At 38.1% G+C, this 130,558-nt stretch overlaps 32 protein-coding genes, 2 long non-coding RNA genes and 1 pseudogene across 56 annotated transcripts; 20 read left to right on the top strand and 15 right to left on the bottom strand.

The window, feature by feature from the left end:
- Positions 1-7,951: 7,951 nt before the first annotated feature.
- On the bottom strand, positions 7,952-11,001 carry LOC127245722 (uncharacterized). The gene is made up of 3 exons (XR_007837473.1): positions 10,892-11,001; positions 10,215-10,314; positions 7,952-8,030 (listed from the first exon to the last, which is right to left on the bottom strand). It is a non-coding gene; the product is annotated as an uncharacterized LOC127245722 (long non-coding RNA).
- A 1,878-nt stretch (positions 11,002-12,879) lies between these two features.
- LOC127246126 (F-box protein At4g00755-like) lies at positions 12,880-16,239 on the top strand. 3 transcript variants are annotated; one of them, XM_051267368.1, is made up of 6 exons: positions 12,880-12,945; positions 13,513-13,651; positions 14,388-14,813; positions 14,889-15,055; positions 15,239-15,357; positions 15,430-16,239. In XM_051267368.1, the coding sequence occupies exons 2-6, from the start codon at positions 13,525-13,527 to the stop codon at positions 15,674-15,676; spliced, it is 1,086 nt and encodes a 361-aa protein (XP_051123325.1). In that variant the 5' UTR covers positions 12,880-12,945; positions 13,513-13,524; the 3' UTR covers positions 15,677-16,239. The 3 variants fall into 3 exon arrangements, with proteins under 3 accessions (XP_051123325.1, XP_051123318.1, XP_051123334.1); XM_051267361.1 differs by having other exon boundaries at positions 12,907-13,051; XM_051267377.1 differs by lacking the exon at positions 12,880-12,945 and adding an exon at positions 13,086-13,369.
- LOC127246144 (peroxisomal membrane protein 11C-like) lies at positions 15,667-17,054 on the bottom strand. Its single transcript, XM_051267389.1, has 7 exons — positions 16,863-17,054; positions 16,714-16,788; positions 16,548-16,622; positions 16,388-16,468; positions 16,217-16,291; positions 15,956-16,129; positions 15,667-15,881 (listed from the first exon to the last, which is right to left on the bottom strand). Exons 1-7 carry the CDS (start codon positions 17,052-17,054, stop codon positions 15,846-15,848), a joined length of 708 nt encoding a protein of 235 aa, XP_051123346.1. The 3' UTR covers positions 15,667-15,845.
- A 766-nt stretch (positions 17,055-17,820) lies between these two features.
- LOC127246087 (protein CELLULOSE SYNTHASE INTERACTIVE 3-like) lies at positions 17,821-21,563 on the bottom strand. Of its 7 annotated transcripts, none has more exons than XM_051267314.1 (4): positions 21,387-21,563; positions 21,194-21,255; positions 20,660-20,742; positions 17,821-19,699 (listed from the first exon to the last, which is right to left on the bottom strand). In XM_051267314.1, the coding sequence occupies exon 4, from the start codon at positions 19,668-19,670 to the stop codon at positions 17,982-17,984; it is 1,689 nt and encodes a 562-aa protein (XP_051123271.1). In that variant the 5' UTR covers positions 19,671-19,699; positions 20,660-20,742; positions 21,194-21,255; positions 21,387-21,563; the 3' UTR covers positions 17,821-17,981. The 7 variants fall into 7 exon arrangements, with proteins under 7 accessions (XP_051123271.1, XP_051123279.1, XP_051123254.1 ...); XM_051267322.1 differs by having other exon boundaries at positions 20,660-20,735; XM_051267297.1 differs by having other exon boundaries at positions 21,194-21,563.
- Positions 21,564-21,923: 360 nt separating this feature from the next.
- Positions 21,924-24,927, bottom strand: LOC127246141 (serine/arginine-rich splicing factor RS41-like). Of its 4 annotated transcripts, XM_051267380.1 has the most exons (7): positions 24,824-24,842; positions 24,267-24,386; positions 23,392-23,627; positions 23,088-23,200; positions 22,721-22,956; positions 22,250-22,513; positions 21,924-22,168 (listed from the first exon to the last, which is right to left on the bottom strand). In XM_051267380.1, exons 3-7 carry the CDS (start codon positions 23,513-23,515, stop codon positions 22,132-22,134), a joined length of 774 nt encoding a protein of 257 aa, XP_051123337.1. In that variant the 5' UTR covers positions 23,516-23,627; positions 24,267-24,386; positions 24,824-24,842; the 3' UTR covers positions 21,924-22,131. The 4 variants fall into 4 exon arrangements, with proteins under 4 accessions (XP_051123337.1, XP_051123338.1, XP_051123339.1 ...); XM_051267381.1 differs by lacking the exon at positions 23,392-23,627 and having other exon boundaries at positions 24,824-24,927; XM_051267382.1 differs by lacking the exon at positions 23,392-23,627 and having other exon boundaries at positions 24,785-24,883.
- A 1,906-nt stretch (positions 24,928-26,833) lies between these two features.
- LOC127245253 (ethylene-responsive transcription factor RAP2-10-like) lies at positions 26,834-28,331 on the bottom strand. The gene has a single exon (XM_051266016.1). It carries the CDS (start codon positions 27,689-27,691, stop codon positions 26,846-26,848), a length of 846 nt encoding a protein of 281 aa, XP_051121973.1. The 5' UTR covers positions 27,692-28,331; the 3' UTR covers positions 26,834-26,845.
- A 1,865-nt stretch (positions 28,332-30,196) lies between these two features.
- LOC127245693 (RING-H2 finger protein ATL66-like) lies at positions 30,197-32,311 on the top strand. The gene is made up of 3 exons (XM_051266709.1): positions 30,197-31,182; positions 31,413-31,510; positions 31,718-32,311. The coding sequence occupies exons 1-3, from the start codon at positions 31,027-31,029 to the stop codon at positions 32,064-32,066; spliced, it is 603 nt and encodes a 200-aa protein (XP_051122666.1). The 5' UTR covers positions 30,197-31,026; the 3' UTR covers positions 32,067-32,311.
- A 137-nt stretch (positions 32,312-32,448) lies between these two features.
- Positions 32,449-34,872, top strand: LOC127245678 (protein-ribulosamine 3-kinase, chloroplastic). 3 transcript variants are annotated; one of them, XM_051266696.1, is made up of 9 exons: positions 32,451-32,637; positions 32,855-33,008; positions 33,095-33,185; positions 33,277-33,351; positions 33,741-33,829; positions 33,905-34,023; positions 34,102-34,242; positions 34,364-34,440; positions 34,533-34,872. In XM_051266696.1, exons 1-9 carry the CDS (start codon positions 32,532-32,534, stop codon positions 34,677-34,679), a joined length of 999 nt encoding a protein of 332 aa, XP_051122653.1. In that variant the 5' UTR covers positions 32,451-32,531; the 3' UTR covers positions 34,680-34,872. The 3 variants fall into 3 exon arrangements, with proteins under 3 accessions (XP_051122656.1, XP_051122653.1, XP_051122660.1); XM_051266703.1 differs by having other exon boundaries at positions 32,484-32,637; positions 32,765-33,008; XM_051266699.1 differs by lacking the exon at positions 33,277-33,351 and having other exon boundaries at positions 32,449-32,637.
- Positions 34,873-35,715: 843 nt separating this feature from the next.
- LOC127246884 (uncharacterized) lies at positions 35,716-36,261 on the top strand. Its single transcript, XM_051268514.1, has one exon. It carries the CDS (start codon positions 35,716-35,718, stop codon positions 36,259-36,261), a length of 546 nt encoding a protein of 181 aa, XP_051124471.1.
- A 66-nt stretch (positions 36,262-36,327) lies between these two features.
- LOC127244390 (two-component response regulator ARR1-like) lies at positions 36,328-38,306 on the bottom strand. Its single transcript, XM_051264939.1, has 5 exons — positions 38,159-38,306; positions 37,908-38,060; positions 37,415-37,768; positions 37,192-37,268; positions 36,328-36,985 (listed from the first exon to the last, which is right to left on the bottom strand). The coding sequence occupies exons 1-5, from the start codon at positions 38,304-38,306 to the stop codon at positions 36,440-36,442; spliced, it is 1,278 nt and encodes a 425-aa protein (XP_051120896.1). The 3' UTR covers positions 36,328-36,439.
- Positions 38,169-42,517, bottom strand: LOC127244263 (flap endonuclease GEN-like 1). Of its 2 annotated transcripts, none has more exons than XM_051264826.1 (9): positions 42,216-42,517; positions 41,658-41,834; positions 40,911-41,081; positions 40,620-40,801; positions 40,274-40,511; positions 40,071-40,200; positions 39,389-39,858; positions 39,005-39,286; positions 38,169-38,291 (listed from the first exon to the last, which is right to left on the bottom strand). In XM_051264826.1, the coding sequence occupies exons 1-8, from the start codon at positions 42,408-42,410 to the stop codon at positions 39,041-39,043; spliced, it is 1,809 nt and encodes a 602-aa protein (XP_051120783.1). In that variant the 5' UTR covers positions 42,411-42,517; the 3' UTR covers positions 38,169-38,291; positions 39,005-39,040. The 2 variants fall into 2 exon arrangements, with proteins under 2 accessions (XP_051120783.1, XP_051120716.1); XM_051264759.1 differs by having other exon boundaries at positions 38,225-38,333.
- A 1,485-nt stretch (positions 42,518-44,002) lies between these two features.
- On the top strand, positions 44,003-45,832 carry LOC127253424 (uncharacterized). Its single transcript, XM_051278056.1, has 3 exons — positions 44,003-44,719; positions 44,821-44,947; positions 45,058-45,832. Exons 1-3 carry the CDS (start codon positions 44,204-44,206, stop codon positions 45,441-45,443), a joined length of 1,029 nt encoding a protein of 342 aa, XP_051134013.1. The 5' UTR covers positions 44,003-44,203; the 3' UTR covers positions 45,444-45,832.
- Positions 45,833-46,162: 330 nt separating this feature from the next.
- LOC127246670 (UDP-galactose/UDP-glucose transporter 4-like) lies at positions 46,163-48,389 on the top strand. Its single transcript, XM_051268176.1, has 7 exons — positions 46,163-46,828; positions 46,966-46,994; positions 47,071-47,272; positions 47,369-47,611; positions 47,679-47,780; positions 47,862-47,969; positions 48,064-48,389. Exons 1-7 carry the CDS (start codon positions 46,703-46,705, stop codon positions 48,319-48,321), a joined length of 1,068 nt encoding a protein of 355 aa, XP_051124133.1. The 5' UTR covers positions 46,163-46,702; the 3' UTR covers positions 48,322-48,389.
- A 110-nt stretch (positions 48,390-48,499) lies between these two features.
- Positions 48,500-49,744, top strand: LOC127246678 (uncharacterized). 2 transcript variants are annotated; one of them, XM_051268187.1, is made up of 3 exons: positions 48,500-48,834; positions 48,921-49,132; positions 49,206-49,744. In XM_051268187.1, exons 1-3 carry the CDS (start codon positions 48,639-48,641, stop codon positions 49,593-49,595), a joined length of 798 nt encoding a protein of 265 aa, XP_051124144.1. In that variant the 5' UTR covers positions 48,500-48,638; the 3' UTR covers positions 49,596-49,744. The 2 variants fall into 2 exon arrangements, with proteins under 2 accessions (XP_051124144.1, XP_051124153.1); XM_051268196.1 differs by having other exon boundaries at positions 48,916-49,132.
- Positions 49,745-49,965: 221 nt separating this feature from the next.
- LOC127246875 (serine/threonine-protein kinase BLUS1-like) lies at positions 49,966-50,925 on the top strand. Its single transcript, XM_051268502.1, has one exon. It carries the CDS (start codon positions 49,966-49,968, stop codon positions 50,923-50,925), a length of 960 nt encoding a protein of 319 aa, XP_051124459.1.
- Positions 50,926-56,711: 5,786 nt separating this feature from the next.
- Positions 56,712-57,269, top strand: LOC127246867 (serine/threonine-protein kinase BLUS1-like). Its single transcript, XM_051268489.1, has one exon. It carries the CDS (start codon positions 56,712-56,714, stop codon positions 57,267-57,269), a length of 558 nt encoding a protein of 185 aa, XP_051124446.1.
- Positions 57,270-59,244: 1,975 nt separating this feature from the next.
- On the bottom strand, positions 59,245-60,270 carry LOC127246861 (serine/threonine-protein kinase BLUS1-like). The gene has a single exon (XM_051268476.1). It carries the CDS (start codon positions 60,268-60,270, stop codon positions 59,245-59,247), a length of 1,026 nt encoding a protein of 341 aa, XP_051124433.1.
- A 361-nt stretch (positions 60,271-60,631) lies between these two features.
- LOC127245324 (zinc finger CCCH domain-containing protein 17-like) lies at positions 60,632-63,646 on the top strand. The gene is made up of 9 exons (XM_051266154.1): positions 60,632-61,852; positions 61,995-62,090; positions 62,178-62,267; positions 62,373-62,474; positions 62,614-62,769; positions 62,879-62,998; positions 63,139-63,198; positions 63,275-63,372; positions 63,461-63,646. The coding sequence occupies exons 1-9, from the start codon at positions 61,298-61,300 to the stop codon at positions 63,585-63,587; spliced, it is 1,404 nt and encodes a 467-aa protein (XP_051122111.1). The 5' UTR covers positions 60,632-61,297; the 3' UTR covers positions 63,588-63,646.
- A 47-nt stretch (positions 63,647-63,693) lies between these two features.
- LOC127246971 (uncharacterized) lies at positions 63,694-68,508 on the bottom strand. Its single transcript, XR_007837787.1, has 3 exons — positions 68,299-68,508; positions 64,585-64,628; positions 63,694-64,102 (listed from the first exon to the last, which is right to left on the bottom strand). It is a non-coding gene; the product is annotated as an uncharacterized LOC127246971 (long non-coding RNA).
- Positions 68,313-73,393, top strand: LOC127246958 (SPX domain-containing membrane protein At4g22990-like). Of its 2 annotated transcripts, none has more exons than XM_051268645.1 (11): positions 68,313-68,420; positions 69,883-69,958; positions 70,221-70,341; positions 70,489-70,800; positions 70,921-71,025; positions 71,229-71,680; positions 71,854-72,155; positions 72,235-72,434; positions 72,552-72,742; positions 72,834-72,967; positions 73,049-73,393. In XM_051268645.1, the coding sequence occupies exons 2-11, from the start codon at positions 69,906-69,908 to the stop codon at positions 73,285-73,287; spliced, it is 2,109 nt and encodes a 702-aa protein (XP_051124602.1). In that variant the 5' UTR covers positions 68,313-68,420; positions 69,883-69,905; the 3' UTR covers positions 73,288-73,393. The 2 variants fall into 2 exon arrangements, with proteins under 2 accessions (XP_051124602.1, XP_051124593.1); XM_051268636.1 differs by lacking the exon at positions 68,313-68,420 and adding an exon at positions 69,250-69,578.
- Positions 73,394-73,599: 206 nt separating this feature from the next.
- LOC127240903 (ATPase GET3A) lies at positions 73,600-77,384 on the top strand. The gene is made up of 7 exons (XM_051259789.1): positions 73,600-74,081; positions 74,689-74,810; positions 75,237-75,387; positions 75,674-75,784; positions 76,493-76,631; positions 76,722-76,837; positions 76,973-77,384. The coding sequence occupies exons 1-7, from the start codon at positions 73,821-73,823 to the stop codon at positions 77,147-77,149; spliced, it is 1,077 nt and encodes a 358-aa protein (XP_051115746.1). The 5' UTR covers positions 73,600-73,820; the 3' UTR covers positions 77,150-77,384.
- A 137-nt stretch (positions 77,385-77,521) lies between these two features.
- LOC127240732 (peroxisome biogenesis protein 16) lies at positions 77,522-80,814 on the top strand. Of its 3 annotated transcripts, none has more exons than XM_051259641.1 (8): positions 77,522-77,975; positions 78,767-78,824; positions 79,170-79,389; positions 79,477-79,781; positions 79,871-80,139; positions 80,267-80,334; positions 80,430-80,491; positions 80,572-80,814. In XM_051259641.1, the coding sequence occupies exons 1-8, from the start codon at positions 77,907-77,909 to the stop codon at positions 80,631-80,633; spliced, it is 1,113 nt and encodes a 370-aa protein (XP_051115598.1). In that variant the 5' UTR covers positions 77,522-77,906; the 3' UTR covers positions 80,634-80,814. The 3 variants fall into 3 exon arrangements, with proteins under 3 accessions (XP_051115598.1, XP_051115670.1, XP_051115554.1); XM_051259713.1 differs by having other exon boundaries at positions 77,525-77,985; positions 79,868-80,139; XM_051259597.1 differs by having other exon boundaries at positions 77,535-77,975; positions 79,868-80,139.
- Positions 80,815-81,927: 1,113 nt separating this feature from the next.
- On the top strand, positions 81,928-83,790 carry LOC127256952 (transcription factor TCP9-like). The gene has a single exon (XM_051283225.1). It carries the CDS (start codon positions 82,023-82,025, stop codon positions 83,055-83,057), a length of 1,035 nt encoding a protein of 344 aa, XP_051139182.1. The 5' UTR covers positions 81,928-82,022; the 3' UTR covers positions 83,058-83,790.
- Positions 83,791-84,079: 289 nt separating this feature from the next.
- Positions 84,080-86,188, top strand: LOC127256879 (CRS2-associated factor 1, mitochondrial-like; annotated as a pseudogene).
- A 403-nt stretch (positions 86,189-86,591) lies between these two features.
- Positions 86,592-91,410, top strand: LOC127256796 (lysophospholipid acyltransferase LPEAT2). The gene is made up of 15 exons (XM_051283031.1): positions 86,592-86,611; positions 86,696-87,174; positions 88,022-88,202; positions 88,389-88,448; positions 88,611-88,774; positions 88,900-88,963; positions 89,117-89,185; positions 89,652-89,747; positions 89,879-89,923; positions 90,164-90,234; positions 90,319-90,385; positions 90,498-90,548; positions 90,750-90,860; positions 90,937-90,984; positions 91,071-91,410. The coding sequence occupies exons 2-15, from the start codon at positions 86,714-86,716 to the stop codon at positions 91,209-91,211; spliced, it is 1,629 nt and encodes a 542-aa protein (XP_051138988.1). The 5' UTR covers positions 86,592-86,611; positions 86,696-86,713; the 3' UTR covers positions 91,212-91,410.
- A 3,057-nt stretch (positions 91,411-94,467) lies between these two features.
- On the top strand, positions 94,468-97,802 carry LOC127245113 (MADS-box protein SOC1-like). 2 transcript variants are annotated; one of them, XM_051265792.1, is made up of 8 exons: positions 94,468-94,870; positions 95,036-95,321; positions 96,576-96,657; positions 96,724-96,785; positions 96,896-96,995; positions 97,101-97,142; positions 97,228-97,269; positions 97,348-97,802. In XM_051265792.1, exons 2-8 carry the CDS (start codon positions 95,140-95,142, stop codon positions 97,498-97,500), a joined length of 663 nt encoding a protein of 220 aa, XP_051121749.1. In that variant the 5' UTR covers positions 94,468-94,870; positions 95,036-95,139; the 3' UTR covers positions 97,501-97,802. The 2 variants fall into 2 exon arrangements, with proteins under 2 accessions (XP_051121749.1, XP_051121738.1); XM_051265781.1 differs by having other exon boundaries at positions 94,468-95,321.
- A 56-nt stretch (positions 97,803-97,858) lies between these two features.
- Positions 97,859-99,764, bottom strand: LOC127245099 (probable fructokinase-7). Its single transcript, XM_051265754.1, has 7 exons — positions 99,570-99,764; positions 99,262-99,479; positions 98,960-99,172; positions 98,662-98,859; positions 98,435-98,575; positions 98,235-98,351; positions 97,859-98,142 (listed from the first exon to the last, which is right to left on the bottom strand). Exons 1-7 carry the CDS (start codon positions 99,697-99,699, stop codon positions 98,008-98,010), a joined length of 1,152 nt encoding a protein of 383 aa, XP_051121711.1. The 5' UTR covers positions 99,700-99,764; the 3' UTR covers positions 97,859-98,007.
- Positions 99,765-100,313: 549 nt separating this feature from the next.
- Positions 100,314-103,677, bottom strand: LOC127245108 (agamous-like MADS-box protein MADS3). Its single transcript, XM_051265766.1, has 8 exons — positions 103,439-103,677; positions 101,639-101,717; positions 101,491-101,552; positions 101,309-101,408; positions 101,197-101,238; positions 101,012-101,074; positions 100,717-100,892; positions 100,314-100,583 (listed from the first exon to the last, which is right to left on the bottom strand). The coding sequence occupies exons 1-8, from the start codon at positions 103,618-103,620 to the stop codon at positions 100,490-100,492; spliced, it is 798 nt and encodes a 265-aa protein (XP_051121723.1). The 5' UTR covers positions 103,621-103,677; the 3' UTR covers positions 100,314-100,489.
- A 3,259-nt stretch (positions 103,678-106,936) lies between these two features.
- On the top strand, positions 106,937-108,180 carry LOC127246055 (glyoxylate/hydroxypyruvate reductase HPR3-like). Its single transcript, XM_051267248.1, has 2 exons — positions 106,937-107,456; positions 107,546-108,180. The coding sequence occupies exons 1-2, from the start codon at positions 106,983-106,985 to the stop codon at positions 108,077-108,079; spliced, it is 1,008 nt and encodes a 335-aa protein (XP_051123205.1). The 5' UTR covers positions 106,937-106,982; the 3' UTR covers positions 108,080-108,180.
- A 4,409-nt stretch (positions 108,181-112,589) lies between these two features.
- On the top strand, positions 112,590-113,768 carry LOC127257294 (glyoxylate/hydroxypyruvate reductase HPR3-like). The gene is made up of 2 exons (XM_051283705.1): positions 112,590-113,075; positions 113,165-113,768. Exons 1-2 carry the CDS (start codon positions 112,596-112,598, stop codon positions 113,693-113,695), a joined length of 1,011 nt encoding a protein of 336 aa, XP_051139662.1. The 5' UTR covers positions 112,590-112,595; the 3' UTR covers positions 113,696-113,768.
- A 133-nt stretch (positions 113,769-113,901) lies between these two features.
- On the bottom strand, positions 113,902-114,864 carry LOC127257382 (probable carboxylesterase 9). The gene has a single exon (XM_051283808.1). It carries the CDS (start codon positions 114,862-114,864, stop codon positions 113,902-113,904), a length of 963 nt encoding a protein of 320 aa, XP_051139765.1.
- Positions 114,865-115,409: 545 nt separating this feature from the next.
- On the bottom strand, positions 115,410-118,875 carry LOC127257036 (receptor-like serine/threonine-protein kinase At2g45590). Of its 3 annotated transcripts, none has more exons than XM_051283340.1 (2): positions 116,660-118,875; positions 115,410-115,833 (listed from the first exon to the last, which is right to left on the bottom strand). In XM_051283340.1, exons 1-2 carry the CDS (start codon positions 118,636-118,638, stop codon positions 115,815-115,817), a joined length of 1,998 nt encoding a protein of 665 aa, XP_051139297.1. In that variant the 5' UTR covers positions 118,639-118,875; the 3' UTR covers positions 115,410-115,814. The 3 variants fall into 3 exon arrangements, with proteins under 3 accessions (XP_051139297.1, XP_051139379.1, XP_051139464.1); XM_051283422.1 differs by having other exon boundaries at positions 115,410-115,830; XM_051283507.1 differs by having other exon boundaries at positions 115,410-115,827.
- Positions 118,876-120,204: 1,329 nt separating this feature from the next.
- Positions 120,205-124,938, bottom strand: LOC127257207 (calcium-dependent lipid-binding protein-like). The gene is made up of 11 exons (XM_051283621.1): positions 124,493-124,938; positions 124,108-124,209; positions 123,830-123,880; positions 123,347-123,467; positions 122,628-122,749; positions 122,435-122,533; positions 121,590-121,670; positions 121,422-121,507; positions 121,095-121,320; positions 120,843-121,007; positions 120,205-120,760 (listed from the first exon to the last, which is right to left on the bottom strand). The coding sequence occupies exons 1-11, from the start codon at positions 124,595-124,597 to the stop codon at positions 120,428-120,430; spliced, it is 1,491 nt and encodes a 496-aa protein (XP_051139578.1). The 5' UTR covers positions 124,598-124,938; the 3' UTR covers positions 120,205-120,427.
- An 818-nt stretch (positions 124,939-125,756) lies between these two features.
- Positions 125,757-127,390, top strand: LOC127245981 (WAT1-related protein At3g30340-like). Of its 2 annotated transcripts, none has more exons than XM_051267149.1 (6): positions 125,757-126,006; positions 126,101-126,157; positions 126,229-126,345; positions 126,473-126,851; positions 126,932-127,083; positions 127,165-127,390. In XM_051267149.1, the coding sequence occupies exons 1-6, from the start codon at positions 125,822-125,824 to the stop codon at positions 127,313-127,315; spliced, it is 1,041 nt and encodes a 346-aa protein (XP_051123106.1). In that variant the 5' UTR covers positions 125,757-125,821; the 3' UTR covers positions 127,316-127,390. The 2 variants fall into 2 exon arrangements, with proteins under 2 accessions (XP_051123106.1, XP_051123105.1); XM_051267148.1 differs by having other exon boundaries at positions 126,095-126,157.
- Positions 127,391-127,417: 27 nt separating this feature from the next.
- Positions 127,418-129,087, bottom strand: LOC127245972 (cytochrome P450 76T24-like). Its single transcript, XM_051267145.1, has 2 exons — positions 128,183-129,087; positions 127,418-128,103 (listed from the first exon to the last, which is right to left on the bottom strand). The coding sequence occupies exons 1-2, from the start codon at positions 129,050-129,052 to the stop codon at positions 127,489-127,491; spliced, it is 1,485 nt and encodes a 494-aa protein (XP_051123102.1). The 5' UTR covers positions 129,053-129,087; the 3' UTR covers positions 127,418-127,488.
- Between the last annotated feature and the right edge of the window lie 1,471 nt (positions 129,088-130,558).

The following is a 130,558-nucleotide window of genomic DNA, read 5'->3' as shown; positions in this document are numbered from 1 at the left end:
TCCAAAAATAGGCTAAGGGCATCATGTTGATGGTGAATTGTGCTTGGAACCAACAAGGGAAGAAATAAAAAGTTCTATATACTCCATATGCATTTAAAGAATAACGAAAACGGACACATGGAATCTTAAATATTAAATACATTGATCATTACAAAAAAATCTAAAATCTAGCGCTTTCATTGCACGAGAGGATGTAAGCAGACAGAAAAGCTTAATACAACAATCAAAACAATCTCTGAAGAATGTGCAATTCACAATCCCGGATAGGAAAACAAATTTTAAGCCAAATAGCGAATCTTACCAACATTCTACCGAATGTGCAATATCATAGTTACAGGACAGATCAACTGAATCGTCCCAGCATCTATCTCAAGGCAAACATACATATCTAAGCCCCACTGCATTGAAAATATATATACATATAAATATATATACATCAAATGTCCAAAGTTTAACTTACAGTTACAACAAGATAAAGATCGAAATTCTAAAAAATGCAAGACATAATTTGAGGGGTTCACCCACATTCCAAAACATGAGTATGAACTAATAATGAAAAGCTGATCAAAACTGTATGATAAAATATGGTTTGATGTTCAAATAAATCATGTACGCCAAAAAAAAAAACAAACAAACAAACAACTCATTCCATCTTTCTATTGACAAACCCTACCTCTCAACTCCCTCTCACTCTCTAAAATTGTGAAACACATCCGTGGTTGAAAGTAGAAATTTTTACACAAATAAAGTGGTTAAAATACATCGATTATCCATTAACCCATGGAAGTCTATGCCTAGTAAACTAGCATTTCAAAAACCCCAAATTCAATCTTCATCCTTCGATCTAAACGTATGTATAGAAACAGAAACAATTCAATCAAACATGTGTCATTGCCCAACACCAGCGTTGATTCATAAAAGAAAAAACAGAACTCTCGAAATTACAGAAGAAAATTCACAAATTACCAGCATTCTCTCCTCCTCCAGGAAGACAAAATGCGAAGGTACGGGTGAACTGTAGCGAACGCTCGAAAGCGGGGGCAAATGGTGGCAGGCGGCGTCAGGTGCAAAATCTCATGCTTCTCTGCGTGGACAAGTGTCTCAGGTTTTTCCATTGTACTTTTTACGTGTTTTTTCTTTCCCATTTCTTCTTTCGTTTTTAATAAAACTGTCTTGTAAGAAAATTTGAATTTGGAGTCGAGTATTTTAACGGTCGTGTTTTTATCTGTCTTATTAATTATCGAATATTTGAGTTTAACATAAACATTTCCTTAGAAATTATATCTATTTAATTTTATTTAAAATATTATCTTTAAATTATTTTTATTAAATTATTATGTTTAATATATTGTTTTTATTAAATCGGTGGCACATGCCACCGGTCTTTCGTAACTAAATCCGCTCCTGTTCGAAAGAATCTGTTACATTTTAGGGTTTTGAAAAATCAGGCATCATGTTATCCTGCTGATAGATGGTGATTCTTCTAGAGGGATACATGCTTTAAGCAATAAAAATCGATGACCAATTCCATGACCACAAATAATGATTGTGTGCATTAACAACACCTAGTCGTCGTAAAATCTGAAAAACGATGTAGATGCAGAAATGCCCGTGCTCATAAGTTTGAAGTTACTCTGGAGCACTTTCATCGTATTCTGTGAATATAAATTATACATTCAGTTGCATCGAGAGAAAGTAGCAGTACGGCAACAACAGATATTACTTGTATGATGAGATAAAAGGCTTTCACATCTTAATATTCAAAATTAAAATTTACAAACATTTTCAACAAAATTGAGGATCGAGTGCTTCTCTAAAAATAATACATGTTTTTCTCTTACAAAATATCAAATCACATCTTATTTAAATACGAAACTGAAACAAATATCATAGTTTAGGTGATGCATTCTTTCATAAAAGTAAGATCCTAATTGTGGGGAGATTTCAGCAGCATCCTCCCAATCATCTGACTCCACCTTACCACAGCTCGATGCTCTCCACAGGGATTGAAGACTCTTTCTTTTCCTCAGGGCCTTTGTATGCCATGTAAAGATCAGAACTGGTAGCAGAAGTTTCTGCGTTCCTGTATAGCTCCTTCTTTTTCTTCTACCCCTGCAAACAACAGTTTTTGTCACATGTACATCTAATAAAACATTATATTTTATACTCAATGAAGGAATATATGCAGTTTTATAAGTTATTTGTTATAACAAGCATTATCTATTGTTTTAAGATAAAAGATTCTCGTCAGATTATATGATAAGCACATAAGCTTGAGTTTATAGAACAAACCCTAAAGATCGGCAACTGGTCAGTTTTGTTAATTTTTAACTTGAAAGATACATCAATGTAGGAGATGTATCAATCAGTGTTTCCTCACAAATTAAATTATGCAGGAAGTCAATATATTTGACACTATATTTAAGCCTTTTTCATTGATACCTGATAATGGATATGGCACCATTTATATATTGCGAGCACACACCGTGTGTTCCAACAATGTCCTGATTTCATCGCCCTGGGTTGAGTCGTCTTCTAGGAGTCGCAGGTGTAAATTGTCTTCAAGACTCGGATGGAATGATGCAAACTGCATTTGCCTCAAGATATCATCAAATTTTGATAAATCGCAGGTAAATTGCAACCCCGATTCTCCCAACTTAAAGTCAACGGCAGGTCTAAGAGTATGTCCATTGATGCTCACACGCCCAACACTGTCAAAATTCAATAATAGCACAAATTTTAAAATTAACAGTATAAGGATAGGAAGTATTCTGGTGTTTCATGTTTAATTTTTGTTTATTCCTTGTTATATAACAATTTTTCTAGTGCAATTTCCTTACTTTAGAGTAATGAAAGAAATTATATAAAAAATTAAAGATTAGATTAGTGAATTACCGATGATAGTATAGGTCATCAATTGGGTCCCTCTCCATCATTCCTATAAATTCGATCTTGAAGAAACATCCAATGCATAGGATTGGCTCCGGCAGTGTGAATTTCTGCAAAGCATAGATCTATACATAAAATTATATTAGTATATGTTTTGATGGAAGCAAAGATACAACAAATAAAATATATTAATCACATACCAAATTAATTGTGCAAATATTTTTACCAATGAATAAGCATAGCTATGTATACATCTTAACTATTAGTAATTCACATAAATATAATCTACAATAAAAAAGCCAAACTCAATATTAGATGTTTTCTTATTTGCAAGAATAATTGAAGTAACAAGAATTTAAATGAAATTTTATTTATAGAATAATTATAATTACCTGCTCCATGGAATATTCATCAGATGTATAACCCCAGGTGAAGTGTTCGTCCGCTAAATAGAGCAACGGCAACCTGTTTGCATCCATTTTGTAATAGGCGGGATGTCTGGCGTATCCCATACTAAATCTAACTGATCTAGCTGAAAATAGAAAATCGCCTTGAGGCAAGCATGCTGCAATATAAACAAAAGGGTAGCCAAGTTAAGACACTTATTAATGCATGAAAGAATTATACCAAAATAAATAAAGATCTAATGGAAACAAAATGTTAATTGTACCTAAATACGGTCGGATATCAATATCCGTAAGGATGCACATGCCGCCATTTAATTTAAATATTATACTCTCGCACATATCGGCATGAGTGCAGCCGGAACTTGACCAATATGATGGCTCAGAGTTGTAGGAGTCCAATGGGAGCAACACATTAACAATACTCTCCATCATATAAAGCCGCGTGGACGATGCTCCAATGACATACTCGACCACTGATTTGGGATTCATCCTTGCATTGGCCAAGACTTGAAGTATTTTAGTGAATACTTCGTGTTCATTTTCAACATTGAAGATGGTGGGGATGTATTGTTGGTTCCTGTGGTTCAACATGGGAGCACTCTCCAAGCATCGATTTCTGGCAAAGTTGGTTTGAATCACTTCAAAATAAAATATAATGTTAGTTAATAGAATAGTGGATAAATGGAGCTATCATGATTTATATTTACCTAGCCTAATTTCTATCAAAATGATTTTTTCATAGAATTTTAAAAATAATAATAAAAGTGTAGATATATACTTACAGAAATTATACAACCTATCTGACACTTGAGATAGGTTGATAATGTCCAGTGGATTATCCATCATTGAAAAGATGAGTAGAACAATCTCAAATGGGAAATGATCGAATATGTCTGCCATTTCAGTCTTCTTACGCTGCAATCAAACACAAAACATGTCTATCAAATTAAGTCAATAATTTTGCATCAATATATTAGGTTATCACGTATTTATTACAAGATTTTCTTTTTAAAAAATAAATAAATACTAACTATGGTTGAAGAATTAGAAAATATACAGGATTTTTTGGAAATTAACATTTAACAAGTGATAGAAATAGAATAAAACATTTAGCGCACAAGTAATTCTTAAAAGTGAGAAAGAAAAGAAGTTGGTAAAAATAAATACCCATAAAATATAAAGTAAATATTAGGGGTATTAAAAAAAAAAAAAAAAAAAATAAAAAAGAAGCAACGGACGACGACTTATAATGTTACGAAAAAATCTTCTACGAAAAAACAAATTATTTAAGATATTGAATTTTTTTTTTTTGTAACTAAAGTATATTTACATAAAAACAATTATTTATTTTCACACAATTTAAAGGTTTATATATCTTGAAATTGAAATATATAAATATGATGGAATATTTTTCTTGTATGACTTTTATAATTAAGTGTTTTTAACTATTTATTAAAGGATTAGTTAAATGTTAGATTATAAATAATTAATTAGCTTTTATTCATATAATTAAATAAATTTTAATAAATATTGTACCAAATTCATTGAATTTTAACATTATTAAAACATGATAGACTTGAAAAAACAAAATCAATGAACAAAAAATAGAAGACAACAAAAAAAAATAATCAGATTTGATTTTTTAAAAACTAGATCTGATCGTTAATCTCATTGAGTCTAAATCTTTTAATTAAAAAATCTTTTAAAAAGTCCATCAATCAAGAAATCAAAACCCTTAATGTTTACTTTGGTTGAAAAAGACCCCAAATTGATGAAAAGATAATAATAATACATCATTTAAAAATCCACAAACTTAGATATCAAAACCCTAGTTTTGATTTTCATAAAAAAATGTCCGGATGTTGAAAATAGAAATGATAGAATAGAGAAGGAGGTGGATCGAGATCACATCCAACAGGAGGAGATGGAACCATATATTACTTTCCGATTGACAGATTAAAGAGCTGGACAATTAAAGTCGCAACTCAAGGATCTAGAAAAACAACAATAGTGTGGTGACACAAACAGCTTTACAGAAAGAAAAAAACTCCAAATCACTTCTTCACGTATATATCGTCAAGGAGAAGCTTTCGTATATAAAGATAGATAGATATAGATATAAGTTGTGGAAGATTTATTACCTGCAGCAACGGTTGCAATGGCGATACAAACAAAGCAAATATGTTTAGAGTGTGAGAAGAGTGGTAATGGAGGCAGGAGTTTTATAGAGAGGGCCAACGTCAAAGTGACGTGTATGCGTTCGTCATATGGTGGATATTTGTAATAATTATGCCGCCGCCTGTTTCCCTTTCTGCCTCTCCTCAACTGCATTTCGTACACAAATTAGGGTTCCAATTGGGCTTTTAGTTCTCCTAATTTCTTTTTTTTTTTTTTTTTTGGACAGTTCTTGCAAGAAAAAAGAAACACCGTTTCAATTTTTAATTTTTTTCTCTCTATTTTTATAGAGATTGGAACGAGAATACAGGTTCAAATCATAGTTGTATGGTTCCATATATATATATATATATATTATTAATGCCTTTGTACGTGATGACAGCAAAATCGTGGAGCGAGCTAGAAAGATTCAGATATCATTCTACAGTGCTGAGAAGATTAACGAAGGATTTAATGAAACCTACAAATTAACCTTCCGATGAACGGCCTGTGAAAGTTAGGGTTTTCATAAACCAGCTTCAATTCATGGGGTATTATATATAATTAATACTGCCTGTTGATGTGCATTCTTCAGAAGAAATCTTCATCCATCTTGCATTTGGCGGAATACAAACAACCAGTTTGATCTTTGTGCGAATTCAGGCATCCGTTAGTGTAATGCTGAGCGAAACTTGATGAAAAGGTCCAACTCAACAACACTGACCTAGCTAGATAACATTTGACATCTCACTCTGAATCAAGAATGCAAGCATACATATATAGGACGCAGTAATTAATCTGAATTGAATTACTTCTAATGCGACATTGCATTATAGTATTAGAGGCCACGGTATTCCATGACAACGAGCAAGGCATCACAACCTGGTCACCGAAATCTGAAAGATACAATTGAAAAGGTGCATAGTAGTATATTATTCAATTAGATATATTTCCATAACCACCTGGTAGGAACTGGAATACATTTTGGCATTGGTAACTAAACAGCATTTACCTCATTTAAGATCTTCGTGGAGGGCTTAAGGCAGCATACTTCAGCAGTTTAATTCAGGCTGGAGTGTTCATTAAGAGTGACGACAGAATATGTTTGTATCATAAAGTAAGTATACGTGTACAAGACTTGTTGAATATTGGAGCCTGCAACTCTCTTCCAACCATTGGGAAGAATCATTCATCGGTCTCTCACAACAATTATGGAACTCACCTATTTTATACATATAGCATCTGATAGAAAACATTTTCAGCCTCAGTTAATCCAGCAGTCGACTTGCAAAAATCCACCGGCACAAGACATTCCTACAAACACAAGGGGAAAAGTGAGAGAATATGGTACTTCTTAGAATCACCTCAAATATTCATTAGTTCTTCTTGATACATTTAAAACAGCAGCGCTACGGTGCTAATTAGAATTAACCAGCGCCATATTGATTAATCATAATTAGTATATAGTAAAAACACACAAAGCACGTGATCTAATTGCTCGCAACACAAAAATATATGTTAACACAATATAAATTGACAACACATGCCATTGTTGACTTACCATATATCACATACTAACATAGCTCGATACATGGCATTGACCGACAACACATGATAATGGTATTAATTCTAGCATGTGTTATGTATATTTGTACTATGTTAATCAGCACTTTAACCATCCTAGAATAATTCTAAGCTCTAGAAAGTAAAGATAAGAGAATATATATATATATATATGCTAAATCGAAGTGTTGGTACATAAAGGGGAACTTTATAAGAACACATTACATTGACACATTGCATATACATATATACACCTAAATTATACCAAAAATAATTTATCAATGTTTAATAATAGATATTTTAAAGTTTATTTTGACTTTATTGAAATTTAGAGTAATTAATTAAGTATGGACACGGTCGTTATTTCAGTTGGTACTTTTCTACAATTAAGCTATTTTTTTCAATTAAATAAGTCTCATTTTATTGGTAAAACGCAAAACAAGTTGGTTATATTTGCAATTGCAATAAATAGCATGCTCATTGTTGTATGTCAAACAATGAAGTGCAACGTGTAAGAAATGACAAATTTTCGCAATCATTCATGTCCTTGCAGATATTTGGAAAACCTAAAAGTCGGGGCCGCGGATGTACTCTTAAGTCACCAATGATTTTACTAAGGAAATTTATATAATATAATAACTATGCTACCATTGAAATATTGTCGTAATTAAAATTTGAAGTGCCACTATTATCCATTTAATTATAAAAGATAAATTGTTCGTATGTTTATTATTAAAATTAAACTATTTAGTTAGTTTTAATTTGATGTTTATATATTGTGATATCAATGAAAATATTTATAGATCCGCCCCTCCTAAAAGCATAGAAGAACATAAATACAATCTTGTACATAAAGCATATCATGTGAATGACAAGGTGGGAACATAAAATACATAGACGTCTTTTTTATATTACGACGTAGTCAGAGGATTACCTGCGGCAAAAAAAAAAATCTAGGGAATGTGTACTTATATAGGCAGCAGCACTTTCTGTCTAGCAAATGCAGTATAGCAGCTTCTACAAAGTTAACAAGTTGAATGATCAATTCATATTTCCAGACATAGTTAAAAGAAAAATTTAGAATGATTTGAATCACGATTGATTAACCAACAAAAACATAATTAAGCAAAACAATCTGATTAGGAAAAATGAAAATGATTCAAGGAGAAAATAGGGAAAGAAAACCAAATTGAAATATAATTACATTGAGCGGGGTTTGTAATAATTTTCAGATCACAACACAAACGAAAATAGAACACACTCAGATGCATTAGAGATACTGTGCTTCCCTCCGCAAAAATTAGCAAAAGTAGTCGTAGCACTAATATTGCCTTAGGCTCATAAGCAGTAGTGTACTTCTATTTCGATCTTTTCCCGAAAAATTGAACCATAACCCTTGTCAATTAATCAAGTGGCATGTTCAATCACCTACACAACTCATTCTAAGTACATATAGGGTGTGTTTGTTTGGGGGTTTGGATTTTGAGTTAGGATTTGAATAGTAAAAATTTTGAATTTGAATAGTTGTATGATGCGATATAAATAGGTATTGATATGATGTTTTGAATGTATAATTGATTTTTACTATAATATATAAAATAAAAAATAAGTGTTTGATTTGATGTTTTTAAAAAAAAAAATGGGATGAATAGTATATTTAAAATTCAATCCCCAAACAAACATACATATTTTCAAAGAAATAATATAACATAAATATCAACTGAGAGAAGAAAAAAAAAATTCTTGAGGACCCATAAAAAATATTGATGGGATAGAGTGTATTTAGTACCGAGAATGAATTTGATAAAGACAAAGAGAATTAGTGTGATAAATAGAAATTGATTCTTTTGTTTGATATAACAAAAAATTCAATAAGAGTAATATAATATACAATCAATTGTCATTTATTTAAAATATATATACAAAAAATACTAATAATTTTAAAATATGATGATCAATAAAAGATAAAAGTCTACTAATGAAACTCTACCATCAAATCCTCCAATCAAGGCAGACGGCGTCGTGATGACAAAAATGAAGATAGGTGAGAAAATTCGGGTGAAGAAATTTTCGAAGAGATCTTTTATTTATTTATTTTTTGCAGAATGAAAACAAAATAGAAAGATAAATATCTTCTAACTCTCACAACTTCAATTCTCTCTAATTCTCCAATATACAATAGAGAATGAAAAATAATTTCTTGAATTCTCAGGTCTAAACAAGCTAGAGAAACTTATTTTTATTTCTCTACTTTTGATTTCAATTCTTTGTACTGACAACAACTTTATGTCATAGTTATCTAAATCAACTAAAATGAAATTTTCAATTGATCGAAACAAAAACAAATACTTTGAAGTTTATAACATTGACCAACTGTGGGTGTTATATATAGTTAGTACTAAGTGGAAAGTTCCGATAATGACATCACTAAAATGGCCCTGGTATCCAGGTTTCTGAAACTGAAAGTTTTTTTACTGGAATTTGAAGAAAACCCAAAATGTTTTATTAATACAGGGGACCAAGACAAAGCACCATTGAAAACTACACTACACCCACAACGGACAATGGTTGCATCCAAATGAAGCTTTTAGGACAGGATGACCCAGCCGCGAAGAACATGGGATGGTCTGATGAATCATTTAAATGATAGTATGGAAGCTTTTCATGGGCTGACTAATTTTTAATACAGTTGGTAAGGAGGAATGAACGAGAAAAAGACAAGTGTCAGCTAAGGATACATTTAATCTAAGTTTGTACATTCAGATAAATTTCCAAAACAAATATAATAATCACTACGTCACCTATTAAATCCAAAAGAAACTTAAGGGCAACATGTCCGATGATGAACTGCGCTCGGAACCAACAAGGGAAGAAGTAAAAAAAAAATATGATATACCACATATACATTAAAACTAATACTACAACTGACACATAGAATCGTAAATACATTGATCAATGACCTGGCATTGCTTTAACATAATATGTGAACAGTAGTCACGCCCATATTCATGAAAAGAAGAGGAAAGAAACAAGAATACAGGCATACTTTGCTAAAGCAATTGGAAATCTAGAGCGTTTATTGCCCGGGAGTAATATAACCAGACAAAAGATAATATACAACAATCAACACAATCTCTGAAGAATGTGTTGTCTGCAATCCCTGATAGGGAAACAACTTTTAAGACAAATAACGAATCTTACCAACATTCTTCCGAGTGTGCGGTATAATGGTTACAAGACAGATCAATTGAATCTAATTCCGAGCATCTATCTCAAGACACACATACAAATCTAAGCCGCCCTGCATTGGATAAAAAAAAAATAGGCTGTGCATCAGAAAGTTCACACTTCTACTTACAGTTATATAAAGATAAAGATCGAAATTCTAAGCAATGTAAGACAAACTGGAGAGGTTCATCAACAACCCAAAACATGAGTATGAACTAATGATGAAAGCAGAACAAAACTGTATGATAAATTGTGGCTTGATCTTCACAAAAATCATATACACCAAAAATTTAAAAAAAAAAAAAACGAATAACCCTAACAACAAATAAACCCCAACTCTTATCTCAACTCCCTCTCGCTCTCTAGAATTGTGAAACACATCCGAGGTTGAAAGTAAAATTTTTACGCAAATAAAGTTGTTAAAATGCATCGATAATCTATTAACCCATGGAAGTCTAAGCCTTGTCGCCTCGAAACTCTACCATTTCAAAAACCCCAAATTCGATCTTCATCCTTTAATCTAAATGTATAGAGGCAGAAATAATTCAATCAAACATGTGCCATCGCCCGACACCAGCGTTGATTCGTAAAAGAAAAAACAAGAACAGAAGTTACTGAAGAGAAAAATCACAAATTACCAGCATTCTCACCTCCAGGAAGACAAAAAATGAGAACAGATACGAGTGAAGTTTATCAAACGCTCGGAAGCAGCGGCAAATGGCGGCAGGCGGTAACATCGTCAGGTGTAAACTCTCATGCTTCTCTGCGTGGACAAGTGTCTCAGGTTTTTCCATTTCAATTTTTATGTGTTTTTTATTTCCCATTTTTTAATACAACTTTCCTGTAAGAAAATTTGAATTGGATTCAAATATTTTAATGGTCGTGTTTTTATCCCTACTAATCATTGAGCTAATATTAACATTTCTTTAATATTATAGATATATTTAAATTTTATTCTTTTATTAAATATATTATGGCTTTGTTTGCACATAGTTATACAATTTTTAATATATATTTTATTATTTTATAAAATTTAATATTTAATATAAAATATTATTTTTTATATTATATTTTTTAAAAAAATTCAAATTAAAACATTAAACATAGATTCTAGGAGTATATTTTTTTATTTAAAATATTACTATATATTTCTTTAGTTTTATTGTAAAAAATGTTTGTTGGTACGAGTAGTCGACTAATAATCTTGAAATTATGGGACTTTGGATTCAAACTGTCGATGCTTCCAAATCCAATAAAAATATCCTAACTTTTATATTATTACAATATAAATAAATAAAAAATCAATATTTGCAATATTATATAAAAAATTATTTTAAATTAAAATACTAACCAATCACAACCATAAAATACAATATCAATATTTTTTAAGGAGTAAGGAAAATTGGAAAATGAATCACATAAACTTGCATGTATAAACATTTAGCAAGAGTCTAGAAAGAAAATATTCATGAGCTAGCATTTTTTTTATATTATCTATAAAAATCTTAGGTTGTTTTTTATTTTTTGAATTTTACGTAGATTTTTACTATTTAGATTTTTTTTTTTTTTCAAAAATATCACATCAAAGAATTATTGTTTTTTTTTTTTCTATATTATACTACAAATTTATTTTGCATTCAAAATATCACATCAACCTTAATTTATATCACATCAAACAACTATTCAAATTCAACCTTTTACGATTCAAAAATCCAAACCCAAAACCTAAAATTCACAAACAAACATAAATTTATATAATTTGTTTGAGAGTGTGGATTAAAATTGATTCTTAATATAATTTTTAAAAAATAATAATAAAAATATATATATATATATATTTAATTTGATCTTTTAAAAAAAAATGATAAATAGTTTTCATCTTAAATGGGATCGAGCAAATTAAGAGTAAGCATTTGTGGGATTCTTTCAACAATTAAAAAAGATATGAGTAGATTTTCCGGATAAAATCAGCAAACCTGAAGAGGAAGGAAGGTGGCTGGCCTTAGAATCCAAAAGCTTGAGGATGTCTTCAAACACAAATTGTGGTGGAAAGTTCGGAAACAACAATATGTTCTCTCTAATAATGCAGATTACATTTTATAAAGGTCACTTCTCCATGACATTCTTGTCTCTTTCTGGCATGATCACAGATACACAAGTGATTAGTGATAGGCATCCTATTCCTACCTCATATATGTCTTTCTTGTCAACCAATTCTGGTTCCATAGAGATATATTGAAGCATTAATTAATAAATTTCATGAAAACCATTTAGTGGATATCATCAATCTTCATTTCAAATGTTAACTGCTATCTGCTGCAGTATTAGCTGATGAGGGTTGGGCTTTGAGAATTTTTTTTTACTGCAATTTGGGCCTCAGTGATCTATTGGGCTGCTTTTTGGTTTTGTCTTGATTCTTTGGGTCTTAACTTGCTGGCTCTTTGCTTGCATTTCAGATTAGGGCTGAATTTGGGCCGGATTTCCTTGGGCTTTTTATGTGGGCCTTCGGAACTTGTTTCTTATCTATAAATTTATATATGGAAAAAAAGGCCCATAATCCAAATCCATATTCATATTCGGATCCGACCCTTACCTTACCTCGGTGCCTTCGCTTTTGTCCTTTCCTTCTCCTTTTTTATTTTCCTTTTTCCTTTCTCGCTCAGTCTTCACATTTTGTGCGCATTGGTCTATCTTCTAAGAACGGGTACGCCCTGCTACTCCAAAATATTCTGTATTTTAATTCGTTTTTGTGTTGATTCGGTGGATTGATGACTGAAAGTGGAGATTTTGTTTTGCAGATATTTTCCCTGGTGCGTTTTTTATAGAAATTCTGATCTTTTCAATTATTTGAATTTTGCGGCGTTTTTGAGAATCCGAAAGTTGTAAGATTAATTCTTCTAGAATGAATTTGATGGTGCTGCTTATGCTCTTTCCTTGCGTGCAATGGAAAATATTCGAGAATAAATGGCGTGAGAATTGATGCTTTATAAGATAATAATAGTTATAATAACGATAAATGATCAAAATCCTATCTTTATCGCGTCTCTTTACACCGTGATTTCCTGATTTAATTTGGTGAAGTTGAAGTTTTTTGATGGACTGCAATTGTGTTGTACGGATGAAGAGTTGTGAGATCAACACCTATTTCTGAAAATTGTTTCAGCTCTGTCACTTTATTTAGATTATCTGAAGAAATCTTAATTGTGTTCTATTTTCTGTTTTGAGAGGGATGTATTGTAATACTTTTGTTCTGCTTTTGTTAATGAATCAGAGCTTATTCTAAATGGAGACTGGTATTGATTTTGTGGATTACTTGGAGGCCGATGTGACATCAAATGTCCTGGCATTCTTGAATGACCCTCTTGATCTTCTGCGTGCAAGTTCTGTCTCCCGCAATTGGCGCCGGTCTGGTGAGCTTAAGTTAGCTGAATATATCATAGATGCTAGGATGTCTTGATTACTTGTTACAGTTTTGGTATATTTAATCATTTATTGGGTAGAACATCCTTTGGTAACTTTGAGATCACTATTGGGGCTGTGTCGTCTACTTCACATCATACTGGTCCAGTTTTCCATGGATGATTAAAATTTTCGTTTAGTCAAGGGACTTATCAGACTGTTGTCATGGGGAGAATTTCCATGTAAGATCAACTCACTTTCACCCCTATATCTAAAGATTATTGAATTTGTGGGTTTAACCTCTTAAATTATTGACAACTTGTGAATATCAGACAATAGAATCTGTGTCAAACCCACAAATTGGTTTATAAATTAAACTCTTAAATTTTCTGGATTTGTTAGCTGTGATCCATTTTTTTGATGATTTATGTATAGTATATTCCTTTGAAATGGAGAAAATGTATGTCTTAGTGTTATTAATAGCACGTAACTTGATCTGCATTGTCATGTTGTTTAGGCTTTAATGACTTACTCTGCAAGTGTGTCCTGTCCTTCATCCCTATCGATTACAATCATGTCACTTAAACATAGAGATATTATTACTGAAGTTTTCAGGACATGGTTTCATCTGTAAACTTATTTCTATCAAAGCCCATTCATGTTTGTATTTCAGATATTTGCCGTGAGAGAAATAAAATACAATGACTGAGCAGATAGTAAATATCTTTGTTCCTTCATCTTTTGCAGTTGTTGCAAATGGATTTTGCAAAAATCTATGGGTGAGAAAGGTTCCACAGGTTGCAAATATTGCCTATGCGGTTGAAGAGAGTAATGGAGTAATGAGGCTTAAGCCCTCGGATGTTCTATCTGTTCATCCTCCGGCTTGGGAGACTCTCGAGAAGGAACACAAGATCTACACTTCTCTACTTCAGGCTCTTACGAAGCCAATAATTTATCCCAAGGACTGCATTTCATTTCCAATTGGAGCTTCTAGCACAGATCGTGAGGTCGAAAATGTCACAAATACTCTGATACCAGTTGACAGATATCCATGGGGTGCTTCGTATTGGTCTAGTAAAGGACACAGTGACCCTAATGCTCCTGAGAGTATATTGTACAGACTAAATTCTAACATATGCATTGTGTCTGAAATTGATATTCGGCCCTACAAAGGTACCGTAATAAACAGTAATCACATCCCATTCTTTGCGGCATTCAGTGTTGCAATTGACCTGACTATTGTTTCAGTGTTTTGGGAGCCTGGTAAGCCCGTCTACTCTGCAAAGTCAGTGAGATTTCGGATGGGTCATCCGAAATGCTTAAAAGATTGGGAGATCAAGGTTGGTCCAGTGCCACAGCCTTCAGCTGACGAGTATGTATGGACATATACCTCTCCGGAGTTTCCTATGTCACAGGTACTTCCTATTTGATGCCGTAGCCTTCTGGTGTTGGCTTGTGTTAAATTTTTCATTTTTCAGTCGTGAGGTTTGCACTTGAGCTTACTGCAGCTGCTTTTAACTGCTAGCGTTATTTGTTTCAGTTGCTTCGGAAATAGGTTATGTATTATAGCTCAGTCTCATTTATCCTTCCTGCCACAGGAATATTGCTTGCAACCATTTAAGCTACCAGAGCCTGTTGTCTGCGTCGGTGGTGTTGTGCAGGTTGAGCTGTTCGGGAGGGCGCTGAGGAATGAAATAGACGGATTGTTCTATATATGGTGAAACTCTCAATACTCCATCTTCGCATCTTTATTTTTATTTAATCTGCTCTGCGTGCGCTTAAATTGCAGTTTGGCGTACATAAGAGTTTTGGGGCATCCTCTGGAGCCGGCGTACAACCTGGAGATGCTTCCATCAGGCGAGCTCCAGCTGCGACATTATCCCCACGCTATGGACCATGTTCTGCGCGGCTTTTCTGGCGAAGGCTCAGAGACCACGGACAATCCACATGATGAAATGGAGATGATGATCAGGGATTTTTTACCAGCGCAGATGATTGAGGAGGTGCTCGAATGGGATGAATTAGATGATTTTTAAAGGCGACGGCACTATATATATCCTGTGCATAATACACAATCACAAATTGCATACTGTTGTGCTCGTAACCTTAAACAGGACAAGCATAAGCAGAGGATGATTATAGGTTTCATACAGCAAGCTTTACTAAGTATAAATGTTGTCTCATTGCATCGAGGCTTGGCCGATTTCATGGAGTCTTGGCCTTTGCTGGAGATGGCAGCAACTGCAGAAACAGATTGGATTTTATCGACGAACATGGATGAACTAGAAATGGAAAACATGGGATAGGATTATTACCTGGTAGCAGGAGATGAGGGAGGTGGCAAATCCGAAGGCGCCGGTGACTCGAGGACTGACTTTCTTGGGCGCCAGCTGAAGCAACCCGACTGCGACAACAATATCCATGGCTGCTTTGACGAGGGCTAGAGACCTCTCCTTCGACATCTTAACCTTGGTTCGGTATTGTTCATTCTAGTACGATAAATCCGCAAAGCAAGCAATATGAACTGTAAGATCAATGGCATTGTACAGAAATTATTCGATATGATTTTCTCAAACCTCATGTTTGTTGGTGTTCTTCAGCTCCTTCTCCAACTTGTTCATCGATGCCGAAAGCCTTCCTATCTCCCCAATCTTGAGCGACATCGAAGCCCAATAAACAATCAGAGCTTAAACAACTCGAAACAAGAAAAGCCCGGTGAATCCATGGGAGAGAGATAACGAAAATACCTCAACCAGGGTGCCGCAGATCGACGAACCCATCCAGGCGAAAAAGGAGATCCTTGCGATCATCTCTGTTCGCGCCTTGTTCTGCATCGGAACGCCTTTTATAGTAAGAAAAATATTAAAACTAGACTCGCAAAGAACAGAGTCCTAGCTTCATACAGACCTTGTATATCCCGGCCCTTCCCAGCCACACAATTTGATCCATAAACAAGAAAGTCGAGAGGAGAGCATTTCTCGACTGCAATATGAGCAACAGCTTAACGGTTTATACAGCGACAAAGATTTGGTCGAAAAGCATATTGAAAGAAGCTAAAGCTAAAGCCAAAGACCTTTCCCAACAAAATCAGAGGAAGAGGAGTTCCCGGAGCACTTGGGCTAATGAGAGCATGAAGATCATTGATAAACTGAGAGACACAAGCAGAAAATAAATTAGTCGAATGGCGACTAGAATCAACAAGGGAGATGGTGATAACCTGACCTTGAACAAGCGAAAAACTTTTCGCGCCAAGCTAGTTGATTTTTCGACATTTTGAGCAGTACCAGGCTCGCCATTGCTCAAAAATCTTGATCCATATTGTATCGCCCTGCATATCTTGTCCCTCGCCTCGGCCTTGTTCAGATAAAGAACAGCGAGTCCAAGCTCAACTCTTGCGACGTCTAGCGAACTCATGATTGTCTAAATTTACCTGAAAGCCAAGGATCGACAAACTCAATCCACAATAATCAGTTCAGATCAATCTGTTAGGTGAGATGGTCGGATGAACAGAAAGCTCCAAGGCCATCAAGATTATTGAGTATCAGGGTATTAAGGATGTAGTAAGAAGGATAATTTTCAGCCATACATTATCTTCGTGACTAATCCATTTATTATCTATCCATAGGAATGGCATTCCTGACAAATGAAGGAAAGATCTATTTGCCCTAATGAAGAAGAAACACAATAAAGATAACTATAGCTGCTTCACAAATATCAAACAACAAACCTAAGCTTAATCGACCAGAAATTCGAAATTGAAAAACGATTAAGAATACTTAAATAATCGCAAACCAGAAGCTTACGAAAAAGAAATCGATGGATTCATGAAATATAAAAATAATATATATTATGGGTGTGGGATTGATTATTAGTTATACTCTAGCTTGTGCTCGATACCTTTTTCGTCTCGAATTTCGGAATATTAGTAGAACCAGCACGCCATAATTTATTTTCAAGATGATCAGATACTGATATACAGATACATACAAAGACAGATAAAAGGCGTGTTTGGTCCTCCATTTTTTTGTGTTTTCTGACATTTTCCTCAATATTTTCTTCTTCAAAATAAAAACAAAAAATTAGAAAATAATATATACACAATAGCAACCCCACATTACATAAAAACCCAAAAAAAATCAAAATAATAAACATCACAATGATTGAATGTAACTCTTAGCACTGCATTAATGTTGTTGTATTGATTGAGGCAGAATTCGAAGAACATTCATTATTCATTTTTATACAGACATAGCTGAGTATTGTTTGAACCTGTTTTCCATGATGTTAAGAAGCTACTACTTTCTTACATTATAGCACCCACAAAACAAAGATCCTCACATCCTACGACTTCCTCGCAAACAGACTCTTGATCTTGCTACGTTCCATCCTTTCGAGCAGCTTTTTCGCGCCCGGAACGTCCATTTCAGCCAGCTTCTTCAGATACCCGATCGCCCCGTAAGAAACCATCAGCTTCTTGCACTTCTTGCTCGAGGAAAGCAACATCAGGCACGAAACCGCGTATTTCTTGGCAGTGTTCTGAGGGTTCGGGTCGAGCAATGCCACCAAGTTTGGCACGCTTTTGTTATCCTTCTTCACTTCTCGGCAGTTGCTGGATACGGTAATCAGCGCAGCTATCGCCTGTGCCGCAACTTCCTTCGCGGCATTTGCCTTCGCCTCGAGCATTTTCACCAATAACGGAATGCATCCAGCTTCACCTACCGATCTTTTCATCTCTGACGAAGTGGAAATCCGGCAGATGGCCGATGCCGCAGATTGCTGCGCGCTCGGAGATCCCGATTTCAGCACATGAGCCAACCTCGGGATGACGCCGGCGCACATCAGAGCTTCGGCAGACACTGATCCGACCAGATTACGCAATGCGCCGACTGTGGATTCTTGAGGCAACGGACCGTCTAGATAAGCAAGAAGGCTCGTTAGCCCACCTTCAGCTACGACGTCTTTCTTGAGATCGTTATTGCTCGACGTTAAGTTCTGCAAGCATTCGGCCGCGTACTCCTTCGATCCCAAGAGAATTCCGGAATCGAGAAGACTTATCATCACCTTCACTATCCCTTCCTTGGCAAGGGCTTGGCGAGCCTCCGGCACAGCAGATATATTCTTTAGCGTACACGCTGCAGCGGCCTGCGACACTGAATCGCCGGATTGACAAATCTCGACCAACGGCCGCACCCCGCCGTGACCGACGATAGAACGCGCCGTTTCGGATGACATCGAAAGCCTTTGAAGAGCAATTATCGCCTTCTCTTTCCCCACAGCGCTGCCCGATTCTGCAAGCCTGATGAGCGGAGGGAGCACGCCTTCTGAAACGAGCCAATTCTCACAGCTGCGCGACTCGGCAAGCGAGCAGATGATCGTAACTGTCTTTTCTCTGATACGAGGCGAAGTAGCAGTGAGCAGCTGGACTAATGCCGCAATGTTACTTCGCCCGATCACCGCCAGAACATTCTTTTCGTCCTCTTTCATAACTTCCACAAGACTGTTGAGAGCTTTATGTTTAGCCTCCAAATGGCCAATCTGCAGCCGGGCGAGTAATTCCCTCAAGTTTCCATATCCGGCAGCCTCCGGCTCAGCTGAAGTGCTCGCCACAGCCGGCAGAACAGAGACCTCGCCAAGAACACCTGTCTTGATCAACAGCCCGCAATCACGCAGATTCAAATCCAGTTTTCCGGCGAGTGCGTCGAGATCACTCTGCATCTTGAGCTTCCCCTCATACTTCTCTTTCGTGCAGGCTTCCGCCAATTCAATTGCCTCATTCAGTGTTCTTGAAACAGCCTGCAGCTGCTCCTTGCAAAGTGCATTCTTGGAGAAGCAAGGATGGCTGGATAAATCCGACAGCCGTGCCGGAATCTGCTCCAACTTGGAAATGATCATCTTCCATCGGACAGGGAAGCCTTTAACCTCCCTGGCCTTCTCCAGCGCCGTCGGGACGAGACCTTGTGCGCACGTTAGCCATTCTTCCGTAGACAGGCTATCATCCACCACGGATTCCTTACCGCAGCCTTCGGACATGGTTTAAGTCAGTCAAACAATCACCAGACCTGAGCAGAATCGAAATATAGAAAAGAAATCAAATTCCAGCGACCCAGATTGAAAAAAATCTTAGGCCATACACAGGCACAAGCAGCGGAATTTGGAAAAAAAACTGCAGAGATCCCGTAAAAAGACAGGAAAGATTCGAGCTTCAGAGGAAGACGAAGCTTCCTCTGCCATGGTGGCTTTCTGAGATAAGCAAAATGTTGGAAATAAAAAAGACAGAGTGGTTGCAATCATCGCATATAATATTTATTATAACTGTACACAAAGCATCAAGATAACAACATTTAATAAACGAATGAATGAATAAAGTGGATCTATAGATTAGAGACTTCGAGAATCTTGCATGATCACAAAATGCTCGCTCAAAGAAAATGAAAGCCCACATGTAATTTGATAAAATACCTAATCAAACCCCACAAGGTCTACTCAAAAGACGTACAGATCCATATGTATATATACCAAATAATCATCATTTATTTGATGGGATTTGCTATAAAATAAAAGGAAAGACAAGAAATGATAGTGAAACTTTCCAGCAGCCGTCTAATAAAAGCTGAAGTCAATTCTTGTATAACTACAACTATACCCTTCGGCAGATGAGTTGATTTGGACAAATGCAGCAGCACAAGGAAGAAAATAGGCAAATTGTATAAGGGTAGAATGGGACAGTCTCTCAGAATGGAAAGAAGGTAGCTTTACTTTACAACCAGTGACAGTGAGCTGCATCCTTCCTGAAGATAATTATTGCATTTCTTCACAGGATTTAATTTACAGTGAAATGTTTCGTAAATTAATAAATTTCCATGATGTGTATGTAGTAGACATTTGATCAAGAAAAGACTTGGCTTTGAAGAGAGGACTAGGCTGGAAATATTTATGAAGAATATTTAATATTAGGAAAAGGGACCGACAGATAAAACTCAAAAGAAAATGGTGCAATAAATATATCCAAATGTCTCTACCTCAAATTAATCTTGTCTTTTCCCTAACATTCAAGGCATCGGACACCTTTTCCAGCCACCAAACCTGCCTCTCCACCTTTACTCTAAGCAAAAATCACTATCAGAAAATAATTTCATATAGCAATCGATGATTCTGCAGTAAGATCTAGATTATTCCAAGTCAGTAAAATTATTCAAGACTCTACGGTTTGTAAATAATGAGAGAATAAAAACACCCCCAAAAAAAATCTTTTCTGAAAGATGACTTGATGTTAAGTATGAAACCCAATTTAAGAAACCAACAATTCTGCAGAGTATCATATCCATAGAATGTTTCCAGAAGGAAAATAAAAAAATCTCATCTAGAAACACATAGCTAACTCGCTATCTTGATCTTGGCATTGCTCAAAATCCTTTGAAGAAAATAATTTTGGAAAAATGTTACTGAACCAAAAGTAAGAGAAAATATACCTAAAGACCTCGGAAGAAACTTTAAAATCTCCATTAAAGGTCAAGAAGAAAGAAAAATAAAGAAAGAGGTGAAAAACCCATTACCTTTTTGCCTCCAGGGCACGAGAGCAGAAGAGTTTTTTAGCCACGACTAGAACAGCAATTTCCTGATGCCGAAAGGAAAGAGAAAGATTTGAATATAAAGAACCTTGAATCAGTTCATTTCTTTTTTATTTTATTTCCGAAGTGACGACGAAAAGAGTAGTCCCCCGACAGATTCAATTTGAAAGTAGCATACCATTTATTTGAAAGAAGAAATGAGAGAGAGAAGACAATTGAAATTTCAAATTTCAGAACGATTTTCAAGAAGACATCGTAGCATGTTTCTCTCTCCCCGCATCTGATAGTAGAAGAAGAAGAACAACAAACTGTCAGACCTGTCTACCTGATTCTCTCTCTACTGTATTCAGTAAGAAATACTATGGCGTAAAATATAGCAAGGTGGTGGGTGGGGTGGGGTGGGGTGGAACAACAAGTACCTGAGCTGGATGGGAATCCGACGGCGAAGATGGAAGCCTGGAACAGTGAATCTAACCGTTGAAATTTGAACTGCTTCGGGGACTCCTAAGGTGGGGCCCACCTACAAAGGTTGAAATGACTTTACTGCCCCTCAAGCGTGCCTCGGTTCCTTTGTCCTATGCATTTGTATTTACGCATCGCACAGCTCAAACCAATTTCTTTTTCCTGCTCACGCTTATGCAGCAAATCTCATGGAATATTTGACTTCAAGAAATATATTATAGCTATAAATTAAACACTGCAAGAACAAAACATCTACGAGGCACACCCAAACATGTGAAGTTCCATTAACAAGAGAAAATGGCATTCTACACGAACAAGATGATGATGGTGGTGGTACGATGATAAAGTGCAATTTCTACTACAGTAACAAATGGCATCATCTTCCAAGACATTAAAATCCACATACAAACTATGGTTTCACTCAGCTCTAACCACACCCAACTCTCTCTTCCTCGACATTCTCAGGATCTGGATCTTTCACGCATAGGTGGTGATCGGCTGCAATACAATTATATATTAAGTTAAAAAGCTTGAAACGAACGAGCTGTGGAAATTTGACAAGAACGGAGGAATATGCACCTAGGATATCTGTCATGGTCGGGGCTTCCAGCTCTCCCATATTCGGGACTATCCCTTCGATCAGACCTAGAGTTTGGAATAGAGCCATGTCCATAATCAGGACTACCCCTATCCCTGTGATATGGGCTTGGAGAACGATCACGGCCATAGCTTCTTCCATCAGGTGATGCGTCCCGACCCCTTCTATCAGGGCTGTACCCATTTCTCTTGTCATCATCATCACGTATCGCGTACTCCACTGAGATAACTCGGTCCATGAACTTACTGTGACAATGAAATATGATGCAAGTGAGATATTACTCCAAAAATCAACTTCTACCTCAAAAATTAAACTAATTTTCTTTTCAAATTATCTACAGTGCAATAATTCATAATATTAACAGATATGTTCAGTGTTTTTGTATCCCACAACTAATTGGGCGCCTAAAACCATACTAAGAGATAATAAAGGAATTACTTGCGGTGACAAACCTCATATGTGTTGCTTCTAGAGCTCTGGTGGCATCCTCCTGCAAATCATACTGCACAAATGCAAAATTCCTTCTGATCCTGACATTCGATATTCTTCCATACTGTTCAAAGTGCTTTTCAATGTCCCTAGTCCTCGTGTTGATAGGGTCGAAGTTGATAACAAACAAGGTCTTTGAAGGCCTTGAGTTGGTTGTTGATCTCCTCGAACTATCAGACCTACGTCCACCTCGTTCTTGCTGTAGAATAAGCTCAATTGTGTTAATTTACAATTAAATAGATCAAACCAGTGTCCAACTGATGGTGTACCATTCTAATGCCCAAACCATGTAAAACATAGTAATGAAAATTTCAAGAACGTTCAGAATACCTTAGTCCACTCGACTCGAAGTCTGCGTCCTTTTCGACCAAACTCTATCCTGTCGAGTTTGCGGATAGCATCCTCTGCATCACGCTCATCTTCCATATATACAAAAGCAAAGCCTACAAAGACACAATGTTAAGAAAACCAAGCCGGCAGGCTAACTTTGGCAGACAGATGTAAACAATATGTCAAGATGCCTCCAGTGAAGACCTTAATTACCACATCACATCGACTAAACAATTGCAACTACCCAAAACCCTGCAAATCAGACCAGAGAAAGGGAAAAAAACTGTACGAAGAAACACAACACCTGACAGTGGATCCGGAATGAACATGATATCTATGTTGAAACATGTCGGAAATTGAAGACTGGGCAAAGTCATGAGGAATGCAAAAGGCAATGGTCTCAGGAAAGTGTGGGATTGTGTGACCATGGCAGATCATATTGTTCTTTCGAAGAAACACAATAACATGTATCTTGGGCACAATCGAGAAAATAAGGAGAGAACCATCCATCGAGGAAGATCATGGAATATCCAAGTAATCCTGCGCCAAAAAAACTATTGAGCTTGGGGGCTTCACTATAGCAAAATCGTGCTTTTTTTTTCTGGGAAAATAACATGCATAAACATCTTGTAATTATTTATCATATGAAAATATCATTTTTCTTCATATTATGCAAAGCCAGCAGAAAGTTCACTTGACGGCCAACAGTTATACGAATCATAAGAAGCATCCGTTCGTAACACCACATCCCCTTTGCCATTTGACCTCTTGAATGTACTCTCCCGCATTCCACAAACAACAGACACAAATCCATGCTGACGAACAAGAGGAACCCTCGAGTCCAAAATACTTTACTCTCTAAACAATCCATCATTCTTTCCACAAATTATGCAGTGGCACCATAAGCCAGGTTCGGCAACAGTATATGAGATCTTCTCAAAAGGACAGCCAGAACAATCACTACCAGGCCCCGGTTTAGCACTCCCACTACAATAAGCTAACCAAGCACGGCAACCAACAATCCCAACTGTCACTTCTCATTACTTAACTTCCGACACGTAAAAATTAAGTACAAATCATGACATTGAACGTTAATGAAAGATTCTTTCTCATGGTTCATACTAGAAATACAAAAATAAAATGTAATGGAAGAAATGAAGAATACAAATTGAGTTTTACCAGCTTTCATATCCACCCTGTCAACCCTCCCATATTTCCTGAAAAGGCGCTCAACGTCAGATTGGCGAGCATCAAACTCCAGATTTCCACAGAATATAGACCTCATGATCCTTAACCTTCCTGCAAAAATCAGATCTTAATTATCCAATAATCAACCGAATTAAACAAACACTAGTGGGAAACACGGTAGTGAAAACATCTCAACCGCAAGCGACTATAGACAAAACAATCAATGAATGCACACCAAAAACAGCGCAGGGTGAAAAAAAATAGAACATTTACGGTTAATGCCTCAATTTCATATGATCCAGTGTCTAATAACCGAATTGACAAGTCTAGGTCCAGCGAATCCGTAGATCTACTCAATATAACAAACAGAGACTCGAGAACAAACCTAAAAACCAACGACTCCGGAAACGTAAACAGAAAACGACGAGCACGAGAAGTGATTCAGATCTACAAAACCACAACTTCAACAGACACAAATACACTCATAAAAATAAGATAAAACAACATACAGATAATCACAGAGAGGAAGACGAACAGTACGGCGCTACCTTTCGAACCTCTTCTGCAGCGCGTCGATGTGCGAAAAACCCTTGAAAGTTGAATCTGTGAAGTCACTCAGGGATTTTGACGGTCGATTCTTGACGTCATCTGAGTCACGGGCCTTTATTGGGCCAACAGAACCAACAAATTGGGCCTGAAAAATAGGCCCAAATTCAATAATCCAAGAATTGCAAGAGTTGAACGGTATTATAATCTCAATTTCAAAACAGGTTGTTGAAAGAAAAGACGAAACTTTGATCAGTTCGGTAGGTGCAAGAAAGGGACTGATAGCCATTTTTAAAAGCTTTCTGTTACAGTTCTTGATGGAAAGAAATCATGCAAGCAATCCCATCCCATGTGTATTTATTTCTGTAAGAACTTCACAAATCACAATCAAACCAACCGTGTGCTTAAAATACGTATACGGGCATGGCAAGAAACACCAAAATTTATGAACTAATAAATAAAAATGATGCGAAGAAAACAAATTTAGCTGTAATAATATATGTCGTCTGAAAGCTCCTTCAAACTTATTATAAGCAGCAGCTGCTGATGGTAATATTGATTGAGTTATCTGAAATAGGAGAGTTCCTTGTAACGATTGTCTTTTTATTTTTATTACAGAGATAAACTCTGGCTGTCGTTTTCTATTTTCAAACTGTACATGTGGTGAGATATTACAGTGAGCAGTGGAAATTGAAAATGGATGCTTTTGCACCATGGTTTTGTAGGAACACGCCGGTGAGGGCTGTTCATTCCCACGGATCGTTGTTGGATGCCAACGCGTACATACATGGTATAAAACGATCCTAAGCATGCTCCTATAAGAATGAACTAGAGATGTACCCTTTTTGGAACCACCAACAGCAATCACGAACAGGTTGATTCCGCTAGAGACCTTCCAGACTGTTCCCGAACCCCGCTCGAACACCGGATGGGCGGCGATCTATCAAACGGAGGGAGACGAATTTTGCTCTTCGTGAAACCCTAGAGCTGACGGCTTGCACCTGTGGTTTTCGCCTCCTTTTGAAAAACCGTCCCTAGGGTTTGACAAAGACCGCATATTAATAAGTCTCCCAACAGGTAATTGGGCCAGACCGGGGATCTTTAGAAGGTGTTGGGCTCGGGCTCCCTTATAGATCCAAATCTCTATATTCAGCCCTGAATATAATTCGAATCATAAAATATTAATTCATTCCATTAAAGAATTAATATTGCACTCCCAGCCCAACCCAAATTGAATCTGGGCTTCTATTAAACTTAATTAATTCCCCATGTTTAAGATGTTCCACATCCATTAATTAATTAAATCTTCTGACAATTTAATTAATTAATATCTTTTAATTCCTTAAGTAATACCACTCAAAACTTATTATTGTACGGATTAAATCCACCTGCAGGGTTTATACAATAATCCTTATTGAGTTCCTTAAGGGGATGTCATCAACCTGGATGTCCAGGACATGGTGCCTTAATGATAATAAATTAATTACTATGCGAATAATGTAGTTGCCCAAAATACGAAGCATATTGAATCACTAAGGATTCTCACTTATGGTAAATTAAAGCAACGAACATTTATTCCATATATTTAATTTATTTCATCTAAGGTTAAGAATTAACAGAGTTACCGAGATCTTGGTTCTTCAATGTCAGAATAGAAGAACATATCTCAACTGTGATCCTTTCAATGTGACGCAGCACATTAGTGTAAACTAATAGTCAAGACAAACTAATTCCAAGTTTACACTACAACTTAAACCGATGGTTTTGTCCATAACCATCTCAGTTGTGAAACCCATTTATATTTAATAAAGAACTGACAACAAGATCTTCTGTGTGATCTCCACACACCATGTTGTCTACAATATTAAATAAGTGGACATGCTAATATATATAAAACATAAATAAAAGCAACACAATGTGAAATAACAATTTATTTATTCCAGTTAATAAGGAAATTGAATGATACAAAAGCGTACTAAAAGTTTGCTTTACAGTATAATCCAACAGGTTTGTCTGTAACAGAACTAGTGATGAGCGTGGCGTGGAGATTCACTAAACGTTCGAGGAACCACAACAGAGGAGGATACTTTGAATCTCTTGCTCCTCGATCCTTCGCCAGTGTCGACGGCTGTGATCGTTGCATCCGGGCTGCTAATCCACCCTATTGTGGCTGTTGTCTGATCGCCGCATCCGTGATAATCGCTAATCCCCGATCCATCGGAGTCGAGGTTGCAATGGTGCTGGAGACTAGCAGTCCATTCGCTGCTGTAGTCGGAAAGGCTTGAGTTTTCCCAAGAAGTCGAGTCGTCGAATATATGAGGCACAATGACACTCGGCTGCACGGCTTTTTCCATTCGTTTCATGTCGAAGGGGCTGTCGCGGTAGTGATGATTGCCTCTAAAGTTGAAGATGCTGGCGAAGGTGAAGTGATCGCTAACTCTGCTCTTCGAAGGCTTATTCTCCGAGTTCTTGGCCATGATGCTCTGCAGATTCTTGCTTAGCTTAGCTTTCAAGGAAGAAAAGCTGAGGCCATGCCTGGCCTCGGATTCGGATCCATTTAATCCATTTGAGCTTGAAGAGTCGGGGATGGTGTTTTCAGCAGCGAAGTTTGTGCGCGCATTCTCTCCACGCAGTGCGCGGGCTGCCTCGTCGTATGCACGTGCAGCTTCTTCTGGCGTGTCGTAAGTTCCTAGCCATAGCCTAACCCGTTGAGACGAGTCTTTGATCTCAGCAACCCATCTTCCGGAAGGCCTTTGTCTTACGCCAACAAATCTGCGCGCTGATGATGATGTTGATTTCAGCTGCGGTTGGAGTAGTTTGTTCGTGTTCTTAGTGGAAATGTTTGTCTTTGAGCTCATGAATTCATCCATGAGATAATTATGCAGGTGATCAGCTTGTGCATCGCTTAAAAAGGCTCGTGTTTCGCATGTGGATTGCACGTGAGATTCATCGATGAATCCATTTGCAATTTATATATGGACATTGGAAGGGTGAGGACTGTATACAATTCCTGCAAAATTCCTCTCAATTATTTGTGCTTTGTTTGCATCTTAATATAATACTTTCTGTGATTAGTTTATTCCCAAGATCAGGTTGTTTTGGAGTGATCCGCAAATGCGTAACGACTGGAAACTCTGATTTTTTTATAGAGCAGCAGCAACAGCAACAGCAACTTGATCTCATCATCATCTGCACAACAAAACAAGGATGAATTTTTGAATAAAAAACAGCACCCTTTTGTTGGAAGTTGGCTGCCAACTGACATGGCTAAACTACTGCTGCAAATGACATCTTTTACTGCAAGATTTTCGCAAGTCGAATATGGTTTTAGACTCTATGCGCCATGCAGCTAAAGTGAAACTTATTTAAGCCAACAAGCTAAAGTGAAACTGAGCCAAACGGCGCAAACAAAGGATGGAACCAGTGAGATGGCGACAAGCATCAAGGCGCCTTATTTTAGTGATTTATGCGAATGAAGAGGCGGTTTTGGAGCGTTAGTCCAGCAGAAATTTATGAGGAGAGAGGTTCCCCAACTGGACTTTTGCTATTGTAGATGGAATGATCTGTGGGGCTTTGAAGCAATGCGTAGCGTGTCGTTTCTGATGTCTTCTTCTGTTTGATCTAAAACATCTCTCTCATTAATAATTCTCTGGTTAATGATTAAAAAAAGCTCGTTCGATGGAAGCTTGTGCAAGTGCAATCAGAAGGAGAGTTTTGTCTGTTTTCTCCAACTGCATGGCCTCAGATTACGACGCAGAACATTCAAATGCAACCTTGGATTCCTTACATTTGTTTCTTAGCAATGCATTATTATATAATCTGTGAAAAAGAAGTACACATGTCTGGATTTGGCAGATTCATATATATGTTTAGTGTTTAGATTAGCCTCCTCTTGATTGGAAAAGCCAAGTTAATGAGAGTTTGTCTGCAAACCAATGTTTTCTTACAGGCGAAAGCTTCTGCGCTTTGATGGTATCGTAGGTTCAAACAGACGGCTCGGCATCTGTCAAAGGTCACAAGTACTCAAGAGTTGAATGCAGTCAACATGAGTTCTTGGAAGTGCTGGACAATTCAATTATTAGCAACACAAAATCCAAATTAATTCGAGATGCTGCTGTACCACGGATTCAATACACATCGAACGGTCTTCGTGTACTACTGTGCAGCCTGCATTTGTTGATATCCAATTGGACCTTATACTGATCCAAAGACCATGAAAGGGATCTAATTTGCACGGCGTAAACAGGTTAAATCATTATTAACCTGGATGGAAATGAAGGCACTGTTACATTCCTTATCTTGTATGCTGATGTGATATCAATCTATGTTTTACCATATACAGTTTACCTAAAACAATCCAGCAGCCACAGCTCTTTTTAACTTTATGCAATCAGACAAAAGGTTAAAGACTAGTGAAAGAATTCATTACGTGGAAATGCAGAATAATAAACCATTACAGGACAAGAAGATTAAGTAATGTATGTATGTATGATGGGATCTCTGTAATATCTCAGCTGGCATTAAGCAGAGAATATAGAACAGCTGCAGTTACTCTTTGGGATGTTTTTTGTTGAAATCAGTAGCTTCCAAATGGGGTAATTTTTTTAATCCAGCTGTATTAAGTTTCCACTTGCCTGTTGCTATTAATTTATTTACTGTGTCTTCCCACAATGCACAGAATCAGATATGTGATGGACACAGGACTGAAGAAATTTTTTTTTTCATTCAAGAACATGGCTAGTTTGTTGGTGGGCTTCTGTATACAGGTCAAGATTTCATGTTTTGATGAAGGTTTTTGCAATCATGCCTGTATGATGTCTGATTCTTGAGGTTGAAGCTCATGTAATAATCTGGGATGAAGATTGCCAGGTCTGTGTTTGTTTAAACAGGACAAAGACACACCTCATCAAGAAGGCAAACAGGAAAGACAACCTTATGCTAACAAAAATGTATTCATCAGCAGCATTACCAACACAGTTTGGTAGAAGAGTGTTGTAATGCTGCATCCAACAGCTGCCAACAATAATCCATCTTCTTATCAAACCCTAAAGATCATCAAGAAAACTTAACAATAAAGAATTGCAATGATGTGACATTCAAATGGAGACCTATCTTATTATATATAGCAAATTTGCGAATTGGAAAGACCAGAGCCAAGAATTCCATTTACAAGTTTTGTTTTTTTAATTGGCCCAAAAGACAACCCAAATCCCATGATGTTGGGGCGGCACTGCCGACAACTACAAACGAGTCGGACCCCATATGGATTGTTTTGACAAAAAGTAGTGGGAATGCAAAACAGACACTTTTAAGTAACATTGGTGTTTTTTCATAAACAGGAAAGATTCGAGCATTTGTGTTCCAATGTTTCCGCAAAAGGGCAATTCTTAAATACAAAGGGAAAAGAAATATGAAGAAGGGCAATATCAAATCCAAGAATACATGGATACGACACCGTTTCATTTCAGCAAGGAATCCAACACTTTTCCCTATTTTTTTTTTTTTATTTATTACAGCGAGGTTTTTTATGATGTTCTTTAGCCGCCAATTTCCAGAGGCCCCTCTGCTCAACTGCTTCATTCATGCACTAACATCACAGGGGGAGTCCCAATCGAAACTGGGCCCGAGTGAAAATGCAAAGTCCACAAGCACAAGCCAAAGAAATTTGGGAGACTCTGTATTCTCATCCATTCAAGGTCCAATCTTTGAGTCCACCCAAAGGGTTTAGGATTCAATTTGAGGGCAGCAATCTTGTTTTTGTCGTCAACCATCTTTCTTTGATGGTTGTGTGAATTCTAGATCTTCCACTTGTTACAATATCTTAATCGTTGTATTTTTATTTTTTCGAATTATTGTTTCTGTTGTTGGTCCTTCTCTCATTTGGCTCATTGCTGTTGGTTTTAGTGATGTGGGATTGCCTAATTATTGGTTTCCACCTCTTTTCATGGAAATCCTTGATATGGACTGCCCTTATCTACTTTACTCTGATTTGCTTCTTGCTATGAAGCTTGTGCTCATCTGATGCTTGTTGGCGTTTCTCCCTCTTTGTTAATGGTTGACTTCAGAATGATGATCTATAGTGGCCTTGTGATTTGCAGATGAATCTTGATCTAGGTATTTTTCAGTGTGCCCTTTTTTAGAAAACAAAATTTGTACCATTGGAGATTGACTCTGCAGAAAGAGAAACCGAAAGAGGAGTGCTCATATGTTGGGCTCAATGAATCTGATTACAACCATTATAGGGTTTGGAATGAGTGCCACTTTCATTGTCTTTGTTTGCACTAGACTCATCTGCGGTCGGTTCCGCCGGATTGAGGCCAGGCAAATGTTTGAGATTGACTCAAGAACCGATCTTGAACTGGTATGCTTCATCTGCATTTCAAGCTTCTGCCATTTTTCACTACCTCGGTTTGTTCTTGGTTTAGATTCTGATTTGAAACATCCAACTTGAATTTGGGAATAACATGTAACACTTCCAATTTGTGATCTAGTCTTTATACCTCTGTTGAGGATAAAATTCTGCCGGCATCATAGTTTCTAATAGTTTGGCTGTTCTTGAGCTTGATTGGGTTTTGTATGTGTCTTTGGCAGCCAGAACACCGAATTAATGGCCTCGAACCAGTTGTAGTTGCTGCAATTCCTACGATGAAGTTCGACCATGAAGCCTTCAGTTCAATGGAAGATGCACAGTGAGTCCAACCTTGATGTGCAAATTATCTGCTTTTGTTTACATTCATCATTACTTTAAAAAGAAAAAGGGTAGCCAAAAGTCGATCTTAAGCATCATGATTTGTGTTACAAAGTGCATATGTTGTACAATAAACAAATAACAATAATGTACGATTTTTTGTGGGATCAGTTGTTCATCTTAGATCTTAATTCCTTCAAACTTGCAGATGCACCATATGCTTGGCAGAGTATCAAGAGAAGGAAATGCTGAGAATCATGCCAAAATGTGGCCACAGCTTCCATCTTGTCTGCATCGATACATGGCTGAGAAAGCAATCCACATGTCCAGTTTGCCGCCTTTCAGTACAAGACTCCATCGACACCAAGGATATTCGATCAGCAACACTTTCTGCAGCTCATTCTTTCAATAGCTCTGAGATCACTCTCGAACACTCCCAGCAATGGCTGCTTCCCCCTGCCGCGGCTACTGAGAGCAACCAAGCACGCGAATTTCCGATCTCCATTGAAGTCGAGGCCAACCCGTCTGCACCTACAGCATCAAGGCCATCATCATAGGGGGTGTTTTGAAAGATCCCATTTGTTCTTTTGTCCCCAATCTTCAGAGTAAAAACGAAACCAATCTTTTTAGCAGATGCAGTTCAGTAAAGAAGTCATTGCATATTATACTTTCTGTACATGAACTTTCAGTTATGATTTCCACCATATTGTTTTAATTTATGTTGGAGGCTTCAATGAAGTGCAACCGTCTTGATGGTAATGAAACTGTTGTTTTCCAGACATCGCAACTTCGTCAGGGTCAGTCAATGCACTGCCTAACTGAAAAGCAATGAACAAATTTGAGAATAGAGATCTGACATCTCTATTTAATTTTCGAAAAGGCAAAATAAACTTTTTTAAGTTGGTTCCACCAAAAATTCAAGAATTATCCACGTAATTGATTAATAAGATTCGGCCAATAGAAAGTGGCCATCGAATAGGAAGATAGATTTCTTTGGTTTGGAGAGTACCAGGGCCAAAACAATGGTGGGGCTCCTCTCCTCCTCCGCCTCCATTCATTTTCTTTCTCCGCCACCACCGTCGCCGCCGCGTCTCCGATTATCCTCCCGCAAATTGAAGACGGTAGCATGTAAGTACTCCATGTTCTCCATCATAAAGGGCTATAAAGATTCTTTTTTTTTTTAGAAAAAAATAATAATTATCGCAGCTGAATCTGGGTTTGTGAGGTTTGTAATCAAATTTCTTACAATTTGAAGTTTCCATCACTTCCTGGTTTCGATTTGGTCCGATGATGTTCTAGTGTCGAATCCTGTCTACTTCTGCAAATACTGAGTTGCAATATACAGTGGTATCCATGGGTGAGGATCCAATTCGTGAATGGATCTTATCTGAAGGAAAGGCAACTCAAATAACCAGCATTCGATCGATTGGCGGCGGCTGCATCAATCTTGCTAATCGATATGACACGGACGTTGGCTCCTTCTTTGTTAAAACAAACAGGTACAAGAAGCCATCAATTCTTGCACAAGCTGTATTATTCTCTTTGTCCTAACATGTTTGATTGCTGATTGCTTGATGCCCGACAGAAGTATCGGCCCGGAGATGTTTCATGGCGAAGCCTTAGGCCTCAACGCCATGTTTGCAACTCAAACCATCCGCGTTCCCAAGCCATTGAAGGTGATGATATGAACATGTTTACACTTATTCTTTCTTGCAGCCACTTGTTAAGGATATTGCTGTTTTAAAGCTTTCTTCGATGTGTAATTAGACGGGACCTTTGCCAAACGGCGGCTCATACATTATCATGGAATTTATCGAATTTGGCGCATCTAGGATCAACAATGTGAGTGTCTAGTTTTCTTATTTATGTTAATAATCTCGTCCCGTTGGAATTTATTAGGAATTAAACTGTAAGCTCAAGAGTTCGTATTGAAATAACTGATAAGAAAATAAAGCTAATAAATTTAAGTTGATTCTATTAGCATTGTCGGATTCAAATATGCAAACTAACTGAGATTTTGGGTTCTTTGAGCATATGACGCGATCCCTTCTGAGAAAACCGTTAGACTTTTACCATTACTTTCACCATGAGATAAGAGGTCTGCATTTACTAAATACATTTACGCCCAATAAATTAATAGATCACAGATAACCCAAATGGTTACATTTAACCCACAATTAGATTTTTAATTCTAACATGTTTTGCTTCCGGCTATTCCGACATTTTCCCAGTCATTGTTAGGAAGGAAGCTTGCTGAAATGCATAAAGCCGGGAAGTCTGAGAAAGGCTTCGGATTTCATATTAATAACACAATCGGAAGGTATTGTTCGAATGCACTATTGGGTTGAATCACCCCATGGCTTTATAGCTCAATATTTCGACCTTCGCCTTACAGTACTCCTCAGATAAATACATGGACTTCGGATTGGATTGAATTCTATGGGACACATAGGTTGGGATATCAGTTGAAGCTGGCGCGGAGACAGTATGGCGATTCTTTGATTTATGAAAAAGGTTGTTTTCTTACACTCGTCTGAGTCTATCGATGTATTTACTGCAACCTTTTACTTAACATTCTGTGGCTGCCTGAAGGGCAAAGGCTTGTGAAGAACATGGCGCCTCTTTTCGACGGTGCTGTAATGGAACCGTGCTTGTTGCACGGAGACTTGTGGAGCGGAAACATTACCTATGACAAAAACGGCGAGCCTGTCATACTTGATCCTGCCTGTTACTGTAAGAGTCTTTGCCGGCAACTCTTCTCCTGTTTTTGCTGTGTAATAGAAATTCGAAATCTGTTCTGACTGATGTCTGAATCTAGCATTCTTAGTATCGACAATTGTTGCTTGTGATGTAGATGGACACAATGAGGCGGAGTTTGGGATGTCCTGGTGCGCTGGATTTGGAGGATACTTCTATGACGCCTACTTTGAGGTTACTATGTTCGAGTTTAGCTTTCATTACAACCATTTTAGTTCTCAGACACCCCGGGATGATGTCTGAGCTCGCAATTGTTGCTGTATCAGGTGATGCCAAAACAGCCTGGTTTTGATGAAAGGCGTGATCTTTACATGCTGTATCACTACCTGAATCACTACAACCTTTTCGGCTCCAGCTACCGTTGGTCCGCCATGTCCATAATCGATGACTATCTTCGGATGCTGAATGCTTAGCTGCAGTGACGGAATTATGTTCCAAACTTTAGGGGGGCAAAAATTGTATAGTCGGTTTCGATCGTTTAAGGTGAATATTATATTCAAATAGACTGTTCATTTTTAAAAAAATTTGTGAAAATTAAAATTTTGTAAAAGCGTACCAACTAAATTCTTTTTTTCTGCTTCAATATATATATATTTTATTTCTCTAGTACAATAAATAATGAAAAAAAAAAGATAAAAAAAAGTAAATAATGCAAGATGTTTATAAAAATATTTAAAGTAAAAAATTATAATTTTTATTTATATAATATATAATTTAAAATATTATAATATTAATATAATTTAAATAAAAAAATATTAAAAAAATTTATTTATTTAGTATTTTAATTTGAAATAAAATAAAATTATATTTTAAAATAAATATAACTTTTCGATGAAATATATATACATATTATCGATTTTAAAAATTTTATTAAAAAAAAATAGAACAAACAAGCATTTAATATAAATTTAAAGGGATAAAATAATGCAATATTGCCTTTTACTATTATAATGAATTACAGTAAAAAAAATAAAAATATTTGTATAATATAAAACTAATAATATTTTTATTAATATAATTTAAATTGAAAATATATTTACTAGATAGTCTTGTTGAATTGGAGTTAATATAAATTTTATTTTTTTAAAACTAAAAAAAAATATTTTACGGCGCCTTGGCCGCGGTGAATTGACCCGCAAGCCTTCGCTTATTGCAGCAATGTAAAAATGTGTAGCGATCCATTTGTAAATGCTGCAATGGCTTCTTGGAAAAGATTCAAATTTTGTTCTTCCCACTTCCGAATTTTGGGAAATTTGTGTTGATTGTGTTGCTGTTTTGAAGATTACAGTAATGGTGTTTTGGGGGGAAATCTTGGATCAAAACTGTACCGTTCAAAGGGATAAATGTGAACCCTAAAAAATTGGTGAATCGAGTAACAGTGGTTGGGGAAATTGAAGGGTTGCCCATAAAGCCCCAACGCGGTCAAATTGGTCTAACACAAAGGCGTAAATGGAAGTGGAAGCGGAGGCGTCGACGGCGGCCGGAGATCTGGTGGGAGCTCTAGAGCAAGCAGCTCTAATGGCGAAGCAACTCGGGAACTGCCGCCGACCGTCGCAGATCGCTCAAATTCAAACAGCGCTTTATTTCGCGCACCACCATCTCAGCCAAATCCTCTCCCAATTCCCACCGGCGAGCCATCCGCCGCGAGGGTTTCTCCCAACGCTGCAGTCGGAGAACTCGGTCTCCTCCGCCGTGGGCGGCGGCGAGGAGAATGGCGAGACGGGTGGGGGCGAGCCGATGCAGATGGGCGACGATGACGAGGAGGAGCAGAATTCGCAGGCGGCGGCTCCGGCGGCCACAGCTTTAATTGTGAAGGTTGAGGAGAAGATGAGAGATTGTTTTATTCAGAACAAAAGGCCGAAGCGGCGGCTTTCTCCGGCGGCGGAGCCCCGCCGTGTATATGGCGATGAGGGTTTCAGGGACAGCGCTGAGGAGTTCGATCCTATTGGAACTAAATTAAGATCCCTTGACCTAATTTATCAATTCCATGCTTGAAATTCTCGACATTTTTACGTATTCAGTATCTGGATTTTTGATAGTATTATATAAACCATTCTGAACTTCAATAGAGAACATATTGCAAATACATGTACACGAGAACTTAGTCAGCCCTAAAACAATTTGAATCTGTAAATTATACACCATTGCTGAAGAGGAAGAAGATGTTCTAATCCTAATTATCATCGATCACATTGTATTCAAATAAGGCATCTAACTCTTGGATACTCTGCGGACATGAAGATGGAGAATAAGGTAGCTGGGAAATGCTGGGAAAGAATGTCGCCGTCGCCACACTTTGTCCCCACAACTCATCCCCATGTGCTTCCAGGGCAGCCAAGAAAAGTTTTTCATCGGAAGGTAATAGCATGGCTGAGTTGGAAGGCGCCGCAGTCAGATCGACTGAAGCTTGGTGTTCGCCAAACTCAATCGACTTTCCATCACTTGCCAATCGATAGCCAACAAATGCACTGCTATTAGGCTGACTCCAATCTCCAGGCAACCTTGGAAGCATGTTAGAAACATGATCATCATATGGTCGGGAATCAAGATCTAAGTTAAGGAGTTGCAGCCAATCTCCTGCAATATTAATTTCAATGTTGGTATATAAAGATGACAGCGCCGGTAGGACAGCCAAGCCCTTAAATTCCTTCGCTGTACTCCCGCCAGAAAGTGAACCCCCGGGGACTTCCTGAGTTCGTTTCAAGCTACCGCGAAACTTCTGCCCAAGTGTTAAAGAAGGGTTAAAGTTCATCTGTGTATAATGATGGTGGGAATAATCTTGTAGATTTCGAACATGAATGCAGAGCATGCCCTATTCAGAATGCTGCCCATTTATTACAAGGATTTGGTGATATTCCAGCATTAAACATAAATATTTCCTCAGGAAAGTGCATATTAAATCTCAGATTTTGAACAACAACAAACCTGTAAATGACTGGCAACATTCTCCCTAGTAAGCCCTGGAACATCCATAGCTTCAACTATTTTCTTGGGAACTGCCTCTGAAACCCAAAAAATAATAATGATGATGAAAAACAGGAGCAAATCATTAATCTGAAATAGATAAATCAAGGGCTAAAAGAAAAATAAGCTCCAAGAAAGAAGAACAGCAATTTCAGAATGAAATTAAAGTATGAAAAGAGCCTACTCTCATATCCTATGATTTCAATGGCTTCCAAGAATTTTTTATGCATTTCTGCAGTCCAAACAACCCTCGGTTTCTTCACTACAGAAGGGGATGCCCCTTTACCCTCTTTGGCCTTCTCAAGTTTCTCCCTCGGCCTCTTTTTCAACAGAGAAATCGTATTCTTTATCACAGTCATCGAGGTAGGCTTAGATGGCCATCCAACATTTTGTTCTTGATTGGCTGCAGATTTCTCCTTCACTAATGCATATTGCCAAAGTCTATCCAAGTCGTTCATACTCAACCCGTGTACAAAATATGCTGCAAAAGAAACTGGTTTCCCATTCGACTTGATCTTTTCGCCATGATGATCCATCACTGCAGGTAAAAGCAAGGGATCCCGGTAATAATTTAAAATTTCGAAAGCCCTGATAATTTTCCACAGCATTTTAAAGGGCTAACACATGACATATACAAAGAGTGCTGAAAAATATGCTAACATCGAATACTTGCTTACACAAGACATGCACATTTAACTTCTCCTCAATATGATGCGCGACCACAGGGCCATTCGGCTGTAAATTATGAACATTGGTGATTACATGATCAAGTCTCTCCTTTATCTCCCATGTTGCACTGAGAACATCCAGAAAACCTCCAACATGCAATACTGAAACAGGGTGGAAACAGTTACACAGACAAGACAAGTTCTCACAAACAACTATTGATATGCTCAATTGTTCGAGTAGTTGGAGCTTTTGTGCATACCTTCAAAATTGCAGTATCGAAGCATCTCAGAAACTATATTACTGCATGTAACATCATCATTCACAACAAGGACACAAATACCTTTGATTTCTGTATGCTGTCTGGTTTCCCCAAGAGAAACAACTTCCTTCCCCTTGATGTCCATCATTGAAGATTGTAATGTGAAGAAGAAAATCTCGTATTTACGAAAAACTAATTAGACTGACTTCTTTTATAATGCAAAAAGAGCATACATGTGCATTCCACAAAAATGGCATTCATTATGAAAGACTCGGGTTTACCTTCTAAGTATATAGTACCAACAATTGGTATGTTGGAGACTCGGAATTTATTTTACTAAAAAACAAAAAACTAATGCTTATTTATATATTTATAGAGATTTACCACTCCTATTGAATGATCAAATAGAAAACAATTTCTCAAGATTGTCACATACCAAGTCACTTACAAATCAATTTAAGCACGCGAGCACACACACACACCCACACATATATATATAAAGACCATGCATTTATGTGCAAGCATGCTCCTAATTTGATTTAATGACAGCAGTCATTCAGTTAAGGAAGCTTATAGAAAAACCCTAAAAATATTCTGCATTGAATTCTAGCTATTACACAAAAAATCACATAAGGACTCACGCCATTAGTTTACTTCTGTCAAAATATCCACAAAACAATGCTTCATTTCAGAAATTTCCCTCAACTGGTGTTTAAAACCCGAAAATCTAACAGTGCGTAAAATTACTAATAGATGGTGCTTAACAAAGAAGCAAAGAGAAAATTTTCATTGCATGTCTTATAAAGCATCAACTTTAACTTCCCAAAGCAGGAAACCTACACTCACAGTTCTAAAATTTACGTAGGAAGCGTATCTGAGCCATTAATCAAACAAGAGGCGCCGTCTGACAGATTTGGACAATCTTGGACTTGCATTGCTCTGTTTCGCTTTCGAGGAACCACCATCCTTTCCGGCGTTATTCTCAGTTTTGCTTCTGTTGACAGCTTTTGAGGTACGATAAAACTCAGTAATACTTAGCTGCACGCCTTGTGATGCAGACGCTTCTGTTTTTTCAGGGGTCGTTGTATCATGTATTTTCCTTTTTCTTGATTTCTTTTCTTTTTGCTCCTGTAACAATTAAGACATGTAAGAAACTCCCCAGATCATGGGTAGGGTGTGCGGAGGGTTTTTCTTTTGGTGGGGAAGGGAGAGAGTAGAGAGATATCTTACCTTATTCTTCACAATCTCGCTTGCTTTTTCTGGGAATGCCTTTCGGACAAGCTCGATGTCTTCATCAGTAGATAAAAAATAGCATCCATTATCAACATGAACGTAAGGAGCATCAGCCTCTTCTAACAAATCAAGAGAGTCATCATCAAGTGCCTCAGATCCATGATTTGTACCACTTTCTTCAGGAATTTCGTGCACATCATCACTCAAAACAGAACCAGCCTTCTTCCAGTTAACAACATAGAATTTATGTCCATATCTTATTTTAACTCTCTGGATATTATGAAACTCATATTGCCCATATAACAAGTTATTTGTTGGGTTTGAGGCCATATCACGCAGATATATAGTTGACAGCATTGGCAATAATCTCTGTCTCACATAAGACGGCTCCCAATGCTGCCAAAAAGCTAGATAATCCACTAAAGTTTCTGTTTTGGGGCTTTCCCATCTTATTTTAGGATCATCACCTGAAAAAAAAAACGAGATACTACAGTAAATTAATGGCTGTAAATTATGCTATAAAATCCTGAACAACATGGTCTGAAATAGTTCTATCAAAACTCTTCATCCAACCACAGAAAGGAAAACAATATGGAATAGCATATAAAAAATAAAAACTGTTCCCAGCCGCATAATTTCCGTAAAATATGGATATGACCTACAGGTTCTAGTCACATACCAATCCCGTGATGGTTTCTAAGGTACATCTGTATAATCTCATCATTTGGAAAATTTTGCTCTGATGCAATTTTCCGGCAGACAGAAATTCGCCAAGCTATGTCTTTCTTCTTAGCTTTTTCTTCTTTTTCCTGGAATCAATACATGCTAGATTCTAAGAAAGCCCACAAAAATCTAATAAAAGAAAAAGGGTAAAAACAATACCAGTTCACATGAAGAACAGAAACATTTGAATCCGGGTGGTTTCTGCTTGCAACTCTGGCCAGAAGTTGAAGTGCAATAGTCACAAGAAAACTTGAGATGCATTGTCTTTTTGCCTGGATGTCCACAGTGGGAACAATGCGGAACTTTTAACTTTGGTGATTTCTCATTAAAACTGCATGTTGCCGCATCAGTACTTCCATGGATCCCAAATAGATCTCCCCCATTTGATTCATGCAACCTGAGTAACAAGAGACACATAACTAACAGTACCTTTTGTAATCAAGCACTAACAGTTCCAATGAAATGTAGATGAATACTCGAAAATGTAAGTATAATACACACTAACCCGTCCAATACATCATCTTCACGGAAAGATTTCACAAAACGAAGAGCTGTGTCCATCCCAATTCCCCTTACACCATTTAAATCATGATCATTTCCAACCAACAAAGCCAGAGCTATCAAGTGCTTTCTTTTAAGCCCAATACCAGTCTCAATATCAGATATATGATAGCATTCAAAAGGTTCCTGGTCAAGGCAAAACACACAATCCTCAGTAATAAATCCCAAAATGCTTAAGTATCTATTATAATATTATCAGAATCAAGTAAGGGAAAATTAGCAACAAAAAACTCACTTTCGAGTTGGGATGAATTCGCTTGATTACACATTGAGCTCCATAAAGAAATGCATCGCTGTCAGCAGTAATACAGGCATCAACTTTCCCTTCTCTATTTAACTGTGCACAAAGTGCTTCAGCTTCACCCTTTGCTTTTACAACAGGCATTCCAAGAAGCTGAAGCAGCTCCTATAATAACATGGAAAAACTATAAGATGTCTTAAACTATCCTATGGTTACCAAAACTGAACATTTCATATTTGATACATTGAATTTGCAGGTGGAGGATTCTCAAATTTCAACATGTTGGTTAACAACCAAGAATTGATAATTTAAATATGCTTTTAAAACCAAAGAATAATTGTTCTCCTTTTGTTGAGTCCTAATGTGCAAGTTGAAACATGGTTAGCTGGCCTTATTACTGCACAAAAATTGGATACTACTATTAAACTTGGTGCAGCAGTTGCATCTGTAAGAGCGCCTCGCCATCCATCAAGGATGATATTTCATATTACAATTTAGGAGCCTTAAAGAAGGACAAAATTACTAAGGCTGCACTAGGGAACTCTGAGGGGGCAAGGCCATAGCATTGTGCATAACTTTGGGATCAACTGGATACTCGTGGTAAGAGTGCAAGAAACAATTCGGTGAAGCTAATTTGTTACAGAGTCAATCTGGAAGAATTGAATTGTAGAAACCAATAAGACAGCCTCACCAAACAATCGAGTCTGACTTCGAGTAAATTATGATGCTAAATGTACTCACCACACATTCTTCAACACACTTTCTGAATTTTCCATTCCTCTCAACCGAAACACCTTCATCTGCCTCAGGTAAACGTGATGAGTCAATACCAGATGACCTGAAAAAACGTGCTATTCTGGCCTGAGATTTTAATGGCGAGGGGGTCCCATCCAGTACAAAAACCGGGTATGCTCCAAACTGCATCATGCGCCAAATTTTATTAATATCACTCCATTTACCAGTAATTTCATATCAAAAGAGCAAATAATCACGTCCAAATTGCATTTCAAAGATTTACATGGTATTAATCAGATCAAAACATCAAAAGACTCCAAAATATGTGTTCAACAAAAAAAAATTACCAATCCCTCCCGGAAAGATGATAAAATCAAATGATAGAAACCCACTTACAAAAAACCCCAAATTTCCTTCCGTTTCCTTTAATGTCTATAACACACGTGTTGAAAACCTCTTTTCAGGGGACAATCATCTACAAATAAAATTAAGAAAGGAATTAATGAACATTTGAAACCCATTTTGGATGTAAGCTACAGCCTACAAGAACGGCAGCCATATTACCTTGGAGAAAAGATTGACTGTCCGGAAGAAGGTGAGACGAATGTGAGGATTTCTAGTGTACCCTTTAATGGCGGTCTCCTGCTGCACAATCCAGTACGACAAGTCCACGGCGACCCTTTTATTCCTCAAGAAATCAAATCCTTCGAATCGAGCTTGGGGCTTAAGCAAATCCCAAAAGTTCCCTCCAACGCCCATCGCATTTCGGAGTTCGAAAGGATCCCTTTCGGAGAACTGCTGAACGTTCGTAGAGCATCACCGACCGGACGGCACAGAATTGAAACAAAGCCAAGAAGGGCCTTCTTGCTTTTTTTTTTTTTGTTTTTCGTTAATCATAAATTTTAATTTTGGAAAGTAACCGTTGAAGTTATTGGGCTTTATACAGTTATTGGGCCCAAATTAAATTAAAAGAAAATTCTTGTTGGGCCATCAGCGTATTGTTTTCAAAATTTTTTTTTATATATAGTTAGTAATAAAACTATAAAAGGTCAATTCCATTAGGGTGTGTTTGTTCGGGGATTTGGATTTTGAATTGGGATTTGAATAGTAAAAATTTTGAATTTGAATAGTTGTATGATGTGATATAAATAGGTGTTGATGAATGTAAAATTGATTTTTAGTATAATATAAAAAATGAAAAATAGGTGTTTGATTTGACGTTTTGGGGAAAAAAAAATTGAATGAATAGTGTAAATCCAATCCAATCCCCAAACAAACACACCCTTAGCGTATTATATGTATGTTTGTTGCACAAAATTATTTATAATTAGTTTTATTGCATATTTTCTTAAGTATGATATGGAAAATTTTACATGAAATTTTCATTCCACTCATAAATAATTAACAAAAAAAAAAAAATTCAACTCCGTAGTTATGGACGAAATGAACTTACAGAAATTTCTATATTATAACCATTAAGTATGTAATAAATTAAATATATGAAAGTTTGTAAAAAAAAACATATAACACGAGTGTTTGAATTAAAATTTATCCAAATTATAAATTATGCACATTTTTTTAAAAAATGTAATAAAATTGACTCCATATTTATGACATGAAATGAAATTACCCACAAAATAAAACATAGGATTCCTCCACGTCCCCTTGGAATAATCCAAAACTAAACCTAGGCAAGTGAACGTGCAACCACCCAATCAAAACTCGCCACGTATGACATTTGCCTTTTGGTAGGCAATACATATACGAAGCCCATATTTTCCCCCATACCATTCATTGCACATAAATTAATCGATAGATTCTTCCACCTAATTTTAGCCCATTTACAAAAATCAACAAATTAATTAATAATTTCTTATAAATTATATATATAAATATATATATATATATTTTCATTTAGCCAACAACCAACAGTGTGTGGATTGATTTGTGCAAATTTTATAGATTCTGTGCATGCATCGAATCACAATATTGACCCTTCTCTTGTTTCTTCCTTCTTCAATTCCTTGCCCTAATAAATACAACAATTCATTCATACAGCTGGATAATAATAAGAACAGCAAATTAAGCATGAGTTCATCACTAAATTATGGTTTTTTTTTTTTTTTTTGTGTGTAGATTAAAGATGCATGTCCCTCTTTGGTACACTAATTAATCGTGTGTGTGTGTGTATATATATATATATATATATTCTTGACACTTACCTAAATGGATGTAATAAAATTGTGATGAAGACGAAACACAGAGTGATTAGTTTATTACAGAGATCCCAATCATGGCGGCAGCAGCTGCTCAGAAAATTCCTTAGAATTAAATATGAAAAATGTGGAGTTTTACGGCTCCGACAGGCTTCAAATCACAAGCAATACAATGCAGCCTGAAACGTTGACACAATAAAATAAATTATACCATGCTGCTACGTGTGCTTTGTCGTTTTCTTCGACCGTTTGAGTTATTTCTCTCTATATAATCGGCGTCGTGCTGGATGTCTGAATCTTGCAGCGCCGGTGATCGTTTGGCGTTGATTTGTTGTAATGGCGATGGCTTTGGTCGGCGATGGAAAAGGAGGTGTCTCGAAGTTTCAGGGTTTCCAACACCGACGGCCGATGATGCTCAAGGATTATCTCAGAGATGGCGCCGGAAAATCTGCTGCGGCGGCGGCGGGGCGTTCAGGTAAGCAGCCGGTCGTGCTGCGGCGAAGCCGGTCGAGGAGGGCGGCGGCGACGACGATCTCCGCCATTCAGAAGGTGATCAACGTGGTCAGGAACTTCCAATTTGAGACCGCCGCGGCGCAGCACCGCCGGAGAAAGATAGGAAATGCGGCGGCGGAGGAGACGGTGGCGCCGGAGATGGTCAAGGTGAAAGTGAAAGTCAAAGATATCTTACGGTGGAGATCGTTTCGGGATTTGGAGGAAGATGAATCCAAGGCGTTGGATTTTCCAACGTGTCCTAATCCAACGGTCACAACTTCTTCCAGAGGTAAAACGTCTAGCTGGTGTGACAGTGACGAATTTCTGAGTAAAAACGCCTCTGCGTTTAGGAGTATCAAGGTAATAATTATTGATTAATTACATTCTGATAATAAATCATTAATTAATTAATTAATTACAATTAGAAAAGAAGTAATCAAATTTGTATGTATAATTAACAGGAGGATTGTTCGATCGAAGAATCTGAGCAGCAGGAAAGCCCAGTTTCAGTTCTCTATTCACCATTTCGAGAAGAATTATCAACATTCAAATCTCCATTTCGCCGAATTTCACCCATCAATGTCCAGAGTATGCATCTAATTTTTGTTCTAAATTAGGGTTAGGGTTCAATCAAATACCCAGAAAAGCCCTAAATTAAAAATTCGATTTTTTTTTTTTTTTTTTTTACTTTCTTCCAGGGGCGAAATGCGATGTGAAGAGAAGATTCAGCAACAGTGAAGTCAATAAAAATGGAGAAGAGAGAGCGAAGCAGTTGCTGGAATGTATGGAATTGGGTGAGGAAGACGACGACAGCCGTGGTCTGATGATGGACTTTTTCATGGAGGAGAAACTGAAGGAGGAAAGTGAGCTTTTGAGGGCTGCAAGATCATGGAAGAATGGGGAATTCGAGGAGACGTATCAGTGGGAATTGGAAGACAGAAGGAAGGCTTATGTGGAGGACATGGAGAAGGGGTTTAATTGGAGCAGGTTTAGCCATGAACACGACGAGATTTCCATGGAGCTCCATGTCTGGGTGCTGGAGGAGATCTTCGATGAAGTTATTGAAGAATTTCTTGCGCAGTGACTGCAAATCGGACACGAAAAGCCACCTTCCTTTCCTATGAAATGGATCGGAGCCATTGCTGCAGCTGTTCTGGTCTCAGGACTGCCACGCCCGGTAGATCTACACCGTTCGTTGGATCGGATACAGTTTATTTGTTTATCGTAGGGCTGAGATATGGCAAGGAGTATTGGTCCCGGAACTTGTCTAGTTTGGGGCTTGGAGAGACGGGTGTTGCGCAGATCTAACGTGGAATATTTGTAACCACCAAAGACATTTTAAACTTATATAATAATGAAATATATTCATTAAGTAGATAAATTATTACTTTGGTAACAAGTAGGAAATTAAAATAATCCCAATGTATATGGTACTTGCAAGTCAGTTCAATGATATAATATCCAATTAATCAATACTTTTTTTTGGTTTGGTAAGCATTAATCCAATATGCTAATATAAAACATTAATTGATTACGAATAAATAAATAAGGAATTCACTACATCTCTTTCTCAATTCTATTTTAATCAATCAATTTCTATATAAAAAGTAATCAAAACTTTATTTATGTAAGCTCTTTAATTTCGACCTAACAGATCAAACTTTAAACGAAATATTACTTGTTAATTTCCATTTATTTTATCATGAACTATTTATTCTTACTACCATATTTGTTGTATTTATTGAATATTCATTTATTTCCTAAATAGATAATCTACATGCCAATTTCCATTTAGGCACGGAGAAAGTCAAAATTGGGCACTATAGTCAAATGTAGTCCCACGTGCAAGCCACGTGACATGCGTCTTCTTCGCCAAGGCGCCCTCCCTCGGGAAATTCTGGTGGGCCCACCGTAGCAGTCCATGCAATGGTGTCGCAGTCTCTTCCTTCAACGGACGCCATTAACACATGCTTTAATTGCTTAACAAACTTGCTGATTTCCCTCCACTAATCCCTCTTTCTACACCCAAGTCCAAACCCTTCTTTCATCGTCACCAGCGCTTCTGTGAGAATATATTGGGGAAAATCTCTCCCCAATTGGAAACATTCCCAATTGATTTAGGATAGCGTAGTGGAACCGATACGTTCACTTTAATTTCATTTGTCGCAATTCGCTTTTCTGCTACTACTTCTTCTTCTTCTTCTTCATGATCTCAAAAAGTCAATTGCTATTTGCATCGAAAGTTGCTCCATAGGTACGTTGAATTGGAACAATGCCCGCCCTGCATTTCTGTACTTGAAGAAGAGGAAGCGTCTTTCTGCAATCAAGGGGAAATCCAAGGAGATGAAGAATGAAGAGAAGGCTCGCTCTCTCTTCGGGATTTCACTAACTGGAAGGCCTAAATGGCAGCAGTTTCTCCTCTGTTCGTCGGGATTTTTCTTCGGCTATCTTGTGAACGGCGTCTGTGAGGTAATCCTTCATCTTTGATTCCGGAGTATTTCGCAGTTGATTGATGATCATGGTTGAAGCATTTGTGTTTTCCGATTCTCTGCAATAAATTACTCCAATCTTGATGGATTTTTATTCTTCTTTTCATCAATTTTCAGGAATATGTATACAATAGGCTTCAATTCAGGTAAGGTTTACTTCAATTCAGCATGCAAACCATTGATCCTCAATTTCTTTTAAAAGTATGATTGGCTTAATTACAGCTATGGATGGTACTTCACCTTTGTTCAAGGATGGGTATACATTGTTCTGATTCATCTCCAAGGATTCACAAGCAAGCAAATGGTGAATCCATGGAAGACCTACTTGACCCTTTCTGGTGTGCTCATGGGCTCCCATGGTCTCACCAAAGGTTCTCTGGCTTTTCTCAATTACCCTGCACAGCTCATGTTCAAATCCACCAAGGTGAAAAGCATTGCATTTGAATTCTGAGGGGAATGTGCTATATGATCTGTTCTTGTTTTGTTCTCTGATTGACTCTGCATTTGGGGTTGAAATCAGGTCCTCCCAGTGATGATAATGGGGCCTTTCATTCCCGGCCTAAGGCGAAAATATCCGCCTCAAGAATATGTTTCTGCTGTTCTTCTGGTGGTGGGCTTGATCCTTTTCACCTTAGCTGATGCCCAAACCTCCCCAAATTTCAGCATACTCGGTGTTCTGATGGTGTCCGGTGCCTTGATTATGGATGCCTTTTTAGGGAATTTGCAAGAAGCGATCTTCACCATGAATCCTGAAACAACACAGGTGTGAATTGAATAGCACATTGTTAATTCGAATTGGTTGAAACATAAAATGCATTTTGGATTTGCAGATGGAAATGCTCTTCTGCTCGACTCTTGTGGGCATGCCGTTCTTGATCCCACCTATGTTGATCACCGGAGAACTTTTCACTGCTTGGAATTCTTGCTCGGAGGTGTGCATATTGTTAGAATCATGGATTCATTAGGCGACACAGAAGTCTAATTGTACTAAATAATGCTCTGTTTGTTTGCAGCATCTCTATGTCTATGGAGTTCTGGTTTTTGAAGCAATGGCGACGTTCATCGGGCAAGTTTCAGTCCTCTCCCTGATCGCGCTGTTCGGCGCAGCCACAACAGCCATGGTCGGGTGTCATGACAATGCTAAGCTGAAGCTGCTTTTCTTGATTTAAGTTTTATTGGCATTTTAACTAAGATATGTTGTTGGTTGGATTACAGGTGACTACAGCTCGAAAGGCAGTCACATTATTGCTGTCCTACTTGATCTTCACCAAGCCTTTAACAGGGCAACATGGGAGTGGGCTCTTGCTCATATCAATGGGGATTGTGCTGAAGATGTTGCCTGATAACAGTAACACTAACACCCCCTCCAATTCTCTGCCCATGAATGAAGCCAAGAAAAGGTTTCAACTAGGACAGGACCATGAAGATGATGATGATGAAGAGCAAGAGGAAGAAAAGAGAGCTTTGGTCTGAAATTAATGATGTAATCACAATATCCTGATTTAGTAGTACTAAGTTTTGCCTAATAGTTTGGCCCTTCCTCTTGTTGCGTTGAATCGTGTATGAAATTTGGGAACAATGCAATGAAAATTGAGGTTTAATCGTAATGGAAATCGAAATCGATGTTGACCGCCTCAGAGCCATCTGGGCTGTCGACACGTGTCAGTCCCATAGCATGCAAAGCGACACCAATGCATATGCTCTGTTCTGTTTACAATTTTTACACCATCGCCATCACTTTCTTCCAGAACGTGTTTATTGACGAATAGGACTTTTTTTCATTTTGATCAATGGAGAATGGAATGGGTGACGGAGACGACAACGATGTGCCATTGCTGCCCCCAATTCGGACAGGAAGAAACAACGGGAGGCCGAAAGAGCCATGGAATGGGGAATTCGTGAAGAGCCTTGTCTACGGCGGCATGGACGCCATTGTCACAACCTTTTCCCTAATTTCTTCCATCTCCGCCGGCAACCTTTCCTCCGGTAAGCTCAATTGTTCCTCCGTTCCTGTAAAATTCAATTCATTACAAGCTTGTTGATTTAAAGTTGTAATAATTGACGCAGCGCAGTCGATGTGTTGGTGTTGGGGTTCGCGAATCTGGTGGCGGACGGAATCTCAATGGGTTTCGGCGATTTCGTTTCCACCACCACCGAGAACGACGTCGCCGCCAGGGAGAGATCCATTACACAGTGGGACGTCGAAAACCAGCGCCGGAATCAGCAGCAGCTGTTGGCCCAGAAATATCGAAACCTCGGAATGAGCGCCGCCGATGCAGACCTGGTAATAACATGATTATCAATCGATTAATTAGATTATGAATGGAATAAATTTGTGTCCTACTCTGCTAGCTCAGGTAGTGAGCATATTCGCCAAGTATCCGGAGACGCTGGTGGACGAGAAAATGGTGGCGGAGAAAGGAATGGTGTCTCCCGACAGGACAAACAATAAGAAGCCGTGGAAGAATGGGCTGGTGACATTTGCATCTTTTCTGGTGTTTGGGTGCGCTCCACTTCTGGCATTCATCGTCCTCATCCCCTTCACCAAAAGCGTCAAGATCAAATTCATGGCGGCCTGCTTCATGTCCGCCCTCGCCCTCGCCATTCTCGGCCTCGCAAAAGCCAAGATTGCCGGCCAAAGGTGCTTACTGTCCATGGCCACCACGCTCGGCAATGGCGCCGTCGCCGGAGCTGCCGCTTACGCCATCGGCTGGACTCTGCGGAACGTCGCCGGCCTCCAAGAATGACCACTATTAATTGCTTATCTTTTTATTTCTATGGGTTATCAAGAACAGGTTGTCGACCTGAATTTTATATATGTTATCGGATGAGAAGGAATCAATGTGGATTTGATTATAAAATTATATTCACCTGATCTTCGTGGAAATTCGAATCAAGAATATATATATATATATGAATATATTTTATTAGTTGCCTTCCACTTCTGCGAACACTAAATTAATCGAATCTCTAACCCAAATCTCTATGTACAAATCAACGATTCAGATATGAAATCCACACCTATAAATATGCAATGCTTTAAACAAATTAACCACAATCCAAAACGTGAACTCCATTACGATTTTACGAAGCCCTCTCCTCCTTCCTACAACATATATGGAAGAAATACGATCTGAATTGCCGCCGGCTAGGAAATACGAAAAGGACAGAACCCAGTACATCCTCGAAGCCGCGATGGTCACCGGAGACGCCGCCGCCTTGTACAGCGCGAAGCACGTGACTCCGGAGGAAGGAAACGTCACCGTTTTAATAAAAAAGATCGATATCAGAAAAGTCCAAGACGTCCTCTATTTAACGAATGATATCCACAACGCCGGAGTTTGCGATCACGACAACATCGTCAAAGTCCACTGCTCCTTCGTGATCGACGGCGAGCTCTGGATAGTGATGCCGCCGTCGTGTTCCAGGGGGTCGATCAGGGCCATGATCCACTCCACGTTCCGACACGGCCTCCCCGAAGAATCCGTACGTTTCATCCTCGGAGAAACCTTGAAAGCGCTGAGTTACCTCCACGGGAAGAACAAGGTGCATCGGAGCATCGGCGCCGACTGCGTCTTCCTCGACGAGAAACCCTCCGTCAAATTGTCGTTTCTGTACCTCACCATGTACGAAGATCACCTCCATCCCGGCGATTCCGCCGCCGCTCTTCGGAACTTGATAGTAACACCGGAATTGACCCCTGAATTCCGGCGAGACCACGATAAGGCCACCGATATATGGATGTTCGGATTGCTGGCGCTCGAACTTTTCTACGGCGACAACATTCCGGCGTCCATTCTCCTGGAATTCAACCTCTACCGCCATGAATCCATCATCGTGCAACAGACGAGGAAAAAAAACCTTCCAGCTTCCAAGTTCATCGGGAAATTAGGGTTCGGTTCGTGCTTTTGTGGGAAATCAAAGAAGCGGATTTTAGAGCAGGAATTGGGGGAGGTTATTGACGCTTGCCTGTCGAGGGATCCGACGGCGGACCAGTTGATGGAGTTCGACTATTTCCGGCGGCCCTTAATCTCCAGGGGAGATAGTATCAGGCCATTGCTGAAGGCTTTGAAATAGTGTTACTTAACTGTAATTTCATGTGTTCTTTTATTTGTCTCGAAGATTTTGGACAGTGTTTCTTCACTTAATTAGTAATTATGCCGTGTGTTTATTTTCCATATAGATTGAATTTGCATGTTTGAGTTTGTAATTTGAATAATATTTAATATTTTGTAAAAAAAATACTCCCTCGTTCCTATAACAAAGTATCCAATTTTTTTTTAAAGTAACGGTACTGTCTACTTGCAACTTATAATATATTACACAAATATCATTACATAAATATCATTCCATATATATTACATGTACTGATAAAGTAAAAATTATTTGCTTGCCTATCTGCAGCATTCTTTGAAACTGGGACATTAGTAATTGGAAAACATGGCAAAAAAAAATATTTTTTTAATTAGTTTTTATACATTATATTTTTATTATATATATATATTTATTAATAATTTTTATATTTATATATTTTATAAAATTTTATTTTTTAAAAAATGATACCAATATTTATATATTTTTTTAAATAAAATTTTAATTAAATATAACCAATTAATAATAATAATAAATATTTGTTATTATTTATAAATTAAATTATTAAATAAATAAATACTAATAAATATATATATTAGATAAAAATTATTATTATTTAAATTATTTTAAAAATAGATAATTTAATCATACGGAGGAAAGAGAAATTAAAATAAATTAAAATTTGTGTAAATAAGTTTTTTTTATGAAAGTATAAAATGAAATGAGTTTCTCCGATGACGTGATAGAGAGAATATGACGTGGAAGATAAGAGAGAGATGGAAGAAACCCATATTGAGTTTCATTGATGCGGATGGCCTAATATTTTTAAAATTACGTAAAAAAACAAATGGATATTTAGTTGCGGGACGGAGGGAGTATTATATTATTTTTAGAATATATATATATATATGTAAATATTGTGAGATATATATATTTTAGTTATTTAGTTTAATTAAGTTATTTTAAATTTAATTTTATTGGAGTTAGTTTGGGAATATTTGGTTTGGGTTTGGTTTTAATTTGAATTTTCTTTTATAGTTTTGGGAAGTTATGATTCTTTCCTTTAGTAAGTTTGAATGAAGTTTGAGGGTGTGTTCGGTTGAGAGATTTGGTCCAAATTTCACTGTTCATCCAAAATTTTTCCTCCAAAAACATCAAATCAAACACCTATTTTTTATTTGTTATATTATACTAAAAATCAATTTTACAATCAAAACATCACATCATCACCTATTTATATCACATCATACAACTATTCAAATTCAAAATTTTTACTATTTAAATCCCAACTCAAAATCCAAAATCCCAAACAAACACACCCTGATTGGTTTTGATGGACGGTGATAGGTAATAATTATAGTATAATAAATAAAATAATTTTTTATTAATAAAAATATTATTTTAATTTATAATATATTATTTAAAAAACATAACCTAATTTCAATCTACAATATTCCCTTCCACCATCTTCCTTCTTCCTCTATTTTCTCCCTTCTTGCTCTTCTTCCCTTATTTTATTTTACTGCACCCTCTACAATATTCTTTCGTTGCCGGAAAAATATCTACATTCCTCCCAGCAGTGTCGCGGAACTCCTCGCCTTCACTCCTTTGCTTCAGTCCCAACGAAAATACAAAACTCCAAAGTGATTTTGGGATGGAGGGGGCGACTGTGGTGAAGTAGATGGAAAATGAAGAAGATAACGAGAAGGGAAGAAAATAATGGGAAGAGAGAAAGGTGCAAAGTCAACACCTACAAGCTAATGTGGTAGTTACGACCCCCTGGGAGTGGCCTCGCGCCAAAACCGTCATCTACAGTAGACGCACACGCACAGTAAGTTTAGGAAGAATCACGCCAAAGAAACAACTATTCGAAAATGTGCATTGGTAAATCTCAGGTTGAATTTAATACCTTGCAAATCAAGCTCGACAGGAAAGTAACATTAGGCGAACCACGCGTGGCAGGTATCTGAGGCGTTGGAGGTTTGAATGTAAGCAATAATTCTCAAATCAAATATGTCAGCGGAAGCGAATCAGCCATTGCTAAAAATTAAATTTGTTCTTAAGATCTTTTCTTCAAGCAAATGGTAGATTGGAACCGTGAGAGGGTAGATATTGTCAAACATTGAACAATGTTGCCAAATCCTGTGACCTTAGGATGACGTTGCCAAACCCGGACTCTCAAATAGCGATGGTGTATTCTAATTTTTTGAGAGTAAGTTTAGTAACCTGTATACAAAAGTATTTATAATTAAAAAAAAAAAACTGTTTTTAACAATTTTTTGTCATTTCTCACGTATATTTTTGAATGTGATAAACTTGACGGGAGAAAAGTGAACCACATTTAAAGTTAATTTAATTATACAAGATAATTCAAAAATTAACATTGAATCCATGACTTCACGATCACAAGTCCAACTCCTACACCACCACCAGGTCTCTTAGGGGACTAATTTCTTGTTTCTAATTAGGGGTTTACATATTGGATATTAATCCTATTTAGGATTTGGAGGAGGGACTGTTTGAATATTGCACTGAGAAAAAATATTCTTTCATCCCAAATAAAAAATCTTTTGTGATTTTAAAGGAAATTAAGAAATAATAGTAAAAAAGTCTTTTTTTTTATATTTTTATTTTTATATATAAAGTAATTATATGTGTAATAATGTTATATTTATAATTTAAATAAAAGTAAAAATATATTTTTCGTATTAGTTTATAATTATTACTCCATCCGTCCCATTGGAACAGTGACGTTTGCTTTTTGCACATATATTTTTTAATATTAGTATTATATTAAATTATAATGAAAAAGACAAAAATACCCCTATTAGTATAGTGTAATATAAAAGTAATGACATTTGTGTAATACATTGTAAGTTGAAAGGGTATTTATTAGGTTAAGTTGTACAATTACTAAATTAAAAAATGGTAACCTTGTTTTGGGACGGACGAAAATAGAAAATAGTAATATTTCAATGGGACGAAGAGAGTATTATTTTTTAAATAGAAAAGATATACAAACAGACAAAAATAGTAAAAAAACATACCCTAAAATGAGACATATGAAGTAATATTTTTCTAACAATTTTTTTTCATCTTTAGTTTGACATTAAGGATGAAATTTATTAAATTTCGTCCCTAAAATTCTCATAGCTAATGTCATCCGTCTCTAATTTTGATTACAAATGTATTACTCTCTCTGTCCCAAAAGAAATGTCTTATTGAGAGTTGGCACGAGAATCAAGGAATAATAGTATTTAATTGAATGTGGGTATAAAGTATAATGTAAATGACTAAAATGCTCTTGCTTTTTTTTTTTTAAGGATTGTAAAGAGTATGTTAAAGTAATAATCAGAGATAATACGGAAAAGTAGGAATAATTTTGTTATAAAGTGGAGACCACGGCTACTAAATAAGGAAACAAGACAATTGTTTTGGGATAGACGAAAATAAAAAGACAAAGACAAATCTTTGGGAGCGAGGGAGTATTATTTTTTATATAAAACATTGTTATACTCATTTATTTTAAATTTAAACTCTGGAAGTTGCTATAAAAAAACACACCTTACTATTTACTAATGCAAATATAAGACATTATTAATCACCTTATTGTTTACTAATTCAAAGATAAGACATTCATAATGGTACTATGGATTCTGCCATTACGTTGGAATTTGTGTTTACCATTTGAATATTTGTGTATATATATGTTGTCCCCAATAATTACATCATAATAATATATTGAATTGTGTTAATAATTACTTATTATGCATTTAATATATGTGGTAGTTAGATTTATTTATTTATTTATTATTATTATTTTTTATATCCGAAAGGTAGGCAGATTTTTATAATATAAATATGTGTAGTATATAAGTGGATTTTGTTAAGGTAAATGCATAAACCAACAAGAGCTTTAAAATGAAACATACCTACCACCATCTTCAAATCCAATCGATCAAAATATTAATAATAATACTAATAAATTTGTAAAACTGTTAATTTCATTGGTTTTATTCATTTTTCTGGTCTGTCTCGCAAAACAAAATATTCATTTCCGTTTTTTTTAGTAAATGGATTACAAATATCCTTATAATTTTCAATATATTACACAAATACTATTACATTTATTTTAGTCGCTTCTACTTTATTCCTACTATATTCCAATATAATATTAATATTTCTAAAATTACGTACAAAAACAAATGAATACATAATTATGAGACGGAATATACTTTATGCCCAAAATTTTATTTAAGATAAAATATTAATTGATTTTGGATAATTTATTAACATATTAATATATTGGAATAAAATATAATTTTAACCAAATTTGATAGATAATAGTATAAATAGATATAAAGAGACTATTATTTTCATTCTTTCCACACAAATTTTAGTTTTTATGCAAATTTCATTTATGTTTTTATTTTCTTTTTGCCTTCTTTAATTTTTTGTCCATATTCTTTTTATTTTCTTATCTTTTTTCTTGTATCCTTGTCATTTTTTTCCTATTTTCTTAATTTATTATTTTTAAAAAATATGGATTTCTTATCCTATTCGAAGGAAGTCGGAAAACTCACTCAATTTTATTTTCTTTATCTTTTTTTCATTTATCTTTGTCATTTTTTTCCCCTATTTTCTTAATTTATTATTTTTGAAAAATATGGATTTCTTATTCTATTCGAAGGAAGTCGGAAAACTCACTCAATTTTATTTTCTTTATCTTTTTTTCCTTTATCTTTGTCATTTTTTTCCCTATTTTCTTAATTTATTATTTTTGAAAAATATGGATTTCTTATCCTATTCAAGGAAGTCGGATAACTCACTCAATTTCTATTTGCTCACTTCTATAAGTCATTGAAGGAGATTTTTCAACAACAACAATATGCAAATTGTCTTACAATGCAAAATCAACAACAACAACAAAAAGCAAAAAACAAAAAAAAAAAAAAAAAAAAAATCCTAAATGAAACTCATGCACCATAATATTTGAAATCCAATCGATCAAGAAAGTAGATTTGAAATTTCATATATGCAAGTTATCTCTTAAATGCAAAAAACAATCAAGAACTCAAAAATAAAATCCACGTCCGCCACAATCTTCAAATCTGATTGATCAAGAAAGTGAATTTTGAAAATGCGAAAAACAATCAAGAACTGGTAGTCTTCAAATCCAATTCATTACTAATTTTGGAAAACGGTTAATTTCCTGTCTTATATTCAGGTTATCCTAAGCAGTTGGACCTTGGCTATTCCATTTTGTCTACTTTTTAACCTAACTTGGAATTAAATTGTTGAAATGTATATAAATTTCTGGTTAAAAATTATCTTTACAATAACAGTATAATTTTTAAGTTTATGTAAATTTAATTATTTCATTATGCAATCTCTTTGTTGCCTACAATCTGTATGATGTCTGCAATATATCACGTGTTTATGATGTGTGATCTTTTTGCGTTTGACTTATTCCATTTATCCGTCTATTGTCAGTTAATATAATTGATTCAATTTTTGATCGGTTCTTTTCTATAAGTCCTGAAAAATATTTTAAGTAACAACGGATCCGATTAGAACATGTGGTGTTCTTCTACTTTTGTGAAGCCACACGCACATGAACTTGGGAAGCCATGGTTAAGATGTGTTTTAAGAATAGCCAAGAATTCAAAGATGACCTACGCTCGAGCCGACCCTAGAAAAATGCCGCTCGATGGAGGCCTGCGAGCGTATTTCGTTCAATCCGGATTCTGAAAGAAACCCTAAAATGTCTGATGAATCTCCACGACCGGAATATCAGTCACCGGAATATCCATGCCGGCAACATTCTGATGAACCACAACCCCGAGATCAAGCTTCTATTCGCAGCGACGATCTACACTTCGACGGAAGAGCAGATTCTCCAGTCCTCTTCATCGTTCTTGCCGCCGGCCGCCATCTCCGAATGGGCAGCCCCGCCGGACATTTATCCAAAGGCCGACAGGTATTCCTATGCGTGTGATATGTGGATGGTTGGGATTACGGCGCTGGAATTAGCCTACGGAGGGCTTAAAGTGAGCAGCAGGGAAGAACTCATGTCTTTGGTGAAGAAGTTCAAGAAAGACAGCAAGAAATATTTGGGGATTGAGAAATTGAAGAGAAGTTCCGATCGGGAATGTCTTTTCTCGCAAGACTTGCAGAAGATCGTCGCCGGCTGCCTGAAACGGAACCCAAGAAAGAGGCTGAAAGCTAGCAAAATCCTTGTCTCCGATGTCTTCACGTTAATGGAGTCGAATGTTAATGAGTTTTACACCCACGTCATAAACGAGCCAGTAAAGGTAGAGGTAGTGTGATCAGTTAGCAGTTTTCTGAATCACCTCTCTTGATTGATTGGATTTGATGAGTGTGTGGTGGGTGGGTTTGGTTTAGGGTTCTTTGTTCTTTTTGCGTTTTGGGAACGTACATCTTGCATTGCATATACGACATAAACGAGTAGTTTTCCTGATTCACTTTCTTGATCAGTTGAATTAAAGTAGTAGTGGTTCTTTATCGTTTTTGATAATTGCATGTACTGTAGAAATTGACGTGACGGTTTTCAAAATTTATTTTCAGATCAACTTTAATTGAAATTTGTGGTGAGAGCATTTTAATTTAAGATCGTGGTTGTTTTTAATTTTGAGGTACTTTATGTTCTCGACATGCTTCTTTTGCTAATACTTTTTGGATGGAAGAATATTTAAATATTAAAAAAGAATTGTAAACAATCAATCAAATTGATTTATAGTTTGCATATATTTTGAAATATTATAGGTATAATTTTATTTTTATATTTTGAATAATATAGTATATATTACATTTTTTAGAAAACAAAATTTCTTTTGACAAATCCTATTTTTCGACAAATTTTATTGTTAATGAACCAGATTCATATTATCTTTAAATGAAAAAGATTTGGAAGTCCTGTGATTTCTAATTGCGCCTATAATTACAATTACAAATCTGATTGCGATCTGTCTATATATCTGTTTGCGTTAAGTCAAAATTTCGTTGTATAATCTATTTGTGTTTGACTCTGATTCTATTCGAATTTTGTCGGCGTCTGTGCAATTTGTTTGTTGTGGTCGATTTGTCTGTTGTTTATATGTTTGCGATCAACTCCTACTCTTGGTAGGAGTCCTATTTGTGACTTGTTTGCATTTGACTCTAGTAACAATCAGAGTCCCGTGTATGCTTAGATTTTGATTCAGTATGCTTCTGACTCAGATTTTCTTCGAAAGAATTACTTGAATTTGAAGAATATAAATATATTTTAAATTTAAATTTAGTTTAATATTTTCTTTATATTTAGTTTTGAATGATTTGTTTAATAATTTTAGGATATTTTAGAAATACTAAATGTGAGCTAAGAGGGGTACAAATGAAGTATTATTTTGAATGAGTATGTAAATTTTTCAATTTTTATAAATTAATCATAACAATAATTACCAAACTCAATATGATTAATATTTTGTATTATTTAAATTTTCCATTTAAAATTTGTGTTGACATCAAAATTATTTTGATCATATTATTTTTCATTTTATTTTATTGCTCTAGAATATTTTGTAATTTTGTTGCATATAATTGTTACATATGTGCGATTATTATTTATATTGGTGCATAAAGCTACAACCATTATTATTTACATTGTTTTATGTTTTTGGAAGTATTTTATATCAATTATTTTTTATATGATTGCAATTTTTTATAATAATTTATTGCAGTCTTTTGCAATATTTATCATAATTATGTGAAAATTTCAATTTCCCGCAATAATTCCTTAACAATTTTAATTGCCAAAATAGATGCGACAATTTCCCCAAGGCAATCAAGAACTTAAAACGCACTCACTGCAGTCTTCAACTCCAATGTATCACTACTTTTGAAGATGATTATTTGCTATCATATATGCATGTTAATTATCTTCAAAATTCAAAAACAACCAAGAACCCTAAAATTAATGAAATACACCCAAAACAATCTTCAACCCAGATTGATCGGGAAAGTGAATTAATTTATGAAATATATGCAGGTTATCAAAAAAATACAAAAAAAAAATAAAAAATCAAGAATCAAGAATCTTAAAATGAAACTCACACACTACAATCTTTAAATTCAACTGATCAAGAAAGTGATAAAAAGAAAACTACTCATTTATGTCATATATGCAATGCAAGCTGTACATTTCCAAAACGCAAAAAGAACAAAGAACCCTAAACCAAACCCACCCACCACACACTCATCAAATCCAATCAATCAAGAAAGGTGATTCAGAAAACTGCTAACTGATTACACTACTTCTACCTTTACTGGCTCGTTTATGACGTGGGTGTAAAACTCATTAACATTCGACTCCATTAACGTGAAGACATCGGAGACAAGGATTTTGCTAGCTTTCAGCCTCTTTCTTGGGTTCCGTTTCAGGCAGCCGGCGACGATCTTCTGCAAGTCTTGCGAGAAAAGACATTCCCGATCGGAACTTCTCTTCAATTTCTCAATCCCCAAATATTTCTTGCTGTCTTTCTTGAACTTCTTCACCAAAGACATGAGTTCTTCCCTGCTGCTCACTTTAAGCCCTCCGTAGGCTAATTCCAGCGCCGTAATCCCAACCATCCACATATCACACGCATAGGAATACCTGTTGGCCTTTGGATAAATCTCCGGCGGGGCTGCCCATTCGGAGATGGCGGCCGGCGGCAAGAACGATGAAGAGGACTGGAGAATCTGCTCTTCCGTCGAAGTGTAGATCGTCGCTGCGAATAGAAGCTTGATCTCGGGGTTGTGGTTCATCAGAATGTTGCCGGCATGGATATTCCGGTGACTGATATTCCGGTCGTGGAGATTCATCAGACATTTTAGGGTTTCTTTCAGAATTACAGGAATGAATTTCTCCGGAATCCCGTCGGGGAATTTGGTCGCCATTATGTACCTGATGGAGCCCATTCCCATGTACGGCCAGGCGAGGCAGAGATGGCCGCTGATAGGGAATGGCTTCTCGACTACGAGTAGGCGTCTGTTCTTGAGGCCCGCCATTTCGTTTAATTGGGCTTCTTTTGCCAGCTCCGTTGTTGCGACGGCCTCCGCCATATCCACGCATTTGAGGGCGACGAAGAGCTCCTCGGGGGTTTGTTTCTCGTAGAAGAGTGGATTCCGGTAGACGACGGCGGCTTTGTAGACTGGGAACCGGCCGTAGAAAGTTCCAATGGTGTGAATTCTCCGGTAGCAACACGGCCCGGCGTTGGCGCTGTCGTTTGAAATGAGGATCGGGAGAACCGCTGGAGGTGCTTTCTGTACGTTTTTAGTGTCGTTCGCCATTGCTGAGGGTTTTGCAAGATTTGAAGATCGATTGGTGGACTGGTGATGGTGAAGGTTTTGAAGAACATATAAACAGTTAGTTGATGGCAGTTACTTCAATAAAATAATTATTATAAACTATAGGGTCAAATTTAAAGTTAATTAGTGCATACCCGTAGGGTCAAATTTGTATTATGAAAAATTAAATGAGGTAAAAATATCTCAATAGTATTAATTAATATATAGCTATAGGGTCAAATTTTAATTATGAAAACTTAAATAAGGAAACAAATAACTGCCTCCAGCTGGCATCCCAAACTATAAATAGGGATAGAGTCGAGAGAAAATACCATTCGTTCATCGTGAAGTCTTTTCTGCGCGGAGGAAAATTTCTCTCTCTAGTGTGTATTCGTGATTTGGATCCGTATTCTTTCTTTTTGGTCGCCGATAATCTCATCAGGTTCGCTATCTTTCTATTCTCATGTATTGATTCTTAAGAGCTTTTGTTTTGGGCGTTGATTCGATCATACGGTTCGTCATCATCCATGGGTTTTCAACAGTCGACGGCGATTGGATCAGATTCATCGATGAGGATTTTGAGATTTAGATCTTATTTATGTTTCTCTTTGTTCGGATTGATTAAGGATTATAGTCTAGGCTTTTTGTGGTTTCTTGTTAAAATCTTCATTCCCTGTAAAATGTATGCTGCGGACTGTGCCTATTCTCTTCCGGATGTTATATATAGAATCAAGAACGAATATCGAGATCGACGAGTATACGAGAAATTCTGGTTTGAATGTGGGGACTTTTCTTGGGCTTCTATGAAGAGGATCAGATTTGTGGTTGATTTCCTTTTTGCCTGCTTCCGATTTAGGTTTTGGATTTTTATGGTGCATAAAGAAATGGATATTCATCTCACTTGTACAGTGAAGATTTCCAACAGTTTTTATTTGACGGGAACAGCTCTCCTACACCCTGGCTTATCTTGCATCATGTTAGTTCAGATTCTGATATATCCGTTATGGTATTTTTCGTTTAGCATTCGGTGATGGATGTCAAGGCAGCAAGGAGGGTCCCAATCTTTAACCGAGTAGGAGGACATCCTGTGAGAAACGAAGTCTGCACCTTCTGGCTTAAGGGAAAATGCAATAGAAATCCATGTAAGTTCATGCACAGAGAGTCACCACCTCCTCAAAGTGAGAAAAAGTCCCATTCACCTCCAGGGCGTGATTTTCATCGAAATCACTCTAGAAATTTGACCTGGAGGAAACCCAATAATTGTATCCCCAAAACTGGGGATGAAGGCAGAGTGGAAAGAAGAAGCAAGAACACTCCACAGAAAGTATCTACGATTAACATAACCACCAAGCACAACCAAACAGATCAAGAAATAATGAATGCTACAAATGAGAAGGATGGAAGCACACATGCCCTAGCAAATGGTTTGGAAACTGCCGAGAGTATTGTTCAAGAAACTCTCCCAAAACAATGTCAGGACTGGCTCACTGGCAACTGTATTCGTGGAGAGAAGTGCACGGATAAACACTCTTGGTTCTATGGTTCCGGATTCAAAATGTTGGCAAAGTTAGAGGGACACAGCAAGGTAGTTACTGACTTACTGCATACATGATTATATGTTTCCAACTTTCTATATTACATATAATGATATGTTTATTTACTAGTTTCATTTTACTCTGTTTTTTTATGGATTATTATTCACATTTGTTTCCTGAAACCTTGAGCAGGCTATTTCTGGAATTTGCCTCCCATCTGGTCACACTAAGCTTTATTCGGGTGGGGATGATGGTTGTGTCCGAGCTTGGGACTGCCATAGTGGTCAGGTTGGAACTTTTACTTTGTGCCTTTGTAGGCACCCATTTTATTAGAAAGTGAATTAGTAGTTACACGGTTATTATGGCTGCTTGCAGTGTGCTGGTTTGGAAAATCTGAACTGTGGGATACGGTGTATGGTCACTGAAGGTCAATGGCTTTTTGTTGGATTGCATGATGCTGTTAAGGTTTGATTTTCTGTTCTGCTTTTTTGTCTTTGTGTATATGTGTGGATGTTTAGCTTCTTGCAAAAATTGTTCTCTTACATATATTTTTATTTTTTGGCAATACAGGCTTGGAACTTTGAAAGTCAAACTGGATATACTCTTTACACTGGAGGTGGTGTAATTTGTAGCATGGCTTCTGATGACAACATCTTGTTTGCTGGAACAGAGGTACCTTCTAGTGTTCATGCTTTATGTTGTCCACCATATATAATGTTTTTCGGGATACTCTTGGCAGGCAGCCTTTTAGAATCGATATATGTTTGGTGAATTAATCTCATTTTCACTATGAACTTCTACATGGCTACAGGATGGTTCCATATTGGTATGGAGATGGCAATCTGGAAGCAGCAATGCTCCTGAACCAGCTGCATTGCTGAAGGAACACACGGGTGCTGTGTGTTCACTTGTTATAGGATCTGGATCTAAGCGACTCTATTCTGGTTCCAAAGATTCTACAATCAAGGTATATATATATATATATATTCACTTCTTGTTCTTTTTGCAGCCGCCATTGCAAATTTTCTTGTTTCCTTCCAATATATACATTTAAAACAACAATGTGCAATTTCTAGGTGTGGGATGTGCAATCGTTGCAGTGTTTGCAGACGTTGCACGGGCATACAAGTGATGTGACGGCTGTCCTTTGTTGGGAGTACTTTCTGTTAACGGCTTCCCTTGACAAAACGATAAAGGTTTGGCTCTCCATCCATTTATGCATTTCTTGTTTTTATTTTCTGTCATTGAGGAGTTGAGGTCTCTACATTTGATGCTTTGCTGCTACTACTGCTTCTGCATCCCTAATCAGCTGCTTTCATGTTCTTTCTTACACCAGGTTTGGGCTTCCTCAGAAAATGAAACCATACAAATGGTTTATGAGATGAAAAATGATCATGTAAGTAGTCATTTAGTTTCGATATTATTATTGACACTGTCATTCGAGTTTCTCATGTATTCGAATTATTTTCCAGGGAGTGATTGCCCTTGCCGGTATACACGACTTAGAAGCTAAGCCAATTCTACTATGTTCTTACACCGACAACACTGTTCGCCTATTTGAGTTGCCAACGTTAGTATCACCACCATCATCATTGTATTTTATTTACATGTTTACTATTTGAGCCATCATAATATTTTGCAAATGCCCTCTTCATCAGATTCTCCGAACGAGGCAGAATATTTTCAAGGCACCGCATTGAAGTGATTCGGAACGACGGCGACGTCGAGGGACTCTTTTTCACCGGAGATGCTTCCGGGGAGCTCTTTGTCTGGAAGATGCTTTGATCTCCATAATACTTTAAATTCTTTTCTATGTAAATTCTCACCCATTTTACAACATTATTTAGAAGAAATAGAAATATCCATATTATTGATTTATAATTTGCCTATGCCAACTATTTCCTCGTTCTTGTTCTTGTTCTATAAACAACCAATGGACCCACAAAACAAAATAGTAGCCCACTTCTTACTGGCAGCTGACTCCAAAAAAACCACATCGTGTCCCGCTCCAAGAACTGCATGACAAGAACCTAACTCATAATAAAAACTGAACAACAACTAGACACTACCAAGTAATAAAAATGGCTTCTCCTATCACTTCCAGGCCAATGCTTGTTTCAGCTGCAGTAGCCATGGCCATGGCCCTCCTCCTCCTCAGCAGCTATGCGGCGCACGTCTGCAGCGACATCTACGTCGTTTCGGAAGGCGAAACTCTCCACACCATCAGCGACAAGTGCGGCGACCCCTTCATCGTCGAGCGAAATCCCCAAATCCACGATCCGGACGATGTCTACCCCGGCCTAGTCATCGAGATCATACCTTATCTTATTTAACAACAATTACATTATATATATATACTTAGATAGCTTGATTCATACTTTCTTGTGATCAGAGATCATTTCCATGTGAGATTTTTTTAATCTATGATTGATATGAGCAATGATCAATTTGGTTGTTTAGTTGTTGATTTGAAGATCTCCAAATTACTTGAACGTATGTATACTTGCCCAAACAGTTCAAACTGCCCGGTTTGTCAGAATTTCAAACCGAAATCAAACCGTTTGAATGACGATTTCGATTACGGTTTGACGGTTTATAAATTTTAATATACTAAATCTTTGTGTTTTTGTGAAAAAATATATAAATAATACTTTGATTTTATAAAATAATTATTTATCAATTTATTAATTAAGAATTAAGAATACAATTATAATTTATACAATTGTTTAATAAGGTAATTTTAAATTAAATCACACTATTGAAATTATTTAAAAAAACAAACCTCCAAAACCATCGGTTTGTTCCATCAAATATCGACCGTCCGATCTGCATAAATTAATTTTGACCGTTCATTTTAAAAAAAATAAACCCATCCAAACTGCCGGAATAGTTTCGGTTCAAAATTTAGTACGGACAGACATAATTTTACAAAAATAAAAAATAAAAAATATATATATAATATATTGTCCAAACCACCGGTTCAAACTGTAAACCGGCGATTTACGATTTAGCTCAAACACAAACCGAAACCGAACCGTCGGATTGACTGTTTCGGTTCGGTTTGAGCCCGGTTTCGGTTAACCGGAAAACCGAATGAGCAAGTCTAAACGTATGTAGCATGACTAATGAATCTAGCCATTATTGAATTGTGAAAGTTAATTTCAAAAGTGGGTAGATAAAGATGGGCAAATTGAAAGTTAGGTCAACTTATGAATTATGGCAAATCATTTTTAGTATCTTTGCAAATAATACTTCCATTTTGGGCTTGTCACAAACCATTGATATTATCATCCATTTCATGATGGCGTTAAAGGAAACCGATTCGTACTTGGTGCCAAAAACATGGGACAAACCATATATATTCTACTGTACATACACTTTATTTTAAAATTTGACTAATGTTACATACTAATAACATTAAAAAATTACTAAGATTTTTAAATATATATGGTTGGTATATGAAATTGACATTCTATACAAGTCATTTAAATAAATAATTTTTTGTTGAACAGAGCAAATTCCATAAGTATAATATATATATATATATATATTTCAATATATTTTAACATATATATTGAAGAAGAGTAAATTTAGATGTTGGTGATTTGAAGAATCTTATAATTATTATATGTAATGAGTAATGAGTGTAATGCCTCCAATATTAAGGCAGGCGGTAGTGTGGTTAGTAATACGTGTCAACTTATGAGAGGGCAATCACTATTCTCCACATATAATAATAATAATAATAATAATAACAACAACGTCTCTGGTTTGGGGTTGAATTTGTGTGACCACGAGCTCGTGGATATAAAATCATTTCAGATCATCTCCAAAAATTTTGAGGAAAAATAATGAGATTATCTTATTCATTATTAAAATAAGGAGCCTATATATACAGACAATACAGACTCGATAGACTCAAATTTAAGTAATCTAATATATGAATAAGATCAAATCTACATATAAATCTACTAAATCTAAAACCTGAATACCTAAAATATCTCAACATCCCCTCAAACTCAAGTGTTATAACAGAAACCAACTTGAGTTTATGAGAAATTTGAATATAAACGCAAAAAGAAAACATTAATAAAATTAGCAGTTGACTCTCCACCCACCGGAGTAAAAAATGAGTTGACTCTCCACCCACCGGAGTAAAAAATGAGATGACTCTCCACCGGAGTCGAAAACGAGATGACTCTCCACCGGAGCCAAAAATGAGATGACTCCACCGGAGCCGAAAACGATATGACTCCACCGGAGCAAAAAATGACAAGACTCCACCGGAGCCGAAAATGAGATGACTCCACCAGAGCCGAAAACGACATGACTCCACCGGAGCCTTCGAAAACGAGATGACTCCACCGGAGTCGAAAACGACATGACTCCACCAGAGCCGAAAACGATATGACTTCACCAGAGCAAAAAACGAGCCGAAAACGAGATGACTCCACCGGAGCCGAAAACGATATGACTCCACCGGAGCAAAAAACGAGCCAAAAACAAGATGAATCCACTGGAGCCGAAAACGAGATGACTCCACCGGAGCCGAAAACGACAGGACTCCACCGGAGCCGAAAACGAGATGACTCCATCGGAGCCGAAAATGACAGGACTTCACCGGAGCCGACAACGAGATGAATCCACCGGAGCCGAAAACGACATGACTCTACCGGAGCCGTCGAAAACGAGATGACTCTCCACCAGAGCCGAAAACGATATGACTCCACCATAGCCAAAAAAAGACAGGACTCCACTGGAGCCGAAAACGAGATGACTTCACCGGAGCCGAAAAACGATATGACTCCACCGGAGCCAAAAACTATATGACTCCACCGGAGCCTAAAATGAAATGACTCTCCACGGAGCCGAAAACAAGATGAATCCACCGGAGCCGAAAAACGACATGACTCTACCGGAACCGTCGAAAACGAGATGACTCTCTACCGGAGCCGAAAACGATATGACTCCACCAGAGCAAAAAAATGACAGGACTCCACCGGAGCCGAAAAACGACATGACTCCACCGGAGCCGAAAACTATATGACTCCACTGGAGCCTAAAATGAGATGACTCTCCACGGAATCGAAAACGACAGGACTCCACCGGAGCCGAAAAACGACATGACTCTACCGGAGCCGAAAAATGACATGACTCTACCGGAGCGGTCGAAAACGAGATGACTCTCTACCGAAGCTGAAAACGATATGACTCCACCAGAGCCAAAAAATGACAGGACTCCACTAGAGCCAAAAACGAGATGACTCCACCGGAGCCGAAAAACGACATGACTCTACTGGAGCCGAAAAACGACATGACTCTACCGGAGCCGTCGAAAACGAGATGACTCTCTACCGAAGCTGAAAACGATATGACTCCACCAGAGCCAAAAAATGATAGGACTCCACTAGAGCCGAAAACGACATGACTCCACCGGAGCCGAAAAACGACATGACTCTACCGGAGCCGAAAAACGACATGACTCTACCGGAGCCGTCGAAAACGAGATGACTCTCTACCGAAGCTGAAAACGATATGATTCCACCAGAGCCAAAAAATGACAGGACTCCACTGGAGCCGAAAACGAGATGACTCCACCGGAGCCGAAAAACGACATGACTCCACTGGAGCGAAAACTATATGACTCTACCGGAGCGAAAACTATATGACTCCACCGGAGCCTAAAATGAGATGACTTTCCACAGAGCCGAAAACGACGTAACTCCACCGAAGGCGAAAAGTAGATAGATTGTAACACCAAACAGATCGCACACAGGTAACAGACAAGCAACAGACATATGGCAGATCGTAGACAGATTTCCGGCAACAAACAAGCAATAAAGATGACAGATCGCACGCAGGCAACAGACAGACAACGACATATGACAGATCGCACGCAGCAACAGACAGACAACGGACATATGGCAGATCGTTTCAGATCGCTCGCAGGCAACAGACAAGCAGCGAAGATTTCAAATTGCACACAAGCAACAAACAAGCAGCGACAGATGACATATCGGAGACGAGACGAGACAGATTTGCAAAAAGATAACTTGCAAAGGTATGATTTCAAAATCACAAGACCTCCGGGTACAATCCATGTTGAATGTACCCGGAGAAATACGGGTTGGTAGGCTATATCTATGACATGAGAAAAATAAACTCTGATACCATGTTAGAAATTTTGCGGAAAAATAATGAGATTGTCTTATTGATCATCAAAATAAGGAGCCTATATATAGACAATACAAAACAGATTCAAATTTAAGTAATATAATCTATGAATAAGATTAAATTTAAATATAAATCTACTAAATCTAAAACTGAATATCTAAAATATTTCAACAACATTCATCTACTTTTTATTTTATTTTAATTTTAAATAAATATCTTTAATTATCTTTTTAATAAAATATTTTATTATTATTATTATTATTTTTAATTTTCGGGGAAAAGTAATAATAATAGTTATTATTACTATTATAAATACACTCACCACTCCCGGCGTTCCTTATTAAACTGCAAACTCAACTCCTCCCTCGTCTGGTCTCGCCTTCTTCAACGACGTCGTATCCTTCTTCTCCGTCGTCGTCGTCTTCTTGACTGCAACTCTGTACTGTAAGTATACCTAGCTACCTCGATTCAGTTAAATTAATAATCATACTGTTGTTTCTACATAATTTGATATTTATCATTTTTGTTTTGAATTTTCTGCTACCTTTTAGGTTTCTCTTTGTATTTTTGTTTTTGTTTGTCTAGATTTAATAGCTGCAGACATATATATTTATTTTATGTCAATATCAGTGACGAGACACGTGGAAAATTAATTATACTATTGACGATGAAAGGTAAGGTGAAAGTGGAAACAGCAGAAAAAGAATTATATTCAAGTGGCTCACAATATTGGAACCACAAATAAAAAATGAAAAAAAGAGAAAGAGGAAGTTGATAAAAAAAGAATATATATTTAGGGTTAATATTTAAAATGCTTTCACCACATATTACTTCATGGATATCTCTTTTGGTCCATCCATATCATATAACTATTTATATGATCTTCATGTCATGAAAATTATTGTGTATTTGTTCACAATAATGAACTGTGTAATAAAATATGCACCAACTTTCCACTCATAACTTTTAAATGAAATGGTAATGACACGTGTCCGGTGTGACATACTCAAGTGGACATAAATCTTGTGGGACATATATACCCATACATATATATATATATATATTAGTATTTATTTTAGTAGTGAAAGGAGATAAATAGTGTGTGACACTGTGTATAATATATATAGATGCATATATATATATATATATATAAAGATCGTGTGTGCATGGCAATGATGTATTGGAGATTCGGTGAAGATAAAGTTGGGAATTTTCGTTAAGACAATACATAATATTATTTTTATACGGCTGTAACAATTTCCAAAAGTTATTATTATTATTATTATTATTATTATTATTATTGTCGCCATTGGAATGTCTTCCCCTTCACAGCCTTACTACACGTACCTTCTCCATTGATGCTCGCGCTCCGAGAATACGGTGTCGTTTCGCTCCACAATCGCGACTCCTGCGATCAAGTTCTGATCTTTCTCCATAGTATATATATCTATATATTTGTGCGTGTGTGTGCGCACGCGCTACCATTTGCTCGACTGATCTGAACAACAAGCGAGGTTTCTGCATGAGTGTGGAGTGGCCAGTATTTTGTTCATCTGGGGATTCCAAATTTTAATTGTGACTTTTGGTTCCCTGGCGGCTCTGGTATGTATCACTCGCTGAGGATTTTGGGGGTAAATTTGTTCGTTAACAGAATGGGGGTAAAAGCCCTGGGAAAACGGTTATCGATTCTCGATCTCTCCAGTAGTGGTTGAGTGCTGGTTTTTTTGCATTCTTTGGTTGATTTGATTGATAAATTGATGTGAATAGTCCTTTGGTTAGCAAAAATGGGCCTGAGAAGCATTGGACTGCTGCATAATACATTCTCTTCTCTGTGTGAAAAATGGGTCAAGAACTTTATCTGCATCTGTGAAATGTAATCCTGTGTTTTGTTATGCTGTGTTTGCAGTTCTGTCTATTGCTGGAAAAAGGATGGTAGCCTTTGGTAAAAAATTGAAGCAAGTACAGGTTCAGGAATGGCAAGGGTATGTATGCTCAAGTTTAACTAGATCATAGTTCATCCATAAATTGCGCTCTGTATGCTTTTGCTGCTGTGTGATGAAGAAAGAAGTGAGGTTGTGGTTGTGATGACTTATTTATTTCAGTCTCAGAACTTCTGTTTTGGTGTTGTTTCAAAAGCTGTATGTGTGAGGATATGATTTGTTGGCAAAAGTTAAAGTTCAGTGTTGCTGTTTTATCATTTGATTGTAGATGCTAGTGAAATTGCTTTGTGGCGTTTCCTTGCAGCTACTATATTAACTACAAGTTAATGAAAAAAAAAGTGAAGCAATATGTCGAGCAAATAGATGCTTCGGAAGAGAATCGGGACTCTGTCCTCAAGGATTTCTCAAGAGTTATGGATAAGCAGGTAGATGAAAGTAGTTGGTATATCTTCAAAGATAATCTTTACTGAAGTTGTGTAACCATGTCTCATCTATGTTTCAAATTTAGCACAAATATTCCAGTCCATGTTAGAAAATCTGAGCCGAATGTTTCATCTATGACTCTGCTGCAGATTGAGAAAACAGTCCTGTTTCTATTAGAACAACAAGGGCATTTGGCAAGCAGGTTGTCTGTTCTTGGAATGCAGCACGACGGCATTATTCAGGAGCCTGATGCTGCGAGGATATCTGAATTGCAGGAATCCTATAGAGATGTCGGAAGGGATCTCCTGAAACTGTTGTATTTTGTGGAGCTGAATGCGATTGGGATACGTAAAATATTGAAGAAATTTGATAAGAGATTTGGTTATAAGTTTACCAATTACTATGTCAAGACACGAGCAGACCATCCTTATTCTCAGCTAAGGCAGGTGTTTAAACATGTGGTAAGTATTTCAGTTATGCTTCTCTTAATTTTACTACCTTTCAATCCTATCTTTTTGTCAATATGAAACTTGGCAGTCTGTTGCTAATATTTAACTCGATAAAACTTCAATATGTGCCAGGGGATTTCAGCAGTGGTTGGAACTCTATCTCGGAACCTTGCTGATCTCCAGGACCATCAGGAGAGCTATGTATCGATATACGATCATCCTGCCCTGCCTCTCCCGGTTCTTACTCCTATCCATACATAAATCAGAACCCCTAAATTATAGTACTTTCCTTGCTTTCGTGCTCCTCCAAGTGGATGGTGTATTCCCTCCGAAGCTATTTCTTTTAAGAGCTGCTGTAGAATTCCTATTAGTCTCCGGCCGATTAGATGTACTGAATCTTCTTTATATTTTCTAATGTTTTATACATTCTTTTGTTGCAGGACCCCATCATTGAATCTATCAAGGCTGCAGTTGACAGGTTGGGATACTCAACAGATATCCTCCAGTATCTGGCAAAATGTTCGCTTATTGTGACAGAGGAATCGGAAACTCCATCAGATGATGACAATGATGCGAGATATCATTTCATGTCTCTTCTTCTGAACCTCGCCAGTACTTTTCTATACATGGTTAATACTTATATAATTGTCCCAACCGCTGATGACTACTCGTTGAGCCTTGGTGCTGCAGCGACCGTTTGTGGGGCTGTTATTGGCTCAATGGCTGTTGCTCAGGTTTTCTCTTCGGTTTATTTCAGTTCCTGGTCAAATAAGTCGTACATGAGACCTCTCATATTCAGCAGCATTGTTCTTTTCATTGGGAACACTTTATATGCTCTTGCCTATGATTGCAACTCAATCTATGTGCTTCTTATTGGCCGCTTGTTTTGTGGGTAAGAAATTAACATTCGAGTTCTTTTTTCCTTTATATGATTTAAGAGTCAAGTCAGTGAATGCTATGGAAATTTTTTTCTGCATATAGGATTGAGGTTATAAGTTGAGAGTCTTTACAAACCTTCTTTGTGCCTACTTATTTCTAAACGTTTTAGGCCAATGACTGTTTCAGATTGGGATCTGCAAGAGCTGTTAATCGACGCTATATCAGTGACTGTGTTCCTACAATAATTCGTATGAAAGCATCTGCTAGTTTTGTCAGCGCAAGCGCACTTGGGATGGCTTGCGGTCCTGCGATCGCCTGTTTACTTCAAACTAACTTCAAGATCTTCAAAATTACATTCAACCAAAACACCTTACCTGGATGGATCATGGCCTTGGCATGGCTTCTCTATCTTTTGTGCTTATGGTTGATGTTTGAAGAACCTTATCACTACGAGAAGGTGAACTTAGTGCCGCAGGAGACCAACAACAGTATGTGAACTAGAAAGGTGAGAGATACAAGTATAACTAACTGTGCATCAATTGTTGAAGTGGGCATTTTTCACTGCAGGACTGGCTGTCATTTTGGACAATGGCAGCATATCCCAACCATTGCTCTCAAGCTCGATGGCAGCGAAGCAACAAGATATCGATGATGAAGATGAAGATGAAGATCAAGATATTGATATTAGCGAAGAAGCTTCGGAGGAAAGCCATAAACCTGTTACATCAATTACATCTGCGTATAAGCTGCTCACACCATCTGTGAAGGTCTAATCTCTACTCACACTTTATATTTTGCCTGTCTCTGATTTTGAAATTTCTGAATGAGGCTTCGGCCTTCGATTGATCCCACTTCTGTAAAGCAGTTTCGACTCTGGTAAACAGGTACAGTTGCTTATATACTTCATGCTCAAGTATGCCATGGAGGTTTTGCTAGCCGAATCAAGCGTCATCACCACATATTACTTCATATGGTCGACTAGCAATGTGGCGATTTTTCTGGCGTGCCTTGGCGTTACAGTGCTTCCGGTGACTGCCGTTGTCGGAGGCTACCTCAGCAACATATTTGAGGAAAGGTAAGAAGATTACTCTGCAATTGGCATCAATTACTCCAGTCTTCCATTATCTTACGCACGCCTAAAGTACTCCCATGTCTACAAAATGCAGGCAAGTTTTATTGGCATCAGAGATCATGGTATTCCTAGGCATTGTCTTCAGCTTCCACCTGATTATCCCTTACACTGTCCCGCAATACGTCTGCTCGGCTCTACTGACATTCGTCGCGGCTGAGGTTCTAGAAGGTACAGTACTTACATGAAACACAAACCATTCTTTCCACAATAAATGATTCACAGTTAAACACAGCTCCCTCCGTCATATAGGTGTCAACCTTTCACTCCTGTCTCGAGTGATGTCTTCACGGCTTTCGAAAGGAACCTTCAACAGCGGGTTGCTGTCGACAGAAGCAGGCACCCTGGCAAGAGTAGTTGCAGATGGCACGATCACGCTGGCCGGGTATTGGGGAATGAACAAGCTCTTGAATGCTACCCTTCTTCCTTCATTACTCATCTGTCTTTCCTCCATTGTAGCCACTTGCTTCACTTACAATTCACTCTATTGAAGCATTATATAGATCACACTCCAATGTACAAATAAATACTGCTAATGCTGCTGCTGTACTGCATTATTTATAGTTTTACTAATGAAATTTGGGTATTAACTTATTAGATATCTTCTACTGTAAATTAACTGATGGATGCAGCTGTTGTTCAATATCCAGTTGTGGGATTTTGTAGCGTTTGTTACTATACTACTTCAATGGAAAATTATGGGGTACTTTTTATAATAACTGGATCTAGAAGGATTGAATTGAAAATTAAGATTACGTGGGAGTGGAGTAACAAATTAGTGCCATAAATTTTGAGGAATTCGAAAAGCGCCCATGAAGACTCGAACGAGATTCGAGTTGAAGGTAGAGGTAGCTTTCGAATACAGCCACCGCTCCTGAGATTTCTCGCGCGACAGTCAAGCGCAACGTCCGCCGTACTCCAAACTGGTGGTGTTAAGTTCCCGGCGGGCGTGGACCTCTGATAGGAGAGTAGAGAGAGCAGTTGTGGACATTAGCAGCGGTGTAGGTGTTCTGTCTGTTGATCGATGGGTTCCAACGATGAATTGCTGGAGGGAAGTGTGGAGAATATATTGGAGCAGGATTCGTTGAAGTGGATTTTCGTTGGGGGGAAGGGAGGTGTTGGGAAGACTACGTGCAGCTCGATTCTGTCAATCTTGCTGTCGCGGGTGCGTTCCTCCGTGCTCATCATCTCCACTGATCCTGCGCATAATCTAAGCGATGCGTTCCAGCAGAAGTTCACCAAGAGCCCCACTCTTGTTAATGGCTTCTCTAATTTGTATGCTATGGTATTGCCTCTCCCTCGCTCCTACTGTTGAGGAAATTTTGGTTTGTTTGTAAATTTAGTTAATTGTGTTGAATCTGGGTTGGAAATTAGGTTGATTGATGAATAGTTTCATGGGCGATAAGCGTAGTGCTGAACTTGTAGTGAGTCGCCTCTGTGTTTTCTTGTAGGCGTTGTGTTTGATGAATCTGAATTTTTTGGATTAGGTATTTGAATTTGTCCAATTTCTGGTTTTGATTTGAATGGATTTACTTAATGTTGATGGAATTTTGGTCTTCCTCTGGCGTTTTTAGGTTTTAACTTGAAAGATTTTCATTAGAATGTTGATGGTATGGAACATCTACTCCATGTTTACTTGCTTTTTATCATTCAACTTGGGATTGCTTATGAGTGATAATCAATATTGGTATATACATGTATATATTATAAGGGGTTTTTGATATCTCACTTCATTTTTGTTGCTATTATCAATGTTCTTCAATTGATTCTCGTAGGTGAGAGTGCACAAGTTTAGTTTGAATGATCTTGTTTGGTGAATATATGAGTGATATGTGGAAATTTATCTTTTTATCTATCTTAATCTTTACAATGTTTTTGGTTCTGTATTCTAGGAAGTCGATCCTACCGTGGAACAAGATGACATTACTGGTGGAGAGAATGCTGGATTTGTGTCAGATTTAGCCAATTCCATCCCAGGAATTGATGAAGCTATGAGCTTTGCTGAGATGCTCAAGTAAGTTTCATGTCTGGCTAGTGCTACAAGAAGATATAATACTTTCTGAATGCATTGCAGATCCATCCTCAATTTACAAAGCAGCAATCTTCAAATTCTGGTCAACTTTGCAAGAAAAGTATCTTTATATAATGTTCAATTGTGCCTTTTCTCATGAGAAAATGCAATGTACAGCTTTGGAAGGTTTTGAAAAAAATTTTAATTCATCCACTTGCGATTGCCTAACACTTTCTAGTTTCTTTTGAAAAGTTGACCAAATAAATGCATATAGGGCAAGTCTAAATTATCTAAAAACCATATAAAGGAAAAAATATATGTTCATGTTACTAGTAAAGATGAGCGCTTGGTGATCCATCATCTGAATTAAATATTCTTACATTCAATCTTTGTTTTAAAACATGTAATTTCTGAAATGATATTTATCAGGCTAGTGCAAACCATGGATTATTCTGTCATAGTGTTTGATACTGCTCCTACTGGACATACTCTTCGGCTGCTACAATTCCCTTCCACCTTAGAAAAAGGGCTTGCCAAAATGATGAGTTTGAAGAATAAGTTTGGTGGCTTGTTGAGCCAGGTTTGTTTCCCTCAGTCTTGTACTCTATTTGGCATAAGATAGCATATAGGAACAATTTGTTGATTTGAAGGGGGAATTTGCAATTTCTTTTGGTGGAGGACTAGAGTTCTTTTGTATTTAACAATCAGTGTGTGCTGGTAGGAATGCTTCTTCTTCTAAAAATGGTCATTGTGTTTATGGGGTTCGGAAAGCCTGTTGAGCTGAACTAGTTAATATTTCTCTAAATTTCTGATACTTGGCTTATAGGTTTGGTTGGTATAACAGTATTTTCTGTTCTTCATGGCAGATGACTCGTATTTTTGGTGTTGACGATGAGTTTGGTGAAGACGCTATACTTGGAAAACTTGAGGGGATGAAAGATATGATCGAACAAGTGAACAGGCAATTTAAGGATCCGGTAAATCTTACTTGTTCTATGATATTTGATTATGATGGAATTTTTACGCCTTGTTTTAATTTTCCAAGTTTAGACATCATAATTTAATTAGGACATAAATTAGAACCAAATTCAATGTTTGGTTACATGTTGCAGTTTCTCTTAAACAAAAACATGCGAGCCCACGTGGCAAAATTACTATATATATACATGTACTAAAATAGTTTCTATTCCATGCTAACCAAACATGATACACCTTTATATCTAATTATGTAGACAATAGGAACAAGCAATTTTCATTGCCCCATTCTGTTTCATTCTAACCCCTGACCACCCCCCCCCCCCCTCCCCCCCTAAAAAAATGAAAGCTGAAACCAGACTTTTTACATACATGGGCTTGTGTCTATTATTAATTTTCTTTTGAGTTTGTATTTGTGGTATTAGGTAATAAATATGGACCTATACATAGCACTCTGTTGCATGTTTGATTCTTCCATTGTAGTAGTCATGATTTTGGATTGCGAGATGTGTGATAGCAATTCAACACAGCATTCCACAATTCCTCTTATGTTAGCAATTTACATTATGAATTTTCTGTTCATATTATTCTGTCACATATTTATGGGTTTAAGATCTAAAGTGTAGTCTATTTTTTGGCTTTTCTTCAGAGCAAAATTCCTTATTTTCATGGCTTCTATAATTTCTGATTGCCACTGTTTCTTTCGGCAGGACATGACAACTTTTGTCTGCGTTTGCATTCCAGAATTCCTTTCTCTTTATGAGACCGAACGCCTTGTTCAGGAACTGACCAAATTTGAGATCGACACACACAATATTATCATCAACCAAGTAATTTTCGATGAAGAAGGTAATTCCTCTTCATGCTGATGCCATCCCCATTTTTTTCTATGTTAACTTAGATCTCCAAAGGTAATCCTCTACAGTCTGTTATTTTCAGTGGTAGAGTCAAAGTTGCTTAAAGCCCGAATGCGCATGCAGCAAAAATACCTGGATCAATTCTACATGTTATATGACGATTTTCACATAACTAAGCTACCATTGCTTCCACAAGAGGTATGCATACACTGCTTGTGTGCTCATATTCAAGAACCCCAATCAGCAAAAATCTCCACAATTGTTCCAATGTCTCTTTATGTAATAATCCAAAAAACAAACCATACATGATCTATCTTAATTACTTTTTACCAGGTTTGTGGTGTCGAAGCACTGACAGCATTTTCGCACAATTTCTTATCACCATACCAACCATCCATTACCCGGGGAACAGTAGAAGAGCTGGAGCAGAGAGTATCGGCACTGAAAGAGCAGCTAAGGGATGCGGAAGCAGAGCTGGAAAGAATGAGAAAGGGCAAGCAGAAAATCTGATTCAGACAAGATCCCATCAATGGAGCAATCTGGTCGATGCTCTGTAGATTGCACTTCTCCGAGAGTTCAATTCAATATATGTAACTTTGAGGGCATATCATATCATACAAGTTCAACCAACATGTAAAACTATCTGAACTCCTCCCCCTGTGTTGATGGATTCTTCAAAAGATTCATTCTTGATTTGCTTTGCACATCTTGCAATAAGAGATCAAACAGTGTCTTTCTTGATTAAGCTCAGATGACAATTCATGATGAATCTCTGCATATCTTGGACTTAATTGTGAGTGATATAAGTAATTTCAACTTCTTACAGAAACTGAGAAAATCACGATATCTTTTTAATGGATCAGATCCATGAGAGTAGAAAATATCGCGGTATGTATGTATCTATCTATATTATATTACATTATATACACATATATCACAAAAAATATAAATATGTCTAGAAATCAGTCTCCCTCGTAAATCAGCGCTTCCGACGAGAAACCCCTCCCAAAATTTCAGTGTCGTCGGCGTTCGCGTCTTCTGCAGCCAATCGCGAGCAGATGTCATAGATTCCGTTGCGCATCCCAAGAAAACCAAACCCCCATCCTTTTCCCGGGTCTAGAATCCGATTGGGATCGTACAAGGTTCGGATTTCGCGGAAAGGTGGACCTCTGCTACTTTAGGGTTTTAAATTCTGGGAATACGTTGGTGTAGATAAGCGCGAGTGCCGAAACAATTTGGTTGCGGTGGAGATTGTCTTTCGAATTCCATGGAAGCTTACAAGAGATGGGTTCGGAGGAATAGAGATTTTGTGCATTCTCTGGAGTCTTTGGCTAATGTATGCCTATGTGAGCTAAGCTTTTTTTTTTCTTTTTTTTTTTGGTTTGGGGAAAGAAATTCGGTTACTTGTTGCATTGCGTTGATTAACTTGCCATGGATTGATTTTACTGGCTCCATGCTCTTCGATTTTATGAAGATAAGATATAAATTGAAAATTTGTCTGAAGGATACGACACTGCCCCGTTTATTTCGTTCTAATCACCATGGATGTGCAATGAAATTTTTTCCTTGTATATGAATTTCGTTCAGTATTCATAGTTTGAGTCCCTTTCAGCTTAAGAATTATTTAGTTTGATGGCTGAAGAGGTATTGTGTCTATTCTATGATGTTAGTGTCCACAATTGTTTCTTTTAATGTTGATATGCCAGGGAAAATCACATACGGTAGTATTTCTTACATGTGTTATTCTCTTTAGTCATGCTTAATCTTTGCCTTACATCTGGTTCTCTCCTGCACTCTCGAATTTGAGGTCTGTATGAATATGTTTCTTCATTTGTGCAATTGGATTTGTGACCAATTGGTCTAACATTTTGGAATTTCTCTGATAAGATTGTACAGTGTTTTAACAAGAATTGATTTTTACAGACGACGACATTTGTTTGGTAGAATTTTGTGTATATATTAAGCTCTCATGGAAAGTTAGTCACATTTTGCCTGGCCTGCATTTTATTATTTCTCCTTCTTCACAGCCTTTCATGTGATTTCTTTTGTTCTGTGGAAATGCTTTGAGTATTGTGATGGTGGCTTCCATGAGTTTGTTCAAGATGAGTGTCTTTATTGTTTGAACAGGGTTTAACATGGCTACTTCCAGAGCGGTTTTCAGAATCGGAAATCGGGCCTGAAGCAGGTTTTGTAGAATTTTGGTAACAATGGCTTTCTTCTTGTTCATAATGAGATATGTATATATGTAAATAAGCTATAAATTTATTGCAGTATCTTTTTGTTCATCTTTAATTCTTTATTAGAATTTTTTTTCCATGAAAATTTTTTCACAATAGCCTCCATTCTTGGCCATAGATTTTTTTACTCGTGTATGCTCACATAATGCAAGCCTACCTACCTATGGGTTTTGGCTCCGAGTTTATCTAAAATTGTGGTGCTTAGACTTCATTGAAACTCTTTTTGTCCCTAACTAAAATCTTGTTTGATCAGTGATTTGACCGGTGTTTCTTCTGCTATGTATATGATACAGTATCATCAGTATTGGGTGTGTTCACTTCTGTCAACGAACACATACTCGACACAGCAACAACTGCACAAACAAGAACAGGGCATGCAGATTATTTGCCCATCCCGTTTTCTTTGTGCATAACTTTGCTCAAGGACATGGAAACCCTCATTGAAGTTTTTGCCCAACAATTCTACGGTGAAGATAGCAAGTGGAACTTCATTGCCTTCACCGAAGCTGTGAAGTAGCCTCCTTAATTTAGCTACTACACTTTTACATCCCCTTCAGCTTCTGCATCGTCAAATGATTTTTTTGGACAAATTGCTTGCAGGGTATTTCTCAGGTTAGCCATTTTACGGAACAGTGGCTATAGAATGCTTTTGCAAGGTGGGGAGAGTGTGAATGATGGTGTTAGTTCCAATGAGTTCAATTCTCATAGAAACGGGCTAATTTCAAAACCCATCCAACAACAGTACTCCAGTGTTATGAGAAACCATCACCAGCCGACTTCCAGGAGTCTCGAAGGGAAGGCATTGTCTGCTCTAACTAGATTTGGTGAAAATGCCCGAACGGTCTCCGACCAACCCACATGGTTACGTAGGGTTCAGCACCAGCAGGCAATCATCGAGCCTCAAAGTAATATTCTGCATCCCTCATATATTTACATCCAATCAATGCAAGTACAATAAACTTGTTTGTGAAGATGTATTTGCTTATTACAGCAGCACCAGTAGCTGTAGCTGAGATGCCTAGTCTCACTACTTTCTTGTCGGAGAAGGGTATTCCGGGAGGTCTTATGTTAACGGGAGAGGTGATGTTTATTCTAAGACCCCTTGTGTACGTATTGCTGATAAGAAAATACGGGGCACGGTCATGGTTTCCTTGGATGACTTCATTGGCCGTAGAACTCTTCGGGAATGGAATTACTTCATTCGTCACCACCTCATGGCGGATCAATAAAAACTTCCAGCTTTCTGATGCTGAGAAGCATGAGGTTAGAGTAATCTCTTGCGTACTTTTGTTTGTTTGAATTACACCACTACATGTTTGCTGTTGGGAGTTTGAGAGTTGTCGTTGAAAAGTAGTTTTACTTTTGCGCATACATACTACTACTACTGCAGTTGAGAAGGCGGAAGCTTCTGTGGGCGCTTTACCTCATGAGAGATCCGTTCTTTGCAAAGTATACCCGGTAAAATGCTGTGTTTTGTTAATGTTGATTGTGGTGAAAGGAGAAAACAATATATATTGACGTGTGGTCGTGGTTTATGATGGTCGATGTTTCAGGCGAAGACTTGAAGGTGGTCAGAAACTATTAGAACCAATCCCCATTGTTGGGCTTCTTGCCGGTAAGTATCTCTCTCTCTCTCTTTAAAATTCTTGATGTAGATTTGATGAGAAGATTTCGTTTACTTTGTTATATGATCAGAAAAACTCGTGGAACTTCTAGTTGGAGCCCAGACGAGATACACATACATGTCTGGTTCCTAAGCAAGCAGCAGCATCTCCATCTCCATTTTACAGGTCCTTTAGGAGAAGAGAGTAGGAAGGAAGGTTGGTTATGAATATGATTACTGGCTTTTGGTTGTAATAACCAAGTCAATTCAAGAACTTCAATGACTTGTCACAATATAAACTAATAATAATAATAAGCTGTTGTTAGTACAGTGAATTGATTTAAAATGCAAGTAGAAGATAATGATAATAATAATAATAAGAGTAAAATAGTATGGTACTGATTACCCTAACCGCTAATCTGATTGTTTGGATAAGTATAAGTGGTTAATAGTTAATTGATTGATGTAAGAAAAAAAACATATTAATAAAATAGAAAGGTTGCATTTATTGGTGTTGTAAAACAGTCTCCTATAAACATCGAGCCAACTTTCTCCCCACCCCCCCTCCCCTGTCTAAAAGCTTATCCAGTTGTTCTTAAATCTTGAATATATTGATGATATTCTTTCTCCACCACCACCCTATCTATCTCTCACTAACTAACCACCCTCTTCTTCCCGGCCGGCCCCTACCTTCATTAGTGTTATGTTGTTTTTTTTTGGTTATGTTATGGTTGTTGAGGACAAAGAGTTGCAGCAAGAATCAAAATATATTTAACACTGGAAAAGACAAAGGTGGCCCCTAATCCCTTCCCATTTCTTCTCTCTCTCTCTCTCTCTGTGTGGAGGTCGTGTCCCTACCCCACCCCCACCCTACCCTCCCATAATAATAAAACCAATAAATAACAAAGTGGGCCGCAAGCTATATGTGAGGGTTCCTGTCCGGGCCAAACCTTGAAGTTGTAGGGACCTGACCAACTCGAGTGGGGCTAAGATTAGGATTAGGGGCTAGCTAGGTAGGAGTTGGACCCACCCACCCCCACCCTCGTTCAACATTCATAGATGACTCTGACTTTTACCACCACTTTACTAGCTCTCTCTCTAGCTTCTAGAAATAAATATGTTTTTTGGATGATATGAGTAGAATTCTACTACTAATACAAACTACGAACCACAAACTATACTGCAGTGAAACCCTTTAGAAGCAGAGATTTTGAGTGGCCACGATATCTTTCCCATTTTTATTATGTGTTAAAATGGCACAAGCAAAGCAACATTGATGGGGCCGGGCCCACTTTGTGCCTAGCTGGTCCCTTCACCTGCGTGGTTGCCTTACAGCCGTCCGATCCCCATCTTCCTTCTTCACAAAAGCAGAAATTAGTGGGGCTCTTTCTCTCTCTCTTTCTCTCCCTCTCTCTCTAGTGTGTATGCATCCATCTATATAATAAATATATCTGCTGCCTGCTAAGTTTCTTCTTATTGGGTTTTGTGACTTTTGAGTTTCTTGCCTCTGCCCTCCCAATCCCAATCGTTCGTTCCTTCTTTGATGGCTTCGTCGATAAATCCCGCCGGAGATGACAAGAATTTAACTGCTGCTTACCCGCTTCGCATGGCGCCGCCGGCGATGAAAGAAGAGGAACCCGACGGTGGCGGTGGTGCTGGTAGGCAAATGGCTTCTCCGCCCCCCAAAAGGTCTTCCACCAAGGACCGCCACACCAAGGTTGAAGGGCGTGGCCGGAGAATACGAATGCCGGCGACCTGCGCCGCCAGAGTCTTCCAGCTGACTCGAGAGCTCGGCCACAAGTCCGACGGCGAGACCATACGCTGGCTCCTGGAGCAAGCCGAGCCGGCCATCATCGCCGCCACAGGCACCGGAACTGTTCCCGCAATCGCCATGTCGGTCAACGGTACGTTGAAGATTCCCACCACCACCGACGGCGGCGCCACCTCCTCCGCCGCCGCTCCCGATGACGACGCTGCGAGTCGCAAACGGAAGCGTCCGTCTTCCGGCGAATTCATCGACGTTAATAACATCGTCGGCCGGCAAGCCTCGCACCCTAGCAATTTCTCTGTTACCAATGCTAACAACTCTCCGATCATCTCTAGCCCTAATTCTTCAATCTCAGCGCCGTTAATGTCGGTAATTCCAATTCCGGCGATGTTTGCTCTTCCGACGGTGACATCCAACCCGAATTCGAATGCACCGACTCCGACTTTCCTCTTCATCCCGCCGAATCAAACTGCGCAGGTCTTAGCACTTCAGCCGGCCGGTGCTCTGAACATGACGCCGGTGGTCAGCATCTCTGCCACAGCGCGGCCAATTTCGGCTTTCGTCGCCGCTATTCAACCCTCCGGCGGAGGCGTCGGGGTCGGCTTCTCCCGACCGGCGACGACGACTCATATCAACCTCCAGACCTTGCAAAGCACGAGCGCGGCAGTCTCATCGGAAAAACCTAATCAACAAACTCCAAATAGGACTTCTCCGGCGACGAAGGCGACTCAGATGCTGCGAGATATTTCCTGGGAGATTCGCGAGAAGAAGGAGCTTCCATTTCTGGCTACTCGTTCGGCAAAGCATTGAATCGTTCCTCGCAGCAGTTCGCACCGCGTTTTCTACCGCCGGTACGGAAGTCAACAACCAAAAGCGCCGCCGTCCGCGGCGGAGGTGGAGAAGAAAAAAAATGCGCACGTGTGATGGCGGAGCAGTGCCCTAGGTTGGCAGGAGTTTGTTGGCGGCGGGCCCCACAGAAACTGGAAGCAGATTGTGGACCGCTCCGGTGGGTCCCGGCGGCCGAAGTGGTGGTGGTGGTGGTGGCCCCGCCGGAAAACTTTCGGTCCGGCCGCCGCTGTGGTCCCCAAGTGGGCCTAGTTATAATCTAATTGATGGGCCCATAACTGCAGAAAATGGGCCTAACTATAACGTGGCCGCTAATGGGCTTCTGACTCATGTGGGCCTCTCCCGATAAGGGCGCGTTTGGTTGTTGCTTCTTAATAATAAATAAATAATTTATGTATAGAGAAAGTGTGTTACAGTGTGTTAGTTCATATTTCTTTTCTAAATTTTGATTATTATATTTTGCAATAGGTTATAGATTAAATACACACAACTAGTGGTCCCATATTTGTCTAGCATTCTAAAAATTGAATTTTTCTTCTTGTAAATGAGGCCCCCCCCCTACTCGACTCGACTCCACCCCACCCCACCCCCACATAGAGTGGACCATGGTGGTGGAAAGTGAGGACCACTTTCTTATGGGGGTGGGGGGTCCAAAGTTATGTTTAAACAATAACAAAAAGGGGGTCGGGTCTGGTCTTGTCTTGTCTTGTCTTGTTGATGGGCAGTGTATTTCCAAGTCATCTACTACACCATCAATAAAATTATTAATATAATACTACTGCTGTGAAAATATGTGGTTGGTGAAGTGGAGTGGAGTGGAGTTGGAAAGACATAACAACGTTAAAAAGGGCTTCATCTCATTTCACCAACATATATATATATATATAATAGAAGTTGAATAATAATAATAATAATAACAACAATGTAACTATGTAAAACCAGTCTATCCAAATAAACCCTAAAAAGGTCCGAGTCAGTGCCCACTAGTGTGTTGGCAAGGCATGGCACTTCACGGCACGGGTGTCTGTGTCTGTGTCTGGACATGTAGCAAGTTTGGGATAACATCGGATTGGAATTACGACACTTCAAAACTACAATGATACCAACGCAACTTGATGAAGAACTTCACGAAATGCAATACTAATGGGTTTCACACAGTCTCAATTAATTGGAATTTGTTTTCGATCCCATCAATCAAAACAAAATTTACATATATGTATGACTATGATCCTCAAAAGTCAAATGAAGACCACCGCCGTTATCAGCCGTCTCTCCCGCCACGAAAATTCTCGGCATCGTTTATTCTCTTCAACCGCCGCCTCGAAACTCCGTTCCAAGTACTCCTTCGTAGCTCCCCCATCTCTGAACCCTCAGTCCTTCAAAGCCCCCATACCGCCCTCCGTCGTCGCTGGATAGGTCGGAACGGCCAATTAGGTCCGATCTTCCATTCGACTTCCGATTCAGCTACACTGAAAGCAGCGGCCAATTGGACTGAGGGAGCCGAAATACTCTCCTTTCAGGCCGGGCCGTCTGGACCGGGTATGGACTGGGGTCTGTGCCCCTGCGGTCGACCCCAAGGTGACCTCACCCGCAATCGACGACGATTTGGAGGAGAATCCGAGAGCGACGAGGGATCGGATTCAGGGAGAACCATTGACGAATGCTGAAAGAAAAGCTCTTGTTGAGAGGTACCAAAGGCATAAAACCAAGCGCCAGATAAATATCGGTGTGTTTCAAACTTCAAAGTCTTTCCGCCATTGATCTTGTTGATGGGTGCAATCATCTTTAGACGCGGAGGCCAGCTCGTGCTTTACAGAGATAGAAATTATAAGCCAAAAGAAAGGCCTTTGATTCCACTGATGTTGTGGAAACCTCAAGAACCTGTTTATCCGAGGCTTATAAAAACTATAATTGAAGGCTTGAGCATTGAGGAGACGAAGGAGATGAGGAAAAGGGGGCTATCCGAGCCTGTCTTGACCAGGCTCAGTAAAAATTCAACCTGTGTTTCTTTTGTCGTGTATTTTGCTGTAATGTTTGGTAATATATGTGCTTCTGTTGCAGGTAAAAATGGCTACTACGGTAGTCTTGTTCCTATGGTTCGTGATGCTTTTCTTAGTGATAAGCTCGTTAGTATAGACTGCAAAGGTCTCCCCATTAGGGATTATAAGAAAATTGGGTGCAAACTTAGGGTAATGATCTTGTCTTGACTGAAGTCTGTGTTTCTTGATTATTATAAGTTCTTGCTATTGAAAATGTTGTGCATATCCATTGATTGTGATTCTCTGCCAAAGCTGTTGTTTTTATTCCCTTTAAAACTATTACTTCTCCACAGGACTTGGTTCCTTGCATTCTTGTCACCTTCGAGAAAGAACAGATTGTGGTATGGAGGGGGAAGGACTACAAGCCTGTAGAAGGAGGGTTCTTGGTTGCTGAGGATATACTATTGGACAAGGCCCAGGGAAACGAGAGCACAGATTACAACCCAGATCGAAGATGGTTCGACACTGATGATTTTTCTAGCCTAGCCCCACTCTGTTCAAGATCCAAACATGCTATGTGGCTCTGCCGCAAAGCCCCGAATTCTCAGGTAATCTAATCCATGGGCAGCATTACATTGGATCGAATTCGTCTATTTTCCTTGATGAAATTCTTCTCTATCTATGCCACAGAAAACATGGGAAATTGAAATTCTTTGATCCCTCCCTCAAGGTTTGGCTGCTCTCACATCACATGGTCTGTGAGGATGCACTGAATGAAACCTCGCAACTTACGATTATCATATTATTTGGTTATTACTAAGGAAGGTCATCGTCACATGGATCCCCACGTGACTTAGCAGTTCAATGTAAAGAAATTCAAAGAGGTGCAAGAAGACATATAAAAAAATCCACAATACGTGGGATCTTGTCTTCCTTCCTTACCCAACCCACCATTCATTCTCCACTTTGGCTTGTTTATTTATTTTCTTGTATATGTCTGTATTTACTATCACAGTATGGACAGTTGGAAGATGTATTTATTTAAGAATAATAGCACAGGATTGCGAAGCTACAATTAGAAGACGTGTGTGGTACAAATGTGTGATTCTTGATTTAGCTCATGTGGAATTCCCTATTGATTGCACGTATTGGGCCACGTCTTTGTTATCTGAAGGGCCTTCTTCATTCAATCATCACCCAAATCGATGAATTGAATTATACTGTAAATTGTAAAATCAATACCACCTGGACAGGATAGGATAGAAACCCTAATTCTAGATGACAACCTACGTAGGCTAGGATCCCATTGCTATTGCCATTGATGGGCGTGTCTTTAACAGACCAATTATTGTCATTAGTTTAGAACCTACGTGGGTGAAGTCAAAGTCGCTAATGTGAGGATCAGATGGAAAAAGCGTGATTTGTGGTCGTCTACATTTAAGCACGCGTGTGTATTTTTCTCTTGCTTTTATTATTAATATATATATATATATTTATGGTTTTATTAATTTCCACAAATGGTTTTGCGCATATGTGATTGTATGTATCTCTTCCCTCCTTTCCTATTTTATCTTCTTTTTAGTCTTACTACTCTCTCTCTCTTGTCTGCTCTACTTTCCGAAGGTACTCCTCCTCTCGGCAATGGCGGCAGCAGACGACTGCACCCTCTCGGCGCCCCTTCTCTCCTCCTCCGACCGGCAGGAGCACGTGATCCTGGCTGTCCGCGACGAACCTGATCTGCCAGAGTCCACTTGCGATAATCAGGAATCGCTGTTTGAACCTTGCGCTGATGACCATCGCAATCCGTTTGCGTTTCTCGGGGCGTGCGACGGGTTCGAGGTGCCGGAATCGAGCACAATCGACCCGTTTCGGAACCACACGCCGGGCGTCGGGGGGCTGTACGAGTGGGTGAAGATTGTGATCTGCCTGCCACTTGTGGTGGTTCGTCTTCTGATGTTCGGACTGTGTCTGTCGGTGGGATATGTGGCGACGCGTGTGGCGTTGCAGGGGTGGAAGGATAAGCAGAACCCTATGCCTAAGTGGCGCCGCCGCCTCATGTGGATTACCCGCTTCTGTGCCCGCGCAATCCTCTTTTCCTTTGGGTATGCATATTTTTTACTTTTACTAGTTTTGTTCGTCTTTATTACTTTTTTTTTTTAAATAAAGATTGGAAGTTGGGAAATTTTTTGGCGATACACCTCCGTCCAAGATTCGTTGTTTTTTTACACCGACTTTTTTCGCCCACAGTAGATTTTCAAGATTTTCGAGACTGATGGCACGAGTCCGAATCTTGTGTGGTTGTCAGAGTGAATTGTGGGATCTTGATGACTATAAGTTCAGAGGTTCATAGTTCTACGCTTGTACCCGTGTGATTCTTTGATTGGTCGTAGTTGGTTACTGAAAAAACCTAATCTTAGCAATGTTGTTTAGCGTTTTAGAGGATCAAGAATAGCGTGTTTTTGGGGGGGGGGGGGGGGGGGGGGGGAAAGCTATAAATAGTATGTGTATTTTTGTAAATAAAATAAAATTGCTTAATTATTTTGTAAGAGTATGATAAAATGTAATACTATTAGATAGTAGCATTAAGGATTTTGCTTAGTTAGAGTAAATCGCTGGGCGAGTGTTTGACTGTTAAGAGTAATTTTATGAGTATATGTGAAAGAATTGAGGATATGACTCAGTAACATGTCCATTCTCACCCAAGTTTGTTATTGTTTTGAATTCTCAGTAGGTAATTGGGAATTCACTCTTAAATTCGTTTAGCTTGATATGTGATCTTCATTACTGTCTAGAAAACCTATATTGATGAGTTATTATCTTCCATTAATTTGCCCACTGCCCATTTTGCAGAACCAAGTGACCATTACCCCATTGATTTTCCAAGCTTACTTCTATTTAATGATCTTTCAAGATTTATGAACTTGTTGACTGAGTTCTTTCTACCTGCAGCTATCACTGGATAAACAGAAAAGGGAAACCTGCACCGAGGGAGATTGCTCCTATTATTGTCTCTAATCATGTATCATACATCGATCCTATCTTCTTCTTCTACGAATTATTCCCCACCATAGTGGCCTCTGAGTCGCATGATTCCATGCCTTTTGTTGGAACCATCATCAGAGCAATGCAGGTAATTGTTCTATTCTTCTGATTTATTTACTTAGTCCTTTATATCTATCAGTTTATTAATCCTATCAGCTTAGTTCATCAATTTTCATAATCTCAGATCTGGGTTGACGATATATGCATTTTTTTTTTTTTTTTATAATTCATGTTTTGTGCAGTTCTAATCATGATGCTCTTTTTCTGTTGAAAGGTCATTTATGTTGATAGATTTTCAAGGTCATCCAGGAGGCATGCTGTAAATGAAATAAAGGTAGAAAGATTCGTGTTTGCTGAGTTACTTTCTGTTTCAAATTGAGTTTAGAATATATATGATTAGTATTAGGGATTGAATCCATCACTGTTAGAGTTTGGATGCTTTATCCACATATAAGCTATTTAATACAGAAATGTACTTTCAAGGATCTGAAAACAGAGGAAAGCTTCTTCGAGTCAGTTTCCTCGAGTGCTTTTATTTCCTGAGGGAACAACAAGCAATGGAAGAGTTATTATTTCCTTTCAACTTGGTGCATTTATCCCTGGTTATCCTGTTCAGCCAGTTGTTGTCCGTTATCCTTATGTACACTTTGATCAGTCTTGGTATTCTATTCATCTTTAATGTCTTCCATTGGTTCTTTGAGAATACACTTTTGTTTATTTTCTAACTATTGAGTTTCAGTTCATGTAGTGCATAATTTATACTTATTATTATTATTATTTCTCAGGGGAAATATTTCACTCGGAAAGCTAATGTTCAGGATGTTCACACAATTTCATAATTTCATGGAGGTATAATATGACATTTAGATACTGGAAATGAAATTGCCTGTTGATATTATATGCCATTTAAAGTAGTACCTGCTGTGTTTTTCGATAATCTATGTGTTTCTAATTTTGTGCACATCTGATGCAATCGCCGTTTATGTTTATATTTATTCACAGGTTGAGTATCTCCCTGTTGTCTTTCCTCATGAAAATCGGAAGGAAAATGCAGTTCATTTTGCTCAAAGGGTAAGCCATGTCTGTTAAAGCTTAATTCTGTCTCTGTACTTTTTTGTCCGACTTAATTGGCTATTTTCACATTTGTTTCAATGTTCTTTGTTCAATGCTGGCGGCCAAATATAAAAATTGCTTTGTTTCCAAGTCTTTCCGTTTCTATATCTATCATTATCAGACTTACAATGTTTGCATGTGTTATTTTACAGATTTATGGTCTTATATAGTTTTTGAAACAACTTCAAAGTTCAAACTACTCACTCTTTTAAACAGTTTGAAGCCATACTTACGTGCACTTGGTTAGCATTTAACCATTTGTTGTTCACATTACATGCTCCTGACAAGACACAAACTTATGTAGTTTTCTTTCCAACGCTATCACTTTTCTTTTTCTAAAGTTGCAAAATTTGCTATTCCCACTGATTTTCTATTTATTGATTCTTAATCAACGGTGTTATCTGATTCACGTGATTTGATGCAGACTGCCCGCATCATTGCAAGTGCTCTCAATGTGACCCAGTCTTCCCACTCGTACGGAGACTTTATGCTTCTTTCAAAGGCAGCTGAATTAAATCAGGTCTCAGACTTTGTCACCACCACTTTTAATTAGCCGAGGGCTGGTGGTTTCACATATATATATGAGTTGGAAATTATTACTTATCTTAATATGGTACAGATCTTACTGATAGCACTATATTTCCTCTCCAGGAAAATCCTTCACTGTATATGGTGGAAATGGGCAGGTTGCAATCAGTAAGTCACCTATGAAATGCATCTGAAAAATTGTTGCATGACTTAAAAATGTTTCGGCCCTGTAGTTGATAGAAATTTTGCAAAGAACTTAATCTTTGGTTTTTCAGTTGCTTAACAGCCAATGGAAATATTAATGGCTGCATGACATATATTTTCACAATAATCTATTGCAATCTTAAAAAAATTTGTCTTTGGCATCACCATTTGATTGGTTTCTTCTCGCAATACTTCTGTTTCCAGTTGCTGCACGTCAGAGCTTTAGAAGCTGTGGAGTTCTTGGAAACATTTCTTTCAATGAATCCAGACTCAGGGTATTTGTTACATTTTTAACGTGTCACCATACATGGAAACATAAACATGTTTATTTAGACATCTCTTGTTATTTTTGGCTGCAGCGGACACGTCGAATTCCATGACTTTCTTAGTGCTTTAAGGCTGAAACCTTGTGGCCTGTCTGAAAGGGTTAGTTCCTGATTTCATATTCTTATCATGTATCTTCGATGGTTTACAGCTTCTGACTTTTCCCTAAATTTTTTTGTTAGTTATTGAAATATTGCTACTTTCTATTCCACAGATGTTTGGCTTTGTTGATGTTCAAAAAACAGGCAAAATAACATTTAAACAGGTAATTTCTCTCATATTCGTTTTAACAATCCAAGCATGATTTTCCTATTTCTTGGGGCCACAATTCTTAATACCAATAATCCAATATATAGTTGTTATTAGTAAAACAGCAACCTTTTACGCGACCTTGGGTATGTAGTGAGATAGTTCTTGTTATATTACACACGCATAACTTTCGAACATTTGCACTATGTTATTTCAGTTCCTGCTCGGCTCAGCCCATGTCTTGAAGCAGCCACTGTTTCAGCACGCATGCGAGCTAGCGTTCAGAGGATGCGACACGAATGGGAAGAATTACATTCTCAAGGAAGAGGTATGCAATCATTGTCTGTCCAAGAAATTTTCCTTGTACCATTTTATTCTCATGTTTAGCCGCTCCTTTTAAACAGCTACTGAGTGCCGTATCACTGTCCATTCCAAACATGAATGGCGACGAGGTAAGTGGGACAGACTCGACCTGCATTTATTTTGAGCTGTGTAATAACAACATATCAGCGAGCGACCGGCTGTAATGTTTTTGCAGATGAATGGACTTTACGGTCTGCTTGATGTGGACTGCGATGGGCGAATCAGCAAGAACGATTTCTTCTTGAGTCTGAGAAGGTACCCGCTGCTTGTAGCTCTCTTCGCTCCTAAATTACTGCGGCGGCGCCAGCAGGTGTAAGAAAGATGTGTTGCATATGCAGTTTCTCCAAAATTATTGTTTGATACCGTTACTACGGTGTGGTGTTTGGTGTGTGTCATGAAACGATCGTAAATCGACGCAGGGGCAATATAGGCATTTTACTTGGCCTGAGAATATGAGAAAGTGGGTGAAGTTAGATGAGATGAAAGCTTTTAATCTAAATGGGCTTTATACTTCACTTTAGTCATGTTTCTTTTTTATTGGGCGTATTTGCTTAATTGCTTGTGTTTTGGAATTTCTTTTTATTTTTAAATTGGGAAAAAATGGCTGAGTGTTACCTATTTTTGAAAAAAAGTTAAAAATAAAAATTTATTTCTTAATATTGAAATTTAGTGTTCTGAGTGTGTTTTAGAAAAATCTCTGATCAAAGTGTCGCTATGTGTTGGCGAGAAGAAGATAGATTTTGAAGAGATAGAGGATGAGCAATTAAAAAAGGCAATCTTTTAATGTAACTGAACAAATAATAAAGTGTGTAAAATTTGAACATGCCTCTTGGATTTGTGGGTTTAGATTTGCACAAAATCAAAGTTGATAACAATATCTAAGGATCAACTACTTAAAGCGTCCAGAAATAGTCCGGTGATGTAAAAGCGAGGTCATGAGTTTAAATTCTCGATGTCTACAGGTCTTACGTGCATGTCAGAAATGGTTCGTACTAGCAAATTTTTATGTTGAATTGTGTATTAATTAAATGTATAAATGTATTGGATTGTACAATGAAATCGTATTTCTTACCTTTTAAACCATATTACATAATACTAACTTTATTTGATTGGTGTATATATATATATATATGTCACATATTGAATGTAAAATCAGAAAAAAATGAGACATACGATGTTGTATGTCGTTCCACCATCTCACCTACTTCAATAAAACTATATATATATATATGTATATTGGTTTTTGGAAATTTTGAGGAAGGAGGAATCGTGGTCCCGTGCGAAGCACGTACTATTCCGTTCCCATTCTTAATATGTGAACCACCAATAATAATAATAATTTCGTCATCAAAATAATAATAAGTTATAAAATGTTCAAATTGGTGTGGTAGGTGGATTTATAATCACAAAATCTGCCATACAATATAAGTATAAATAAAAAAAAAAAAATTACTATAATATATGATGATATATATTTACTAAAAAAAATATATAATATTTTATATTTAAACTACTTAAAAGGATAGTACAAATATTTTTATAATAAAGAAAGGAGAAAAAATTGAATAAAAAATATTTAAATACTAGTAATCTACAAGTGTTAAAATCAGGCATCAGCCATATAAAGAAGCAGCAGCCCCCACTTGCTCACACGCGACAGCTGACAGGTGTCGATATCACAACTTTTTCATATTTATTTCAATTAACACACCCACCAATAATATCTCCATTTTTAAATTAAATTCCATTTTTTATAACAGTACTATTTTTCCTAGGGCTTCCAAAGTAGACATATTCTTGTAAGCACATTTGATGACATTAACATTGCTTCTCTTCAAATGTTTTTTTTTTTTTAATTAAAATATATTATATCTCATGCAAAAAATAAGTCAAAAAAATAAAAGAAAAGAAAAGACAAATAGATGCATGCTCTATAAAATATATATATATATATATTATGTGTGTGTTCCTTGTAACACATGCAATGGTCACGTTAATTTATTTTTTTTTCTATGGAATGTTATTTCTCTCACCGGGACCATTTTGGCATATAGCGTGGCTCAAAATTAGGGATGAGAATATGTAATTTTCAAAAAGATGGGGGCTCTATTTTGATAAGTATGGGGTCTAAAATTATAATTACGGATTTTAGTGGTATACGCCCGATCAATCGCATACAATATATTCGACAATACTTAATTTTTTCTTTCCGTATACATAAAATATACATACTTTTGAAAGGCGAGCATAATATTATTATCATGTAAAGTCGTTCTAGTTAGCGTGAATCTACATACAATATCAGTATCACCACATGTAACCATCATTGATTATATATCTCTCTCGTTGTTGCAGTTGTTGTAACTACACGTAAATAAATATTTCCAATACTTTCGTGTCGAGAATAAGAGCATATGTTATATGCACGATGTTGAATAGCTTTTGACTTTTTTCTTTAATTATATATTTATTTTAATTAGTTAAGGAGACATTAACGGTCGCAAAATACATTTTAAAAAAAAAGAAAAGAGAGAGAGATAATTATGCAAGTTGGAGACAAGAAAGGGCTATTAAGGTAAAAAGATAGAATCTCCTTTTTTTTTTTGTGATGTTCTTAATTAAAGAAATCGAGTTACTTTATTTACCTTAAGTAGACACCATGCCAATGCCAATGCCAAAGATATTTGTGTGGGGAAAATTCATTTACTTAATATATGTTAAATGAATTAATTCGATCAATTTTAGTGACTATAACTGAATATGAGTTTGATAATATTATTAATGTTGAATTGAATAGGATGATTAATATGAAATATTGATCCAAATGATTATTCAATATATATATATATATATATTAAATATGGTAAAGAAACTGTATAGTATATTTGAAAACAACCATATCATATAGTTAGAATTGAATTTGTTTAGACTTAGGGTGTGTTTTATACTAATAATTGAGTTTGTTGATTATATTTTATTAATTAATGATGAATGTGTATTTTGATTAATTGAAATGAATTCCAAGTTGGATTAATACACTATACTATAATATTTCAACAGCAAGTGCCAAGTAGAGTTGTTTCTTTTTTGGCTGTTCATAAGTATCGGTAATTAATTACTAATTAGGAATGAAATAAAAGAGCAGCAACTCAAAAATGAAGAAATAGAAAAGGTGGAGGAAGAGAAGAGAGTAAAATGAAATAAAAAGAAAATAAGGTAAGGGAGTGAGTTTTCGAGGTGTGATTGCAGTGGCTGAGTGTACGAAGATGTTGACGCCTTACTAACCTTGTACGGACAAGCCCCACCCATGTTCTATTCTCTCTCTCTCTCTCTCTCTCTCTCTCTCTCTCTCTCTTATAGATTGATATATATACATAATAATTCATATATATATATATATATTCTGGGACTTGACCAGCTTGGTAAGCTTCTGGCTTGGTTTTCCCTTGCCTTGCCTTGCCAAAAGGGGTCAAGTTTGAGGTTTTCTTCCCTTCACAGAATATAGTTATTATAGATATATATATATGCCATTTTTCCTCTCTCTTTCTCTGCGTGTGCTTGATCGGGTGGGTGGGTGGGTGGGTGGATGGATGGATTCCCGATTTTATAAATTGGTCTGTGATGTATGAATGAATGCATTTCATCAAGTGTACTTAATTCACCGCGCCCGCCCGTCCTCAATCTCTTCTCTCTTTCTCTTGTGAGTCTGGGAATATATATGGGATTTGTTTCTTCTTCCCATATTTGGTATTTCTTCTCATCTTTAACCAAAAAGGAAGGCTCTCTGTCTGCCTGTCCCTCCAGTTAATTGCTTTCTAGCCTCCCCTCCCCTCCCACCCCACCTCTCCTTTTTTAGCAACACTATATATACATACATATATTCCCAATAGCAATAGCAAGTTCTTGTGCTGCTTCTTAATTTAAGCTCATATTTTGGCAAATTTCTTTCCAGCATACATACACAGACACAGTCAGGTAGGTAATTCTGGAAACTCATCACTACTAATTGAATCATACACCGACACCGACACAGAGACAGACACCAGCAACTTCATATGTATGCTTCGTGTGTGTGTTATGGTGTGATCTGGCCTGGGTGTTTGAGGCAATTTACACGTGTTTGTTTGCTGGTTGGTGTAGTGCAACTGTATTAATTAATTAATTAATTAATATTTGCATCGAGAGAGAGAGAGGGAGAATTAGCATAGCAAGGCAAGGCCAGGGAAAGCAGTAAGTAAGTAATAATGGTGAGAGGGAAGACAGAGATGAGGCTGATAGAGAACGCGACAAGCAGGCAAGTGACCTTCTCCAAGAGGAGAAATGGTCTCCTCAAAAAGGCTTTCGAGCTTTCTGTCCTCTGCGATGCCGAGGTTGCTCTCATCATCTTTTCTCCCACAGGCAAGCTCTATGAATTCGCCAGTTCCAGGTATCCTCCATCACTAGTTTCTGATTATTACTATCACCATTCATCTACTCATCATCCATCCATCCATATCAGTCTATCTGTCATTTATTTCATGGATGATGATGGTGAATTGTTGATGAAAGTCCATTTTCATGCTGCTGTAAGTTTCTCCTGCTGAAATTAATTAACTAAATAGGTCTTCTTAGTTGGCTCAAGAAGGCATTTTTATGGGGTTTGGTTTGGTTTATGTCTGTCTATATCTGAACACAGATCCTTCTCATCTTAATTTGGAGAATGAACCAAACTAAATAGATTTTGCACACTTAATTCATCCTACATATCATAGGAGGAAGAACACAACCTTATTGTTTTGTTTTCTCCTAAGAAAATTGATCACATTAGCGACTTAACCCTAGGAAATGACATAGGTAAATTATTTTTATTGCATGTACACGCCTACTGTTTATTGCTTAAATCTCACTATAATTGTACTAGAACATTAAAACCTGTACTTAATTTGAATCTTCAACAAAAAATTTTTTTTGGTTTTTTCGTTGTGTGTGTGTGTTTGCTTTAAATTATTTTCTTGATCAACTTCAATAAAAAATCGACCAACTGGAAAATATTCCAACTATGATGGTTGGTCACAATTAATAGCATCAAGAAAAACCCACAACCTCATATGATATGTAGCTCTTGTAAGAACACAGGCGAAGTTGTGGAGCTAGATTTTTTCAAATGTATAAATATTCTTGTACGGATTTCAGTCTACGAGGTTGTTGAGCTATTACATTCCAAAATTAATGAGCAAGAAATGAAACCAAAAACAATAAGTTTTTTTCTCTCTTTATTTATTTGCTTGTTTCTCTCCTGCATTAATCATGCAAGAAAATCTATGAAAATATTTTTTGCTACTTACTTTGATTTTAATACATGTAATGTTTGCATATATGTTCTTTGATCTTGCTAGTTTTGTGTGAAAATTTGAATAGCCATTTATAAGATGCAAGTCTCTACAAGACAGTAGGTATGATGAGTTAAAACAATTTATAAAACTATCCTTTCCAAACAAATATGATGTAAAAATACCTTCATTGTCATCTTTTACATCTTCAAGAATTTGTTTATTTTGCATGTTTTGTATTCACATTAGATTTTCAAATCTCCAGATAATTTTTCTCTTTCTTTCTTTGTAATAATTCTTCAATACTTTTCCTCTTCAATCTATACATTAGTTGCCCAGAATTTATTGCTTTTGATGTATGGACTTGTCAGCATGCAATCTACTATCGAACGATACGAAAAACATATGACAGAGATTCGAGCTCACGACCCCCCAGAGGAACACAACATGCAGGTGTGTGTGTGTGTTTCTTCAATCTTATCAAGTGCTCCATTGAAGATTAATCCCATGAAATTGCAGAAATTGAAGCAGGAAACTGCAAGTTTGATGAAAAAGATCGAGCATCTCGAAGCATCAAAAAGGTTAATGTCTTGTGATCTTTTGTTTATGTGTTCATAATATGGCCACTATAGAAACAAAGCCATTTTTGTTGTTTTTCTGAGTATAAGTATAATTTTGTGTGCTCTTTCAGGAGGCTCCTCGGCGAAGGCTTGGGAGGCTGCAGCATCGAAGAACTGCAGCAACTCGAAGAGAAGTTAGAGCGCAGCGTTGTTACCATACGCGCAAGAAAAGTACATCGAATCAATTAATGGCTAATTGTATTGTACAATGTTGGATCATTTTTGGATCAATCTCATTATAATCTAAATATAATCAATTCTGCTTCTTGTATTCAGATGCAAGTGTACAAGCAACAGATCCAGCACTTGAAAGAAAAGGTAAAGCTCTTGGCAATATGAATAAATGGTTAACATTATTATTACATTGATGATGATTCATTGTTCTTACACCTTATTAATTCAGGGACAAGCTCTATCTGCTGAGAATGCCATGCTTTGCAAGAAGGTGACATCATGCTGCATTATGCAATTTTGTTCATGTTCTTGATCTTGATCTTGATCTCGATCTCCTCGACTTTGTTAGTTTGGAGAAACAGAACGAGGGGGATCGAGCGAAGCAGAGAGACAAGTCGCGGCGTCTGCAGAGATCAGCGAGGTTTCAGATGTGGAGACAGAGCTGTTCATTGGACTACCGGAGACACGGAACAAGCGAGTGCGCCACCCAGAAATCATCTAATCTAATCTGATCTAATCTATCCATGTCAAGTAGTACATAACAATCCTTATTATTTATTTCTAAGTTATGCTAATGCCATGTAGTAGTCATTACATCTCAAGTTCTTCTCGCCCGGAATTAGCAAACTAATGGCAACAACGTTTATATATTTTTGCCTGGAATCAATCCAGTTGTTTTTTGCAACTTACAAACAGCACCAGCAGTCAATGTAAGTTAATGGCTGCTGATCTGGGGATTCTACTCTTGCTGCTATTTTTTGTTTTTGTATTGACATATAATTAAAGCTTGAGATTGAATTCTTCTGATCAGGGAACCAAGAAAAGCTGATTGAAAAAATAATGATGAAATATATATAGATGATGTTTTTGGGTGCAATTACAACGAGATGTTATGACCAATACACATTAATTAATTAATTATTCTTCCTCAGATGTCAAGAGCACAGCTGCAATACACAAAAATGAATGCATATATAGATTATATACACAATATATATATATATAGTCATCAAGCTTTGGGGCCTTCGAGGAACTTAAGAACAGCTTCTTTGGTGGGCAATGCTGGGATGGCTCCTCTCTCTGTTACAGTGATCGCTCCACAGCCATTTGCAAAGGACAGAGCTTCTCGAAGCTTCTTTTCATCCTGAATCATCGAAGATTGTCCGAGGTTATTATAACATGTAAGATTTGTGTCCAAAAAACAAAAAAAAAAAAAAAAATGAAGAAAGAACAGACCTTGTATAATTGAGGGTATGCAGCAAGGCTATTGAGCAGTCCACCAACAAATGCGTCGCCGGCACCTGTGGTGTCAACTGCTTGCACTTTAACTCCATTAACCCTCCCGTGAAAAGACTACCGACGAAAATATGTTGAGAAGTCAGTTCCCTTTTTAAAGTGATGCAGATAAGGTGAAAGTAAAAAAAAAAGGTTAAAACCTTTGTGTAGTATCTGCAGCCTTCGCAGCCTTCGGTTACGATCAAGAGTTTGAGACTTGGGTGGAACAGCTTGTTGATGACAACATTGTGGTCATAGGCATCGTCTCCGTCGGTCAAGAATGTGATCTCATCCTCACTGATCTGTTGTTGTTATTGCAACATAAATATATTATGTAGTTGAGTTGAGTTGAGTTCAAAGTGTTTTCTTATTACAATAGAGTAAGTACCTTAATAACATCTGCCTGGTTCCATATGCTCATTATGCCTTCTCGGGCAGCAGTGGCGGATGGCCAGAGAGCGAGGCGGAGGTTGGGGTCATATGACAGGATGCAGCCGGCCTTTCGGGCGACGTCCATGGCAGCCAGATGCGTGGATCTACAGGGCTCGTCGATTAAGCTGATGGATCCATAGTGAAAGATCCTTGCCTGAAATGTATTTATTACAAGAAATTATATGAAATAAGAAAGACACAAGCGTGTGTGTGTGTGTGGATATGATCATTGATCATATTCATATGAATAATACCTTCTTGATGAGATCCTTGTCGAGTTCAGGCTCGGAAAGAAGCATGTCAGCGCTGGGGTTGCGGAAGAACATGAACTCACGCTCCCCGTCGGCTCTGAGAGTCACAAAGGCCAACGCTGTCCTGGCGTGGCTGTCGAATCGCATGCCGGAGTTGTCCACATTGTTCTCTTTCAGAATGTCCGCCAGCATGTGTCCGAACTCGTCTTCCCCAACCTGATCGATCATATCATGTCATGTCATGTCATGTCATGTCATGTCATACAAATTTCAATTAATTAATTTGTTGTATTCATATATACGACCTTGCCGACGAACGCTGAGGACCCGCCCAGGCGGGAGATCGCGACGGCGACATTGGCCGGAGCGCCGCCGGGGGCCTTCTTGAAGCCGGGAGCTTCCGCCAGAGAAACTCCGGCGACGTTTGGCACGAAATCAATCAGCAGCTCCCCGAAGCAGACAACTAAGTTGCCACTCTTCTTGAAGCTCCTCCTCTTCCCGAAGGAGAATGATCTCGAGGAGCCTATGTAAATGTAATGTAAGAAACAACGATCATATTCAAACCATTAACGAATTGAACGATCAGACGACAAATGAAAATGAAAATGGTCACCGTTGTCTGAATGATCTGATCTGCCGCCGAATCTGTCAGAAATGGTCTTGACAATCTTGAAGCTGCCCTTTCTGGAGGCAAGGGGGAAGCAGCATCCTGCTGGGACCTCTTGTTGCTCAGTTTTATCCATATTTACACCAAAATTTTATTCAAACAAAAACTAATGAAAAGCAAAAAAGCTTTGATTTTTATTGATTATATGTACAGTATGAAAAGTATAGATGATTTATATATTCACATCTATCTTTTCAATAAAATCAAAGCCTTTTTGCCAATGAATTGACAAGAGATCATCCCACTGAATTTATAGGTCCCCTGCTCAGATATGTGCCCTTCGATCATACTACAAATTCGCCTCCTTTTTCTGTTGATTGAGGTTTTCCTCTTATTTCTCTCGTCCAAGATTCATGTCCAATTATTATTATTATTATTCATTTATTCTTGTAGTTAGGTTGTTGGTGTAGCTTATAGAATTTGGGCCATAAAGCCCAAAAAATATGGTGTATTATTGGGCCCAAACTCATTGAATGAATAACCCATAGCTACTAATGGGCCTATGGAGCGGCAAGCAAATATAGCAAAGCCCAAATATATAATATATTAGCACATTATATTAATGAGCATTGTTACGTATGCAGCAGTACTTTACAAATTACATAATGGTGATGAAGCTCCAAGCAATCCAAATTAATTATACTTAAAAAGACAAACAAACCAAAGAGTCCCATTTTAGTAGAAACATATATATATATATATATATATAGAGAGAGAGAGAGAGAGAGAGAGAGAGAGAGAGAGAATTGATATACCAAAAAGACAATTAGGTAAGTAAGGTGGGATGGGATGATGATCGATGAGGTTGATCTGAAAATGGCGGATAGGATAGGAAGGGCGTGCATATATATACATATAGATATATATCAGAGAGTCCAGCCTTGGATGAAACTAGCGTCGACAGCCATGCTTCGGGCAATGGAAGATGACCCAGCTTCACCAAGATTATACTGATGGTACCTGCAGTGCATGATATATATATATCTTAAATATCTGTATGGATGTTGTTATATATATATATCTTAAATATCTGTATGGATGTTGTTATATATATATATATATATGTGTGTGTGTGTGTGTGTGTGTACTATACCCAATTTGCAGGACAGGTTGATCAGTTTCAATATTGTCCATGGGATTATTGGAAGGAGGTGGTGAAACTTGGAGAGGAAAGCTGCTGCTATTTCCGACTGATGTGGCAGCCATGGCAGCCGAGTTCCACGGACATGGAAGACCTCTCAGGGCTGCTGCTTGTCCTTCTGCCTCAATCTGTATGTATATTATTAATTGATTTCTAATTCTAATTCATTCTTCTGTCGTCTCCAGAGCTAGGGGCTGGGTTGGGTAGGGTAGGGTAGGGTTGATAATATAAATTAATATAATATTACCGTGGACATTTCTAGTGACACTTTAATCTTGAGCTGCTTGTTCATGTCGCCAAGCTGGCGCTCCTGCAAGTACAAATTTACATACATACATACATATAATGTGTGTGTATGATAACTACTAATGCATAATTAATTAATAAGCTTGAATTTCCTCAAAGTTGTTGGCTATATATCTGCAGACATACCTTTCTGCGCAGATCTTCCATTTGCTCCATCATAATCTGAGTCTGAGTATACAGAAATTTGTATTAACTAATCAATTGTCTTGTAGGGTTTGATCGATTGTGTGATATATACCTTTCTTTGCCTGGCTTGAGCAAGAGCTCCTTCGAGTTGTTTTTCAAGATTCTGCAACTCCTTGATACTCAAGGGTGCAAGATCTTCGCCAAGCAAGTGCCTTCATTCATTCAATTCAATTCATTCATCAATTTTATAACTCACACATATATATATATATATATATGTATATATGATGATACCTTTGAGCCCTTTGAAGAGATTCATACTTGGCTTTTAATTTTGAGACCTCCTGGTACCAACTCTGCATAATAAAGAATAATAATACTAATTAACAAACCCCAAACTGATGTGATCTGTATTGTATGCATAGAGAATTAAATTAGAGACCTGTGTTTCTCTTTCAGCGCTTGTGTTGTCTTGGGGATTGAAACAGCAACGTTGGTACCGCTCCAGGGTCTGGCTTGTGCTGCATGCATCCATCCAACGTTGAATAATAAATAAATGTGGTGCATTCATTGGTCAACTGACACTAAAACAACCTTGTTTTCATCTTATAATTAAATAAATATGCCTATATACATTTTATATAAGCTTGTTTTAAAATTAAACTAACGTAAATAACACATACTGAACTTCACAAAATATTTACCTAAATTTTGTTTATATAAATATAAAATTTTAAAATAATATTACAAATAAAAAGCTCTAACTATAATAAGAACAAACTTTCTAATGAATGTAGTAGTGTTACATTCAAGCTTCAAAATTTTTTTTTTTTTTTCAAAAAAAAAAAAAAGAATGGATCGAGCTGAATTTAGAGAAGCGAATGAAATGCATCTCAAACTATAGTTTCCACCAAAGGGGAAATATGACGAAAGAAAAACGAAAAGAAAAAAAAATGATGATCATTGGGAGAAGTGAGAGTGAGTTAACAAAAATATACCCACAAAAATAAAGATGTGTTTCACCAAAATGTGTACTCGAGCCAAATGCTTGACTGAAAGTCTGAAACTGGGATGACTCCAAAAGCAACAAAGGAAGGGTAGGGTGTGGGGGTGGGGGTGGGGGTGGGGGTTGGGTTTTGCTTCAAAAACCGACCTTTTTAGAGGACAAGTCTCGCCAAAATATGCAGGCCATTGCCTAAAACACAAACCTCAATCTTACCCTTAAAAATATGCAACTCACTGCACCTTCTTAAAGACTACTGCTACTACTGCTTCCACTTCCACTATTATTGATTACTACTATTATTCAGAACCCCTCTTTCTTGACTGTATAATAATTGTGTGTGTATTCAAGGTTTTGGATAGAAGATCCATGGATATATGAAGCCAAAAATTGAATCTTTTTTTTTTTTTTTTTATGAGGAGGGAGGGTCTTAGCCTGTGTCTCAGAATGGTTTTTGGGAACCCCACTAAAGGTTTGTGAAATATTCGACACACAATGAATAGTATTCTAAGTGGGATTAGATGCATGGCTGTTAGAACTATCGATTAATGAGAGATAAAAACCCTAAATCTTGAGTGAGTAGAGGAAGTTTCTGCAGAGAGAAGAAGAGACTATTACAACAGTCAACAGACAGATGATGTAGTAGTCAGTGTTTCTTTCTTTTTATTTTTTTTTTCTGATTTCAGAAGCACTTCCAAAACGTGTCGATCCCTCATTGGAAAATCAATCACACCAAAGCATAAAGTATCAACCTTGTACAAATAAAAATAATAGTAATGTAATAAAGAACCTATAGAAATAAAATAAAGAGTAAAAGTACTTGAAATTTTGTGTCGAGTTGAAGTACAAAGAAAAATATTAAAGAATCAATAAAACCTGAACGAACACCATTTACCCCAATTTTGATCATATTCATCTGTAGAGAAGCTTTTCCAAAGAGAAAACACAAAGGAAAGACTGCTGCAACAACTGTAATTCTGTAAACCCCCCATTATATACATAGCTACAACTTCCCATCTGTTTAATTCTTTCTGAACTTTCTGGAAAAGAAGCATACTTTCAAAAACTAAGAAAAATTTGAAACTGCAGACCCTTCAAAATCAACCACCCCCTGACAAAGATTAATTGGGAAGGCATAAAAGAAAAAGTGGACGATGAATGGTAATATAACTATGAGAGAAAGAGTAAGAGAAAGAGAAGGAGAGAGAGAGAGAGAGGGAGGGATGGAGTGAAGCAGACCTAGTGCTGCTAAACTCATAAAGCTTTCCTCTGCTGGAGAAGATAATAAGGGCAACCTCAGCATCACACAGCACAGACAGCTCATAGGCCTTCTTCAGAAGCCCATTTCTTCTCTTGGAAAATGTCACCTGCCTGTTGATCTTGTTCTCTATTCTCTTCAATTCCACTCTTCCTCTCCCCATAGTTTCTCTCTCTAACAGTCTAATCTACACAGATCAGATCGAGTAAGATAGCATATGTGTTTTACATATACATATATATATATATGTGTGTAGATATATATTGAAGAAGGGGGGATTGGATTGTACAATAAAGAAAGAGAGGGGTGGGGGGAGGGGAGGGGGTATTACTGAAATTCCTTTCCCTTATAATAAATACACACATATAGATATATATATATATATAGAGAGAGAGAGAGAGAGTACATTTAATTCCCCTTGCAAGAAAGTGGTATACCTCGCCTAACAATTCTCTCCTTCTCCTTCTCCCACTATAAATCTTTTCCATATTTACATTTTCTGCTGATTATTATGCGCTGGTTGAAAACTTCACTGCTCTATTTCTACTTTAGCTTCTTACAGTATATACATACATACATACATACAAAAAGGAATACTAATAAAGACTCTCATTCTTTTTTTCCTCTTGTCTGACAGTCACGCGCTGTTATTAATGATATTAGTGAAGAAGAACAATTTTGGTCGTCTGAAAATCAAGGAAAAACTAGAATATAAAAAAAAGGCAAAAGAATGAATTAGCCTCATCATGTTGCAGTTGCAGTTGCAGTTGCAGATGAGAGGAGAGGAAGCCATGTGAAAGTGGGACTCTGGAATTTATGGATGCTTATATTGTTTTGGACAAGAAACAAGAATGTTTGATGATATTCAACTTGCAAAACCAGTTGGCTGTTTTAGTATATAGTTTTATATATGTTAATTGCAGTTTAGTACTTTGTGTTTTTTGGCTAACCTGCAGTACTCTTCCACACATACTATGCTTACCTAAACTAATGTTTAACTTTACTGTACTCCATACCTTTGCCTACACTTTTTTGGAAATAAGCAAATTTTCAAAATTAATATATATATATATATGTATATTGAGGTTTGTGAAATTAATTGATCCAACCCATATACATATACATATATATATATGTGTGTGTAGAGCTATCATTCAAGCCTTACTCTTGTTCATTATTTTTTGTATGTATAAACTTCATTTATTTTGTGCATGGAGATGCAGTCTTGTCAATGGAGTTGGGCATGGCCTAGCTAATGCAAAAGATGAAAAATTACCTCTTATGTCAACCCAATGGACACATCAATGTAAAATCAATTTCCTAAAGCACTAATTGATCTATTTTCATATCCTCTCTATATATGTATTGAAGTGACTACTCCTTTTGTACAATACAATGATCCATCACATTTGTTCATTCTCTTGCATTTTTATGTTTCGTTTTAATTTCCCTTGGGTGATTTTACTTTTCTTGGAAGCATTGAGAAAAATGATAATGAATAGGAACTATTATGACGTATATGAGTTTACATATCTAAGTGAAATCAAATTCAGTACATTGGTATGTATATGTATGTAATAGTAGTTGTACACATTTCACATAAATAATATCAGTATATATATTGTATACATGTATATGTATATGTGTGTGATTGGTAACTGAAATTTTCATTACCACAAAGAGGGTGTAAATAGGATGTGTAAAGTTGGCAGTGCAAGCAGTCAACAGAAACAAAGAATGGTAACTTGATGCATGCATGCATGCATGCATATATATATATATATATATATCATGACACTTTGTGTGTGTATGAGTGTGTCTAATTTAATTGATAATATTTGTTAGGAAATATTTGATTAAGAATGAATGGGGAAAAGGGGGTTGTTCCAAGACATCAATGAAGGGGGGGTAAAAATTGGTAAAGCTAAGGCTAGGCGTTGTGATGAGGGTGGGTGGTAGGTATAGGGGTGGGGTGGTTGGGGGTTTCCTAAAATAGCAATGCTGTAATGGTCCAAGTGCCAATTTTCAAGTGACCCTTTTTCTGTTTATGGAAAAAAGAAAGACTTGTGTGTCTGTCTCTGCAATGAGCTTTCACATTGTGGGACCACTCTACTTCTTCTTCTTCATTCTTGATTCTTGATCTTCATCTTCATCTTCATCCCCTGCCCTGCCCTCCATTCCACATCTACCTCTGCTCACCAGATAATAATATCCTACAATTACAATTAAACAGTGAAGTTGTTTATTTAGTATTTAAACAAAGTGTACAAATTTTGAGAACAAAGAACAAGAAACACTGGTGATTTGCTGAATGCATGAAGCACGTATAGTCATTTATTAGACACTGCAATTCCAGGCGGACACGTGTGATTGGATCCAGGGACAAATGGCACTAAGGACCACTATTTATTAGAAATTGAGAACATAGAATAAAGAATTTATTTATTTATATAGTGTTAATTTGCATGCACCAAACCAAACCAAACCAAACTCAGCTGACCGGTGATTTTAATTCTACATAAGACCACACTGTTGTGAGTTGTCTGGTCTCTGCACAGAGTTGGTTTAAATTTTAATTCACGTGATATTTTGCAATATTGATTTGGCTTTTATATATTCATATATGTATAACAGCACCATGTGATAATTCATCAAAGAACTAGTACTGTTTTGTGAGGCACAGAACAGACTTAAATATGAGTCACATCAAAAGTACAAAATAAATTGACACAATTCAATTCCATGGCAAGCTTATTGATGATGATATATATATCCCATCCCTCCTTCCTATGTTTGCAAATTCTTGCCTAAGATTTTTGCTTGCTGTAATTTATCAATCCATTATTATCTATCTATCAATGTTCATACAACACACCACAGCACATTCCTTAGCTGGCTTGAAATTAGGGTTAGGAATATATGTGTGTGTGTGTGTGTAATTGCAGCAGCCAGAAGACACATGTTTTTATTCTAATCATGGCTTTCGTTTTCAGTCTGTACGTACCTCCATCAATGACGACGACCATCCATCACCTGCCGAGTGCCTAAATCATCCAAAGCCTGCCGGTCATTGCTTCTCGATCCGTTACATCAGATTAACTGCGAAACCGAGAAGGCAATTATACCACGGGTAGATCGGTCGGCGGCAGGTTCATGTACACCAGGTACTAACGTGATTCGACAAGGGGCAGGGGCCAGGCCCCCTCCCTCCCTATCCAAAATTTGACGTCTTCCTTCCTTGCTGCTTGTCGAATCGATTCGGATTTCACTTTACCTCTCTGGATCTCTCTGCTCTTTCTTTCTGCTCTGCTATTCTGGTTCTGTTCGGTCTCTGCACTGCTTCCATTTCCGTGCTTTAATCTGAATTAGGTATTTTTGGACCTAATCCTCTCAACTGGGCTGGGCCCAGCCCAATAAACTTGCAAGGTCATCTTGTCTTGTCCGATACCACAAAAGATCATTTTTAAGGATGAATGAAGAATTTAGGATGGAGAAGATAATTCATTTTATTAATTTATTTAATAAATGGATGATAAAGAACGGCCACCGGGAGCCGCCGGGGAGCGGCCGCAGCTTCTAGTGATCCGACCGCCGCAAGTGTTCCAAGTATACGAGGAAGAATTCATGGCCAAATTCGAGGTTCTCAAAGCCTACGAGTCCACTCTCCCGACGGAGACTTTCTTGCGGAAATACGGTCGCTCCACAAGGGCTGTTTTCTGCTTCGGACAGAGCCCAATTACAGCCGAGCTCCTGCAGCACCTCCCGTCGCTGGGGCTTGTCGTCGCCGCCGGAACCGGAGTCAACCATGTCGACCTCGCAGCCTGCCGGCGTAGGGGGATTGCGGTGACGAACACCGCCGATGTCTTCTCCGAGGACACGGCGGATTACGCTGTCGGGATGTTGATTGATCTGATGAGGAAGATCAGCAGTAGAGATTCCTCCGTCCGCCGCCGGATCTGGCCGCTCGCCGGAGAATTTCCCGTCGGCTTCACCTTCACGGTATTTATATTTACAGTTATATATATATATATAAGAACAGGGGTAAAGATTCCTTTGTGTCTTCGAAACTATGACCTTAAAATTTTCAGCTAAGAAACAAAAGGATTGGAATTGTGGGATGGGGCAACATCGGATCAAAAGTAGCAAGAAGGCTGGAGCCATTCGGGTGTACAATCTGCTACAATTCGAGGACCAGGAAGCCCTCGGTGCCTCACAGTTTCTACGCGACAGCCTGCGAGCTCGCAACACATTCCGACATCCTCGTCATCTGCTGCTCCCTAACAGAGAAGACGCGGCATTTGATAAACGACGACGTGATGGCCGCCATGGGAGAGAAAGGGTTCCTAGTGAACATCGCGAGGGGTCAGGTCGTTGACGAGAAAGCACTGGTCAAACGCCTGGTGGAGGGCACGATTGCCGGCGCCGCCTTGGATGTGTTCGAGAATGAGCCAACCGTCCCGCCGGAACTGTTTGGTCTGGATAACGTGGTCCTGTCGCCGCATCGGGGAGCCTTCACCGGAGAAGCTTTCGCAGATGCTTTTGGAATGGTGATGGCTAATTTGGAGGCCTTCTTCTCCGACAAGCCCTTGATTTCTCCTGTAACCATTGATCATCTGTCCTAACTAGCTTCCATAATGTCTCCATTTTGGGCTTTGTAATGGCCGAATAATAAACTGGGACAAATTTGGGGAAAAGAGAAACAAATTTGTCTCATTATAAATAATTAACTACTGTTAGCAGGAAAAGAAATGCAAAAACAATATGAGAATATTTTATTTATGCTAAAACAATACGATACAATACATATGATACAATAATTATTAAATATTAAAATTTTAAATCAATAATTGCAATTTCTAATAATATGTACATATTATTTATTTAATAACAATAATAATTTGAAACACTTAAGGGTGTGTTTGTTTGGGGATTTGGAATTTGAGTTGAGGTTTGAATAGTAAAAATTTTGAATTTGAATAGTTGTATGATGTAATATAAATAGGTGATGATATGATATTTTGAATGTAAAATTAATTTTTAGTATAATATAAAAAATAAAAAATAGATGTTTGATTTGATATTTTTTGGAGAAATATTTTGGATGAATAGTGGGATTTTGTCAAAATCCATCAAACGAACACACCCTTAATTAACACTCCCTCTTGCTTCAAAGCTTGTCACTCCCATGCTCATCCTCAAATAATTATGTTTGGCTTGAGGAAGTGATTTGGTAAAGATATTTGCTACTTGCTCGTTAGTTTCACAAAACGTCATTGCAATTGTTCCATTTGCTACAAGTTGTCGAATGAAGTGATGTTGCACGCCAATATGTTTTGTCCTCCATGGAAAGCTCGATTTTTGGCAATTGCAATTGCTGCCTTGTTGTCACAGAAAATTTGTGTTGCCTCATTCGGCTCATGGTCCAAATCTGTAAGAATTTTCTGAATCCACAAAGCATGCTTTGCTGTCGAAGTTGCTGCTGAATATTTTGCTTCACACAATGATAAAGCTACCGTGTCTTATTTCTTAGAGCTCCATGTTACTGCTCAAGAACCGAGATTAAATATATTACCAGACACACTTTTCCGATCGTCAATGCACGCAGCCCAATCACTATCTGTGAAGCCAACAAGTCTGAAATTTTTTGTCTGAATATACCAAATACCAAAGTTCAACGTCCCAGCAATGTAACAAACACTACAAAAAATTATCAATTTTGTAACAAGATTTTTTTCGTTCTTAAATTCATTTTTTCCGTTACTAATGATATTAGAGACAGAATTAGGGACGGAATTATGTTAGCTACGTGAACTTTAGGGACGGAATTACGTTAGCTACGTGAACTTTAAGAACGGAATTCCGTTACAAATATACTATCTTTTTGTAATGGAAGAATCCTCTTAACAGCCCCAAAATGTTGTTTCGTAGGATGATGCATAAATCTGGACACAACACTAACCCAGAAAGAAATATTAGGTCTAGTGTGTGTTAAATAATTCAAGCCACCAACCAAACTTCGAAATAATGTTGCATTTGCTTTTTCAGTGCCGTCTTCATGCTGTAACTTCTCATTAATATTCATAAGTGTGGTTGCAACTTCACAATTCACCATATTAAATATCTTTAGAAGATCGGCAGAATACTTCTTTTGATCCAAAAAAATTCCATCTTCACTCTGAATAACCTCGAGTCCCAGAAAATATTTTAGCAACCCAAGGTATGTCATCTTGAATTTGCTCATCATGGTATGCTTACAATCATCAAGTAAGGCTTTTGATGATGCAAGATATACCATATCATCAACATATAAACAAACCAACAAGAAATCGCCATTACCTTTCTTCTTTATACATAAAGTAGGTTCATTCTCACTTCTTGAGAATCCATTTCTATGAAAGAATGAATCAATTTTACTGTACTAAGTCCAAGGAGCTTGTTTCAGCCATAAACAGCTTTTCGTAATCTATAAACCTTATCTTCACTGCCAACAACATTAAATCCAAGAGGTTGAGAAACATACACCTCCTCTTCCAATGCACCATTTAAAAAAGCCGACTTCACATCAAATTGATAAATTGGCAAATTTAATTGAGCAGCCAATGCCAAAATAATTCTCATAGTTTCGAAGCGAGCAATTGGAGAAAAAGTTTTGTCAAAGTTTCTACTATGTTGTTGTGAATATCCTTTTGCGACGAGTCGAGCTTTATGCTTTTGAATACTTCCATCCAGATTATATTTGGTACGAAACACCCATTTCAAGCCCACAATATTTCTATTAAGTGGGGCATCGACCAACTCCCAAGTTGAATTTTTTTCAATAGCATTTAGCTCCTCTGCCACAGCTTCTTTCCATTTTGATTTTTTTGTACAGCTTTTTCAATATTTTTTCAATAGCATTTTGCTCCGGTGTATAAGGAGCTGTAAGTTCCCTACGAATGCCATGATTTTCGCAGAAAGAGATAAAATCATTAGACAAGAACTCACCGCCTCTGTTAGTGCGCAACACCTAAATACTTTTTCCGCATTGCTTTTCCACCATAACCTTAAACTTTTTAAAGTTATCGAAACTTTCAGATTTGAGTTTCAAGAAATAAACTCAAGTCATATGACTATAGTCATCAACAAACAGGAGAAAATATCGACTTCCACCAAGAGATTCTGTTTGCATTGGCCCACATAAATCAACATGTACAAGCTCCAAGAACTTTGAAGATCTCCAAGATCTTTGAAGATCTCCAAGATCGTCCACTAGGAAATGAACCTCTGGACTGTTTTTCATACACATGTTTCACAAAAATCAATCTCTGAAATATTTGGCAATCCAACCACCATTTTTTTTTTTTTTGACATAACAACTTCAAACCATTTACATGTAGATGGCCATAACATAAGTGCCAAATATTTGATTCTTCATTTCTCCCAACAACCAAAGCTTTGCCCACTGATCGAGAGACATCCAATGGAAACATTCGACTTCTTATCACACGGACAGTCGCTAGTATCTGACAAGAATTTTTTTCACGAATAATGCATGATTCACCATCAAACTTAACTGAATAGCCACTTGAAATTAATTGTCCTACACTTAGCAAATTATGAGCTAATGTAGGCACAAATTGCACATTATGAAGAAGACAAAAATCACCTTGAATTGTTTTCACAATAATTGTATATTTTCCTTCAATTTTCATTTTCTTTCCATCACCAAGTCGAACTTCTCCTTTTTGTGTTTCATCAAGATCTTTGAATAAAGATTTATTTCCCGACATGTGATTTGAGCAACCACTGCCCACAAACCAAATATTTTTATTTTCATCACCACATATCAATGAATGTGTCATAAATAATTTGCTTATTTCTTCGGTTTGCTCGGTAAAATTTGTCTGCTTATGTTCATCCTTCTGCTTTGCCCAACAATAAGCCTCCTTATGCCTTAACTTGTTACAATATTTGCATTGAAAATGATTTTTTAATTGGCGTGGTTCAGAAGACCTATCCTTGCCTCCACCACGACCTCGTCCTCGAAAGCTACCTCTGTTGTGCCACGATTTACAAAAAATTCAGATTTTCCCTATGAACTCTCCCTTTTAATTTGAAACGCTTTTTCTTTTGTTTTTTAGATGATCTGTTCAATCTTGCTTCATGCGACATCAGAGAACTCATCAATTCTTATATGTTGACAAGTCCTTACTTTCCTCAATTTCAGCAACAACGTGATCAAATTTTGGAATCAAACTTCTGAGAACCTTACTGACAACAATCTGATTACTGACCAATCCAAATTCTCCATAACACTTCATCTGGTTGACAATACCAGAAACACGTGACATATATTCTTGGACAGATTCTTTTTCTTTCATACTTAGTGTTACAAAATTACGCCGAAGGGTTTGCAATTTAATCATAAGTACTTTGTCGTCACCCAAATATTCTTGCTTCAGAATATCCTATGCCATCTTGGATGTTCTCGCAGCTGCAATACGGGGGAAAATATCATCCTCTAATGCCGATTGGATGAGTAGCAATGTCTTTGCATATTTTTTACGATTTTCCTGCAATTGTTGATCCGGTGCTGCAGGAGCGAGGTCTGGGTCATCAAATCCAATTTCAACCAAATCCCACAATTCTTGAGATAGAGTCTTCATTTTTAAACTTCAAAGATGGTACTTCTCTCCTTTGAAAATTGAAATTACAGGTTGAATTGAAGAATTTTTGTTTGACATTTTGCAAACGAACAAAAAAAAAACCTTTACTTTTGAAAAAAAACTTTACTTCTAAAAAAAAAAAAAATACGACACAAGCCTTCATTTTCTTCTTTCGTTGTAGAGAAGATGGACCAAAAAAACTTGGAATCTATTTGGTATGATATCAAATTTGTTAGCAGAACACAGGAAAAGAAATACGCGAACAAAAACAAAGAAAAATATTTTATTTTTGCTAAAAAAAAATATAATACAATATTAGAAATTCAAATTTTAAACCATCAATTGCAACTCCTAATAATATACAAATATTATTTATTTAATAACAATAATAATTTAAAAAGCTTAATTAACATACACGCAATGTTAATCTAGTTTATACTAAAAAGAAAGTCAAATTTGCAGGCTTATCTTTGTCTGATTAACAATCAATCAAATGGATCAAGAACGACGCCGCCGCGAACCACCACCGGCCGCCGGCGAGGAGCGCCAGCAACTTCTAATCCTACGACCCCCACAGCTCTTCATAGTATACGAGCAAGAATTCTCCGATAGCTTCAACCTTCTGAAAGCCTATGAATCCCCACTCCCGACCGACATCTTCTTGCATAAATACGCCCAGTCCACAAGGGTCGTTTTCTGCTCCGGCCTCAGCCCAATTACCAACGACATCCTCCACCACCTCCCGTCGCTCCAGCTAGTCGCCGCGGCCTCAACCGGAGTCAACCATATTGACCTGGCAGCCTGCCGCCGCCGGGGAATTGCGGTCACAAATACAGCCGATGTGTTCTCAGAGGACACGGCGGATTACGCCGTCGGGATCTTGATTGGTCTGATAAGGAAGATCAGCGGTGGCGATTCCTTCGTCCGCCGCCGGCTCTGGCCGCTCGCCGGAGAATATCCCTTCGGCTTCACGGTACTATACATTAATTAATCTCGTTTCTTTTCTAGTTCAGTTCCTTCATAATTATAAGTAATTGGCATATATGACCTCAAAATTTTTAGCTCAAAAACAAAAGGGTTGGAATTGTGGGATTGGGCAACATCGGATCAAAAGTAGCGAAAAGGCTCGAATCGTTGGGGTGCAAAATCTCCTACAATTCAAGAACCAAAAACCCGTCGGCGTCTCACAATTTCTACCCGACAGCCTGCGAACTGGCGTCCCATTCCGACATCCTGGTCATCTGCTGTACCCTGACGGATGACTCACGCCACATAATAAACGACGACGTAATGGCCGCCCTGGGTGAGAATGGATTCATTGTGAACATCGCAAGGGGTCCGGTCGTCGACGAGAGAGCACTGGTGAAGCGCTTGCTGGAAGGTACTATCGCCGGCGCCGGACTGGACGTGTTCGAGAATGAGCCGGCCGTCCCGCAGGAGCTCCTCCGCCTGGATAACGTCGTCCTGTCGCCGCACCGGGCAGGCTTCACAAGAGAAGCGTTTGCAGTTGGATTCAGAATGGTGATGGATAACTTGAACGCCTTCTTCTCCGGCGAACCCTTGATTTCTCCGATCATTAATTTAAAGCGTTAATTTTTGTCTCTTTTGTAAGTTTAAATAAAAATTAGGATCATGTAACATTAAGGAATAATAATATTTAATTGAAAGTGGGTATAAAATAGAATATAAAATATTAAAATTTTTTTTTTTATTTTTAAGGATTTTAAAAAGTAGGTAATTATAAAGTAGAGACTATGATTAGCAAATAACGAACGAAAGGAGTATAATTTAATCATAAATTAAACAAAGTCTTTGATGAAACTGTGAATCGCCGAGGCCCGCCGGGAATCGATCAAATCAATGCCGTGGAACCCCGCGTCGTCGAAACGCGCCTCCACCATGATACCCTCCTCCACCAGCATCCGTACAAAATCCTGCTGCCGGTCGACCAACGGATCGCCGGCGAATCCTATAATCAAACACCTCCCCAGGGATTTGAGCTTCTCCTGCATCCCTCTGTAAGTAAACGGATTGCTGTAATGGTGGTCGCGGTTGGTCCCCGGCGGCAGCGCCAGCTCCCAGAGGAGGTCCTGGACCGGCAACGGGAAGAACTGGTCGGTCGCCAGTTTCAGCTCGCTCTTCGTCCGCTTCATCGATCCGAAGAACGGCTGGTTCAGAATAGTTCCGGCGACCACCAGCGGCTTCAGATCAATCTCCGGCAGGCGGAGCGCCGCCTGGAAGGCGATGTTGGCGCCGCAGCTGGCACCGTAGAGGTAGCACCTGGTGCGGTCGGCGAAATCCCTAATCCATGGAAACCCGTCGTTCCCGATCGCCGCCTGGTTCCTAACCCAAACGACGGCGTCGATAGCGTCGTCGTACTGCGCCGGGAGGCGACTCTCCGGCGCGAGACGGTACTCGACGGCGACGACGATGGCAGGCACTTCTGCGGCTAACCTCTCGTTGCCGCCATGGATGATAGTTTCGGCAATGCTCCTCTGAATCCAGCCGCCGGGACGGAAATAGAAGATGATCGGAAGGCGGACGACGGCGTTGTCGTTGGAAGGGATCCTGGCGGGGCGGTAGATTCGCATCCATGTATTCTTGTCGGAATTGAGAGTTACGTCATGGCTGAGGGCTGATTCGCTGGGGTTCCGAGGAGCTTCGCCGGTGGCAGCGGAGGTCGGAAGCTTGACGTAGCGGGTGAGGGAGCCGTCGGAGTTTAGGGAGACGTTCAGATGTTCGTAGGGATCGAATTTCGACATTTCTGTTTCTTCATACTAATAAAGTTACGGCGATTAATTACTTATCTTAATTAAAAACATAAAATTAATTAATAATATTATTATTATTTAATTATTATTTTTTTTTTTATTGAGCAGGTGAAGATAGAATTAGAGGCCGTCCTAAATTATCGATAACTAACCGCATTTTTAGTAGAAATTTAATTACCAGTTCAACTCTTTTAATTAAACAGTGCTGATTCATTAGATGATCCGTACTATGAATTTGGACCTGTCTTTGGGGCTCGTGGGCCACATAAGTCGAGTCCATTTCGGTCCGGTCCGGTCCGGTCCGGTAGGTGATGGTCTATTGGGATAGGATATGATATAAATTTAAATTCCAAACATTACTAAAAGAATGATTTAAATGGATAGACAAGCGAAAATCACACATAGTACAGAAATAATCAGTCCTCTCCTCTGCACCAAAGAAGAAATAAATTTCACATGCCCCCTCAGGTGCAAGTGGAGTGGAGGTACTCTAAATTTGCACATACATATGCATACAAATGGGGGCATCCACCGTCTCATGTAAAAGCTTGAATTGATAGAAAAACTAAGTCATTATTCATATGTCCGCAAGCCAAATTCTAACACCAATCGCCATTGTTAATACTATTATTATTTTCATCCACGGAGGATCTCATCAATTTTATTTTTTTTTGAGATGAATTCTCTGGCAGCCATTGAGCACACAGAATCTTGTCTTAAATCACACTACATCCATCATCCACTCCACAACCTGATGCTGATGCTGATGTTGATGCTCCCTCATGCACCTCCGCCAATCCCTTACGCCGCGAACCCTCTCACCACCAAGCCAGGATAAATTCTAGCAGGCGAAGGCCGGATCCGGGTTGGCGGGTAGGATAACCATCAGGGTTGCACACATGGTTCAGTAACTTGCAGGCTGCTTCTTCCATTAATGATTGTCATCTGTAATGGCTGCTGCTGCAGATCAGACATAATCAAATTCTTGACAAATCCATAGCAAGAATGTAAGAGGGTGTGAATCAAATCAATCAGCACGCAAAATCAGAAATCAGAATCCCCCACTTAAGATAATGAACGACAAAGGCAATGATCAAACTATATTCTCAAATGTATTGTAGTATTTCTTATTTGTCCTAGTCCATGTTTAAGTCTTTCTTATAGAAGATGTCCAAGAAAATGGCAATCATCTCATCTCGGAAATAGGCATGCCATGTGTGGGCTTCAGCCATTCCTTTGGCTGTTTATGTGCAAATAAATAATTATCTGTGCAATGTCGGAAAGGATCTCACACTTAAAAAGAATGATGACAAGAAAGCATTATTAGCTTTTTTCTGATGACATTGGGACCTAGTTTGGTTTGCTCTATGCTGAAATTCATGACACTTTTGAACAAAGCTTGCCCCTTTTGTTTGGCAACCAGACAGTGAACCAATAATTCCCGGGCCCCAAAAATGGCAGACCACCATTTCTAAACCCATGAAGATGGATAATGGATAAAAGGGAAGAAACCAAAGCCCAGGAAAGGTATAGATAGATATACATACATACATATGATGTCTTAAATCTTAAAAAGCTAGAGCAATTATTACTGATACTATTATCCCTACACTTTATGCTTGGGATTCCTAAAAGATTTGCCCATTCATCATCACACTCAAAGCTCAAAAGCAATTGGTATTCCATAAAAGACTCTGCACAGTTCATAAGAGTATGAAATATGTAAATGGCCAAAACAGAAAGCTCTGCACTCTGCATTAATGGATAAGGGAGAATTAGTTGTTACCTGAACTTTTTCTTCAACTTGAAGGGAAAATTGGACGGTGGTGATGGCGAGAATTCAAACGGCAGATGGGGTGGCTCCGAATTTCCGGAGAGCATCTCCACAGCCTCTTTCATGGTGGGGCGTTTGTTCGGCGATCTTTGGAGACAGAGAAGGGCAATAGTAATGCATAGCACTGCCTGCTCCCGATCCAATGACTGAATATTTGGATCGACAAGATCCACGAGACGACCATTCAAGGCCAGCTGCCGAGTCCACGATATCAAATTAGCCCTTTCGAATTCAGACATTGGCGACGCCATCACTTGCAATGGCCTTCGACCAGAAACCATGACTAATAACAGTACGCCGAAGCTATAAACATCGCACTTGTCAGATACTGGAGAACCGGCACTGCATTCAGGTGCAATGTAGCAAACGGTTCCTCTCATACTAGGCGTGCTACTAATGCCCCCGCTCTTGGGGATTTCGCCACTAGCGAAATCTTGGCTGTTTCTTTTTCCTAAACGAAACTCGCCGCTAAAACCATCCAGCCACCGGTCAATGCTGCTACGGCTTCCCCTGCTTCTCCTCCTCTTCCTCTCCGGCAACCCATTGCCGGCTTCGTCCCTCTGCCACCACAATTCTCCTTCACAATCCATTTTAAGAAGTTCCCTTTTCTTGTTTCTACTTTTCTTGGCTAGTTCGTCGCAGAACTCCTCCTTCCACCATTCCCTCGGCTTCCTGTCCTTCTTCTCCTTCCTCAGCGCCTCCCTGTCTAACGAAGGCCACCACTCCAACCTTTTCCCCGGCTTTGTTTGCTCCACTTCCATACCTTCTTCGACTGAGCTCTTAGACTTGATCAAATCCTCCTTCTTAGGCCTTTCCTTGCTAATCTCACTCCCAATCCATTCCTTCACATAATCCTTTACTTCTCTCTTCGAATCCGATAAGCCATTCATGTTTTCTTGCTTCCACCACCAATCGGATTCACCTTTCCCCCTTTCGAGAACTACATTCCTACTTCCACTATCCATACTTATTCGATCAGTAATTCCTTCCGATGCACTCCCCTCCCCCACCACACCTAAACCTTCCTCCTCATCAAGAATCCTCACACAGTAACTCTCTGGCGGCGAAAGCTCCACATTCACCACTACAGCGTCCTCCATCACCACACCTTCAGTCTCCCCAACGCCTCCTTTCTTCTCAGTCTTCTCCTCGTCCTCGTCCTCTTCCTCCTCCTCCATGAATATGTCCGCCACAGTCTCTTCCCCTCTGGTCAACACCTGAGCCAACCCAAAATCGGCAATCTTAGCATCAAAATTGCAATCCAGCAATATATTGGAAGGCTTGATATCTCCATGAATGACTGGAGGATCGCAACAGCTGTGCAGATAATCGAGGCCTTTTGCAACAGACGTGATTATTGCAAACCTCTTATCCCATTGCATCAATTGCTCACATTTCCGATCTAGCAGAGCATCCTGCAAGCTCCCGTTCGGCATGAACTCATAAACGAGTGCCAACCGTCTCCTTCCCCACTTCTTCTGACGGCCACAATAACGGAATCCGTATCCTTTTCTGCCATCTGAGGTAGAGAAACCGAGCACACAGACGATGTACGGACAACAAACGGTATCGATACCTGAAGCAAGTGACAGCTCGTTCTGAAACTCGCGCTCGCCTTGAATCGAAACGTCGCTCATGAGCTTTACCGCAATCTCCTGCCCGGAAGGAAGGACGCCTTTGTAAACCGAGCCGAAGCCGCCCTGGCCGAGGCGGTTCGCGGCGGAAAATGAAGCGGTCGCGCGATTTAGAGCGGAGTAGGAGAATCTCTGCGGCGGAAATGGGGGCTTCATTAGATCCGTAGGAACGGTTCTCTTACGCGTGATTTTGCGGTACAAAATTATAAACAGGCATAAGAAGGCTAAACACATCGCCGCAGCGATGACCGCCGGGACGATGGGCACGTGCGGGCGGCGCGGTGGCGGCGGCGGCATTACGTCGGATTTGACGGGAAAATGAACGTCGGCCGTATCAATACATGTATATATATATATATATAACAGCAAAGTGGATGTAGAGAGAAGGAAATATGATAGAAAGGGACGAGTGAAACACAGTGCGTTGAAGTGCAACTGGGCTTTTTGGTTATGGAGATTCGTCGTCGTCTTCTTCCTCTTCCTCTGCACCTCGCTCTGCTCTGGTGTTTTTTGTCAACTGGTGAGTCAAGTGCTACGGTCACAGCGCTGTGACGCAACCCCAATCTGCGCTCCCATGACCATTTCATGTTCTCATATAGTATAATACTGGTCCACTCAGTTGCCCTTGGAACTGGAAGCTCCCTGGACTTCAGAACCCGGTGCACCCACAGGCCACACCGTTGGTGGGTGGCTCTCCTAATCTTGCAGTGTTTCTGTTACTGTTTGTGTGAAACGAATTTATGATTTTTAAAACTAACAGCAAGGAGAATAAAAGCTGGGATTCTTTCAAATAAATAATTTTAAAATATGTTGAGAGAGGGATTTTATTTATCATTTTAGTGGGCATATGGAATTGTTTTGATGATAAATTGGGGCTTGAATTGAAACTGTAAGAAGGGTGAGGAGGTCTACATCAAGTTGACTATGAGCAAGGTGTAACATCAATCAATTCTTATTCTTGTACACAAAGCAACTATTATAATTTATTTATTTAATAAATAAATAAAAGAATCTGAATATTGAATGTTTTTTTAAAGGGCACTTTGCCTTTTGGGAGGTCAAGTCAAGAATCAAGAATGTGTGTCTTCTTCTCACTGCTATGCTTGCTTGCTGCTCTTATTACTCTCTTTTTCTTGCAATAATAATAACTACCTGCACAAGTTTGAACAACGGGTAGTTTAAAGATGGCATCTTGATTTAAAGTTGGCAGCTTTATTGATGATCTAATTGTTTCATGCGTGGTGTGGGGTTTAAAGGAATTAATTATACACTAGTACTAGTATTTGATTTGGTAACAAGTTTCAATGTAATTGATTTCCTAATATGCTGCTGTTGTGAAAGTCAATTGAAATCATTTCCATGTTAATGCGACCTACCTGTATGCTTTCTGCACTGCTTCGAAATGTTTTTACATTAATGGGATGGGAATGGGTGAAAGAAAAAGGTGAGTGTCACCCCAAAAGCAGAGGGTCAAAATGGACAACAACAAAAATAGGGCCATCTGTACGCGCGTGCGAAATATATCACCTTGACGTCATCCGCCAGAGCCATTTTATAATCATTCTGGCTCTGATAATCTCATTTCTAAAACAATAATAAAAGTTAAATGGCGTTTGACTTTTATAACTTTCTTTCCCACACCATCATATCATATGCATAAGAAATTTTTTACTGTATTCCTCGAGACAAGCAGCCCAGCCCAGACAGAGACAGAGACAGAGACAGACAGAGGCATCTTATCTTTATATTTGTATGTATGTATGTATGTAATGTAATGAGAAAACCTCTCTCTCTCTCTAGTCAAACACCAATCCAATTCACGGGTAGACAAGACAACGATTCATTTTAGTACAACTCAACTGATTCACGAGAAAGAAGAAGACACGATTCGTTCATTCATTTCATCCGCCCATGCCAAATTACACTTGTGCCCTCAAATGTCATCCAACTCTACATATATGTAAAATGTAAGAAACACTGACAGTGTAGTGTAGTGTAGTGAAGTGTGTAGTGTGATGCGATGCGATGCGATGCAAGAAATTTCAGATCGAAACTCACAATCACAAAGTCAAGATCGCTGCTGTTTTCACGATGTCTTCGCGCCTCCATTTTCATCAGGATTGACGGGCGTCGAGGCGCCGCTCCGCCTCGATGCGCTGCTGCCCGTGATGGTCCGCCCCATGAACTTCCCGGCTTTAGCGAAACCGCTCCCGACGGCGCCTAGCCCCGTCCCGACAATGCCCGCTCCCGCGCTCACCATGCCGACACCCGAACCCACGATCGATGCAGCGCCGTCCAGTGCGTCCATCGTGCTCCCGATCACTCCCGCTTCTTTCAGTTTCTTGCGTTCTTCCAAGATCCTCTTCTCTTCTTCCAGCGCCGCCAACTGCTCGTCTTTGTTGAATTCGTGGTACAATACCTGATCGAAAATTCAGACAAATTCATCACCAGTGCCAGACGAAGAACATTGTACTTGATTAAGCTCTGACTAGAATCCGGACCTGAAGAAATAAAGTTCCTCTGTCTTTCTTGTCCTTAATTTTAAGCATGTCGAGCGACGGGAGCAGTCTCAATTCGAATTCTTTTTTCGTATCGGGTTCCAGCTCAATCAGGGGTAGCTTCGCAATGCCCAGTCGCTTGTCCTGCCCGATGTCTTGATCGAACACCTGCTCCACAGTACACATGTGTAGGCGTCAGCATTTCATCAATCAGAGTCATCGAGCGAATGAAATACATAATACAAATTAAAGAACCTCGAGAATCAGCGACTGTGTCTCCTTGTCTTCAGCAATTAACTCGAATGTCTGATTCCAAACGGGATTCAAGTTGTTATCTATAACCTTTGTTTTGACTTTAAACAGAGGACGGATGTACACAACAACATAGGGATCCGATTTTCCAATCAGTTCCATGTTTTTCAGATCATTTGCCTTGACAATGGTTACCGTGAGCTTTCCCACTGGCTTAAGCTGGAATTCGCTGCGAAATTTAGAGGGTACAATTTAATGGCATTCCACAAATTGCAGGACAATCAAAAAGAATAAAAGATACACAAGGAATTACACAGACAGTTCATTCACCTTAAATCTACCGGAATGCCACCAATAGGTACGACAATTCTTTGAGGCCATTGCAGCATATCCGTCACGATCGTATTAACAGTGTCCTAGTTGAAACAAAATAACAATTAGTCACCGACACTAATGGTAAATAAATCAGTTCTAGTAAGCATGTCTCTTAATTCTTACATCAATCATGTCGGAAATCCCAGGAAGGGCTGTTAGACTTCCACCCACAGCCTTTAAAGTATAATCAATCCGTGGCTTCGGCTAAGAGACATGGAAAAACATAGATGAAATTACTGAAAGTCAGGTGAGGAAAACAAAAATAACCATGAGTAGCTTCATTACCAAGACTCGAAAATAATGTTCCTTTGGTAAGGGTTTGTTTGAATTATCGGTTGTGTATTAGTGTTTCTATATTTCAAGCTAGAACTTGTTTGAATCATAGTTGTCAACAGTGCAAAGACCCTAGGGCAATGACATACGGCACGCAGCACAACAGCGCGCCATAGCAAAGAATAACACAAACATTCATAAATAATCTAAACTCTTTTTTGTTTTTTTTTTTTTATGTGCTAGATGTTAAACATAAAAGATGTCAATATTCAAATTCGATGATAAAAATCATAAAGTCTCAAATACTAACATATATACTAATCACATGCCCTTCTAAGAATAAATATTTTTTCTTAGAACCTAGTTAGCAAAAACCAACGAGACAATAAAAAGACAGCATCATAGCATAAAGACCTAGTCGCGAGCTGGGTTTACACTTAACAGCATTCAAATCTATCTAACATAAGCTTCTATATTAAACAAAAATATAATTATAAAAAATAAACTGTGGCACCATCGATGACTACAGTTTGGAGTCAAGACTTCATAACAAAAGTCAATTGAACAGGCAATGATGCCAAAAATTTGGAAGACTGACATCAAACTTCCAATAACATTGAAAAAAAACGCTTTCAAACCACATGACAGTCATCAGCAGAAATACTAGTGAAATCAGTATTTGACTTTGAAGGTACCTCGGCAAGAAGAGCAACAACTACAGCAGAGATGCAAGGAATTTCATCAGCTAGAATGAAAATCGCACGAACCACAGTAAAAACTTGAAGATCCTTCAACTGTGACAGAGTATGGATAAGATATAGTGAAAAGAAACAAAACACAGAAAGAGTAACTTTGCCAGAACAAGCAGAACCATATGAAGCAATGCACCTGAATCGGTATAGAAGCAACGAGAGCAGCCTCAACAGCTAGAATGATGCTCGGATCCCCACCCCACCGGAGATCAATATCCATTGTGATTTGACCTTCTTTAAGACTCTGAACTCGAATGCCTGCATGGGTTTTACGTGATTGTGCTAGGAGACAAACTAAATAACATGTACATAAATCTAAAGAACAATAAACAGCGCATCTCATATCTATAATGATTAAACACTTTATCGGCATTATAATCTCTGATAAAAAGTCACAGCAAGGAGTTGATTTATAAGATACACGTTTCTTAGTAGTATCAATGGTAGTAAGAATATAATAGTTTTACCGTAGAATAGATGAAAGATGCAATGTAAAAATCGTTTCTTTAGTAATTTCAATGGTAGTAAAAATATATTAGTTTTCCCATAGAATAGGTGTAAGATGCAACAAAAAACTGCACCCGAATGAACCAAAGTATAAAACATTAGAGAGCTTCAGACAACACATTTTCTGAAAATAATATCTTAAGAATCAATATGCTACCAGATAAGTCCAAGAACAGCACTAAACTAATTGCACGAGTTTTATGTCAAGATTCGTCAAAATTTCATCTATCAACTAAGAGGCCGACCAAAGCTTGATTGGAAATGCAAATACTACAATGCAGAAAGTATAAAAATAATTAGCTCATCAATATCGCAAACACTAAAGTATGATTGATCAAGTGCTGCAACCTTCGATTTTAGGAGCCACTGTTCCAAGAGACAATTTACTGAATTTCAAAGAAGTGATTCCTGCAGGTCGGTACTCTTCCAGGAGTGGTTCAACAGATTCTTTTATGACAGCCTCTGCAGCCTGGAAAAGGAATCATCAAACAACATTCAAGCAATTAAAACTAACCTCACTCGAAAACCTTGTATCAATCACTTGACAAAAACAATGAAAAAATAAACAAAACTCAACTAGCAAAAAGAGCTAGAAACCAAATTCTTTAAAATAATGCAAAATGAGAATCACTTTTAGAACTCCTTTAGTGCTTAAAATAGTATCTATTCAAAACATCATTAACATAAATTGTTCGTATCAAATTTGATACAATCCTCCGACTACCCTCTCGCTCCGGAGTGTAGAAAAAATTCAAGCCATATACCATAATCATATATCCAAAACATAAACTAAACACTAAGCACGACACAAGAGCATAAAAGATTACTTACATCAGCTACATATGGCCACATTTTGCTCAGCTGTTTGTTCAGCCACTTAACCTGAAAATGTCAAATTGTTAGTTGGCTTTAATAAATGCAGTATCAAAATTGTTCAGTCGTCAATCAATTATAGCTTGTACCAATCCAATCAAGCTTAAATTTATATTCAACAGAGAAATCCCCAAACCTTTGCTGATTGAATTCATCAGAGAATGACTAAGACAAACAATGTTGAACAATCAAGGGCTTAATCAACCAAAACACAAAGAAGTGCTCTAAAGTCTAACCTGTTCATATACAGGAAATGATATCCATTCTGGAATAGTTTCCCCACATATTTTCTTGATATCATCCCTGGTCAGTTGGCTTAGCAGTTTAACATCAACTGCCTGTTCCAGACAACACACAAAACAAAAATTTAAAAGATGACAAAGATCTCATAGAATTTCATTGTCACAAAGATGAAATAAGAAAAAGTAAACCATTCTCAAGTCAACTGAAATTCAACAAACCGACATCAGCCGATTCGCACGCGAAATTCTGGAAACTGAAGACTCGAGAACTAAGCTAAACAAATATTCGATCGAAAAACTTTAGCAGCAAAGCTACACCGGCGATTCTCAGCGAATCCGAGGCACAAACGCTGTAAGGTAAAATTAAAATTGAGAAAACCTTAGCAACACGCTTGCTGCTTCGATGGGCCATCATGTACTTCCAGCCCGCCATCACCGCGATCCCGAAGAGAATCCCCATCACCATTCCCGAAATCAAACCCATTCTGCTCCCTTTCTTCGATTCCCCCCAAATCACAAAACCCTGATTTTTCTAGTCCACCCCACTTCAACTCCAAACAAGGATTGACTGTTACTATCGCAACATTAAGTAGAACCCACTAAAACGGAAACAATAACAACGAAGCAACTACGAGCTTTGAATTATTTCGCGCCGTCGTTATCGAAAAGGGCTGATTCAGCTCAAAGGCCGTCTTAATCTACAAGGCAAGAATTTCTGGCTGCGAAGAGAAAGAGAAGGGTATTGTGTGGGACGCGCCTGCAAATGGGGGATTATTAAAATTGATGATAATATCTCAGAACGGTGTCTCTGTCCGTGCACTCAATAAATGGGGCAGTTGTGTGAGTCAATTTTTAGCCTCTGTAACCCAAGAGTCGCTTATCTGTTAGTGTTTCCACGTCGATCCTTCAGAAATTAATTACCGAACGTTTTTGTTTTTCCCTTTTTATTGCCGACGACGTTCAATACATTGTCGATTCCATTCCGCGTACAGACAAGCTCTGTAAAATATTGACTTCAAAACTGAATCTTCATCTTTAAAAAGATCCCATTTTTAAAGAGCCTACTAATTATTGGGCTTTCTCTAGCCCAACAAGAGTCGGTCACCTGTCTAAGTGATCGAACTGACTTCACCAAATCAGGAAATGATCAGATCACACACACCCAAATCCGTATTCGCTTTGCATATTCTTGCTCCAGATTAGACGCATTGTTCTTTCCCACTTACCCAAAATACAGTTTCTCAACAGGGACGATTACGAATAGGTCTTCTACTTCCAAAAGAAGCATTAGATGCTGCTATATTTATCTGAACAGTCAGTCAATCAGTGATGAAGTATACATCAAATCATCTACTTTACATTTATCATTTATGCTTAATGCTTCACCAGCATGACCTCATTTGTGTTTCTATTGAAAGAAATTGTTGCAGTGTGAGAACTGTTACAATCAATCACGAGTTCAATTGATGATAGCGTGTAGAGAAAATATGCTCTGTATGACTGTATCTAATGGTTCCCCACAGTGTGGCCTCAAAGGCTATAAAATGTCGAATTTTAGAATGAAGATTATGAAGGGATCTAGACTCTATAGGCTGCTGTTTGGTTTGATAAGAATATTGATTGATTCGAACATGATATTGGGATTGGTCTTTTTATAGCAGTATTAAAGGCAGCATTGAACAATAGACACATATACATTCCTCTGGTAATGAGTAGTTCTGTCGAAAGATGGAGAGCAGTTGCTTTCCTGGTGGCAGTTGAATTCGGTTTAGCACTTGTTCACATATTTTTCAAGAAGGCTCTGAATGCCGGGACAGACCATGTCATCATCGTCGTGTACAGACAATCCATTGGCACCGTTTTCTTGATCCCCTTCGTCTATTTCTTGGAAAGGTATATGTTATTTATAGATTGCATGTATCGAATGCACTCGATCTTGATCTTCATCTCTGCTTGTCTGTGGAGCAATTCATATTTGCAGGAATAGTTGGACTAAGCTGACATTCGGTGTCGTCGGAAGGATGTTTCTCTGTGCATTTCTGGGGTTCGTTTGGCTAATCTGCTCATTCATTACACACTCTAAGTTATTCATGTCTGAATAATGCATCCTTCCAGGCTAACAATGGCACAGTACACATTCTTACTCGGCCTCGACTACACAACAGCCACATTCACCTGCGCTTTCATCAACACGGTGCCGGTGATCACCTTTCTTCTGGCGCTGCCGCTGCGGTAACTAACTAAAACTTCTTCAGTGATCAACAACCACAGCCATTAATGGCAGCTGATTGATTTTTGTTAGTACGACTACAAAATAATATAATTTAATGATGCATATCCCTAAAACTTTAACTCTTAGAATGGAGAAGCTGAACATTAGGAGCCGCAGCGGAAGGGCAAAGGTGCTCGGCTCGATGACCTGTGCGGCGGGAGCTGCAATACTATCAATTTATAAAGGGATGCCACTGATAAATATGCAGCATATTGGATCGAACAACAATAGACCGAAGCGATTTGGGCTCGGCTCGGCACTCCTGTCTGCAGCCAGCGTCACGTGGTCATCGTGGTTCTTGATACAGTCCAGGATCGGGCAGAAGTTCCCCTACCAATATTCGAGCACGTTGATCATGTCCTTCTTCTGCGCAGCGCAGTCGGCGGCCTTGTCTTTCGCTACCACCAGAGACACAGAAAAATGGGTTCTTGGAGGAGAGCTGCAGATTTTAAGTGTTGTATATGGTGTAAGAATTGCTGAAGACTAGCATGAACTTCTTACAACGACGTATTCGGACAGTAACTGTGTTCGATGTTTTGCTTACAGGGTGTCGTCGGATCAGGTATTTGCTATGCAGTCATGTCATGGTGTGTGAAACAAAAGGGACCTGTATTCACCTCTGCATTCAGCCCCTTGATACAAGTTTTCGCAGCTGTCTTCGACATTCTGTTGTTGCGCGAACAAGTCTACCTCGGAAGGTGCCTCGCCTTTCTCCCCATTCGTTGTCGACTTATCCAGCCGTGTCTCTAACATCGTTCTACACTTTTGTGTTTGGACAGTGTCTTAGGATCAACGGTAGTGATTGCGGGCATGTATGTTCTTCTGTGGGGCAAAAGCATCGATGCAGATCAGAATCAGACAGCCACTGCCCGTGACAAAACCATCGTCGATGAATTCAGCACCCAAGATTCATCACACGATATTGCTTGAGATGATACGTAAAGCCACCACAAATTATTGTAATGAAACAAGAAAAATGTCGATCGGAATCTAGACTCTAAATAATCTTGGATGATCAAAAAAAATCGAATATAATAAATATACTTAAGCCTTTTATTAATAACACAAGATCATATCCTACACATTCCGCTATTTATGTGTCTTCACAATTTCAATGGAATGGCTCTAAGAGGTTTGGCCTTTTGCAAAGTCAATCCAAATTTCTCATCCACATCGATCTCTGCAGCTTTGACCCCTTCTTCGAGCTTCCACCCGAACCCGTGCACCAAAGTGGCTAGCATTAGGTGCACCATCCGGTGCGCCAACGGCAATCCCGGGCAGATCCTCCTGCCCGCGCCAAAGGGTATAAGCTCGAAATCCTTGCCTCTATAATCGATCTTCCTAGCATCACCTTCCAAGAACCTCTCCGGCATGAATGTCTCTGCATCAGACCATACATTCGAATTTCTACCGCTTGCCCAAAAATTGATAAGAATCTGACAGTCTTTCGGGATTATGTAGCCGTTGATTTCTACGTCAGTTTCGGCCTTTCGGGGCATCAGAAATGGGGCTGCAGGATGAAACCTGAATGTCTCCTTCACCACTGCTTGCAAGTAGGGAAGGTTTTGAATGTCTGATTCTTGCATCTCCCCTGTTTCTCCGATTAGGCCTCGGATTTCGTCGCGGGCACGCGACAGTTTCTCCGGGCGGCGCATCAGCTCCGACATTGCCCACTCCACCGTGCCGGACGTCGTGTCCGCGCCCGCAACAAACAGGTCCTGACAGAACAATACAAGTCCTTACAAGTCGGAAAACCTTGTTGAAAACAAAAATTTTGTAACAACTGAAGTTACTTACCAGCAGCAGATGTTTGATATCGTTCAAGGACAGCTCTGTTTCATCTCTGAGGTTGAGATCGATCAGAGCTTCGAGTAGGTCGTCTTTCTTGTCTTTTCTCGATTTCATCCTCTTATCGATAATATCATCGAATATATCGAACAGTTTCTGGAAATATTTCTCTGTCTCCCTGAGAATCCCCTGAGGATCGGCTCTCTTCAAGACAGGGAAATAATCGGACAAATTGGGGCTGCCGACGCCCTTCATCACGCCCCAGACAACGTCCTTCATCTCCTGCGACGAATCCGAATCGAACTTGGCGAAATCCATGGAGAACAGCGACGCCGACATCAGGTTCAGCGACGTCGTAAATGCAGCCTCGCCGATATCCACCGCCCGGCCGGCGGCGGCGCAGTCTCCGACGTGGTCCGACAGCTGCCGGAGCTTCGCCTTCCTCAAGCCCTGGCTGGAATCCAGCCTGGCCGCCGAGAACATCTGCTCTTTGCAGATTTTCCGGAGCTTCCGCCACTGGTGATCGACGGGGAGCCACGCCATCGAGAAGTCGCTGTGGCGGAGAGTCTCGGCGGCGCCGGGAATTGACCTGCCGGAAAAGATCAAATCGTGCTTCTGCATCACCATTTTGGCTTCCTCCGGCGCGGAGATCACCACCGTCGTTCTGGTCCCGAGCTTCAGCGACATCACCGGACCGTATTTTCCGGCGAGCGTAGCCAGTGAACGGTGGGGCTTGCTGCCGAGTTCTAGGATATTGCCGATGACGGGGACCCGATGCGGGCCTGGTGGAAGCCCGGAGGGTTTTCGGGCCCCGGTGAGAGCTACAACAACAATCCAGGCGATGGCGAGGAAGAGGATAATACATTCTACAAAATCCATTCAAATTAATTCTTTGTTTTCTGGTATGGCGAGGAAGACGATATTATATACATATAGATATATTGATATTGTCATGTCTGAATTTTTTTATTTTATTTAATTTTTAATTTAGCCATGATAGGTACGGAACCATGCAAGAGATCTGAACCACACATATATGTTTCGACGTCGGGTTGCCTTAATTCGTCTTCTCACTATTACCATTTTTCTTTTTTTAATAATAATACTGATAATTTTAACAATTTTGTTGACTCATAAATTGAAAAATTGATATTCTATTGAAAAATAATAAAAATATTTATTATAATTTTAAAAAAATAATAAAATCGACAATATAAATGATGTGTAGTAATAATAATAATGATCGATTTTTGTTATAAACAAATATTAACTAAAAAATAATAATTAAATATATATATATATACTGTATACATATTAAATTACATAAAAGTATTCACGTCTTGTTTGCTTCTCATTTTATTATTATTTAATTTTGAATAAAACAATAATTATTATTTAAAATACTGCACTCAACACTTAGTTAAATCTTATTAAATACTCATTTATTTTCCTTTCTCTGTCTTCAAAACATATTTAAATACACCATTTTATATACTTGTAAATATTCACGAAGGAATAATAATTTAATATATATACATATATATTTATTGTAATGGGACGGCGGACCTCTCAGTAATAATTGGCGATGATTTTGAACGGAAAGTGATCAAAAATAGTTACATACAAATATAGAATGCAAGAATGACGTGACAGATGATGACGATAATAATAATAATAATAATAATAATAATAATAAATGGATTGCGTAAGGTGCATGGCATCGCGACATCGGGCGAATTATATGCGGCACGTATTGAATTAGAATTGAAGAAAATGGCCGGTCTTCTTTTTTTTTGGGTTTTTGTTTTTTTCTTAATAAATAAAAGAGGGACACGGATTTGTTGTGGTCCTCCCTCGCCATGCCAAATCTGCAGTATCCACTTATAATTTTGAACCATGCCAAATCTGCAGTATCCACTTATAATTTTGAAGTATTTATTTTTTATTTTTTATATTATATTAAAAATAAATTTTACATTCAAAATATTACATCAATATTTATTTATATCACATCGTACAACTATTCAAATTCAAAATTTTTACTATTCAAATCTCAACTCAAAATCCAAACCTCCAGAACAAACCACCCATAATATATCCTTACGCTCACAACTCACAAGTACAACTCCACACATCAGGTCATACTATACTATACAGGTCTAATTTTTTAATTATTATTTAATTGAATATTTTGATTTAAATAATTATTTAAGTCCAATAATAGAGAATCAATTTAAATGGAATATTAATAATTGTATTCATTTTTTAATAAGTGAAACCAAATTAAAATAGTAGTTCTTTTTCGAATATTAGACAATTAAATCTAAATTGTTTCGGTAGTAACTGTTTTGAATCAATATTTTCTTAACTTTAATGCAATTAAGC

This window comes from Andrographis paniculata, unplaced genomic scaffold, assembly GCF_009805555.1.
Source record: "Andrographis paniculata isolate CXL003 unplaced genomic scaffold, ASM980555v1 Contig10END, whole genome shotgun sequence".
Taxonomy (NCBI): domain Eukaryota; kingdom Viridiplantae; phylum Streptophyta; class Magnoliopsida; order Lamiales; family Acanthaceae; genus Andrographis; species Andrographis paniculata.
Note: the sequence above shows the minus strand (reverse complement) of the source record. Positions and strands in the feature narration are given on the sequence as shown.

Excerpts from the sequence above, each read along its gene's own strand:
- LOC127256796 (XM_051283031.1), top strand. The coding sequence starts at position 86,714 with ATGGCGGCAGCAGACGACTGCACCCTCTCGGCGCCCCTTCTCTCCTCC. Across the intron at positions 88,203-88,388 it reads CCATCATCAGAGCAATGCAG|GTCATTTATGTTGATAGATT; the intron begins GTAATTGTTCTA and ends TTCTGTTGAAAG. Across the intron at positions 90,235-90,318 it reads TCAATGAATCCAGACTCAGG|CGGACACGTCGAATTCCATG; the intron begins GTATTTGTTACA and ends TTTTGGCTGCAG.
- LOC127246678 (XM_051268187.1), top strand. The coding sequence starts at position 48,639 with ATGGAGAATGGAATGGGTGACGGAGACGACAACGATGTGCCATTGCTG. Across the intron at positions 48,835-48,920 it reads CGCCGGCAACCTTTCCTCCG|TCGATGTGTTGGTGTTGGGG; the intron begins GTAAGCTCAATT and ends GACGCAGCGCAG. Across the intron at positions 49,133-49,205 it reads GCGCCGCCGATGCAGACCTG|GTAGTGAGCATATTCGCCAA; the intron begins GTAATAACATGA and ends CTGCTAGCTCAG.
- LOC127246087 (XM_051267297.1), bottom strand. The coding sequence starts at position 19,670 with ATGTCCGAAGGCTGCGGTAAGGAATCCGTGGTGGATGATAGCCTGTCT.
- LOC127246861 (XM_051268476.1), bottom strand. The coding sequence starts at position 60,270 with ATGGCGAACGACACTAAAAACGTACAGAAAGCACCTCCAGCGGTTCTC.
- LOC127253424 (XM_051278056.1), top strand. The coding sequence starts at position 44,204 with ATGGCGATGGCTTTGGTCGGCGATGGAAAAGGAGGTGTCTCGAAGTTT. Across the intron at positions 44,720-44,820 it reads CTGCGTTTAGGAGTATCAAG|GAGGATTGTTCGATCGAAGA; the intron begins GTAATAATTATT and ends TATAATTAACAG. Across the intron at positions 44,948-45,057 it reads TTCACCCATCAATGTCCAGA|GGGCGAAATGCGATGTGAAG; the intron begins GTATGCATCTAA and ends ACTTTCTTCCAG.
- LOC127246670 (XM_051268176.1), top strand. The coding sequence starts at position 46,703 with ATGAAGAATGAAGAGAAGGCTCGCTCTCTCTTCGGGATTTCACTAACT. Across the intron at positions 47,273-47,368 it reads TCATGTTCAAATCCACCAAG|GTCCTCCCAGTGATGATAAT; the intron begins GTGAAAAGCATT and ends GGTTGAAATCAG. Across the intron at positions 47,612-47,678 it reads TGAATCCTGAAACAACACAG|ATGGAAATGCTCTTCTGCTC; the intron begins GTGTGAATTGAA and ends TTGGATTTGCAG.
- LOC127257294 (XM_051283705.1), top strand. The coding sequence starts at position 112,596 with ATGGATCAAGAACGACGCCGCCGCGAACCACCACCGGCCGCCGGCGAG. Across the intron at positions 113,076-113,164 it reads AATATCCCTTCGGCTTCACG|CTCAAAAACAAAAGGGTTGG; the intron begins GTACTATACATT and ends CAAAATTTTTAG.
- LOC127245108 (XM_051265766.1), bottom strand. The coding sequence starts at position 103,620 with ATGGGGAGAGGAAGAGTGGAATTGAAGAGAATAGAGAACAAGATCAAC. Across the intron at positions 101,075-101,196 it reads TGGAAGATCTGCGCAGAAAG|GAGCGCCAGCTTGGCGACAT; the intron begins GTATGTCTGCAG and ends TTGTACTTGCAG. Across the intron at positions 100,584-100,716 it reads CAACCTGTCCTGCAAATTGG|GTACCATCAGTATAATCTTG; the intron begins GTATAGTACACA and ends CATGCACTGCAG.
- LOC127245693 (XM_051266709.1), top strand. The coding sequence starts at position 31,027 with ATGTTGGGCTCAATGAATCTGATTACAACCATTATAGGGTTTGGAATG. Across the intron at positions 31,183-31,412 it reads CAAGAACCGATCTTGAACTG|CCAGAACACCGAATTAATGG; the intron begins GTATGCTTCATC and ends TGTCTTTGGCAG. Across the intron at positions 31,511-31,717 it reads AGTTCAATGGAAGATGCACA|ATGCACCATATGCTTGGCAG; the intron begins GTGAGTCCAACC and ends TCAAACTTGCAG.
- LOC127245099 (XM_051265754.1), bottom strand. The coding sequence starts at position 99,699 with ATGGATAAAACTGAGCAACAAGAGGTCCCAGCAGGATGCTGCTTCCCC. Across the intron at positions 99,480-99,569 it reads ATCAGATCATTCAGACAACG|GCTCCTCGAGATCATTCTCC; the intron begins GTGACCATTTTC and ends ACATTTACATAG. Across the intron at positions 98,143-98,234 it reads CATACCCTCAATTATACAAG|GATGAAAAGAAGCTTCGAGA; the intron begins GTCTGTTCTTTC and ends TCGATGATTCAG.
- LOC127244390 (XM_051264939.1), bottom strand. The coding sequence starts at position 38,306 with ATGATGGACATCAAGGGGAAGGAAGTTGTTTCTCTTGGGGAAACCAGA. Across the intron at positions 38,061-38,158 it reads TCGATACTGCAATTTTGAAG|TATTGCATGTTGGAGGTTTT; the intron begins GTATGCACAAAA and ends ACCCTGTTTCAG. Across the intron at positions 37,269-37,414 it reads TGAAATCATAGGATATGAGA|AGGCAGTTCCCAAGAAAATA; the intron begins GTAGGCTCTTTT and ends TTTGGGTTTCAG.
- LOC127246884 (XM_051268514.1), top strand. The coding sequence starts at position 35,716 with ATGGAAGTGGAAGCGGAGGCGTCGACGGCGGCCGGAGATCTGGTGGGA.
- LOC127245253 (XM_051266016.1), bottom strand. The coding sequence starts at position 27,691 with ATGGATGAATTCATGAGCTCAAAGACAAACATTTCCACTAAGAACACG.
- LOC127245972 (XM_051267145.1), bottom strand. The coding sequence starts at position 129,052 with ATGGATTTTGTAGAATGTATTATCCTCTTCCTCGCCATCGCCTGGATT. Across the intron at positions 128,104-128,182 it reads ATATCAAACATCTGCTGCTG|GACCTGTTTGTTGCGGGCGC; the intron begins GTAAGTAACTTC and ends TTGTTCTGTCAG.
- LOC127246144 (XM_051267389.1), bottom strand. The coding sequence starts at position 17,054 with ATGAGTTCGCTAGACGTCGCAAGAGTTGAGCTTGGACTCGCTGTTCTT. Across the intron at positions 16,292-16,387 it reads TCTGCGGCACCCTGGTTGAG|ATTGGGGAGATAGGAAGGCT; the intron begins GTATTTTCGTTA and ends ATGTCGCTCAAG. Across the intron at positions 16,130-16,216 it reads AGAACACCAACAAACATGAG|AATGAACAATACCGAACCAA; the intron begins GTTTGAGAAAAT and ends TTATCGTACTAG.
- LOC127246141 (XM_051267380.1), bottom strand. The coding sequence starts at position 23,515 with ATGGTCACACAATCCCACACTTTCCTGAGACCATTGCCTTTTGCATTC. Across the intron at positions 23,201-23,391 it reads CATTCCGGATCCACTGTCAG|GCTTTGCTTTTGTATATATG; the intron begins GTGTTGTGTTTC and ends GTGTCTTTGTAG. Across the intron at positions 22,957-23,087 it reads TTCGAGTCGAGTGGACTAAG|CAAGAACGAGGTGGACGTAG; the intron begins GTATTCTGAACG and ends CTTATTCTACAG.
- LOC127246958 (XM_051268645.1), top strand. The coding sequence starts at position 69,906 with ATGGTAGCCTTTGGTAAAAAATTGAAGCAAGTACAGGTTCAGGAATGG. Across the intron at positions 72,156-72,234 it reads GCCGCAGGAGACCAACAACA|GACTGGCTGTCATTTTGGAC; the intron begins GTATGTGAACTA and ends TTTTCACTGCAG. Across the intron at positions 72,743-72,833 it reads AGCAACATATTTGAGGAAAG|GCAAGTTTTATTGGCATCAG; the intron begins GTAAGAAGATTA and ends TACAAAATGCAG.
- LOC127245981 (XM_051267148.1), top strand. The coding sequence starts at position 125,822 with ATGAGTAGTTCTGTCGAAAGATGGAGAGCAGTTGCTTTCCTGGTGGCA. Across the intron at positions 126,007-126,094 it reads TTCGTCTATTTCTTGGAAAG|GAATAGTTGGACTAAGCTGA; the intron begins GTATATGTTATT and ends TCATATTTGCAG. Across the intron at positions 126,852-126,931 it reads TTTTAAGTGTTGTATATGGT|GGTGTCGTCGGATCAGGTAT; the intron begins GTAAGAATTGCT and ends TTTTGCTTACAG.
- LOC127257207 (XM_051283621.1), bottom strand. The coding sequence starts at position 124,597 with ATGGGTTTGATTTCGGGAATGGTGATGGGGATTCTCTTCGGGATCGCG. Across the intron at positions 124,210-124,492 it reads GCAGCAAGCGTGTTGCTAAG|GCAGTTGATGTTAAACTGCT; the intron begins GTTTTCTCAATT and ends TGTCTGGAACAG. Across the intron at positions 121,508-121,589 it reads GGATTTCCGACATGATTGAT|GACACTGTTAATACGATCGT; the intron begins GTAAGAATTAAG and ends TGTTTCAACTAG.
- LOC127257382 (XM_051283808.1), bottom strand. The coding sequence starts at position 114,864 with ATGTCGAAATTCGATCCCTACGAACATCTGAACGTCTCCCTAAACTCC.
- LOC127240903 (XM_051259789.1), top strand. The coding sequence starts at position 73,821 with ATGGGTTCCAACGATGAATTGCTGGAGGGAAGTGTGGAGAATATATTG. Across the intron at positions 74,082-74,688 it reads TCTCTAATTTGTATGCTATG|GAAGTCGATCCTACCGTGGA; the intron begins GTATTGCCTCTC and ends TCTGTATTCTAG. Across the intron at positions 75,388-75,673 it reads TTGGTGGCTTGTTGAGCCAG|ATGACTCGTATTTTTGGTGT; the intron begins GTTTGTTTCCCT and ends TCTTCATGGCAG.
- LOC127240732 (XM_051259597.1), top strand. The coding sequence starts at position 77,907 with ATGGAAGCTTACAAGAGATGGGTTCGGAGGAATAGAGATTTTGTGCAT. Across the intron at positions 80,140-80,266 it reads CTGATGCTGAGAAGCATGAG|TTGAGAAGGCGGAAGCTTCT; the intron begins GTTAGAGTAATC and ends CTACTACTGCAG. Across the intron at positions 80,335-80,429 it reads TTCTTTGCAAAGTATACCCG|GCGAAGACTTGAAGGTGGTC; the intron begins GTAAAATGCTGT and ends TCGATGTTTCAG.
- LOC127246055 (XM_051267248.1), top strand. The coding sequence starts at position 106,983 with ATGGATGATAAAGAACGGCCACCGGGAGCCGCCGGGGAGCGGCCGCAG. Across the intron at positions 107,457-107,545 it reads CCGTCGGCTTCACCTTCACG|CTAAGAAACAAAAGGATTGG; the intron begins GTATTTATATTT and ends TAAAATTTTCAG.
- LOC127245678 (XM_051266696.1), top strand. The coding sequence starts at position 32,532 with ATGGTGGGGCTCCTCTCCTCCTCCGCCTCCATTCATTTTCTTTCTCCG. Across the intron at positions 33,009-33,094 it reads TTCTTTGTTAAAACAAACAG|AAGTATCGGCCCGGAGATGT; the intron begins GTACAAGAAGCC and ends GATGCCCGACAG. Across the intron at positions 33,186-33,276 it reads GCGTTCCCAAGCCATTGAAG|ACGGGACCTTTGCCAAACGG; the intron begins GTGATGATATGA and ends ATGTGTAATTAG.
- LOC127256952 (XM_051283225.1), top strand. The coding sequence starts at position 82,023 with ATGGCTTCGTCGATAAATCCCGCCGGAGATGACAAGAATTTAACTGCT.
- LOC127246126 (XM_051267368.1), top strand. The coding sequence starts at position 13,525 with ATGGAGACTGGTATTGATTTTGTGGATTACTTGGAGGCCGATGTGACA. Across the intron at positions 15,056-15,238 it reads CGGAGTTTCCTATGTCACAG|GAATATTGCTTGCAACCATT; the intron begins GTACTTCCTATT and ends TTCCTGCCACAG. Across the intron at positions 15,358-15,429 it reads GACGGATTGTTCTATATATG|TTTGGCGTACATAAGAGTTT; the intron begins GTGAAACTCTCA and ends CTTAAATTGCAG.
- LOC127246875 (XM_051268502.1), top strand. The coding sequence starts at position 49,966 with ATGGAAGAAATACGATCTGAATTGCCGCCGGCTAGGAAATACGAAAAG.
- LOC127245324 (XM_051266154.1), top strand. The coding sequence starts at position 61,298 with ATGGATGTCAAGGCAGCAAGGAGGGTCCCAATCTTTAACCGAGTAGGA. Across the intron at positions 62,475-62,613 it reads TCTTGTTTGCTGGAACAGAG|GATGGTTCCATATTGGTATG; the intron begins GTACCTTCTAGT and ends ACATGGCTACAG. Across the intron at positions 63,199-63,274 it reads ATGAGATGAAAAATGATCAT|GGAGTGATTGCCCTTGCCGG; the intron begins GTAAGTAGTCAT and ends ATTATTTTCCAG.
- LOC127245113 (XM_051265792.1), top strand. The coding sequence starts at position 95,140 with ATGGTGAGAGGGAAGACAGAGATGAGGCTGATAGAGAACGCGACAAGC. Across the intron at positions 95,322-96,575 it reads TATGAATTCGCCAGTTCCAG|CATGCAATCTACTATCGAAC; the intron begins GTATCCTCCATC and ends TGGACTTGTCAG. Across the intron at positions 97,143-97,227 it reads TCCAGCACTTGAAAGAAAAG|GGACAAGCTCTATCTGCTGA; the intron begins GTAAAGCTCTTG and ends TTATTAATTCAG.
- LOC127257036 (XM_051283340.1), bottom strand. The coding sequence starts at position 118,638 with ATGCCGCCGCCGCCACCGCGCCGCCCGCACGTGCCCATCGTCCCGGCG.
- LOC127244263 (XM_051264826.1), bottom strand. The coding sequence starts at position 42,410 with ATGGGCGTTGGAGGGAACTTTTGGGATTTGCTTAAGCCCCAAGCTCGA. Across the intron at positions 40,802-40,910 it reads GAATTCATCCCAACTCGAAA|GAACCTTTTGAATGCTATCA; the intron begins GTGAGTTTTTTG and ends TGCCTTGACCAG. Across the intron at positions 39,287-39,388 it reads GCGAGATTGTGAAGAATAAG|GAGCAAAAAGAAAAGAAATC; the intron begins GTAAGATATCTC and ends TAATTGTTACAG.
- LOC127246867 (XM_051268489.1), top strand. The coding sequence starts at position 56,712 with ATGAATCTCCACGACCGGAATATCAGTCACCGGAATATCCATGCCGGC.